The sequence below is a fragment of the Desmodus rotundus genome, chromosome 7, assembly GCF_022682495.2.
Source record: "Desmodus rotundus isolate HL8 chromosome 7, HLdesRot8A.1, whole genome shotgun sequence".
NCBI classification, from domain to species: domain Eukaryota; kingdom Metazoa; phylum Chordata; class Mammalia; order Chiroptera; family Phyllostomidae; genus Desmodus; species Desmodus rotundus.
The window spans coordinates 113,105,235-113,233,508 of record NC_071393.1 but is presented as its reverse complement, the minus strand read 5'-3'; the positions used below and the strand labels follow the sequence as shown (position 1 = coordinate 113,233,508).

At 41.0% G+C, this 128,274-nt stretch overlaps 2 protein-coding genes across 2 annotated transcripts; one reads left to right on the top strand and one right to left on the bottom strand.

Annotated features, from left to right (window-relative positions):
- Nucleotides 1–22,959: 22,959 nt before the first annotated feature.
- Nucleotides 22,960–85,853, bottom strand: ADAM21 (ADAM metallopeptidase domain 21). Its single transcript, XM_045202072.3, has 2 exons — nt 85,808–85,853; nt 22,960–25,319 (listed from the first exon to the last, which is right to left on the bottom strand). The coding sequence occupies exon 2, from the start codon at nt 25,279–25,281 to the stop codon at nt 23,155–23,157; it is 2,127 nt and encodes a 708-aa protein (XP_045058007.2). The 5' UTR covers nt 25,282–25,319; nt 85,808–85,853; the 3' UTR covers nt 22,960–23,154.
- A 68-nt stretch (nt 85,854–85,921) lies between these two features.
- SYNJ2BP (synaptojanin 2 binding protein) lies at nt 85,922–123,996 on the top strand. The gene is made up of 4 exons (XM_024567534.4): nt 85,922–86,093; nt 107,693–107,829; nt 118,150–118,245; nt 119,608–123,996. Exons 1-4 carry the CDS (start codon nt 86,030–86,032, stop codon nt 119,746–119,748), a joined length of 438 nt encoding a protein of 145 aa, XP_024423302.1. The 5' UTR covers nt 85,922–86,029; the 3' UTR covers nt 119,749–123,996.
- Nucleotides 123,997–128,274: the final 4,278 nt, after the last annotated feature.

The window sequence follows — 128,274 nt, the reverse complement described above, 5'->3', positions numbered from 1 at the left end:
CATATGTTAACATTTTCCACATTTGTTTTATTCTTCAATCTTTTTCTGTCGTCTCCTCCACCTCAAACTCATGCTGTCAATTGTAGTTTTTCTCTCTGTGTATTTGTGTACATATAATACACATGCATATACACCTTTCACTTTTGCATTGAGAATCAGTTGCAGGCATGATGCCCAGTTTCCACTAAGTACTTTTGAGTGTATTTCCTAAAATAAAGAAATACACATTCTCATACGTAGCTATAGTGTGGTTATCAAAATCAACTATGTATCACACTATGGTACCACTACCTAATCTGTAGATCTTACTCATATCTTGCCAGCGAGGTGCCAAGAATGTCATTTACAGCAACAGAATATCCTGAGCTATGCATTGGATTTAGTTGTACCATCTCTTCAGTCTGCTTTAATCTGGAATATTTCCTCCTTGTTTTTCATGACTTGATATTTAAAGAGTTTAGGCCAGTTATTTTGTTCAGGGTCTTTCAATTTCAGTTTGTTTGGTACATTGATATTTCCGTGGTTAAATTCACCACATGCACTTTTGTCAGGGATAGCATGGAAAAGATGTTTGTGGAGCCACATGCTAGTTGCCTCATTTCTGGTGTTAACTTTCTTGGTTAAGATCATGTCTGTCAGGTTTCTCTACTGAAAGTAACTATTTTTTCTTTTGTCATTTAGAGATATCTTATGGGGCAGATAGAGGTTCTGTAAGTAGCCTGTTACTCCTCAAACTTTTACCCACTAGTTAGCATCCACTGGTAATGCTTGCCTGAATATGATGGTTGTCAAATGGTGATTTTCTAATTCCAGCATTCCTCTATGTCTGTTAGTTGTCTTTTGCTATAAAGAAGAGAGCTTTCTTCTCTCCCCTTATTTGTTTATATCATTTTGGACTTCTAGGTTCTTATTTTATTCAATGAGTTAATATTTCTTTACTATTCTTGTTTATATTGATGCTCAAATTGTCCCAGATTGGGCCAATGGGAGCCCCTTCAAGCTGATTCCTGTGCCCGTTGGCATGACCCTGTCATTCGTTGAGCATTTTCTTTGCATTTTGGCACAGTGGACTATTCAGGTTCTTCTCAACCCTGGAATCAGCCATGTCTCTTAGGTTCCTACTTCCTTTTGGTGGAGAGAATGCAAGGTCTTTGTGCTAGGACTGCTCATTAGCTACCTGGGTGTCATTGCTGGTAAGCCCTCTCAGCTGCCAGAGTTAAGAACTAGGTACATACCTACATAGGAGTGAATACACATACATCCCCACACATATATCTGTATTTATTAAAGGCCATCCATTCACACTAATAGCACCAGTTCCAGTCTGTCACCTCAGGGTTGCTCTGTTCTCTTTTATATGTGTAACTCACTCCCACATTGGTGAGCATTCTGGTTCCTGTTATCCACAGTATTTTCGCTTATTTGCTTAATCCTCTATTAACAAAGTAGTTTTAAATAGCTTATACCTCTGCCAAAAAGAGACCTCCTAATTAGAGTTCAGAATTTGCTTATTTCTTTTTATGTTTAGCTTGAGGATATAGAGTTTAGGTATTGTGTTTAAAAATTACTTGGGTTGATTTTTCTTCTCTTTAGTGTGGTCACGTTACTTACTTGTTAGATTATTCAGTTCATTTGATTCTGTTTTGAATTTCATTTTATTGACTTCTTATTAATTTCTGTTTTGTTCTTGTATTGTTTTGGGGTGTGTGAGATGTTAACTTGGTTTTAAATGTCAGAACTGTCAAAAAAAGATTCTAAGTATCACACCCCTTCATCCTCCGTCCTAAGTCATTGCTTCTCTCTTTTCCACCTCATTCCTACCAACCCTCTCAAGGTAACCAACCTAATTAGTCTCTTACTTATCTTTACTGTATGTGTTGTGCACAAATGAACAGATATTTTCTTACTTCCCCTTCTTACCCAGAAGGCAACATGTTCTATAAACTTTTGCACTTTGCTTATTTCCCACTTACTTAAGCATGAACTTTGGACATATCGATATTAACTCTTTCTTTGTCATACTTGCATCTAGTATTTTTCCAGCAAAGCTTCTTTTCCTTCAACTGCATTGCTGCAGAATACCAGAGTGCAACTCGCACCCGTGCAACCCACTGTGCAAGTACAGAAATTGAGCATTGCCTGTACCCCAGAAACTATGTTTCCCCCTGTTTGCAGTGCTTGTCCTTCTGATCAGAGGTCATCCTTACCCTCAGTTTTATGGTAACTGCTTGTTTTCTTACATTTTGCCATGTAACAGTGCATCCATAAATGAATATTTTGATTGCCTATTTTTTCTTTTTTTTAGCTTTGTTTTAAAATTTACATCTGCTTAATTTATTAGTTCTCAACAATTATGTTTAGATTACCCGTGAAAACTTCATGAGACATTGGATAAAATCAAAGTATGACATAAAATCTTTGTAATTCTAAAGACAGGTCTTTTTACATAAATTAAATCAACATCCTAAATTTGCTTTAATACCAGATATTTATCCAGAATGCATATGCATATATAAACAGATGCAACCAAAGACCAGATAGTTTTGCTTTAACATTTAAGCCATGAGTCATGTAGAACAATGCAAAACTCACTAGGTTATAAATAACAGTTGAGATCAGTTACGTTAACTTGTTCAGACGACTAAAGCTTTTACTACTTGTGAAAAAGACAAGAATTCTGTTTGTCCTTGACAAACAGTTTTTAAGGATTGTCAGGGAGCTTTAACGCAGCCCCCCGGTCCGCCATGGATGAAGAATAAGACTACCAAGACATGATTTGCTTGGGGAGGAAAGGTGGCCAATCTCTCAAAGGAGAAGGGCCTTGAGCCTCTCCCTCCATGGGCTTTTATTAGGTTCATTCGAATAGGAATGCAAATAAAGCTCATCAATCATTGTCAGCCAGTAAGGGTTAAACAATACAGGATTTACAGAGAACTTCCAGGGCTTATTCTGAGCTACAGCCAATCAGCTAGAGGGCTATAAAACTTTAGGCTGCCAGACTCATCTCAGGTCTGGACCCTTATCCTTTAAGCTGAGGGTACAGATTAAGTAGGTTTCACAGGAATGTACATTTTTTTCTTAGGCTTGATTCCCCAGGGAATCTGCCCCTCCCAGCACACGACTGCACCGCCCTCTGTTATTGCTTCAGGCTTGAGTCAGGCAAGGGAAGTAAAGCAGCCAAGAGATGAGGAGACTTCTTGCAGACAATGAGGACTCAGGCTATTTCAAAGCCGAGGGGCGAGGGTCCATCACCCCCTTTTGCCACAGCTCCCCAAGTACTTCCCTGCGAGCTTATCCCTGGTGACTAGAGCCTGTCTTAGGTTGATCCTCCCTTGAGGATTCTTACCCGTCATTGGCTAACTGGTCAATCTCAGGGCCAAGCAGGGTGAAGTGGGCAGAGGTGTCACTTCTGCCAGGGAGATAAGCTTTGTCTCCTTAGTGGCTTATGGTCCCAACTCTGACTCAGCCTTAACCATGGGGGGGGTTATAGCCTCTGAACCAGGCAGGGCGGTTCCCAACAAAGGATGCTTGCAGTTGGGTGGCTAGATTTAGAATCGGGAGCCAGTTTTTCTTTTTGTGCAACTAAAAAGCTCTCCTGTACCATTTTTTTCTTTGGTTTCAGACTCAGGCTCAGGAAACTGTAGACTTTCACATTCCTGATTATTTGCAAGAGGCCCTGGGAGGTTGCTGAGGAGGCCTAAAAACTTCTATCAGATTTTGAATATTAGCTTCCAATTATGCCAAATTTTTTATTATAGAGTTATTAAATTTTTAAGTTTTTAAAATGCTTTTGATTTTATTTTTAACTTATTTTTAAATTTCAGTTTAGTTGCTATACAATCTTAGATTGGCTATATTAGTTTCAGGTAGACAATATAGTGATTTGACATTTTTTTATCTTACAGTGTGATCACCCCACTAATTCTGGTAATCATCTGTCACCGTGTGAACTTATCACAATGTTAACTGATTATATTCCCCTTCCCCCTTCCCCCCACTCCCTCCCTTCTGGTAATTATCCCTTTGGTCTCTGTTTCTATGAGTCTGTTTTGGTTTTGTTTGTTTTGTTTTTAGATTGCACATATAAGTGAAACTATGCAGTATTTGTTTCTGTCTGCCTGACTTACTTAACACCCTTGAGAACCGTCTGTGTCATTGCAAATGGAAGATTTCATTCTTTTTTATTGCCGTGTAATGTTCCATTGTGTGAGTGTGCATATCTCCCATCTTCTTTATTCATCTATTTTTTTATTTTTAATATGAATGGATTCAGTGTGCATGTTTCACATATGCCTTCTTTTGTTCAATATTATGTTTGTGAGGTTCATCAAAGTTGTTTCCTGTTCCTGTAGTTCGTTTATTTTCATTGCTGTGCCACATTCCATCACATAAATACATTACAAGTTTTTAAAATCCATTCTCATGGTGGACATCTGGATAGTTTGTACCTTTTGGCTACTATGAAAACTTGCTTTTATGAATATTCTTGTACATACTTTTTGGTGTATATTACAGGCTGAGTTGTGGGGCTCCCTGACCCCAACAAGATATGCTGAAGTCCTAACTCCCACACTTGAGAATGTGGCCTCGTTTGGAAATAGGGTCATTGCAGATGTGTTTAGTTAAGATGAGGTCATGCTAGAGTAGGCTGGACGTTTAACCCATTGCGACTCATATCCTTATAAAAACAAGTCCAAGTGAGTAGACAAATGGAGAATGTCATGTGAAATGGAAGACTGGAGTGACGCATCTGCAGGCCTGGGAACGCCACAGACTGCCAGCAAATCACCAGAAGGAACTAGGGGGAAGCAAGGACAGATTCCCCTATAGGTTTCAGGGACAGTGTGGCCCCGCTGACACCTTGATTATGGACTTCCAGCCTTCAGAACTTTGAGACAATAAATGTCTGTTTTAGGCCACTGGTTTATGGTAACTAGTACCATAGTTATGGCAGCCCTAGAGGAAACTAGTAACAGTGTACCTGTGCAACTAATTGTACCAGGTGATACTTTCACCAGTATTGTATGAGTTTGTGTGTTCCACTCTTTTGTGGACTCTTGACGTTCTCAGATAAAGAACAATTCAGTAATTCTGATGGGTGTAAGCGATACCTCGTTGAAGCTGAAATTTGTATTTCCCGATGATGGATGATGTTAAGCATCCTTTTGCACATTTAACAATTTTTTCATCTGCCTTTGTCTTATAGAGTCCTGAGAAGTCCTCGAATGTTTTGGATAGGACTCCCTTGTCAGTTACATGTATTGTGTGTAAATGTATCTTCTTCACTCTGTCTTGCTTTTTTACTATATGAATGGTGGCCTAAAAGTGAACAGTGCTTAATTTTGACATAGCTCACTTTATTACTCTCTTCCTTTATTGTTACTGCTTTTCGTGTCTTGTTTGTGGTATTTCTTTACAATGTGGTTATGAAGATGTTCTATGTCATCATGTAGAAGCTTCATTATTTTACATTTCATATTTGGGAGTATGGTCCAATTTGGTTGGGATTGACCTGTAGATCAATTTGGAGAGAGCTGACACTTTGGCACTATCAAGTCTTCAGAAACACAAACATGCTGTGTTTATTTACTTAAGTTTTATTTAATTTCTCCCAGCAACGTTTGAGTTTTCAGAGTGTTTCTGTAAAAAAAATAATGTATGTGGAGCCACTTTAAAATGGAGTCACAGCTGACATCCCAGAGGAACTGTCTTGAAAGTCTTACATCTCAAACCTTTGGAATGTTAAAACAGAATAACCTTTGGACTGGACGTAAGGCAACATTGTGTTCCACAGAACTGTTTGCAAGGAAAACAAGAAAGCAGATGTGACTAGTGGGTTGATGAATACTATGCTGAACATTAAAAACACTGTTTAGAATTAGTGTCACTATATTAGCTTATCTGGACCTATAGAAATTCTTCCCTTGTAATTGTTCCCTTCCCTTTCTCATAAATACCACTTACCTTCTCCTAACCAGAATATTATTTGGTTTTCTGGTTGAATCAGTGCATCCCGAATAAGATACTTTTTAAAAAACATTATTTTACTTTTTAGTGAAGGCAAAGGAGGGAGAAAGAGAGGGAGAGAAACATCAATGTGTGGTTGCCTCTCACATACCCCCAGCTGGGGACCTGGCCCACAACCCAGGCATGTGCTCTGACTGGGAATCAAACCAGCGACCCTTTGGTTCGCAGGCCGGCACTCAATCCACTGAGTCACACCAGCCAGGGCACCAAATAGCTATTCTTTAAAAAAAAATTTTTTTAATTTATTAATTTTATAGAGAAAGAAAAAGAAACATTAATTTGTTGTTCCATTCATTTATGCATTCATTGGTTAATTTTTGTATGTGCCCTGACCAGTAATCAAACCCACAACCTTGCTGTAGCTATTGTTTTATCTTAAATGCTTCTTGCCTCTCACCTTGGCCTTTTATTTTTAAAAGGTGAATAGTATATACACATAACATTCTATTTATTCATTCACAGTCAATGGGCATTGGAGTTATTTCCACCTTTTGGCTATTGTGAATAATGCTGCTATGAACATTGATGTACAAATATTGGTTCAAATCCCTGCTTTCGATTCTTTCTCTGTGTGTACTCAGAAATGGTAATCCTATTTTTAAGGTCTTTGGGGGACCGCCATATCGGCTTCTCTGGCAGCCACGTCATTTTACGTTACAACCAGCAGTGCACGAGGGCGCCAGTGTGTCCACGTCCTCAAACCTGAGATATTCTGGGTTTTTTTTAATGTTTAAAATAGTTTCTTTGAAGATTAAAAAAACAAATTTCTAAAATCAGAGATCCAAAGAGCAACAGCTTATTTGTCCTTGGTAAAATTATCTTCAGAAATAATTTTTTGAGATTTAATTACAGGTTGCCATGTCCCTACAAATATTTTTACCTTCAAGCAAAGGACACCTGATTATTGAATGTCTGTAGCCATATAATTTTATTGTTTTGGTTGAAATCTTTTTTTTTAATTGTTCAAGTACAGTTGTCTCCATTTTCACCCTACCACTCCCCCCACCCTGCCCCCAGAGGGGTTGGGGGAGAGGGATAATGGGGAAAAATAGAGGAAGGGCCACCAAGGAACTTTTTTTTTTAATAGCCATCATAATGGGTATAAAGTGGTATCTCACTGTGGTTTCGATTTGCATTTGCCTAATAACAATTCTGGTGCTGTTTCCAATATGTATGTTTTTCTACACCACCAAGCAGTTCTCTTGAGACACCTGCTGGGTGGCCTACAACTCAGTTCTCACACCAGATACCTGGAGATAGCATCAGATCCCACAGTGTTAGGGGCTCAGTCTACAAGACTGCCCCCATCCCATGCACATTGCAAATCCAGGTTTGTCAGCCTGAGCTTGGACTCTCCTGAGTCAGGAGATTCCTGTGACCTCCTCCCAGTTCGATTAATGTGCTAGACCGGCTCTCAGAACCCCAAGGAACATTTTACTTACTTGACTACTGGTTTATCTTAGAAGGTTATAACTCCGGGACAGCCAGATGGGAGAGGTGTATAGGGCAAGGTAAGTAGGAAGGGGTGCAGAACTCATGACCTGTTTGGGTGTGCCACACCCCAGTCTCCAGGTGTTCTCCATGTGTTCAACCTGGAAGCTCTGAACCCTTTCCTTTTGCATTTTTATGGTGGCTTCATTTTGTAGACAGGACTAATTAAATCATTGACTATTGGTGATTATACCTTCAGCCCTGGGGGTGGCACTGAATTTTCCAACCCTCTAATAATGTGGTTGGTTCCCCTCATTACTGGCCCCCATCCATAAGTGACCTGGTCATATCAACGTCACAAAAGATGACTTTAGGCTCTCCTTAGGATATTCCAAGGCTTTTTAAAAAGCTGTGTGCCAGGAAGGGGCTGAAGATCAAATACGTATTTACTCTCAATACTACAAGTTACAGCATCACACCTAATAGGTGGCATAGTAATAAACTGAGGCAGGGGGAGGGAGACATGTCTCACCCACTAACTCAGCAGTCCTGAACGTGGCCCGACAATATTGCCAGGGGTTCCGAATATCACAAAGAAACACCATGACAGCACAGAGGGAGGGCAGTCCTTGAAATTCTATGTACCATTTCCACTATCTGGGAAAGAAAGCCTTTGACACTGTGTATTCATCCCAAGGGCTAGAAGGGGGAAGAGGAAGGGGTCCACAGTGCCTAAAGAAGAATCCCATAAAATGACTGGTTAATTGCCTACCTCTGGTCACTATCTGGTTTAGGAGGGAGTCCCTAGTGCTTGCAGAAAGAGCCCATAAAGAACTTCTGGTAACTGCCTCAACTTTAATTAACTGCCTCTGGTCACACATCTGTTTTACAACAAGATGAACAAGTAGAGTCTGGAGCAAGATAAGATTCGGGCTAACAGACTCCCGCACAGACCTAAGTTTGGGTAGGCACATACCCCGTCAATCAATATGTAACTGCTTCGCCCCCATCCCACCAGCTGTATAAATTCTCATACAAAGGACCTGATGCTCTTGCCACCCTTGCTTTTGTCGCCCATGTTCTTGCCTTTCTCCCCAACCTCAGCTAGGCCTGTTCTCTTCCATGAGAACGTATCCCTACTAAGCCCTGCTTACGTGCTGATAGACTTGCTGATCTGTATTTTTTTACAGCATTGGCAAGAAGAACCAGGTTTGTCCTGTAACATAATAATTAGTGATTTATTTATTGTTTTATTATTTTTATTCAAGTACAGTTGTCTCCATTTCCCCCCCACCACTCTCCCCACCCCACCCACCCCCACCTTTCATCCTCAGTCCTACCCCTCTTTGACTTTGTCCATGGGTCACTCATACATGTTCTTTGATGACCCTTCCCCTTCTTTCTCCCATTATCCTCCTCCCCTCCCCTCTGGTTACTGTCAGTTTGTTCTTTATTTCAGTATCTCTGGTTACATGTTGCTTGCTTCGTTTTGTTGATTAGGTTCCACTTACAGGTGAGATCACATGGTATTTATCTTTTGCCGCCTGGCTTATTTCACTTAGCATAATGCTCTGCTGTTCATCCATGCTGTTGTGAAGGGTAGGAGCTCCTTTCTTTCTGCTGCATAGTATTCCATTGTGTAAATGTACCATAATTTTTTGATCCACTCATATACTGATAGGCACTTAGGTTGCTTCCAGCACTTGGCTATTATAAATTGTGCTGCTATGAACATTGGGTTGCATAGGTTCTTTTGGATTGGTGTTTCAGGATTCTTAGGGTATAATCCCAGCAGTGGAATTGCCTGAAAAGGGAACCAACCATATGGGAAAATATATTTGTTAATGATACCTTGGACAAGGGTTTGATTTCCAAAATATATAAAGAACTCACACAATTCTACTCCAGGAAGATAAATAATCCAATTAAAAAATGGGCAAAGGACCTGAACAGACACTTCTCTGATGAGGACATACAGAGGGCCCAGAGACATATGAAAGGATGCTCAGCATCACTAGCCATGAGAGAGATGCAAATTAAAACCACAATGAGCTACCACTTCACACCAGTCAGAATGGCCATCATAACCAAATCAACAAACAAGTGCTGGTGAGGTTGTGGAGAAAAGGGAACCCTAGTACACTGTTGCTGGGAATGCAGACTGGTGCAGCCACTGTGGAAAACTATGGAATTTCCTCAAAAAACTGAAAATGATCTTTTTTATTTTTTAAAGATTTTTATTTATATTAATTTTTAGGGAGAGGGGGACGGAGGGAGAAAAAGAGGGAGAGAAACATCAATGTGAGAAACATTGATCAGTTGTCTCTCATACGCATCCCAAACTGGGACCAAACTGACAACCCAGGCATGTGGCCTGACCAGGAATCAAACCGGTGACCATTTGCTTTGCAAGACAAGACAATGCCCAACTAACTGAGCCACACACGTCAAGGCTGTATATCTTTTTTAACAAACTACTTATTAAAAATAATCATAAAACGATAGGGAAGATTTGTGTATCTTTGGAGAAATATTCCAAGCCCTTGGCACAGTTTTAAATTAGGGTATTTTTGTTGTTGAGTTGGGGTATTTTATATATTCTGAGTATTAATTTTTTATCAGCTATATGATTTATAAATATTTTCTTTGGGTTGCTTTTCATCCTGTTAATAATAAGTATCCTTGGAAGTACAAAATGTTTAATTTTGATACTTGCCTTCTTGTTGGTGATTTTGGTGTCACAGCCAAGCAATCATTGCCAAATCTAACGTTGTTAAGTGTTTCCCCTATGTTTTCTTCTAAGTACTTTACAGTTTAGGCTCCAATGTTTAGGTCTTTGCTCCATTTTGAGTTAATTTTTAATATGATGTTAGGTAAGGGTCCAACTTTGTTCTCTCATAGATGTGGGTGTACAGTTTTCCCAGCACCATTTGTTGAAAAGACAGTCATGTCCCCATTGAATGGTCATGGCACTCTTGTCGAAAATCATTTAACTATGTGTGTGCAAGTTTATTTTGGGGCACTCTTCCATTGATCTATATGTCTGTTTATGCCAATACCACACTCTTGATTACTGTAGCTTTCTCATAAGTTTTGAAATCTGGAAGTATGAGGCCTCCAACTTTGTTCTTTTCTTTCAAGATTGTTGTGGCTGTTTGGGATCCCTTGAGATTTCATGTGAATCTCAGGGATTATAGTTCTCTACTGCCCGTTTTATCAAAGTTTGAAAATAGTTGTTTTATATATTCTACTCTTCTAGTTCTTGTGAAGTAAGGGCATATTTGGTGCTCCTAACTCCACCACGACAGAAAATGGAAGTCTAGTAGTTTTGAATTTTGTCAAACACGTTTTAAACTTTTGAATCTATTGAGATAATCATATTTTTCTTTTTTCTTTTGCTAATGTGATCAGTTACACTGGCTTTGTCACCCAAACCAGTTGTATTAACCAGTCTTATATTTCAGAAATAAACCCTATTTTGTCATGATGTCTTTTCATTGGAGTCAATTTGCTAAGATTTGGTTTAGGATTTTTTTTTTTAAGATTTTATTTATTTATTTTTAGAGAGAGGGGAAGGGAGAGAGAAAGAGAGGGAGAGAAACATCAATGTGTGGTTGTTTCTAGCATGTCCACCCACCGGGGACCCGGCCCGCAACCCATGCATGCACGCCTACTGGGAATTGAACCGGTGACCCTTTTATTTGCAGGCTAGCGCTCTACTACTAAGCCACACCAGCCAGGGCACACGTCAGTTTTTTAATATAGAAAATTTTATGCCATAAAATTTTACATATTTAGAGAATAGTATGCCATGAATTCTTATGTACCCAACATCCAGGTTCAGCTGTAATCCACCTGTGATGAATCTCCTTCATTTCTTTTCCTGGAAAACTACCCTTATCCCCACCCCTCCCCTTACATATATGTAAGAGCAATCTCAGGCATTTTATTGATTCAAGCCTTCCCAATCAAAGAATCATTTTTACCTCACTTTCTTCTCTCTCCCACTCTCCCTACCCCACCCACCCCATTTTAGGCTCTTTGTATTTTCACTTTCAACACCGCAGCCCTGATGGTCCAACTCTTCAAAGACACAGATCTATAAAGGCCAGCCCTGTGCCCTGAGCAACTTGGAAGGACTGTACCAGCAATGTCATACACCCTGCCTTATGCCCTGCACAGATGGCTTCACAATGGCAATGGGTGAGGCCTGGTGCACATCAAGATCACTCTTCTGCCGTGCTTTGGGATGTCTGTCCATTTCTGGCCACTCTCAGGCCAGGCTATCCCAGCACTTCTCTTCTGAAAAGTCATGATCCCCTTGCAGATGGCCAGCAGGGGTAGAGATGCTAAGGCCCCAGACTGGCTCTTCTTTACCCTGCAGTTTGGGGGCCAGAGACATACTGTCCACATGAGGGTCAGGAAGCTCTTAGTTTTCAGACACCACCTGGTGTTCACCTACATGGGCCAGCGTGCCCTTCACTAAGCAGCATTTTGTTCCTGCTACTATTGAGGTTATGTGCAGGGGGTGCTCGAGTCCCTGGCTGCCCTCAGTACTTGTTCTGGAGTCTTTGAGGGAATGCTACTGATAAATGACCTTGCTTATGAAATCGAGCCCCTTAGGTATTCTGCCACATTTGAACACCTGGTGTATGAGATAGACAGATGATATACAGTCCCCCCCTATGAGATGTGGCTCAACAGAAGAGAAATATCACACCAGCTGGGTGCGAGAGCTGTGTAATTCCACTGTGATGTAAAGTTCTTATGTAGGCTGGTGGACTCACTTGCAGTTTCTTGAGCTGGTAGTGCCTGTGGACCAGTCTCAATACCTTTACTTACTCTGAAGCCTAGAGCTGCTTGTGTTTTTGGAATTTGTTGCAAAGACTGCAAGTTCACGCCATCAGGGGAAGTCTGCAGACATCAGGTCAATGAGTGATCTTCCAGAGTGGTGCAATGGGACATCCCATCAGTGCCCAGAAGATGGGTATGTGCAGGATGGGGTTCCCTGTAGTGACAACGCCTACTGCTGTCTCAGTAGTAGTGAATGTTCCCTCTAATCCCACTTCGCTGAGTTTTATTCATAAAAGGGTGCTGGATTTTATCAAAAGCTTTTTCTGCATCTATTGATATAATCATGTAGTTTTTATCCTTCACTTTGTTTACGTGGTGAACCACATTAATTGATTTGCAATTGTTGTACCAACCTTGCATTTCCAGAATAAATCCCACTTGATCATGGTGTATGATCTTTTTTATGTATTGCTGTATTGGGTTTGCTAATATTTTGTTAAGATTTCAGCATCTATGTTCATCAGAGATATTAGCCTATAATTTTCTTTCTTTGTAGTGTCTTTATCTGGTTTTGGAATTAGGATATTACTGACCTCGTAAAATGAGTTTGGAGCCGTTCCTCCTTTTGAATTTTATGAAATAGTTTGAGAAGCAGAGGTGTTAGTTCTGGGAATGTTTGGTAGAATTCACCTGGGAAGCCATCTGGTTCCGGGATTTCATTATTTGGGAGGTTTTTTTTTTTTATTACTGCTTCAATTTCACTAGGTGTAATCTGTCTTTCAGATTCTCTGATTCTTCCTGATTTAGTTTTGGAAGGTTGTATGTTTCTAGGTATTTATCCATTTAGTCCAGGTTGTCCAGGTTGTTGGCATGCAGTTGCTCATAATATTTTCTTACAATTCCTTGTATTTCTTTGGTGTCAGTTGTTAATTATCTTCTTTTCATTTCTGATTTTATTTATTTGGGTCCTTTCTCGATTTCCTTGATGAATCTGGTTAAAGGTTTGTCAAACTTGTTTATCTTTTCAAAGAACAAGCTCTTGGACTTACTGATCTTTGTATCACTTTTTTTAGACTGTATTTCATTTATTTCTGCTCTGATCTTTATTATTTCTTTCCTTCTACTCACTTTGGTCTTTGTTGTCCTTTTACAACTTCCTTTAAGTGTGAAGTTAGACTATTTTTTTTAAGCTCTTTCTTCCTATTTATTTATTTATTTAGATAGGCCTGTAATTTCCCTCTTAGGATGGCTTTCCCAGCGTCCCACAGATTTTCAATTGTTGTGTCCTCATTTTCATTTGTTTCAGGTATCTTTTGATTTTTCCCTTGATCTTGTGGTTGACCCATGCATTGTTTAATAACATGTTATTTAGCTTCCATGTCTTTGTGTATGTTTCAGTGTTCTTGTGATTGATTTCTAGTTACATAGCATTGTGGTCAGAGAAGATGCTTGATATCATCTCAAGCTTCTTAAATTTATTGAGACTTGTTTTGTGTCATAGCATGTGGTCTATTCTAGAAAACATTCCATGTGCACTTGTAAAGTATGTATATTTTACTACTTTGGGGTGAAATGCTCTGAAGATATCAATTAAATCCATTCGACCTAGTGTGTGGTTTAAGGCCACTGTCTCCTTTTGACTTTCTGTCTGGAAGATCTATTCATTGAAGTCAATGGGGTGTTAAGATCCCCGACTATGACTGCATTTTTGTCAATCTCTCCTTTTATGAGCATCAAGATTTGCTTCACATATTTAGGGGCTCTTGTGTTGGGCAAGTAAAAGTTTGCTAGGGTTATATCCTCCTGTTGAATTGTTCCCTTTATCGTTATGTAGTGTCCTTCTTTGTCTCTTACTATAGTCTTGGTTTTAAAGTCTATTTTGTTGGATATAAATACTGCTACCCCAGCTTTTTTCCCCTTGCATTTACATGAAATTTCTTTTTCCATCCTTTTACTTTTAGTCTGTGTGTATCTTTCAATCTGAGATGGGTCTCTTGGAGGCAGCATATATATGGGTCTTGTTTTCTTATCCATTCAGCTACCCTATGTCTTTTGGTTGGAGCATTTAATACATTTACATTTAAGGTGATTATTGATAGATACATATTTAGTGCCATTTTATTGTTAGACTATTTTCCTCTTTTTTTTTTCCTCCTCCTCCTCCTCCTCCTCCTTCTTCTTCTAGCAAGCTCTTTAACATTTGTTGCAGTACTGGTTTGGTGTTGACAAATTCCTTTAGCTTTTTCTTGTCTGGAACACTCCTTATTTCTCTGTGGGGCAGTTTTGTCCAGCAGAGCCCCCTGCCCATCATGGATGAGAATAATTCTACCAAGACATGATCTGTTTGGGAAGGAAAGGTGGCTGATCTCTCAAAGGAGAAGGGCCTTGAGCCTGTTCCTCAATGAGCTTTTATTGGGTTTATTTGCATAGGAATACAGGGCATATAGTAAAGCTCATCAATCATTGTCAGGCAGTAATGATCAAACAATAGATAACATTCAAAGAACTATGAGGGCTTATACTGAGTCAGGGTCAAGTAGACAAAGGGCCATAAATCTTTGGGAAACAAACTCATTTTATGCTTGGACCCTTATCATTTAAATCAAGAGTATTCTTAGCAAAGCAGGTTTCACAGGATTTTATGCATTCTTTCCTTAGGCCTGATTGTCCTGGAACCCTGAAACCAGGCAGGGTGGTTCCCAACATTTCTCCTTCAATTTTAAGTGATAGCCTTGCTGGGCTAATGCCTTGGTTTTAGGTCCTTGCTTTTCATCACTTGAATATTTCATACCATGTCCTTTTGGCCTGAGATGTTTCTGTTGAGTAATCAAATGCCAGACTAATTTGTGCTCCCTTGTAGGTAATTACCTGCTTTTCTCTTGTGGCTTTTAGGGTTCTATCCTTGTCTTTAAGCCTTGTCATTTTAATTATGATGTGTCTCGGTGTAGGATTCCTTGGGTCCAACTTGTTTGGGACTCTCTGTGCTTCCTGGACTTGTGTGTCTTTTTGCCTCACCAGATTAGGGAAGTTTTCAGTCATTATTTCTTCAAATAGGTTCTCAATACCTTCCTCACTCTCTTCTTCTTCTGGTGTTACCATGATGCAGATGTTGTTAGGCTTCATGTTGCCCATAATGTTTCTTAAGCTAGCCTCATTTTTTTTAATTCTTTTTTCTTTTTGCTGCTCTGCCTCAGTGTTTTTTTTCCTACCTTCCAAATCACTGATTTGATCCTCTGCTTCATCATACCTATTGTTTATCCCTTCCAGTGTATTATTTATTTCACATATTGCACTCTTTATTTCTGACTCATCTTTTATTTATGTTTTCTATGTGCAATATTGTTATAATCATTACTCTAAACTCTGATAAATTGCTTGCCTCCAGTTTATCTAGTTCTGGTGAATTCTCTTATTCTTTCACTTAGTATCTGTTTCTTTGTCTTCTTCCCATTTTTGGCTGCTTGTTTGTGTTTTCTACGTTAGTCATTAAACTAATCAGCATTATAGCCTTAAGCTGAATAATTCCTGCCAGCATTCAGAGAGGAGGAGTGCTCTGCCTGAGAGAGATGGCTCCTGTGGTATGGGGAATGACTCAGCACAGGGATCCTGGTGTCTGTGCCTTCAGTTTTCTCCCCAGAGCCACCAACCCCAGACTCTCCTCAAGCATCTCTAAGTCCACTCTGCCCTCCTGCCAGAGCCCAGAGTAAGTGGTTGCAAATGAAGTTTTGTGTGTCAGCCTCTTAAGAGGCTCTCTGTGTCTCCAGCCATCTCTAGCCATTTCTCCCTGGCAGGCAGAAACCTCACTGGTTTTCACAGCTGCCTGTTATCTGTGTTCCTTTCCAGTTCTGGTGCTGTAGGCTGGGGAGCTCAGATTGGGGTTTAGACCCCACACTTCTCAGGGGGAACCCACCAGCCACTGAAATTTCCCTCTGGCACTTCAGCTGCCACCCATGGGGGCCCAGCCAGTCCTGTCATGTCTCCTCCACACTCTCTGCCAGTCATGTTGGGGTGAAGTGGTTTCTTCTGTCTGTCCATGGTTGCAAGGCTTCTCTCCAGCTAGTGTTCAGTTGGTTATTAAGGATGATTTCTCTACAATTTACTTGTAATTCAAGTTTGGTCCTGGGAGGAGGTTGGTGTAGCTTCCACTTACTCCTTTACCATCTTGGATCTCCTCAAAAGTCTCTAGTTTTTAATTAGAGAAACATGTCTAATGTTTAAAGAAAAATTTAAGGATCTCTCATGTCTGGATCATATTATACCAGAGGAGTCCTAGCATGTTCTTACTTCCTCTTGGGTCTTTCAAGCAATATTAAAAGTTCATTTTTATCTAGAAGTCATCTCTTTTATTTTTAAAGAGAATTTTTATAAGACTTTATTTGAGCCAAATTGACAACATGCTGGGGAGCAAGAATTCAAATGCTCCATATATACCCTGAGCAAAGGAGCCACAAAGACACACTTTAAACCAATGTCTACCAAATCTAAACCTTCTCCCACCTTTGTACTGTAAGATGTAGTGTCTGGTATGTGCTACTACATACCCCATTTCTGTTTTGCCAGCGCTCTACCAGGTAGCTATGCTGAAAGGGGGCAGTAGAAGTAGCCCGGGATAAAGGATGAGAGAAGGGCGTTGACTTTCCTGTGCGCTCAAAGTTACACGTAGTATCATTTTGGCTGGGGCCGTTCACTCTGGTAGCCATGTTTGATTTGGGATTCCAGTTTTGTTGGCTTTGTGAGAACCACCCTCATTCTTCCTTAGAAGTACTAGAACCATTGGCCACTGACACCCTGAGAGATCTGAGTTGCAGCTCTGGGATTACAGGGCGGTCCTCTGAGTTCATGAAGCATGAGCAGTAGCTGGTCACTTGCCTTCCTTAAAGGGTTTGGTCCTTGCTCTGCAGAGGATCTCCTTTAATTATCAATACTCTAATAAGCTCGACTTCTTTTCTTTGTGCCCTTGGCTCTAGGGCTGCTATGTTTTTTCCAGTAATTACCACATTGTGATAGTTTGAGTTCTTCAGAAGCAGACACCAAATTGGAGTTTAGGGTGCAAGATATTTATTAGGGATGAACACCTGGAAAAGAAAGTGTTCAGTGATGAAGTCAGTTTTGTAGACAGAGAAATGGAATTACGTTAATAGGCCTGAACAAACCTTGTCAGACTTTTCTCGCTTTGGGCTGTAATGGCAGGGCCTTCATGCCCTTGTTATATATGAATTGTAGGGGCTGGTGGTTCTGGACCTCACCTACACTGCCTGTCCTACCTGTTTCCTTGAAGTTATAAATAAAGTTTAATGAGGGTAAGACCCCTGTTTCCTGACAATCCAATACTTTGTTTTCTCAGAAATATATGGAAGAATTAACTGCTGAAATCCTTTATGAATCTATGATTTCATTCTTAATCTCTTTAGTAGAGGAAAATCTATTCAGTTTTTTTTCTTGTTTCAATTTTGGTGAATTATATTTTTCAAGGCGTTTTTCTTATTCTCAGATTTATTGGTATGAAGTTGTTCATAATATCTTTTCATTTTCCTGTTTATATTTATACAGACTCTAATTGTGTCTCCTTATTCCTTCCTTCCTGATACTGACAATTTGTGTTTTCTCAATTTTGTTCTTGATGAGTTTTCTATATTCCTATGGGCCTGTACAGGTAGGCTTGTTATGTTTTCTTTCTTTCTTTCTTTTTAAAGATTTATTTATTTATTTTTAGAGAGGGGAAGGGAGGGAGAAAGAGAGGGAGAGAAACATCAGTGTGTGATTGACTCTCATGCACCCCCTACTGGGGACCTGGCCCACATCTCAGGCATGTGCCCTGACTAGGAGTTGAACTGGTGACCCTTTGGTTTGCAGGCTGGTGCTCAATCCACTGAGCCACACCAGCCAGGCCTGTTATGTTTTCTTGATGATCTCTTCTAGTGTAGTTACTACACCCAGCACAGTATCCATGACTGGGGCTTCTTCTTGCCTAAGTTTATGGTAATTCACCGGCACTCAAAAAGACCCATTTGATTTTTGCTGCAGAAATACTATTGAATTAAATGGGAGTATGATGTGGATCACCACTCTGCAACCATTAAGTGGTGGCAATAATCTCTGCTGTTTCACTCACTATGTATTAGTATTTCTTTTTTACTATGGAGATAGGTGGGCATGGGGGACATGTTTAGGGCTTCTCACTTGGTCTTTGCTATCATAACTCTTACTTCACAGGTCAAAGCAGCATTATGAGGAACCCGTCATCTTCTGAATTTATTGACTCAGGACCTGGGGAAATTACCACAGAGTGGGTTCATGGACTATTGGACCCACTGGGAGATGCCCTTGAATCCGGATTTTTTTTATTAATGTGGTCTCCTTCAGGAAGCATTTTGGATTCTGTGGTATCTCTATCAGGTCAGACCTTGTATCTGACAGTCTTCAAAAGACCTAAGAATACCCCCTTCTCCCATTGTGTAGTTACTCTGATACATGTGTAGCCATTTGGGGAAAAAGTCCCTTTGGGAAACCAGGTTCTGTTTGGGAAACAAGTTAGGGGAATATTTCATAAATTTGTGGTGACACCGCAGGGTATTTCCTGAAAAATACCTGGTTTTTCCTTCAATATGGCAATGAGTCCATGATTGATCTGATTCAGGATTTGAAAATGGACAGTAAATGCTCATTGCAGAAGTTAGCATCAGTCTGCCGATCACCGGCTCTTAATCTTTCTTGGTTGTTTGTATAAGGCAATAAAAGCCCTCATTGCCTGCCCTCCTATATCATCCCCAGGAGAACCAAAGTCTATTAGACATGGCCTCAGATCTACTTAGGTCAGGGCCCAGAGTTTGTCATTCTGGTCTCATTGCCCACGACAGTAATTATACCTACCTTGTTTCTAACAGTTAAGGGTCACCACTCTTTGCTAGTATTTTGGAATCTTATCACCTTTGCTGACACTAGGGAGCCCAGTTCTACAGCATCCTGTCTTGTCATTGACCCTGGCCTACAGAGACAATCACCATTGAGGTCCCAGTGATGACTGCTTTCCTCCGACTGACTGGTGCATTTCTTACTGTTTGAGTGAAGACATTCCCCTAGGACCTGCAGAGAAACAGGGTCCGTGGTGATTTCTCTGGCCTCATGTAGAAATCCTCCCTTCTTCCCTGAATATTCTGACCCCCCAAATTCACTTCTCTGCCAAGGTAGTTCTAGGATCCCTGCCTCAATTTTTGTAGTCCACCAACATTTCGAAGCCTCAAAGATGCAGTAATTCTGGCAGCACGTTTGGATAAGCTCTGGGCATCTTTGCAAGAATGTTAAATCCTGAGCTCTCCCCATCCTGCAAAGCTGTTCCTTGTATAATCTTATACTATTCTGTTTCTCCTAAAACAGTATCCTTAAGATCTATTCCACATATCCCTGGCTCCTGATGGCATATAGTAGCTAGCTCCCAAAGCTCTCTTGATTAGTGATCCAGTTCCTCTCATACAAAGAATTGTACTGACCCTAGCTATTGGTCTAGATGCAATGAGCGAAAGTTAAGAACAGATCTTTAGGAAGATAAGCAAAATCTTTGGTGAAACATGACCTCCAGGCAGTGAAAGGCTGCTCTCTTCTAGCAAAAGGGTAAGGAGTGAGTTCTGCCAGTGCAGGGCGTTCATGAGAATCTCAGGATTCAAATTTTCAAATGCATCCATTTAAATGTCCTCATCCTAAATCTCAGGATAGCATTTCTTCCCTAATAGAATCTCTGAGTTTTACATAGGAAATATATCAGAGCTCTAAATTCAGTAACCTTTATAAATCTGCATCTTTATGGCAAATCTTGGGTATTATTTTCAACACACTCTATAGGATGAGATTCTCTTCATTCATTGTTATAGAGGTCTTAGGACTTTCTTAGGACTTTGCCTGAGTTATTTGACCCGAGTATGTCATTTTCTTTCTTTATGGCTTCTTCACCCATTAACTAACTTCGTAATTCTCGTAATTCTAATTCAAGCATGAGAGCTATTGTATTTCAGGGCACCACTTCCATCTGTACCTCATCTTAACCACAAGGGAGAGTCTTAGTTTCTGATGTTGCAGCATACCAGTTGTCACAAATCCACTGGCTGCAACTGAGTCCTAGTGGCCTCTGACAAATACAGTCCTAGAATCTCATATCCTGTGGATCTTCCTTTTAAGGCTCACTTCTGGTACCAACTGTCCCTGACCCTGAGGCCCTGAGATAAGGATTTAAGTGTGAGCAGTTTATTTGGGATATAATCCTAAGATGTGAGTGCATGGTGAGGGAGTGGGAAACTGAGACAGGAAAGGGTTAAAAGCAATTCAAGCATACATTAATGGGTGAGGACCATGTGAGCAACCAGGAAACAATTGTACCATGGCCTGTCTGAGAGGCACTGGCGGACACCTCGCAGTTGTCCCATGAGAACTGGGGAAGCTGTGAGATGTATTCACAAAACATCTCTCATTGGTGAACAATTGCTTCCAGATGTATTAACTTTCTCTTTCTTCCAGCCTGTTCTGTGAATGAGCCAAGCACACTCCTGTAAAGTAGAAAGGCTTTAGTATATGTAGGAATTGTCACCAGTACAACAGGAGATGCATTTGCATTTAATCCTTGCCTTAGCGTCCATTTTTCTCAGGGGTCTGGATACAGTAGATGCCGATAGCCCACCCTACATCCCCTTGTCCCATCTGAGTTCAGTGGCAGCTCCAGTAGACAATTTCCATTCTCTGACAGTTTCCTACTTTAAGTGTTGTATCTTAGTTTTTCTCCTGACAGCTTTCTCCTGCACCGTGGAGGAAGATTCCAAGGTGTATTTCACATGACTTCTTATTGAACCTACAGGGGAGAGCCCCAGTAGCCCACAGTGGAAACTTGCTCATTAATATACTCTTTTATGTGCTTCCAAATAAACTAACCCCACCTAAATCCTGGTCTTAGCATCCGCTTTTTGGAGAACCCAAATAAGATAGTTGGTAATAGGAAGTTAATTCTATAAAGTTATAAGAAATATAAAAATATAAAACCCAGTAAATATAAAAGAATGTTACATTGATAAATTTGACTGTAATCAAATTTAACTTTTTTCTTTTCACACAAAAACAACTTCAAAAGACAATAAGTAAATTGGAACAGCTGCCTTTTGTCTCCAGACTGACCTATACACTTAAACACATGGATCTTTCTCCACGTGTAATCAGATTGTATTCTTGGCTCATGCTTCCCTGTTTCTACGGCTCCACTAGAGGTCCTTTTCCTCTCGCTATCCCTGGCTGGTACATTGTTAGATTTTCTCATGTATTCCGTGAGTATATCAAAGGGATGACCACACAGTGACAGAGGCACACAAGTACAACACATAACATTTCACAAGGAAATCCCTTTCCAAAGGTATGGTGTTTAACCTTTACTGAGGGAAAAATTGGAGATTTCCAGGGCATGAGTGGGGGTAAGGGGAGGGTGGTAAGCAGCATTTTGGGAATGAGAATTACATGTACAGATGTGCGGACATGACACAGCCAAGTGTATTCAAAACAGATAAGGGTCAGAGGATGTACAGTGTGCAAAACATAATGGATAATGATATTAAAAATGTTTGACTCAGTTTACAAAGAGTGTCATTTAGAAGTTATCTGGACCATATATAGAGGGTCCCTGGTTAGATATATGTTTTTAAGAGACAGGAGTTCCAAAAAACACTGAGAATAGATGGTGGAGAAGACAGGTTGGGGACAAAGAGGCCGGTGAAGGATAAGAACCAAAGGGAGCATTATAAATACACACTATTTTAAACATTCAGTGTCCAATTTTGAGCAGGAGTTTCAGTGGTTTTAAAAACAGGATGAAGGTTTATTCTTACTTTTCCTAATTAATTTCATCCAATTAATAATCTGTTTATATTAATTATTTCTTTCAGATATTTTTTGTTAATTATGCCATGTTCTATGTGTTGGGATAAAACAGTGTGCAAAACAGATAAAAACAACCCTGCCCTCAGAGAGAGTATGTTCTGGTATTCAAAGAAAATGCTCCAAGAGGATACCCAAACCACCAAATTAAAACAAAGAATTAGAGTAGATAAGCTTGGCTAAAAAACACAGAGGGAACAGGGCCAGGAATTTTTAATAAACAAACAACAATTTGTTTATGCTTTAACAAGAATTTCTCACTTGTGGTTACCAAATAAACCCAAGAGTTTGGGTGGGACAAGCAATATTATCATCCTCCTTTTCAGATTTTGGAGGAGAATGTTAGAAAATTTAAGTAATTTCCCTAACTGTATTATATCTCTTTTGATAGCAGTAGGCGTTGTCACTGCAGGGAACCCCATCCTGCCCACTTGCATCTTCTGGGCACTGATGGGACGGCCACTGCACCACTCTGGACATGCATTGACCAGGTTCATCGATGGTATGCACTTGCGGTCTTGACTTGTTCTATGCTTATTGGGAAAATATTTCCATGATTTCAAATTCCAACCCCAGTCAAAATCACATAAGCACCCAGCTGCTGATAAATGGTATCCCCTAGTGGACAACAAGAAATGTATCCTTTGCACCTTTGAGAAATTACTTTGGGAATAAACGGAGAGGCAAGACTCACCCATGGGTCTTTACATCTCTGTCTCTTGGCTTTCCTGTGAATGATATGTGCACTCAGGAGACACAAAGAGGACCAACTCAGAGTGAAACTGGAGCTTTATTTGCTGCTTACACAATAAGCAGTAGCTGGGAAATATTAGAAATTACCTTTTCTTGATGGCAATGTTTCTAATACTGACAAAAAGGAAGGTCTTTTCATTTTTCTGTCAACTGTCAGAAATGTGCTCAGTTTCAGGCATGTAACATTTCTACCTCCAATAAACTAAAATGTTATGATGTATAGGATATTAAATTAGAGGCATTTTCTTAATCCGAAGTGTGAGCCTTGGTCTCCTTAGGACCACAACGGTTTTGAAGGTACATAAATAGAGTAGCCAACAGTAGAAGCAAAACAGACAAACTAAGAATCATAACTAGTGGAAAGAAAACTCCTTTTCTGGCAGCTGCTGGGCCACTGTCAACACTACCTCCGTAGCCTCTATATAGGCAGTAGGGTGGGGACCACCCATAGCCACAGTGGCAGTGATGTTTGTTGTTGCAGATTCCCTTCATGTTGCAAGTCTCAGGCAGGCAGACTTGTGACAGGAGAGAGAGACTGACACACTTCTTGTGTATGCAGATCTTTCTTGAACCACACACGGTGCCGTCTTTCACTTCACCAACATCAGGTGTGCTCATCCCTAAACGATAACTTATACCCCAGCAGGTGACACCGTTTACATGAGTGTGCTGCAAAGCAGAGCGATCTCTTAAATGGGGAATGTCTCCCACATTCTCACACTGAACTCTCCCACAAAAGATGTCTGAGATATTGCATTTTAGGTATGCCGTCCCATTTAGACCACAGTGGCCAAAACGGTTTCCCTGGGAGTTGATTTCTTCATAGCAACTCTGAGGTGCACTCTTTGCACCTTCACCAAAGATCTCCCTGCACTGTTCATCATGGTTATTACATCTCTTTTGATAGCAGTAGGCGTTGTCACTACAGGGAACCCCATCCTGCACATACCCATCTTCTGGGCACTGATGGGATGTCCCATTGCACCACTCTGGAAGGTCACATTCATTGACCTGATGTCTGCAGACTTCCCCTGATGGCATGAACTTGCAGTCTTTGCAGCAAAGCCCAAAAGCGCAAGCAGCACCGGTCCTCAGAGTGCAGTTCAAGAGACAACAGGGATCTTGTTCACACTGCTTTATAGATCCACAGTCACACTCCTCTGCCCCTTCAACCACATTGTTCCCACAGCGCTTCAGCATTAGGACTTGCCCTGGACTTGGAGGATTGTGCAGACATGATCCCTGGTTTAACGTGGTCTTTGTAAAATCTGCATAACTGCAGTTGGTGAATCTCTCTGCTGGCACTCTGATAGCATTCATAATGCAACCACTTTGCCCACATAAACAGAATTCTTCATCATGCAGCATACCCAACGTATGGCCTAACTCATGGGCCACGGTGAGTGCAAAAAGAGACCAGGGGTCTCCATGGAAATTATTAACTCCACAGTCAATTGGAGGACGACATATTCCTGCAACATAGGCTATACCAAGTACACTTATAAGTGAATTTTTAATGAAAATATGTGCAGCATCATACTGTAGCTGTGAAAGGCTGATTTGCTTCCACTGAGCAAAATCCTCCAGAACCTGTTCTATGCTTATCATTGGCAAAACATTTTCATGATTCCAAATCTCAATCCCAATCAAAATCACATACGTACCCAACTGCTGGTAAATGGAGTCCACTATGTTGATAACAAGAAATACATCCTCCTGCACCTTTGAGAAGTTACTTTGGGAATAAATGAAGAAATTTTGATCTACCACCACAACCAGCTCCAGAAACCATGAATGGGCCCACCAGTTATCAGTAGTAATTTGTTTCAGAGTTGTTGTCTCTGCCTCTTCAAATCCCAATTGTTGGTGTATTTCCTTCTGTGTTAAGCCACATTTAATAGGTGGGGACTGTATCTCATTAATGTTTATCTTATAAACCAGGTGTTCAAATGTGGTAGAGTGCCTGATGGGCTCGATTTCATAAGCAAGGTCATTTATCAGTAGCATTCCTCGAAAGCCTCCAGAACAGGTACTGAGGGCAACCAGGGACTCAGGCACCCCCTGCACATAACCATGATAGTAGCAGTCATCAGGAACAAAAGGCTGATCCTCCTGCAGGGCACTCTGGTCTGAGTAGGTGAACACCGGTAGGTGTCTGGAAACCAAGAGCTTCTTGACCCTCATGTGGACAATGTGTCTCCAGCTCCCAAACTCAATGCTATAGGAGAGCCAGCCTGGAGCCTTTGCACCTCCGCCCTTGCTGGTCAGCTTCAAGGGGACCACCACTTCTGGGGAGCTGGAGGGCCTAGCCTGGGACAGGCCAGAAGGGGACAGAGACACCCCAAGCCAGAGAAGCAGGAGAACGACTTTCATGGACACGCTAGTCTCAGCAGCCTCCGTTATGAAGTCATCTGTCCAGAGAAAAAGAGCGTGAGATACTATTGGTCTGGCTTATCCCTCTGAGCTGGTCATTGTCTAGAGCTGCCCTTTAAGAGCCTGAGTCCTGACACAGCTGGCCATCAAAGCTGCAGTGCTGAAATTGAAAATAAAAAGAAGGGTGGGGAAGGTGATGGGATTGGGTAAGGAAAGTGAGAGAGAGAAAGAATTGAGTGGTGAAAAAGTAATTAATGAATCACGAAAATGCTTTGCATTTGCTATCAATAAATGGGGTGGGAAGTTTGGGGTTATGGAAGTTTGGGGTATTGGTCATATGTTACTAATTGTTGAAGTTGGATGATAGATAGTCCAGTTTTCATTTAATCTGAGAAGATTTGCATAGGACATGAAATGAAGATGCCTGACCCACTACCAATGATCTTCTGGACTCTGAATTCATTTCTAGTCAATACTTCCTTTCCCCTGATTCAAACTACTCTGTATCATCTGTCCATAAAGCTTCCCCTATGACTTCAGCTGTCTTCTCTTTTCAATGACAAAGGAAGAGAGAGAACCAAACTCGATCCTAAACCCCTTCACAGAGCTCTCTATATCTACTTACCTTATTAAACTTGAGCTTCAACAGATTTTACTGCTTTCTCTAAAGCTCACCCTGGATAAATCCAGTTCTCAGAGGCCCTATGTACCACATGGGCCAGTGCCTGGGTTCCTATTCTCCACAGCCCACAAAGTCATTTGCAAACCATTCATCCTACTATATTTGACTACACTAATTTTTAACATTTCTTTCTCACTCTTTTATTAACCACTCCCTATCATTCTTTTTAAAAATTATATTTGATTGATTATGCTATTACAGTTGTCCCAATTTACCCTCTTTCCCCCATAAACCCTGCACACCCCACTCCGTGAGGCCACCCCCCCACCATTGTTAATGTCAATGGGTCATATGTATATTCTTTAGCTACTCCATTTCCTATACTGTCCTGTACATCCCCGTGGCTATTCTGTAACCACCTATTTGTACTTCTTAATCCCCTCACCTCTTCAACCATTTCCCCACAACCCCATCCCATCTGGCAACCATCAAAACCCTCTCCACATCCATGATTCTGTCTCTGTTCTTCTGGCTTGCTTAGTTTGTTTTTTAGATTCAATGTTGATAGATATGTATTTTTGCCATTTTTTATTGTTCCTAGTTTTAATATTCTTTTTCTTCAGTAAGTCTGTTTGCCATTTCATATAATAATGGTTTGGTGATGATGAACTCCTTTAGTTTCTTCTTGTCTGGGAAGCTCTTTATCTGCCCTTTGATTCTAAATAATAGCTTTGCTGGGTACAGCTATCTTGGCTATAGGTCCCCACTTTTCATGACTTTGAATATTCTTTGCTATTCCCTTCCAGCCTGCAAAGTTTCTTTTTTCTTTTCCTTTTTTTGGTTATTTATTTACTTGTTGTTGTTGTTCAGGTACAGTTTTCTCCATTTTCTCTCCCCAGCTCTCTCCACCCACCCATCCCCACCTCCCACCCTTGATCCTATGCAAAGTTTCTTTAGATAAATCAGCTGACAGTCTTATGAGAACTCCCCTGTAGGTAACTATCTGCTTTTTCTCTTGCTGCTTTTAAGATTCTCTATCTTTAACCTTTGGCTTTTTAATCATGATGTGTCTTGGAGTGGGCATTTATGTATCTGCCTTGTTTGGGACTCTCTGTGCTTCCTGCCTGGACTTGCACATCTATTTCCTTCACCAAATTAGGGAAGTTTTCCTTCATTATTTTAAAAACAGATTTCCAATTTCTTGCTCTTTATCTTCTCCTTCTGGCACTCCTATGATGTTATTGTTGGAATGCTTGAAGTTGTCCCAGGGGCTCCTTACACTCTCTGGGTTTTTTGATTTTTAAAATTGTTCTTTATTGGTATTAGTGTATCCTTTATTTCTGACTGGATCTTTTTTATGCTGTTGAGGTCCTAAGTTCCTTGAGCATCTTTATAACCAGTGTTTTGAACTCTGTATCTGATAGATTGCTTATTTCTATTTTGTTTAGTTCTTTTTCTGGAGTTTTGATCTGTTCTTTACTTTGTGCCATGCTTCTTTGTTTCCTCATTTTTGCAGCCTCCCTGTATTTGTTTCTATGTATTAGAGCTGCTACGATTCCCTATCTTGGTAGCATGGCCTAATGTAGTAGGAGTCCTATAGGATCCAGTGGCACAGCCTCCCCTCTCACCCAAGCTGGGTACTCAAAGTACCCATGTGGGCTGAGTACATCCTCCTCTTGCCATTGAGCCTTGATTGCTATTGGGTGGCCAATGGGAGAGATTTACCCAGGCCAGTGAGCTGCAAGGGTGGACTGGCTATGACCACTGACCACCAACCTCTGCCCTCTGTAGAGAATCAGCTTTTCATGGGTAGGGTGGTGGTGCTCCAATGTGGTCTATAGTTTTCCACTGGGTGCACAGGCTGTGGGGTTTCCTGAGTGGTGCAGGCCAAGGTCATCCCCCACCCATGTTCTTCCTGGGGCCACCCTGCAGGAGCTGTAGAGCAATCTGCAGATTGCTGCTACTTGTGTTGGGTGTGGAGGTTCCCAGGCTTAGCTAAGCTGTGAACCTAGGCTGGCTGGTGCTAGTGCTGTGCTTCGGGCCACTTAGCAAGAGGTACAGGGTGCTGGGGGTTTACTGAGGCTGGTTGTTGCTTGTTTGAGAGAGTTTAGGAAGTCGTGAGGCAAGAGCCCAAATCAGTTACTCATATGGAAAAGCCACTGTTAACAGCTTGGGTGGGCAGAGCCTCAGGGGATCTCTAGGGCAAGGCAAACAATGTTAGATTGATGGAGTCTCAGATATGGTCCCTGCCTGTCAGCTCTGTGACTCTGAGGGGAGGGCTCAGAAAAGGAACAGTGGCCTCCACCTGCCTTTCTGTTTGGGAGAAAGCTGTCCCCCAGCTCTTGCCTTGATGTCAGACTGCTGGTCACTTCAATTCCTCCCCATATACCACTGGTGCCTTTCAAGCTGCTACCCCAGTGCTGGAGCTCAGAGGAAGTAAGTCTGAGTAAGTGTGTGTGAGTTCTTTAAGAGAAACTGCTTGGAACTCCAGAAGTTTCTTCCACCAACTCAATCCCCACTGGTTTTTGCAGCCAGAAGTTATGGGGCCTTACCTTGCTGGCACTGTAACTCTGGGATGGGGGCTGTAATTGGGGCTGAGATTCCTTGCTCCTGAGATATCCCTCCTGAATTTTTATCCACCACACATGGGTGTGGGACCAGCCCATTCAGCGTTACCATGTCTCCGCCCCTCCTGCCAGTCTGGATGGATATGTTTTCTTTAATTCCGTAGTTGTTGAACTTCCATTCAACCGGATTTCTGGCTGTTCTGAGTGATGGTTGTTCTTTAGTTTAGTTGTAATTTTTTTGTGGTTCTACAGGAAGGTGATCCATGTTTACCTACACCTCTGTGTTGACTGGAAGTCCAATTCCCTATCATTCTTGTATAAACTTTGGTCTTTGATGCCTGACTGGTAGACTTTATCTCCATCAAAATCCTACCTTCATCATAAACAACAATAGCAAGTATAGACAACTCATCTGAAAATCAGAAGGGGTTTTCAACATTTTTCAACCCCTCCAATTCAGCTTCAGTGTACTTCAGTTTACCCACCACAGTCATAATCTATACCATGTCATCACCAAACAAAGCAAAACCAAACCATTACTTACATCCTAAGTAACTTATCAATAATTTTAATCATTCCAACTCTCCCTTATTCCTGCTATACCTACTCATCAGACTCAAAGAGAACCAAAATACTTTTGTCTTGCATCATCGGCCATTTCTCTCAGCCTTATACTTTGTCTTTAGTTCCATTCCATTTGAGCCTAGGTGACCAGTTCCATCACTTCAGCCACTTTATGCCCAAACCCTTTAACTCTCTGAAGCTCTACAATAACACTAATTTGTAAAACAAACAAAACTGGTTTAATTCTGCCATATACTTTTTCCACTCAATATGTTTGTGAAAATCTTAAAAGGGGAATGCATAATCAGAACTGGAAAGGTTGGTGCTGGCTCCCCAGCCTAAGGGATGGAAACAAGAAGTCTGCTGATATTTCAAACCCTCCTACGCCATATTGCTCTTTTCTTTTCTTGCTCTACTGGATGTTACATTCACCACCCCCCCAATATGGAGTTCCTCATTTAAGTGTAGCGTCAATAGTCAATACATTCTCATTACCTTTCCACAGAGTTAAATAATTAACCAAGTAGACTTCATCTTTTTTTTCTAACATATAGTATTTAAGTTTTGAATTTATCCTGCGTTTGCAATGTGGATGCTGGTAAATGGGGAAGACTTGTTTCACTCTAAACAATATCCTTAATGTTAACTTGCCTAGAGGGCTTGGAATCATGAGTACACTCCATTGCGAATGGATAGGCACTTTATTCCAGGGTCAAGTAGCTCACAAGAGAAAAGCAAAGTTCACACACCAATTCAACTACATGCGTATATATAAAAACTTCTAAGGACAAAGATCTCTAAATTGGATGATACTCTCTGTACCTCTCTTGATATGTTTGCTACTAATACAGAATGGCAGTTGTGGATGGAAAGTTGGAAGGGCTAAGAAAAATATAGTGTTGCAAAGAAGGCTAATAAGCTATATTAACTATGCCATATTATTTTCTTAGAACTCATCTTGAGAGCAGGCAATAACAGTAAAATGCTTCAAAGAATCTTTGAGTCATACTCTTTGCTCTCATTATATTATTCCTAAGACCCCAGGGACCCAAACTTGTAAAGGAACATCAATCTACCATCAATAGTGTAAAGTGGTGCCATTAAAAATCCATATGCTCTAAAGTTATTGGAATCTGAGAGTAGACAACAGCCCTCCTCCATATGTTTTATCAACTCTTCCTTTCCTCACAGCTGTTTCAAATTCCTTCAGACCTCTACCTCCCCATATCTCCTCTTATTCTTTCATGTTCAAATGCACTGATTTCCATCTTTCTGTCACTAATGTTGACTCATTAGCAAGTCATGAAATCAGTTTAATGGTCACAAGCTGCAGTTTTTTCTTTAAGGATATTGAATAGAAATATCAGAGGACATTTCTAGGAATTCCTTAGCCACTGTTACCAAAATTTGGTGCCAAAATCTGGGGGGTGTTTGTGTGGGTGTAGCCACTGGGGCACAACATAAAATGAATTTCTTACTCTGGAACATAGTAAAAAAATCATATATATATAATGAGGTCAAATTCGAAGACAAAATGGCTTCTAGGATTTTCACTAGTACAAACCAATCTGAATCTAGCCCATTTCTACTTCTCTTCTACCCCACTCCACATCCCAGTTTCAGTGGAAAAGTGATTCTCCCCCAGATTCAAATAGTAGCTTCTCATCTTATGTTCCAAGGTCATATCTTCTACATGCTTGAGGACTGATCCTGTCAATTTTCCCTACTTTCAACTCTTCTCCTTCCTATTTTACTTGTCTTTAACTGGCAGTTAGGGTAAGCAATTAATTCTGGTTTGCCCTGGACAGTCTTGGTTCCTGGTTTTTAAACTGCAAGTCCTGTATCCCAGCAACACCTTCAGTCCTAACGGTTAGTCACCTTATGCACAACACCTTACCCAACCCATGCTCAAGTCTCTCTCATTTTTGACAGGAAAACAAAACAAAATTAAACTTCATATTTTCCATAATATTCTGGCTATCATTGTATATAGAGCCAAATTTGATGAGTGACTTACTAGCAGAAGAAACAGTAGTCCAATGGCCTTTTCTTTCTAGATGGTTTGTACTACACTTACCAACGAACAAAGATTGGTAGTAGAGACCTCACATAACAAAAGGTAACAAGCCCAACCACTTTGTTTCTCAGGTGACTAAGTTCTAGATTTAGCTACTTAGCTAACAAGGATCTTTCACTTCCTCAGAAACAACTGGCTTTAAAAGATGTCTTGCTCTGGCTCCACCATTTCTATACAGATTTATGTCATAACTTCAATGTAATTGGAATTGGGTAGCCTCCTCAACTCATCCTATGTCTTCCTATTGTGTAGATGCATTTCTGCTTCATAATGTTGCTCATACTAATGCATTGGCCTAGACTGGTAATCACTTTTCACTTTGGACTACATTATAATGAACTTCTAGGTCAAGATCAGATTCTACATCCAGCATCAACTCTCTTAATCAAGACACCATTGATATCCGCAATTCCATTTTTAATTACCATATTCAATACATGTTTAATTGTACAATTTATTACTTTGCTATTTTGTTTTATGTAAAAGTTTTTAAAATTGCATCTCCTATTAAGCCATAATGTTTTTGAGAAAAATATGATCAAAATGGTTTGGGAGACAATGGTATAGTATTTGGCAAAATAATTTGAAACAAATTAACATGGTTTCAACTTATATAGTTGTATATGATTTCATATAGTTGTATATGATTTCAACTATATACATATCACATAGAATAAAAACTAATTCAATAAGATATTAACTCTAAATCTGGGTAGATTCTATTTTAAAGGGATATAAAATCATGATCCTAGTTCAGTTCCTGGAACAAAGCCAATTTTCAGATACAGAATCTGTTGACTAAAGAGAGCGGTATGTCCTAGTAAGGAGGACAAATCAACATTATGGCAAATATATAATGTAACAATTATACCAGTCTTTCCCCTAAGAAACCTATAGCCATTTTCTTGGGAGTCTGTATGCCAGAGAGATAAATATTTAGTTGAGAGGATTGTTGGATTTGGTGTCAGCATTAACACAGATACCCAGAGCACTAAAACATCATCATGGACACTGTTATGGTGGCAGCTTTTGTACATTGGTCAGTAAGTATGGTTCTAGTCGACTTCGATAGTGCATTCAGTAGTATTCAGCCAACCCAGGTATGCAATTGGGATTGACATCTTCAGCAGTTAGAAGGGTCCTTGGTGTCATCATTACACTGGAGGTAGAAGCTCTTTACTGTGCTGGCCAGGGGTGTCTACCCCTGGCCAGCACAGTAAATCAAACACAACATTGAGTTCTGGGAAGAAAGTTACCTCCATTAAAGACTAACAGAGGTAGGAGTGGTTTTCTCTGTAAGATCCCATTCAAATCACCATTCTGGCCCCTACAGAAAACAGGAAGATCCGAAAGAATGACTGTAGATTGCATGAAGCTTTGCACAGTAGAATCTCATATTGTAGCTGCTGAGTCGGATGTGCAGTCATTGCTACAACAAATTAACATGGTCTCATGTGAATTCAGCCATTAATTTAGTAAATGTGCTAATTTCTATTCTGCTCAGAAAACAGCATCATAAAGAACTAGGATGCATATGGAATGGATAAGCATATTTAGTCACAGTTTTGCCCCAAGGGCTATGTTCACTCATCCACCTTACCTTTGTCCTGTAACTCTACGCTGTAATGAATCTGCCTCGAATATCTGGTACCAGTTAGAAACCACTTTCAAGGAACACACATGTGAGGCCTTACCACCTTTTTGGAAGTTATGGCCGATAATCCCAATCATCAATGCTCTCTAGAAACATGAAATGCACTGGCAGGCCACACCCATCTTCAGGTTGAAACACTTGTTTCACAACTTTGGAGAGAGCATGATCACCAAAGACAAAACCACACACACTCAAACAGATGGCACTTCCAGTAAAACAGCTTGGTGGAGACAAATGGTTCCTCACAAATGCCAAAGAGATCAATAGCAGATATTGGAACACTGGAGATACAGAGAGGACAGAGGTTTCAGGGCCTACGGTTATCATGCTTTGGCAAATGCACTGCTCAAATGGAACCCAAATGACCCCCTCCTAGGAAGACCCTCTCTGGTTTCAGCAATGGCCCTTGACTCAGCAAGAAAGAACTGCTTAGCAAATGGCCATCCAACCGGCATTTCGGTAGATTGTGGTGCCAGGTGTACATGCCATAATAGGTTTGACAGGGGCAAATAAACAGAGACTCAGACCTGTCATTGATGAAGATCCAGATCACATGACCAGATAAGCCACCTGGACAAGAGGTGCTGGCCGTGAGAACTCTGTAAGAGATGGACAAAACCCATATCACTGACTGGCGATCCTATTGATGCTCTACTGCGGCATCCTTCCTCCAACATTTGGTGGCTGCCCTCATCTGGACTCTGTGTTTTCAGAAAGAGATTTGATCTGAGGCCTGAGGCATCTCAATAGCACAAATACAACACACCATACATTAGATCTGTTCCGGTGCACTATTTCTATTTCTGAGGTGATTGCTTCCTGTTTCCTTTTCTCTAAATTTTTGTCTCTACATATTTCAGTCAGTCAGTTCCTCCGGGCACTTTATAGAGAAGCCACGATTAGGCATTTCCTGAAATTTTATACATGAGAAACATACTGTGATATTAACAACCAGAGGCCTTGAGAAGTAATATATCAGTGGTGAATCACTGCTTGGGTGATGGTTTTACAGTAAAGATGCAGTGTCAAAGTCATGATATTCACAGACCTCACATTTAAGATATCCCAAGAGAAAAATGAGAATGACAGAGTTAGCATGTACGAAGTGCCAAATATGTACCGGGCCCTGTTTAGGTGCTTTCTGTTGATGATCACAAAAGCCTGGAAGAATACATTTCATCTCTCACTGTGATATGCACCTGTAAACTTGAATCTCTGAACACCTGAGACTTTCTGTAAGATCACACACTGAGCAGGTGGTTAACCTTCTGCTGAGATTCATGAGCCTAGAAGCAGAATTTTTGATCTTCATAGTGTATCTGTCAAGGTTTTGTTTTTAATGCTCCTTTAACACTGGCGAAGAAATGAACAAATGGAAAAATGTAGAGCATAACCACTTGGGGGAAAGTCCAATAAATGGTTAAACCCATGGATGCCAGTGCAAACAAGACTTGCTAATGGCCTACCTATAAAACATTAGATTTCACATTGTAAGTAAGTAGAGATCCTGTTGCTAGTGAATTCAAGAGTTCCTACTCTCTTCCTTAGGATTGGTGAGAATATGAACAAACACACATACAAGGTTAAGTGAATTTAAACACATAGACCTTTTTTAAATTGCCAAGTCATTTTATTTTAGATGACAGCCTTGGAATAGCTCTAGGAAGATGACATTATGAGAGTGACTTTTCACCATTTATTTGCCCCAGTGAGTGCCAATGTGATTTTCTCCATTTTGTACATTACAATTAATATTTACTTGGGTTAAAGTTCTTCTTTTTCATCATTGTTTTCTGCTGTATTCAGGTTCATAATTTGTCCAAGGACACCAAACACAATCGAAAGTGTGAAAAGAATGAATCGAAGAAAAAATACAGCTAGGTCCCTGTTTATATTAAATATTATTTTGGCACGAACACGTTTTTCTATGTCAGGTGGAGGGCCACTGTTTACACTACCACCCGCTCCTCTTTCATCACATGTTGGTGGTCTCCATCCTCTCTGACAGTGACATTGCCTCATATAGTTGCACACCCCTCTGAAATTGCATTTACTGATATCACATTCATAGCGAGCACGGCTAAAATAAGTGCAGTTATGGTTAAGACAGTATTTTCCTGGCCCACAATGAGCGCCGTCCACTACAAGCCCTAATAGTGGTGTGTCTGTGCCGTAGTGTGCATCAAATCCAAAGCATATTTCCTTTTGAGCATCTTGCACTATTATATGGCGAAATGTAATGTGCTCACCTCCACCAGGAATTTTGTCAATGCCACTACAGTGCAGCAATCCACAATAAATATTATCTGGCTCACATTTATAAGGTCCTCCTCCTCCTCGATGTACTGCTATTCCACAGTTTCCAAATCGATCACCTATTACATTCAATTGTTCATAGCAGGCTGGTGAACCATCTTTTGCATTGTATCCAAAAAGGGATTGACACTGCATATCACGGTCAGTACAGTTTCCTTTCCTACAAATGGCTAATGGTGAACACGGGGTTCCATCCATCATATAAAAGTCATATGGACATTTATGCGTTTTCCCATCACAGTATTCTGGTAGATCACAAACACCTCTCACCTGTCTACAAAGCCATCCAGGTTGAGCGTATTTACAGTTTCTGCAGCAAAGTCCTTCACTGCATTCACTGCCAAAGGAGAGGGCACAATGGGTCTCACAACATTTATCTTTAGCACAATCTTTAAAGGGGCCACAGTCACATTCTTCATTCTGATTTATGATCTTGTCACCGCAACGAGGAGCTATATAAGGAAAATTATAGTATGTTCTATATACCTTACTCAAACAAGGATCATGTGAGTTAACCCGTCTATGCAGAACCTCATAAGAGCAATTGCTCATCATATCTAGAAGACCAGGCTCAGGCGCCATGACACAGCTTTCTCTTCGAAAACAGTGACAGCCGGGTTTGTCATGTTCAAGGCCAAAGTTGTGACCTAGTGAGTGTGCTAAAATAGTGGCAGCTAAAAATATGTGATAATCTGCTACATATACATATGCTACTCCCCAGTTTGGGTTGCACATTCCATTATGGTTAGAAAAATAGGTGGACCCTGCAATTTTGTGTCCTGTAAGAAGCACGGAAGTATCATGAGGAACATCATCAAACCATTTCCAATATTTCCACAAACCAAAATCATTTACAGCAGCTGCAGCACTCACCGATCTGCTCAAATCTACCTGATCACCATCATTCCATATACACATCATACGTATCATAACGTCCATATGATTATGTTCATAAATGGAATGCAATATGTTGTTTATAATCACTACATTCTCTATTATACGTGTCTGATTATTGTCTAATTGAACTAAAGAGTGAGTAACTGTGTAGTGAATTTTTAACCGTTTCCTATGTGGCCACCACAAATACACGGGACCTGCTCTGGGAGTTTCAGCAAGTAACGCCTCTTCATCTGCTAGATTTGCGTCTGCCCCTTCTATCTTACACCTTGCATTCTCTGAGGATTGTTCTTCTGACACAAGCAGAGAAACCACGTGCTCAAATTTGGTAGAAGCCTCCAGTGGTTTGATTTCATAAGTGAAGTCATCCACCTGCAGCATGCCACGCAAACCTCCGTAGCAAGTGTCCAGCGTGCCCATGGACCCAGGAACCCCTTCCAGGTAGCTGTAGTAGTAACAGTTCTGAGGCACAAAGGGGTAGTCCTCCTGCATGGCCCCTTGGTCGTTATCCGTGATAACAGGAAAGTGTCTGGGCAGCAAGTTCTTCTTGACCTTCATGTGAATGACATGTCTGTGGCCCCTGAAGTGAACCTTGTAGGAGAGCTGGTCTTGTGCCCCGGCCCCACTCACCTTGTGGGACACCTTCCTGGGGATCACAACTTCAGAGGAAGTGAAGCGCCACCCTGGTAGGGCATGGGAGCAGCAGACCTGGGACAGGAGTAGCCAGAGCAGAGGCAGCCAGAGATGACCTGTCAGGTGAACCTGGACCCAGGCAGGCCCCATGAGTGAGGGAGCATGTGACCAAAGAATCTGAAGTCAGGTGGGAGAAGGGCAAGACTAATGCAGAAAGGGCAATTTCCCAAAAGTGTAGTCAGGAGGAGAGCAGAGGCTGGTGGTTAGGCAAGCCCAGAGAGGTGGAGGGAGGAGGGGGATGCTATTACATAACAATGGTGCATTGATAGGTGAGGCTGTGGTCAGTGATGTGGGGACCCTGGGAAGAAAGGGCCTCTAGTCTCTTGGAAAAGACACAGGGAAAGAATAAGTGGATTTAGTGTCAATTTAAAGACATTTAGTGGCATTTTTCTTCATTCCTACAGGACGTAACAGATCCACATGAGATTAAGAGAATGGTGAGGAGAGGGGAAGCTTCTCCTTATAAGAATTTTGAGGAGAGAATTCTCTCATACCGCATAAAAATGAGCTGTTGGGTTTGATCAAGGATGGAAAGAAGGTGTCAATAGATGTCATGAGTAGAAACAGTAGGATGTATATTAAAAATTTCTTGAGTGAACCTAACAGCTCCCCTGTGTCCTGGAGATTCTAGTCCGAGGAAATTACCCACAGAGACTTGTACATGAATGTTCATAGCAGCACTATTGATGAATTTATCCCACCAACTGGAAACAACAATCAGTACTTAACAGACAAAGGAGAAACAAACAGGTGTATTTGTCCTGTGGAATAATCCTCAATAAATCAATAGGAACTACTTTTGGTTTGGTGGGGCCAGATTCCTACATTTTTTCATTTTAAAATTTATTGTTGTTCAGTTACAGTTGTCCCACCTTTTTCCCCATTGCTCTCCCCTACTCCGTCTCCCGCCCCCCCCCCCCCACCCCGACTCCCACCATCAATCTTCCTCCATTGTCCATGCCCATGGGTCGTCTATTTGTGATGGTTTGCCTGGCCCTTTCCCTTCTTTCCCCCATAATCCTCCTCCCCTGTGGTCACTGTCAGTTTGTTCTTTATTTCCAAGTCTGGTTCTACTTTGCTCACTTGTTTGTTTTGTTGCTTAGGTTCCACTTCCAGGTGAGATCTTATGGTATTTTTTGTTCACCACCTGGATTATTTCACTTATCACAATGCTGTCCTCTTCCACCCATGCTGTCACCAAGGGTAGGTGTTCTTCTTTCTTTGTGCTGTGTGGTATTCCATTGTGTAAATGTACCAGTTTTTTGATCCACTCAATTTCTGATGGGCACCAGGCACTTTCCAACACTTGGCTATTGTCAAGAATGTTGCTCTGAACATTGGGGTGCATAGGTTCTTTGGAATTGGTGATTCAGGATTATTAGGGTACACTCCAAGCAGTGGGGTCACTGGATCGAAAGTCAGTTCCGTCTTAGTTTCTTGAGGAAGATCCATACTGTTTTCCACAGTGGCTGTACCAGTCTGCATTGCTACCAACAGTGTACTAGGGTTCCCTGTTCTCCACACCCTCGCCAGCACTTGTTTGTTGATTTATTACTGATGGCCATTCTGACTGGTGTGAGGTGGTATCTCATTGTGGTTTTAACTTGTCTCTCTGTAATGACTAGTAATGTGGGGCATTTCTTCATGTGTGTATTGGCCCTGTGTATGTCCTCCTTGGAGAAGTGTCTGTTCAGGTCTTTTGTCCATTTTTTAATTGGATTGCTTGTCTTCCTGGTGTGGAGTCATGTGAGTTCTTTATATATTTTGGGGATCAAACACTTGTTCAAGGTATCATTGGCAAATATTTTTTCCCGTAGGGTGGTTCCCTTTCTGTTTTGTGGATGTTTTCTTTTGATGTGCAGAAGCTTTGTAGTTTGATGTAGCCCCATGTGTTTATCTTTTCCTTTGTATCCCTTGCCCTAGGGATATATTGGCAAAAAATATTGCTGCATGGTATATCTGAAATTTTCCTGCCTATGTCTTCCTGTAGGACTTTTATTTTGTCATGACTTACATTGAAGTCTTTTATCCACCTTGAGTTAATTTTGGTGTATGGTGTATTTAGTGGTACGATTTCATTTTCTTACATGTACTCGTCCAGATCAGTCAGTCAACACCATTTATTGCAGAGGCTATGTTTACTCCATTCTATGTTCCTGCCCCCTTTCTCCAATAGTAACTGACTGTGTTCACATGGGTTTATTTCTGGGCTCTCTATTTTGTTCCATTGGTCTATGTGTCTGTTCTTAGCTAGTTCCAGGCTTTTTTGATTACAGTGGCCTGTAACATAGTTTGATACCAGGTACTGTGACTCCTTCTACTTTGTTCTTCTTTCTCCAAATTGCTGAGGGTCTTCAGGGGCGTTTATGGTTCCATATGCATTTTTGAAATATTTGTTCTCTATTTGTGAAATATGTCATCAGTTTTTTGATAGGGATTACGTTGAATCCATAGATTGCTTTTGGTAGTATGGACATTTTAATGACGTCAATTCTTCCAATGCATGGACACGGTATATGCTTCCATTTATTTGTGTCTGCTTTAATTTCTTTCTTCTGTGTTGTGTGGATTTCTGAATACAGCTCTTTTACCTCCTTGGTTTAGTTGATTCCCCAAACATTAATTTTGTCTGTTGCTATAATAAGTAGTATTATTTGTTTTGCTAATTTCTGTTTCTGTTATTTTATTGTTGGTGACCTTCTGATACTTGTAAGAACATGGATGGCCTCACAAACATGATGAAGACAATGATTATGATGATGATGATGATGGAAAGAAATTGGACCAAAGGAACTTAACATGTGATCTAATAGTTATGAAGTTCTAGAATAGCCCCAAATGAGTTGTGGGAATAGAATTTAAACTGGTAGTTTTCTGATGTGGAAATGGAGCATTCCTCCATTAAAGGGAACTTTCTAGAGTGAAGGAAAAGTTGTATATCTTGACCGGGGTGTGCTATGGATTGAATGTTTGTGTCCCTGCCAAATTCATAAGTTGAAATCCTACCCCGCTAGGGGATGGTATTAGGGGGTGAGGACTTTGGGAAGTGATTAGGTGAGGAGGACAGAGCCCTCATGGATGAAATCAGTGCCTTTAGAAAAGAGGCCTCAGAGGGATCCGTCACTCCTTCTGCCATGTGCTGTTAAGGAAGACGGTGCCCTCTGTGAACCAGCATGTGGTTTGCACCAGACACCGAATCTGAGGTGCCTGGAACTTGGACTTGCAGGCTCTAGAACTGTGAGAAGTAAAGTTCTCCTGTGTAGAAGCCACCCTATGCATGGTATTTTTTTTATAGCAGCCCAAACAGATGAAGATAGGATTGTGGTTACATTTCAAACCCCACCAGGCTGTTCCTGGAGCTTGGTTCTTCTCACGGACACAGTAATGAAATACAGATCATCGAGATGAAGGTGGATGAGTCTGAATTTCATTAGTTAGTCCTCATTGGGTAGAACAGGCCTGCCAAGAGTGGCGAGAAAGGCCTAGCATAGAAGAGCATATGGGAGAGTGTAAACTGCACTGCCTTAGTTCACTGGGAAGTCAGAAACAAGGGCCTTAGGGATGGGTTCAGGGGACAAGCCTGAGACAAGCTGCCAGATGCCCATTGCCTTAGAGTTTAGGAGATTTCTGCCTGTGAAGAAAGGAGTGGTGGGGGCACAGGGGAGAAAGAAAGGGAATGGTGGTGGCTGCTCCCCAGAGGGACAGCACACAGGTGAGCACTGGGCCCTGTGTTGAGGCTTTTCTCTCTTTCTTGCAGGCAGGAACCTTAGGAGAGGTCTGGGGGCAGGGGTTTTCAGCAGAATATTCATCAATTCTCCAGGTGTACCCTTTTTGGGCCATGGTTTCCTCTGATTGGTCAGTGGCAGGGCAGGGAGTCTTTAGTCACTACAGTCAGTCCTGGAGCTGCCCACCTGGTTTTGCTGCTTTTCTGGGCCTGGAGCTGCAATACAACTGAGGCCTAGATGTTATCTCCAAGGAGGAAAGGCCAGGGGAAGAAAGGTTACCCTGGGGGTGAGGCTCTTGTTTTCCCAGTTTTGTCCCCTGCTAGGCACCAGGGACTTGTACCCTGGTCACCATGTGCACCTGGCTGTAAATTGCTCTTTCACTGAGTTCAGCTCTCTGTCTTAAGTTTCCCCATTCCACTTGCCAAGGAATTTTCCTACCTAACTATCTTGTGTCAAAACCGCACCTTTAAAAATCTGTATATTTTATTGTAATATTTAATATGCCTCAGAAAGTGTATTTGCTATCAAAGTTCTGACTTCAGCTTCTTTCTGACCCAGTCTGAAGATGCACATCATTATCTTCTCTCACACACCCTGTTAAAGGATAAAGCTGGCACCATTTGCTACTGTGGAGCCATTTGCTGAGCAGGCCTGCCACCTTATTATACATGACTGCCAGTCACTCTTAGGATCTTCCATCCCGAGGACTGGAAATTACTGGAAAGCAAGAATAGTCTATGACTAAACTCTATCAACAGCCAAAGGCAAAAGTTAAAATTGCAGCGAATTGCCGCTTACACAAAACCAAAGCCCCTATGTTTCAGCACCTCTAATGGTCCAGGGCCACACAACAGCCACACCTCCTTTTATGATCAAAATACAATCCAATTAAAGCTCAGAGCCACACCCCTCAGTGTGGTGTATCTCTCTACACCATGCCCCATTCCACTCTTGAAAAGTGAATAAAGACTTTGCTCTCTGCATTTTCTTTTCTTTGTGAACTCTCACAGCCCACATCGCCCAACACAGTGACACCAACATCTTACTTTTCAAAATTCATTTCGACATTCAATTGAATGTGTATGCATTCAACTCCATATAGGGAAGTTATCAAGAGCAATGTATCTCATTTATTTTCTTCTCTTATGGATCGTATCTCCTAGTTGGGAAGAGTAAGACACATCAATAGGAAAAACATTTTATAATCTAGGATGATGACAGATGTTAACTAGGTTAGTGTAGTGATCCTTTTGCCATAGATGCAAATATGAAATCATTATGTTGTGCATCTGAACAAATTAAATGTTATGTATCAATTACATGTCAGTAACAAAAATTTAAGTGCGCTGGTGTAAGGTGTAGCATCATGTCTAAGTAGTTTAGTTGTGTCTCTCCTCTGTAGGCCTATGTGATGATAGGACAGATTGTTACAGATCAGTGTTAACAGCTATGGGGGGCAGGGATCTAGTAAATGTGCTCATTTCTATTCTGATCAGAAAAGAGTGTCAAAAAAAAGTTAGCATCCATGTGGCATAGACGACCATTTGCATAGCCTCCAGGCCTATGTTTACCATCCTGCCTCCAGGATAATATGATCTGAATACACCTAGACTGTCTGAACATCCAGAAAGCATCTCACTGATTCATTACTTCTACAGTATCAAGCAAGTAAAACCAGGCGGTCATGAGTGGTTGGTTCATGGAGGTCTTATTAGGACACTCACATCCAAGGGTGCAAGATATAAGCCTTACCAAGTTTTGGGGACATACCACATTATTGGAATATTTAGGGGTACAGTGCTTAAGGTCAGGTAGGGACAAACCCTCAGAGTCCAGGAAAATTGTTTCCTCTGGCATACCATACCACAAGGAAGATGGTGCCAGATTGTTTGAAGCAAGCATTTCTGACCTCTGAGTACTATGCTGGCCCATACTCTGCATAATGAAGGTGTCCATCTTGAGTGGGACCCATGGCAGGAGAGAGCTTTGCTGTAGGTCCTGGCCCTGGTACAAGCAGACACCATCATTTGGGCCCCAATGTGTGGCCACCCCAGTGTGTATGACCCTGTGTGGGTACCAGTCATAGGAAAGATGTGGTGTGAAATCTGTGTCAGGCCCCCAAAAGAGAATCACAGCATTGGCTTGGGGTTTTGAAACAAAACCATGCCACCAGCCCAGGGAGAAACAGCTGTAGTTTGATGCGGACTCTAGCCAGCACTGTCCGTGGTGTTGTGGATGTGATGAGCAGAATCACACGTACTGCAGAAGTCCTTTGGAGAAAAGGGACGGCATGGCCACTCTCTGAGTGAGAGAGCCACTGACCCTTTCCTGGACAGGCTTTTATTGCTTTCTGGGAGGTTACATCAAGGAAGGTCCTCATTCATTATGCTCAGGTTTGCTTTAGGTGAGTACTTTTCACAGATAACAAAGAAAAGGATGTTGCTGATTACTTCTTACACATAACAAGGAAAACAATGTTGCAAATGCAAGGGAATGATAAAAGTGATTGATCTGCTCATAGTCCCTCCTCAGCACTGTTTAGCACAGATTTTAGGAAGTTACTTTAAGATATGCATTAAACATTTGCTACCTTAACTCAGGTTGATGGAGTTTTACAAAAGCAAGCCTCAAAGCAGCCTAGATATCATGCAGGCCTGGTTCCCCATGGGAAAGCTGATCTGTGGCCTGGCTCCTGTGTGCCGCCACATACCTGTCAGTTTTCTGAACCAGGGCTGAGGTGCATTTGCCATTGCCACTCGGACCAGTTCTCGACAGTAGGTGTGTCAGGTAAAAATGAGGTTTATGGCCATGTGTCTCCTAATGAGCATGAGCCGTGAGTTATCCTGTAAAAGCTAGGCTCTTTTGGTTCTACCAAGCCATAAAGTCAGATGGATCTGGCAGCAACTCACAGCACGATCAAAATACAACGTCCGATATCAAACTCAAAGGAAAGGATAAACATTGGTAAGCTGTCTGAGCAGGTAGTTGACGTCACCACATCTGTCAACATGATTTCACCAGGATACTTCACTCGGCTTGCCTATGCACCCACATGGGGGTTTTCCTCAAGCAGCTGGAGGGGCCATAAAATGCCCACATGTGGTGTATGGATGGGTAGACTTGGTATGTGGGTTTTACCCAATGTGCATGATGACTGCATTACATTCCTGTTCAGAAGTGACTCTAGAAAGAGAGTACATGGGGAAAACAACTCATTGTATTGGGCAGGGTTATGGATAATGCACTTGGTCATCTAGGCTGTGTGAAAGCACAGGTGGCCCATGGCAGGCCTCTGAGTTGAGACCAACTCAGGTGGCCAAGGACCTTACCAGCTGGTCAGGAGCCTGGAAATAAAAGGACGGGAGAGTCAAAGAAAGGGTGGTCTGGGTAGAGACACGAGGTATACATATAGTAATAGTCATGAAGTGTGAAGGATTCTCTAGCACAGGTTCATGCCCACCAAGAAGCATCCACCCTGGATCAGGCCCTGAAAAACCAAGCAGGTCAAAGACTTGGCCAGTCAACATTACACAAACTTGATCGTTGCCCACCCTGGAACCGGCACTATGTGCACAGGGACAGAGTAGCCAAGGTGGCAGGGGTGGCGGCTACCTTGGATTCAATAGCACAGACTCCCACTTACTAAGGGAGTTAAATCAAGGGACTGCTGTCTCTAAATGTCCCCCTTGGCACCAACAAAGATCCATGTTGACCTGCTGATTGGTCAGCATTCCTCTAGAAAACCTAGCAGCTAATTGTGCAGTTCACTGCGTGAGGCCCCTTCCATCCTGAAGGGCTATGGATTGGTCCTGGCAAGAATATCTATCTCTTCCAGTTGTGACAAATTGCCTTTTCTGCCCGCAGAGCCTTAGCCAGCACCACTATTGTGGGCTTACTTATGAAATGTGCGAGCTTTAAAAACAGAATCCCCCGTGCTTTGTCATGTAAACAGAGGACTCTTCAGGGAATGAGGTATAGGAATGGGCCCAACCCAATGGAATACATAGTTTGCATCACATAACAAGTATTTGGTAGCAGCTACGCTCATGCTGTGCTGTGAGGGCCTACGGAAGACATGGCCAAAATGCCAGCCCAGTTGCGTGCTCTGCAACGGTAGAGTGCCATCCTTCAGTGTGCAGTGTATATGTTCATTCAAAGACTGCTCTATGGTACTGTGTATCTGCTGCAGAGAACAGATGGGACCAGGAACCAAAGAGGAGGAGTTGGGTAGTCCCAGTTACCACTACTCTTACTGATCCAGTGGTCGTTTTTCTGCTTGCCCTGCCTGCACCTGTGTGTTCTCCAGGGTTATAGGTCTTGGCCCACAGGGAATGCAGTTTTGCCAGGAACACAGCATGAGTCCCATCGAACTACAAGCTACAGCTGCCATCAAGGCTCTTCAGACATCTTGCGTCCAAGGACAAGCTGGTGAGAAGGGGAACTGCCAACTGCCATTTTGGACAGAGAACCAATTGACTCTGAGTAGCAGGGGGAGGAAAGGCTGCTGCATCTCGGTAGAGCTATGGGGGATTATATGTGGAATCTAGGTGATTGACTTGGGGGCTACACGGAACTCCCTTGGGCAATGACCACTGTGAATGGACTTGTGCAGCAAACTTGACCTAGAAGGCCCCAGACTCCTCGAGGAAGAAGGTACAAAGATTTTAAACAAATAATACAGAGTCTTGTCATTACCCTGCTTTTCTTTCTTTGGGGCTTAATACTTGCCACACCCGATGACTACCTAAAAATTCCACAAAGCTTAGAAAAACAGGTCTCAGAAATACTATTATATTGGTTATTGGAACTTGAAACAAGAGGCAGGAAAAGAAGGAGAACACCCATCCACAAGTCTTGGTTAAAGCTGAAAGTGCAGAGAGAACCAAGAATGTGGCATAGGTAGACACATGCGCCTCCTTGCACAACCAGAACTGACAGAAAATTGAAGGGCAAGGAAGTCCGACACTAAGTTGATAAAAAAGTAACATACATCCAGACCGGTAGGAGGGGCGGAGATGGGCACCAGGGTGGAGACAGGCACCGGGGCGGAGAGGACTCATGTGGCCATGGCGGGACCGAGACTGGCGGAGTGTGGGACAAATGGGTCAGGCAGTCCGACCACTAGCAGACCCTGCGGCCCCACATTCATGCATGGATAAACCGAGAGGGCCAGACTCAGAGTGGCGGAGAACGGGGCCGGCAGAGTGGGGGGTAGCACCCTGCAGCCCCACACTCACGCACAGATAAACTGGGACGAACGGCGGGGAGCAAAGCAGACTGTGTAACCAAGGGCTCCAGTGCGGGGGAAATAAAACCTCAGACTTCTGATTGAAAGAGCCCGTGGGGGTTGGAGCAGCAGCAGGAGAAACTCCCAGCCTCACAGGAGAGGTCGTTGGAGAGACCCACAGGGGCCTAGAGCGTGCACAGGCCCACCCACTCGGGAATCAGCACCAGCGGGGCCCAATTTGATTGTGGGTAGTGGAGGTAGTGACTGAAATCTGGTGGAGACTGGAGCGGGCGCCATTGCTTCCTCTCGGCCCCTCCCCCACGTACAGAGTCACAGCCCAGGGACCAACGTTACCCCACCCAGGTGAACACCCAAGGCTCCGCCCCTTTAAGTAACAGAAGTGCCAAGACAAAAAAAAAAAAAAAAGGCCCAAATGACAGAACACTTCAAAGCCCCAGAAAAAATACAACTAAGCGAGGAAGAGATAGCCAACCTATCGGATGCACAGTTCAAAACACTGGTTATTAAGACGCTCACAGAATTGGTTGAATTTGTTCGAAAACCAGATGAAAAAATGAAGCCTATGCTAAGACAAACAAAGGAAAATGTACAGGGAACCAATAGTGATGCGAAGGAAACTGGGACTCAAATCAATGGTGTGAACCAGAAAGAAGAAAGAAACATCCAACCAGAAAACAATGAAGAAACAAGAATTCAAAAAAATGAGGAGACGCTTAGGAACCTCCAGGACATCTTGAAATGTTCCAACATCCTAATTATAGGGGTGCCAGAAGGAGAAGAGGAAGAACAAAAACTTGAAAACTTATTTGAACAAATAATGAAGGAGAACTTCCCCAATCTGGCAAAGGAAATAGACTTCCAGGAAGTCCAGGAAGCTCAGAGAGTCCCAAAGAAGCTGGACCCAAGGAGGAACACACCAAGGCACATCATAATTCCATTCCCCAAGATTAAAGAGAAGGAGAGAATCTTAGAAGCAGCAAGAGAAAAGGACACTGTTACCTACAAAGGAGTTCCCAGAAGACTGTCTGCTGATTTCTCAAAAGAGACCTTACAGGCAAGAAGGGACTGGCAAGAAATATTCCAAGTCATGAAAGGCAAGGGCCTACATCCAAAATTACTGTATCCAGCAAAGCTATCATTTAGAATGAAAGGGCAGATAAAGTGCTTCTCAGATAAGGTCAAGTTAAAGGAGTTCATCATCACCAAGTCGTTATTATATGAAATGTTAAAGGGATTTATCTAAGAAAAAGAAGATAAAAAATATGAACAGTAAAAATGACAGCAAACTCACAGTTATTAACTAACACACCTAAAACCAAAACAAAAGAAAACTAAGCAAACAACTAGAACAGAAACAGAACCACAGAAATGGAGATCACATGGAGGGTTATCAATAGGGGATTGGGAGGGGGAAAGAGTGGGGAAAGATACAGAGAATAAATAGCATAAATGATAGGTGGAAAATAGACAGGGGGAGGGTAAGAATAGTGTAGGAAATGTAGAAGCCAAAGAACTTATAAGTATGACCCATGGACATGAACTCTAGGGGGGGAATGTGGGAGGGAGGGGGTGGGCAGGATGGAGTTGAGGGAGGGGCGGAAATGGGGCAACTGTAATAGCATAATCAATAAATATATCAAGAAATAAATAAATTCTTTAAAAAAAAAGGTGAAAGTGCCAGTAACATTAACACACAGGATGGTTACTCAGATTCTCCTATGTTATGAACACCCTGCCCTTGGTTCCCATGTGGTCTTCAGGGATTCTAATAGGTTTCAACAAAATGCAGCCTTTAACCTCTGTTTGAGGCACATAAACCTTTGTTTCTTTTTTAAAAAAAAATTATTTGGTGCCATTACATGACAGAGGTGGGCAAAGCCCAAACACTGCGTGACTGGGTCAAGAACAGCCCCTCTCTAAGAACCTTAATTTCCTTGGGTGGGGCTCTAAGTCCTCCTCCTGTTCTAGTTCTTTTTGTAGGGTGGAGATTGCAGGCTGTGATATTTCTGTAGGTCAACCCTTTTCAGACTCGTGTCAGTGTTTTCCTTTTGTTTTTTGGAGTTCCTGGGATGAGCAGGGAATTAGGCTTGCTTTAAGGAAGGGAAAGTCCCATCTCCTATCTATGTCTTCTTTTACTACGGGAAGTAGTAATCTATCCAACCCCCAACCTGATTAGTGCTAGATCTGGGGTCTGCCACAAAGTTCCTCACTCTGTTATTTCTTCTGAAAGGGGCATGTTTTCGGTAAGTACAATCTTGAGCTGCAGTGGCCTTTTGGTTTCCTGGGCACATCACATTTGTGTATTGTAGCGCCTTAGAGGGAAGGGTATCAGAATAGTTATCACACCATGGGCTGCTTCCTTCAGTCAATCCAAAGGAGGCAAGAATGAAATATTATGAACATATTCTAAGATTTTTGAGGCTTCTTTTAAACAAGTTCAAACTTCTTCTCCTCCCAAAGACCTTATCCTCCTGTTTACCTCTGTTCCTGTGTCTCATACATAACCCTACTTCTTTTTCACCTCCCTGCTCTTCTTATCACTGTCTTTCCTTTGGCCCCTTCCTGTTCCTCTTCCTCCCTTCTGCAGCTCCCCCTTCTGTTTCTCCTGGTACTTCACCCTTTCTCCATATGACAAAACCCAGGAAGAAACGGGAATTAAACATTTTACAGTTAACCCTAAGCATTTCTGCTCTTGTGTTACCTAGAAAAAGTCCCACTGTGTTCACTGGGTTGCAATGAATCTGCCTCGAATACCTGGTACCAGTTAGAAACCACTTTCAAGGAACACACATGTGAGGCCTTACCACCTTTTTGGAAGTTATGGCCGATAATCCCAATCATCAATGCTCTCTAGAAACATGAAATGCACTGGCAGGCCACACCCATCTTCAGGTTGAAACACTTGTTTCACAACTTTGGAGAGAGCATGATCACCAAAGACAAAACCACACACACTCAAACAGATGGCACTTCCAGTTAAACAGCTTGGTGGAGACAAACGGTCCCTCACAAATGCCAAAGAGATCAATAGCAGATATTGGAACACTGGAGATACAGAGAGGACAGAGGTTTCAGGGCCTACAGTTATCATGCTTTGGCAAATGCACTGCTCAAATGGAACCCAAATGACCCCCTCCTAGGAAGACCCTCTCTGGTTTCAGCAATGGCCCTTGACTCAGCAAGAAAGAACTGCTTAGCAAATGGCCATCCAACCTGCATTTCAGTAGATTGTGGTGCCAGGTGTACATGCCATGACAGGTTTGACAGGGGCAAATAAACAGGGACTCAGACCTGTCATTGATGAAGATCCAGATCACGTGACCAGATAAGCCACCTGGACAAGAGGTGCTGGCCGTGAGAACTCTGTAAGAGATGGACAAAACCCATATCACTGACTGGCGATCCTATTGATGCTCTACTGCGGCATCCTTCCTCCAACATTTGGTGGCTGCCCTCATCTGGACTCTGTGTTTTCAGAAAGAGATTTGATCTGAGGCCTGAGGCATCTCAATAGCATGAATACAACATACCATACATTAGATCTGTTCCGGTGCACTATTTCTATTTCTGAGGTGATTGCTTCCTGTTTCCTTTTCTCTAAATTTTTGTCTCTACATATTTCAGTCAGTCAGTTCCTCCGGGCACTTTATAGAGAAGCCCTGATTAGGCATTTCCTGAAATTTTATACATGAGAAACATACTGTGATATTAACAACCAGAGGCCTTGAGAAGTAATATATCAGTGGTGAATCACTGCTTGGGTGATGGTTTTACAGTAAAGATGCCGTGTCAAAGTCATGATATTCACAGACCTCACATTTAAGATATCCCAAGAGAAAAATGAGAATGACAGAGTTAGCATGTATGAAGTGCCAAATATGTACCGGGCCCTGTTTAGGTGCTTTCTGTTGATGATCACAAAAGCCTGGAAGAATACATTTCATCTCTCACTGTGATATGCACCTGTAAACTTGAATCTCTGAACACCTGAGACTTTCTGTAAGATCACACACTGAGCAGGTGGTTAACCTTCTGCTGAGATTCATGAGCCTAGAAGCAGAATTTTTGATCTTCATACTGTATCTGTCAAGGTTTTGTTTTTAATGCTCCTTTAACACTGGCGAAGAAATGAACAAATGGAAAAATGTAGAGCATAACCACTTGGGGGAAAGTCCAATAAATGGTTAAACCCATGGATGCCAGTGCAAACAAGACTTGCTAATGGCCTACCTATAAAACATTAGACTCCACATGGCAAAGAAGTACAGATCCCCTTGCTAGTGAATGTAAGAGTTCCTACTCTCTTCTTTAGGATTGGTGAGAATATGAACAAACACACATACAAGGTTAAGTGAAATTAAACACATAGACTCTTTTTAAATTGCCAAGTCATTTTATTTCAAGGTGACAGCCTTGGAATAGCTGTAGGATGAAGGTGTTATCAGTGTGACTTTTGATCACTTATTTCTCCGAGTGAGTGCCAATGTGATTTTCTCCATTTTGTACATTCCACTTAGTATTTAGTTGGGCCAAAGGGATTATTTTTGTTCGACATTGTTTTCCTCTGTATTGATGTTCATAATGTCGTGCATGTATGTACCGATGCCAGCAATCAACGAAAGCAACAAAAGTGCAGAACGTAGAAACAACAGAACTAGAGCCTTGTTTACACTAAGTTGTACCTTGGCACGGAATAATACATCTTTGTCAGGTGGAGGGCCACTATTTACACTAGCACCTGCTCCTATCTCAGCACATGCTGGTGGTTTCCATCCTCGCTGACAGTGGCATTCTCCCATATTATTGCACACCCCTCTGAAATGGCATTTACTGATATTACAATCATAATTAAATTGTTGATAAAAAGTGCAGTTCTGGTGATGACAGTATTTTCCAGGTCCACATGATGCACCATCCACTACAAGCCCGAAATTAGGGACTCCTGTGCCATAGTGTGCATCGTATCCAAAGCATTTTTCCTGTTGAACATCTTGTAGTATTATATCACGAAATGTAGTGTGTTCACCTCCACCAGGAATTTCGTCAATGCCCCTACAGTGCAACAAACCACACAAAACATTTTCTGGTTCACATTTATAAGGTCCTCCTCCTCCTCGATGTACTGTTATTCCACAGTTTCCAAATCGATCACCTATTACATTCAATTGTTCATAGCAGGCTGGTGAAGCATCTTTGGCTTGCAGGCCAAAAAGGGATTGACACTGCATATCACGGTCAGTACAGTTTCCTACCCTACAAACAGCTGATGTTGAACACGGGGTTCCATCTTGGATATAGAAGTCATCGGGACAAATATGCGTTTTCCCATCACAGTATTCCGGTAGATCACAAACACCTCTCACGTGTCTGCAAATCCATCCAGGTTGAGCATATTGACATCTTCTGCAGCAAGGTCCTACACTGCATTCACTACCCAGTGAGAGGGCACAATGGGTCTCACAACATTTATCACTAACACATTCTTTAAGCGAGCCACAGTCACATTCTTCATTCTGATTTATGATCTTGTCACCACAACGAGGAGCTACATAAGGAAAATTGTTGTATGTTGGATATACTATACTCAAACAAGGATCATATGAGTTAACCCGTCTATGCAGAACCTCATAAGAGCAATTGCTCATCATATCTAGAAGACCAGGCTCAGGCGCCATGACACAGCTTTCTCTTCGAAAACAGTGACAGCCAGGTTTGTCATGTTCAAGGCCAAAGTTGTGACCTAGTGAGTGTGCTAAGATAGTGGCAGCTAAAAATATGTGATAATCTGCTACATATACATATGCTACTCCCCAGTTTGGGTTGCACATTCCATTATGGTTAGAAAAATAGGTGGACCCTGCAATTTTGTGTCCTGTAAGAAGCACGGAAGTATCATGAGGAGCAGTATAATACCATTGCCAATATTTCCACAAACCAAATGTATCTACTGCAGCTGCAGCACTCGACGATCTGCTGATATCAACCACATCACTATTATTCCATATACACATCATACGTAACATAACGTCCATATGATTATGTTTATAAATGGAATGCAGTATGTTGTTTATAATCACTACATTCTCTATTATACGTGTCTGATTATTGTCTAATTGAACTAAAGAGTGAGTAACTGTGTAGTGAATTTTTAACCGTTTCCTATGTGGCCACCACAAATACACGGGACCTGCTCTGGGAGTTTCAGCAAGTAACGCCTCTTCATCTGCTAGATTTGCGTCTGCCCCTTCTATCTTACACCTTGCATTCTCTGAGGATTGTTCTTCTGACACAAGCAGAGAAACCACGTGCTCAAATTTGGTAGAAGCCTCCAGTGGTTTGATTTCATAAGTGAAGTCATCCACCTGCAGCATGCCACGCAAACCTCCATAGCAAGTGTCCAGCGTGCCCATGGACCCAGGAACCCCTTCCAGGTAGCTGTAGTAGTAACAGTTCTGAGGCACAAAGGGGTAGTCCTCCTGCATGGCCCCTTGGTCGTTATCCGTGATAACAGGAAAGTGTCTGGGCAGCAAGTTCTTCTTGACCTTCATGTGAATGACATGTCTGTGGCCCCTGAAGTGAATCTTGTAGGAGAGCTGGTCTTGTGCCCCGGCCCCACTCACCTTGTGGGACACCTTCCTGGGGATCACAACTTCAGAGGAAGTGAAGCGCCACCCTGGTAGGGCATGGGAGCAGCAGACCTGGGACAGGAGTAGCCAGAGCAGAGGCAGCCAGAGATGACCTGTCAGGTGAACCTGGACCCAGGCAGGCCCCATGAGTGAGGGAGCATGTGACCAAAGAATCTGAAGTCAGGTGGGAGAAGGGCAAGACTAATGCAGAAAGGGCAATTTCCCAAAAGTGTAGTCAGGAGGAGAGCAGAGGCTGGTGGTTAGGCAAGCCCAGAGAGGTGGAGGGAGGAGGGGGATGCTATTACATAACAATGGTGCATTGATAGGTGAGGCTGTGGTCAGTGATGTGGGGACCCTGGGAAGAAAGGGCCTCTAGTCTCTTGGAAAAGACACAGGGAAAGAATAAGTGGATTTAGTGTCAATTTAAAGACATTTAGTGGCTTTTTTCTTCATTCCTAGAGGACGTAATAGATCCACATGAGATTAAAATAGAGAATGGTGAGGAGAGGGGAAGCTTCTCCTTATAAGAATTTTGAGGAGAGAATTCTCTCATACCGCATAAAAATGAGCTGTTGGGTTTGATCAAGGATGGAAAGAAGGTGTCAATAGATGTCATGAGTAGAAACAGTAGGATGTATATTAAAAATTTCTTGAGTGAACCTAACAGCTCCCCTGTGTCCTGGAGATTCTAGTCCGAGGAAATTACCCACAGAGACTTGTACATGAATGTTCATAGCAGCACTATTGATGAATTTATCCCACCAACTGGAAACAACAATCAGTACTTAACAGACAAAGGAGAAACAAACAGGTGTATTTGTCCTGTGGAATAATCCTCAATAAATCAATAGGAACTACTTTTGGTTTGTTGGGGCCAGATTCCTACATTTTTTCATTTTAAAATTTATTGTTGTTCAGTTACAGTTGTCCCACCTTTTTCCCCATTGCTCTCCCCTACTCCGTCTCCCGCCCCCCCCCCCCCCCGACTCCCACCATCAATCTTCCTCCATTGTCCATGCCTATGGGTCGTCTATTTGTGATGATTTGCCTGGCCCTTTCCCTTCTTTCCCCCATAATCCTCCTCCCCTGTGGTCACTGTCAGTTTGTTCTTTATTTCCAAGTCTGGTTCTACTTTGCTCACTTGTTTGTTTTGTTGCTTAGGTTCCACTTCCAGGTGAGATCTTATGGTATTTTTTGTTCACCACCTGGATTATTTCACTTATCACAATGCTGTCCTCTTCCATCCATGCTGTCACCAAGGGTAGGTGTTCTTCTTTCTTTGTGCTGTGTGGTATTCCATTGTGTAAATGTACCAGTTTTTTGATCCACTCAATTTCTGATGGGCACCAGGCACTTTCCAACACTTGGCTATTGTCAAGAATGTTGCTCTGAACATTGGGGTGCATAGGTTCTTTGGAATTGGTGATTCAGGATTATTAGGGTACACTCCAAGCAGTGGGGTCACTGGATCGAAAGTCAGTTCCGTCTTAGTTTCTTGAGGAAGATCCATACTGTTTTCCACAGTGGCTGTACCAGTCTGCATTGCTACCAACAGTGTACTAGGGTTCCCTGTTCTCCACACCCTCGCCAGCACTTGTTTGTTGATTTATTACTGATGGCCATTCTGACTGGTGTGAGGTGGTATCTCATTGTGGTTTTAACTTGTCTCTCTGTAATGACTAGTAATGTGGGGCATTTCTTCATGTGTGTATTGGCCCTGTGTATGTCCTCCTTGGAGAAGTGTCTGTTCAGGTCCTTTGTCCATTTTTTAATTGGATTGCTTGTCTTCCTGGTGTGGAGTCATGTGAGTTCTTTATATATTTTGGGGATCAAACACTTGTTCAAGGTATCATTGGCAAATATTTTTTCCCGTAGGGTGGTTCCCTTTCTGTTTTGTGGATGTTTTCTTTTGATGTGCAGAAGCTTTGTAGTTTGATGTAGCCCCATGTGTTTATCTTTTCCTTTGTATCCCTTGCCCTAGGGATATATTGGCAAAAAATATTGCTGCATGGTATATCTGAAATTTTCCTGCCTATGTCTTCCTGTAGGACTTTTATTTTGTCATGACTTACATTGAAGTCTTTTATCCACCTTGAGTTAATTTTGGTGTATGGTGTATTTAGTGGTACGATTTCATTTTCTTACATGTACTAGTCCAGATCAGTCAGTCAACACCATTTATTGCAGAGGCTATGTTTACTCCATTCTATGTTCCTGCCCCCTTTCTCCAATAGTAACTGACTGTGTTCACATGGGTTTATTTCTGGGCTCTCTATTTTGTTCCATTGGTCTATGTGTCTGTTCTTAGCTAGTTCCAGGCTTTTTTGATTACAGTGGCCTGTAACATAGTTTGATACCAGGTACTGTGACTCCTTCTACTTTGTTCTTCTTTCTCCAAATTGCTGAGGGTCTTCAGGGGCGTTTATGGTTCCATATACATTTTTGAAATATTTGTTCTCTATTTGTGAAATATGTCATCAGTTTTTTGATAGGGATTACGTTGAATCCATAGATTGCTTTTGGTAGTATGGACATTTTAATGACGTCAATTCTTCCAATGCATGGACACGGTATATGCTTCCATTTATTTGTGTCTGCTTTAATTTCTTTCTTCTGTGTTGTGTGGATTTCTGAATACAGCTCTTTTACCTCCTTGGTTAAGTTGATTCCCCAAACATTAATTTTGTCTGTTGCTATAATAAGTAGTATTATTTGTTTTGCTAATTTCTGTTTCTGTTATTTTATTGTTGGTGACCTTCTGATACTTGTAAGAACATGGATGGCCTCACAAACATGATGAAGACAATGATTATGATGATGATGATGATGGAAAGAAATTGGACCAAAGGAACTTAACATGTGATCTAATAGTTATGAAGTTCTAGAATAGCCCCAAATGAGTTGTGGGAATAGAATTTAAACTGGTAGTTTTCTGATGTGGAAATGGAGCATTCCTCCATTAAAGGGAACTTTCTAGAGTGAAGGAAAAGTTGTATATCTTGACCGGGGTGTGCTATGGATTGAATGTTTGTGTCCCTGCCAAATTCATAAGTTGAAATCCTACCCCGCTAGGGGATGGTATTAGGGGGTGAGGACTTTGGGAAGTGATTAGGTGAGGAGGACAGAGCCCTCATGGATGAAATCAGTGCCTTTAGAAAAGAGGCCTCAGAGGGATCCGTCACTCCTTCTGCCATGTGCTGTTAAGGAAGACGGTGCCCTCTGTGAACCAGCATGTGGTTTGCACCAGACACCGAATCTGAGGTGCCTGGAACTTGGACTTGCAGGCTCTAGAACTGTGAGAAGTAAAGTTCTCCTGTGTAGAAGCCACCCTATGCATGGTATTTTTTTTATAGCAGCCCAAACAGATGAAGATAGGATTGTGGTTACATTTCAAACCCCACCAGGCTGTTCCTGGAGCTTGGTTCTTCTCACGGACACAGTAATGAAATACAGATCATCGAGATGAAGGTGGATGAGTCTGAATTTCATTAGTAAGTCCTCATTGGGTAGAACAGGCCTGCCAAGAGTGGCGAGAAAGGCCTAGCATAGAAGAGCATATGGGAGAGTGTAAACTGCACTGCCTTAGTTCACTGGGAAGTCAGAAACAAGGGCCTTAGGGATGGGTTCAGGGGACAAGCCTGAGACAAGCTTCCAGATGCCCATTGCCTTAGAGTTTAGGAGATTTCTGCCTGTGAAGAAAGGAGTGGTGGGGGTACAGGGGAGAAAGAAAGAGAATGGTGGTGGCTGCTCCCCAGAGGGACAGCACACAGGTGAGCACTGGGCCCTGTGTTGAGGCTTTTCTCTCTTTCTTGCAGGCAGGAACCTTAGGAGAGGTCTGGGGGCAGGGGTTTTCAGCAGAATATTCATCAACTCTCCAGGTGTACCCTTTTTGGGCCATGGTTTCCTCTGATTGGTCAGTGGCAGGGCAGGGAGTCTTTAGTCACTACAGTCAGTCCTGGAGCTGCCCACCTGGTTTTGCTGCTTTTCTGGGCCTGGAGCTGCAATACAACTGAGGCCTAGATGTTATCTCCAAGGAGGAAAGGCCAGGGGAAGAAAGGTTACCCTGGGGGTGAGGCTCTTGTTTTCCCAGTTTTGTCCCCTGCTAGGCACCAGGGACTTGTACCCTGGTCACCATGTGCACCTGGCTGTAAATTGCTCTCTCACTGAGTTCAGCTCTCTGTCTTAAGTTTCCCCATTCCACTTGCCAAGGAATTTTCCTACCTAACTATCTTGTGTCAAAACCGCACCTTTAAAAATCTGTATATTTTATTGTAATATTTAATATGCCTCAGAAAGTGTATTTGCTATCAAAGTTCTGACTTCAGCTTCTTTCTGACCCAGTCTGAAGATGCACATCATTATCTTCTCTCACACACCCTGTTAAAGGATAAAGCTGGCACCATTTGCTACTGTGGTGCCATTTGCTGAGCAGGCCTGCCACCTTATTATACATGACTGCCAGTCACTCTTAGGATCTTCCATCCCGAGGACTGGAAATTACTGGAAAGCAAGAATAGTCTATGACTAAACTCTACCAACAGCCAAAGGCAAAAGTTAAAATTGCAGCGAATTGCCGCTTACACAAAACCAAAGCCCCTATGTTTCAGCACCTCTAATGGTCCAGGGCCACACAACAGCCACACCTCCTTTTATGATCAAAATACAATCCAATTAAAGCTCAGAGCCGCACCCCTCAGTGTGGTGTATCTCTCTACACCATGCCCCATTCCACTCTTGAAAAGTGAATAAAGACTTTGCTCTCTGCATTTTCTTTTCTTTGTGAACTCTCACAGCCCACATCGCCCAACACAGTGACACCAACATCTTACTTTTCAAAATTCATTTCGACATTCAATTGAATGTGTATGCATTCAACTCCATATAGGGAAGTTATCAAGAGCAATGTATCTCATTTATTTTCTTCTCTTATGGATCGTATCTCCTAGTTGGGAAGAGTAAGACACATCAATAGGAAAAACATTTTATAATCTAGGATGATGACAGATGTTAACTAGGTTAGTGTAGTGATCCTTTTGCCATAGATGCAAATATGAAATCATTATGTTGTGCATCTGAACAAATTAAATGTTATGTATCAATTACATGTCAGTAACAAAAATTTAAGTGTGCTGGTGTAAGGTGTAGCATCATGTCTAAGTAGTTTAGTTGTGTCTCTCCTCTGTAGGCCTATGTGATGATAGGACAGATTGTTACAGATCAGTGTTAACAGCTATGGGGGGCAGGGATCTAGTAAATGTGCTCATTTCTATTCTGATCAGAAAAGAGTGTCAAAAAAAAGTTAGCATCCATGTGGCATAGACGACCATTTGCATAGCCTCCAGGCCTATGTTTACCATCCTGCCTCCAGGATAATATGATCTGAATACACCTAGACTGTCTGAACATCCAGAAAGCATCTCACTGATTCATTACTTCTACAGTATCAAGCAAGTAAAACCAGGCGGTCATGAGTGGTTGGTTCATGGAGGTCTTATTAGGACACTCACATCCAAGGGTGCAAGATATAAGCCTTACCAAGTTTTGGGGACATACCACATTATTGGAATATTTAGGGGTACAGTGCTTAAGGTCAGGTAGGGACAAACCCTCAGAGTCCAGGAAAATTGTTTCCTCTGGCATACCATACCACAAGGAAGATGGTGCCAGATTGTTTGAAGCAAGCATTTCTGACCTCTGAGTACTATGCTGGCCCATACTCTGCATAATGAAGGTGTCCATCTTGAGTGGGACCCATGGCAGGAGAGAGCTTTGCTGTAGGTCCTGGCCCTGGTACAAGCAGACACCATCATTTGGGCCCCAATGTGTGGCCACCCCAGTGTGTATGACCCTGTGTGGGTACCAGTCATAGGAAAGATGTGGTGTGAAATCTGTGTCAGGCCCCCAAAAGAGAATCACAGCATTGGCTTGGGGTTTTGAAACAAAACCATGCCACCAGCCCAGGGAGAAACAGCTGTAGTTTGATGCGGACTCTAGCCAGCACTGTCCGTGGTGTTGTGGATGTGATGAGCAGAATCACACGTACTGCAGAAGTCCTTTGGAGAAAAGGGACGGCATGGCCACTCTCTGAGTGAGAGAGCCACTGACCCTTTCCTGGACAGGCTTTTATTGCTTTCTGGGAGGTTACATCAAGGAAGGTCCTCATTCATTATGCTCAGGTTTGCTTTAGGTGAGTACTTTTCACAGATAACAAAGAAAAGGATGTTGCTGATTACTTCTTACACATAACAAGGAAAACAATGTTGCAAATGCAAGGGAATGATAAAAGTGATTGATCTGCTCATAGTCCCTCCTCAGCACTGTTTAGCACAGATTTTAGGAAGTTACTTTAAGATATGCATTAAACATTTGCTACCTTAACTCAGGTTGACGGAGTTTTACAAAAGCAAGCCTCAAAGCAGCCTAGATATCATGCAGGCCTGGTTCCCCATGGGAAAGCTGATCTGTGGCCTGGCTCCTGTGTGCCGCCACATACCTGTCAGTTTTCTGAACCAGGGCTGAGGTGCATTTGCCATTGCCACTCGGACCAGTTCTCGACAGTAGGTGTGTCAGGTAAAAATGAGGTTTATGGCCATGTGTCTCCTAATGAGCATGAGCCGTGAGTTATCCTGTAAAAGCTAGGCTCTTTTGGTTCTACCAAGCCATAAAGTCAGATGGATCTGGCAGCAACTCACAGCACGATCAAAATACAACGTCCGATATCAAGCTCAAAGGAAAGGATAAACATTGGTAAGCTGTCTGAGCAGGTAGTTGACGTCACCACATCTGTCAACATGATTTCACCAGGATACTTCACTCGGCTTGCCTATGCACCCACATGGGGGTTTTCCTCAAGCAGCTGGAGGGGCCATAAAATGCCCACATGTGGTGTATGGATGGGTAGACTTGGTATGTGGGTTTTACCCAATGTGCATGATGACTGCATTACATTCCTGTTCAGAAGTGACTCTAGAAAGAGAGTACATGGGGAAAACAACTCATTGTATTGGGCAGGGTTATGGATAATGCACTTGGTCATCTAGGCTGTGTGAAAGCACAGGTGGCCCATGGCAGGCCTCTGAGTTGAGACCAACTCAGGTGGCCAAGGACCTTACCAGCTGGTCAGGAGCCTGGAAATAAAAGGACGGGAGAGTCAAAGAAAGGGTGGTCTGGGTAGAGACACGAGGTATACATATAGTAATAGTCATGAAGTGTGAAGGATTCTCTAGCACAGGTTCATGCCCACCAAGAAGCATCCACCCTGGATCAGGCCCTGAAAAACCAAGCAGGTCAAAGACTTGGCCAGTCAACATTACACAAACTTGATCGTTGCCCACCCTGGAACCGGCACTATGTGCACAGGGACAGAGTAGCCAAGGTGGCAGGGGTGGCGGCTACCTTGGATTCAATAGCACAGACTCCCACTTACTAAGGGAGTTAAATCAAGGGACTGCTGTCTCTAAATGTCCCCCTTGGCACCAACAAAGATCCATGTTGACCTGCTGATTGGTCAGCATTCCTCTAGAAAACCTAGCAGCTAATTGTGCAGTTCACTGCGTGAGGCCCCTTCCATCCTGAAGGGCTATGGATTGGTCCTGGCAAGAATATCTATCTCTTCCAGTTGTGACAAATTGCCTTTTCTGCCCGCAGAGCCTTAGCCAGCACCACTATTGTGGGCTTACTTATGAAATGTGCGAGCTTTAAAAACAGAATCCCCCGTGCTTTGTCATGTAAACAGAGGACTCTTCAGGGAATGAGGTATAGGAATGGGCCCAACCCAATGGAATACATAGTTTGCATCACATAACAAGTATTTGGTAGCAGCTACGCTCATGCTGTGCTGTGAGGGCCTACGGAAGACATGGCCAAAATGCCAGCCCAGTTGCGTGCTCTGCAACGGTAGAGTGCCATCCTTCAGTGTGCAGTGTATATGTTCATTCAAAGACTGCTCTATGGTACTGTGTATCTGCTGCAGAGAACAGATGGGACCAGGAACCAAAGAGGAGGAGTTGGGTAGTCCCAGTTACCACTACTCTTACTGATCCAGTGGTCGTTTTTCTGCTTGCCCTGCCTGCACCTGTGTGTTCTCCAGGGTTATAGGTCTTGGCCCACAGGGAATGCAGTTTTGCCAGGAACACAGCATGAGTCCCATCGAACTACAAGCTACAGCTGCCATCAAGGCTCTTCAGACATCTTGCGTCCAAGGACAAGCTGGTGAGAAGGGGAACTGCCAACTGCCATTTTGGACAGAGAACCAATTGACTCTGAGTAGCAGGGGGAGGAAAGGCTGCTGCATCTCGGTAGAGCTATGGGGGATTATATGTGGAATCTAGGTGATTGACTTGGGGGCTACACGGAACTCCCTTGGGCAATGACCACTGTGAATGGACTTGTGCAGCAAACTTGACCTAGAAGGCCCCAGACTCCTCGAGGAAGAAGGTACAAAGATTTTAAACAAATAATACAGAGTCTTGTCATTACCCTGCTTTTCTTTCTTTGGGGCTTAATACTTGCCACACCCGATGACTACCTAAAAATTCCACAAAGCTTAGAAAAACAGGTCTCAGAAATACTATTATATTGGTTATTGGAACTTGAAACAAGAGGCAGGAAAAGAAGGAGAACACCCATCCACAAGTCTTGGTTAAAGCTGAAAGTGCAGAGAGAACCAAGAATGTGGCATAGGTAGACACATGCGCCTCCTTGCACAACCAGAACTGACAGAAAATTGAAGGGCAAGGAAGTCCGACACTAAGTTGATAAAAAAGTAACATACATCCAGACCGGTAGGAGGGGCGGAGATGGGCACCAGGGTGGAGACAGGCACCGGGGCGGAGAGGACTCATGTGGCCATGGCGGGACCGAGACTGGCGGAGTGTGGGACAAATGGGTCAGGCAGTCCGACCACTAGCAGACCCTGCGGCCCCACATTCATGCATGGATAAACCAAGAGGGCCAGACTCAGAGTGGCGGAGAACGGGGCCGGCAGAGTGGGGGGTAGCACCCTGCAGCCCCACACTCACGCACAGATAAACTGGGACGAACGGCGGGGAGCAAAGCAGACTGTGTAACCAAGGGCTCCAGCGCGGGGGAAATAAAACCTCAGACTTCTGATTGAAAAGAGCCCGTGGGGGTTGGGGCAGCAGCAGGAGAAACTCCTAGCCTCACAGGAGAGGTCGTTGGAGAGACCCACAGGGGCCTAGAGCGTGCACAGGCCCACCCACTCGGGAATCAGCACCAGCGGGGCCCAATTTGATTGTGGGTAGTGGAGGTAGTGACTGAAATCTGGTGGAGACTGGAGCGGGCGCCATTGCTTCCTCTCGGCCCCTCCCCCACGTACAGAGTCACAGCCCAGGGACCAACGTTACCCCACCCAGGTGAACACCCAAGGCTCCGCCCCTTTAAGTAACAGAAGTGCCAAGACAAAAAAAAAAAAAAAGGCCCAAATGACAGAACACTTCAAAGCCCCAGAAAAAATACAACTAAGCGAGGAAGAGATAGCCAACCTATCGGATGCACAGTTCAAAACACTGGTTATTAAGACGCTCACAGAATTGGTTGAATTTGTTCGAAAACCAGATGAAAAAATGAAGCCTATGCTAAGACAAACAAAGGAAAATGTACAGGGAACCAATAGTGATGCGAAGGAAACTGGGACTCAAATCAATGGTGTGAACCAGAAAGAAGAAAGAAACATCCAACCAGAAAACAATGAAGAAACAAGAATTCAAAAAAATGAGGAGACGCTTAGGAACCTCCAGGACATCTTGAAATGTTCCAACATCCTAATTATAGGGGTGCCAGAAGGAGAAGAGGAAGAACAAAAACTTGAAAACTTATTTGAACAAATAATGAAGGAGAACTTCCCCAATCTGGCAAAGGAAATAGACTTCCAGGAAGTCCAGGAAGCTCAGAGAGTCCCAAAGAAGCTGGACCCAAGGAGGAACAGCCCCTCTCCAAGAACCTTAATTTCCTTGGGTGGGGCTCTAAGTCCTCCTCCTGTTCTTGTTCTTTTTGTAGGGTGGAGATTGCAGGCTGTGATATTTCTGTAGGTCAACCCTTTTCAGACTCGTGTCAGTGTTTTCCTTTTGTTTTTTGGAGTTCCTGGGATGAGCAGGGAATTAGGCTTGCTTTAAGGAAGGGAAAGTCCCATCTCCTATCTATGTCTTCTTTTACTACGGGTAGTAGTAATCTATCCAACCCCCAACCTGATTAGTGCTAGATCTGGGGTCTGCCACAAAGTTCCTCACTCTGTTATTTCTTCTGAAAGGGGCATGTTTTCGGTAAGTACAATCTTGAGCTGCAGTGGCCTTTTGGTTTCCTGGGCACATCACATTTGTGTATTGTAGCGCCTTAGAGGGAAGGGTATCAGAATAGTTATCACACCATGGGCTGCTTCCTTCAGTCAATCCAAAGGAGGCAAGAATGAAATATTATGAACATATTCTAAGATTTTTGAGGCTTCTTTTAAACAAGTTCAAACTTCTTCTCCTCCCAAAGACCTTATCCTCCTGTTTACCTCTGTTCCTGTGTCTCATACATAACCCTACTTCTTTTTCACCTCCCTGCTCTTCTTATCACTGTCTTTCCTTTGGCCCCTTCCTGTTCCTCTTCCTCCCTTCTGCAGCTCCCCCTTCTGTTTCTCCTGGTACTTCACCCTTTCTCCATATGACAAAACCCAGGAAGAAACGGGAATTAAACATTTTACAGTTAACCCTAAGCATTTCTGCTCTTGTGTTACCTAGAAAAAGTCCCACTGTGTTCACTGGGTTGCAATGAATCTGCCTCGAATACCTGGTACCAGTTAGAAACCACTTTCAAGGAACACACATGTGAGGCCTTACCACCTTTTTGGAAGTTATGGCCGATAATCCCAATCATCAATGCTCTCTAGAAACATGAAATGCACTGGCAGGCCACACCCATCTTCAGGTTGAAACACTTGTTTCACAACTTTGGAGAGAGCATGATCACCAAAGACAAAACCACACACACTCAAACAGATGGCACTTCCAGTTAAACAGCTTGGTGGAGACAAACGGTCCCTCACAAATGCCAAAGAGATCAATAGCAGATATTGGAACACTGGAGATACAGAGAGGACAGAGGTTTCAGGGCCTACAGTTATCATGCTTTGGCAAATGCACTGCTCAAATGGAACCCAAATGACCCCCTCCTAGGAAGACCCTCTCTGGTTTCAGCAATGGCCCTTGACTCAGCAAGAAAGAACTGCTTAGCAAATGGCCATCCAACCTGCATTTCAGTAGATTGTGGTGCCAGGTGTACATGCCATGACAGGTTTGACAGGGGCAAATAAACAGGGACTCAGACCTGTCATTGATGAAGATCCAGATCACGTGACCAGATAAGCCACCTGGACAAGAGGTGCTGGCCGTGAGAACTCTGTAAGAGATGGACAAAACCCATATCACTGACTGGCGATCCTATTGATGCTCTACTGCGGCATCCTTCCTCCAACATTTGGTGGCTGCCCTCATCTGGACTCTGTGTTTTCAGAAAGAGATTTGATCTGAGGCCTGAGGCATCTCAATAGCACGAATACAACATACCATACATTAGATCTGTTCCGGTGCACTATTTCTATTTCTGAGGTGATTGCTTCCTGTTTCCTTTTCTCTAAATTTTTGTCTCTACATATTTCAGTCAGTCAGTTCCTCCGGGCACTTTATAGAGAAGCCCTGATTAGGCATTTCCTGAAATTTTATACATGAGAAACATACTGTGATATTAACAACCAGAGGCCTTGAGAAGTAATATATCAGTGGTGAATCACTGCTTGGGTGATGGTTTTACAGTAAAGATGCAGTGTCAAAGTCATGATATTCACAGACCTCACATTTAAGATATCCCAAGAGAAAAATGAGAATGACAGAGTTAGCATGTACGAAGTGCCAAATATGTACCGGGCCCTGTTTAGGTGCTTTCTGTTGATGATCACAAAAGCCTGATGATCATATGCACCTGTAAACTTGAATCTCTGAACACCTGAGACTTTCTGTAAGATCACACACTGAGCAGGTGGTTAACCTTCTGCTGAGATTCATGAGCCTAGAAGCAGAATTTTTGATCTTCATACTGTATCTGTCAAGGTTTTGTTTTTAATGCTCCTTTAACACTGGCGAAGAAATGAACAAATGGAAAAATGTAGAGCATAACCACTTGGGGGAAAGTCCAATAAATGGTTAAACCCATGGATGCCAGTGCAAACAAGACTTGCTAATGGCCTACCTATAAAACATTAGATTCCACATGGCAAAGAAGTACAGATCCCCTTGCTAGTGAATGTAAGAGTTCCTACTCTCTTCTTTAGGATTGGTGAGAATATGAACAAACACACATACAAGGTTAAGTGAAATTAAACACATAGACTCTTTTTAAATTGCCAAGTCATTTTATTTCAAGGTGACAGCCTTGGAATAGCTGTAGGATGAAGGTGTTATCAGTGTGACTTTTGATCACTTATTTCTCCGAGTGAGTGCCAATGTGATTTTCTCCATTTTGTACATTCCACTTAGTATTTAGTTGGGCCAAAGGGATTATTTTTGTTCGACATTGTTTTCCTCTGTATTTATGTTCCTAACGTTATGAACGTATGTACTGACACCAGCAATGAATGAAAACAACAAAAGTGCAGAACGTAGAAACAACAGAACTAGAGCCTTGTTTACACTAAGTTGTACCTTGGTACGGAATAATACATCTTTGTCAGGTGGAGGGCCACTATTTACACTAGCACCTGCTCCTATCTCAGCACATGCTGGTGGTTTCCATCCTCGCTGACAGTGGCATTCTCCCATATTATTGCACACCCCTCTGAAATGGCATTTACTGATATTACAATCATAATTAAATTGTTGATAAAAAGTGCAGTTCTGGTGACGACAGTATTTTCCAGGTCCACATGATGCACCATCCACTACAAGCCCGAAATTAGGGACTCCTGTGCCATAGTGTGCATCGTATCCAAAGCATTTTTCCTGTTGAACATCTTGTAGTATTATATCACGAAATGTAGTGTGTTCACCTCCACCAGGAATTTCGTCAATGCCCCTACAGTGCAACAAACCACACAAAACATTTTCTGGTTCACATTTATAAGGTCCTCCTCCTCCTCGATGTACTGTTATTCCACAGTTTCCAAATCGATCACCTATTACATTCAATTGTTCATAGCAGGCTGGTGAAGCATCTTTGGCTTGCAGGCCAAAAAGGGATTGACACTGCATATCACGGTCAGTACAGTTTCCTACCCTACAAACAGCTGATGTTGAACACGGGGTTCCATCTTGGATATAGAAGTCATCGGGACAAATATGCGTTTTCCCATCACAGTATTCCGGTAGATCACAAACACCTCTCACGTGTCTGCAAATCCATCCAGGTTGAGCATATTGACATCTTCTGCAGCAAGGTCCTACACTGCATTCACTACCAAGTGAGAGGGCACAATGGGTCTCACAACATTTATCACTAACACATTCTTTAAGCGAGCCACAGTCACATTCTTCATTCTGATTTATGATCTTGTCACCACAACGTGGAGCTATATAAGGAAAATTATTGTATGTTGGATATACTATACTCAAACAAGGATCATATGAGTTAACCCGTCTATGCAGAACCTGGTAAGAGCAATTGCTCATCATATCTAGAAGACCAGGCTCAGGCGCCATGACACAGCTTTCTCTTCGAAAACAGTGACAGCCAGGTTTGTCATGTTCAAGGCCAAAGTTGTGACCTAGAGTGTGTGCTGAAATAGTGGCAGCTAAAAATATGTGATAATCCGCTACATACACATATGCTACTCCCCAGTTTGGGTTGCACATTGCATTATGGTTAGAATAATAGGTAAGCCCTCCAATTTTGTGTCCCGTAAGAAGCAAGGAAGTATCATGAGGAGCATTATTAAACCATTTCCAATATTTCCACAAACCAAAATCACTTACAGCATGTGAAGGATGTTTTGTTTGGCTCAAAACTAACGCATCACCCTGAGTCCATATACACATCATACGTATCATAACATCTATATGATTATGTTTATAAATGGAATGCAGTATGTTGTTCATAATCACTACATTCTCTATTATACGTGTCTGATTATTGTCTAATTGAACTAAAGAGTGAGTAACTGTGTAGTGAACTTTTAACCGTTTCCTATGTGGCCACCACAAATACACGGGACCTGCTCTGGGAGTTTCAGCAAGTAACGCCTCTTCATCTGCTAGATTTGCGTCTGCCCCTTCTATCTTACACCTTGCATTCTCTGAGGATTGTTCTTCTGACACAAGCAGAGAAACCACGTGCTCAAATTTCTTAGAAGCCTCCAGTGGTTTGATTTCATAAGTGAAGTCATCCACCTGCAGCATGCCACGCAAACCTCCGTAGCAAGTGTCCAGCGTGCCCATGGACCCAGGAACCCCTTCCAGGTAGCTGTAGTAGTAACAGTTCTGAGGCACAAAGGGGTAGTCCTCCTGCATGGCCCCTTGGTCGTTATCCGTGATAACAGGAAAGTGTCTGGGCAGCAAGTTCTTCTTGACCTTCATGTGAATGACATGTCTGTGGCCCCTGAAGTGAATCTTGTAGGAGAGCTGGTCTTGTGCCCTGGCCCCACTCACCTTGTGGGACACCTTCCTGGGGATCACAACTTCAGAGGAAGTGAAGCGCCACCCTGGTAGGGCATGGGAGCAGCAGACCTGGGACAGGAGTAGCCAAAGCAGAGGCAGCCAGAGATGACCTGTCAGGTGAACCTGGACCCAGGCAGGCCCCATGAGTGAGGGAGCATGTGACCAAAGAATCTGAAGTCAGGTGGGAGAAGGGCAAGACTAATGCAGAAAGGGCAATTTCCCAAAAGTGTAGTCAGGAGGAGAGCAGAGGCTGGTGGTTAGGCAAGCCCAGAGAGGTGGAGGGAGGAGGGGGATGCTGTTACATAACAATGGTGCATTGATAGGTGAGGCTGTGGTCAGTGATGTGGGGACCCTGGGAAGAAAGGACCTCTAGTCTCTTGGAAAAGACACAGGGAAAGAATAAGTGGATTTAGTGTCAATTTAAAGACATTTAGTGGCTTTTTTCTTCATTCCTAGAGGACCTAATAGATCCACATGAGATTAAAATAGAGAATGGTGAGGAGAGGGGAAGCTTCTCCTTATAAGAATTTTGAGGAGAGAATTAGATTCTCTCATACCGCAAAAAAATGAATGCTGTTGGGTTTGAATGATGGAAAGAAGGTGTCAATAGATGTCATGAGTAGAAACAGTAGGATGTATATTAAAAATTTCTTGAGTGAACCTAACAGCTCCCCTGTGTCCTGGAGATTCTAGTCCGAGGAAATTACCCACAGAGACTTGTACATGAATGTTCATAGCAGCACTATTGATGAATTTATCCCACCACTGGAAACAAACTACTAGTACTTAACAGAGAAATGGAGAAAGAAATGGTGTATTTGTCCCGTGGAATAATCCTCAATAAATCAAAAGGAACTTCTTTTCGTCTCTTGGGGGGCAAACTTCTAGTATATATTTTGTTTCATTTTTAAATTTATTATTGTTCAGTGTCAGTTGTCCCACATTTTCCCATTCCTCATGCCTACTCTGTTTCCCCCTGACTCCCACCATCAATCTTCCTCCATTGTCCATGCCCATGAGTCCTCTATTTTTGTTCCTTTGCTTGTCCCTTTCCCTTCTTCCCCCCAGAATCCTCCTCCCCTCTGGTCACTGTTAGTGTGTTCTTTATTTCCAAGTCTGGTACTACTTTGCTCATTTGTTTGTTTTGCTGATTAGTTTCCATTTCCAGGTGAGATCATATGGTATTTTTCTTTCATCACCTGGATTATTTCGCTTATCACAACGCTGTCCTCTTCCATCCATGCTGTCAGAAAGGGTAGGAGTTCTTCTTTCTTTGTGCTGTGTGGTATTCCATTGTGTAAATGTACCAGTTTTTTGATCCACTCAATTTCTGATGGGCACCAGGCACTTTCCAACACTTGGCTATTGTCAAGAATGTTGCTCTGAACATTGGGGTGCATAGGTTCTTTGGAATTGGTGATTCAGGATTATTAGGGTACACTCCAAGCAGTGGGGTCACTGGATCGAAAGTCAGTTCCGTCTTAGTTTCTTGAGGAAGATCCATACTGTTTTCCACAGTGGCTGTACCAGTCTGCATTGCTACCAACAGTGTACTAGGGTTCCCTGTTCTCCACACCCTCGCCAGCACTTGTTTGTTGATTTATTACTGATGGCCATTCTGACTGGTGTGAGGTGGTATATCATTGTGCTTTTAACTTGTCTCTCTGTAATGACTAGTGATATGGGGTATTTCTTCACCTGTGTATTGGCCCTCTGTATGTCCTCCTTGGAGAAGTGTGTGTTCAGGTCCTTTGTCCATTTTTTAATTGGATTGCTTGTCTTTCTGGTGTGGAGTCATATATTTGTGTGTCGTTTATATATTTTGGAGATCAAACCCTTGTTCAAAGTATCATTGGCAAAGATATTTTCCCGTAGAGTTGGTTCCCTTTCTGTTTTGTGGATGGTTTCTTTAGCTGTGCAGAAGCTTTTGAGTTTTATATAGCCCTATTTGTTTATTCTTTCCTTTATATCCCTTGCCCTAGTGGATGTATTGGCAAAAAATATTGCTGCATCGTATATCTGAAATTTTCCTGCTATGTTTTTCTGTTGGGCATATATTGTGTCACGACTTACACTGAAGTCTTTTATCCACCTTGAGTTAATTTTGGCGTATGGTGTAAGTTAGTGCACTGATGTCATTTTTTGCATATACTTGTCTAGATCAGCCAATACCATTTATGGAAGAGGCTATGTTTACTCCATTTTATGTTCCTGCGTCCTTTGTCAAATATTAACTGACCGTATTCACATGGGTTTATTTCAGGGCACTGTATTCTGTTCTTTTGGTATATGTGTCTGTTCTTAGCCAGTTCCAAGCTCTTTTGATTATAGTGGCCTTACAATATAGTTTGATATCAGGTACTGTGATCCCTCCTACTTTGTTCTTCTTTCTCCAAATTGCTGATGCTCTTCAGGGGTGTTTATGGTCCCTTATACTTTTTGAAATATTTTTTCTCTATCTGTGAAATATGTCATTGGTATTTTGATAGGGATTGTGTTGAATCCATAGAGTGCTTTGGGTAGTATGCACATTTTAATGATGTTAATTCTTCCAATCCATTAACACAGTATTTGCTTCCATTGATTTGTGTCTTCTTTAATTTCTCTCTTCAGTGCTGTTTAGTTTTCTTTTTAAATATATTTTACTGATTATGCTATTACAGTTGTCCTATTATTCTTCCCTTTATCCCCCTTGCTCTGCAATGCCCATCATCCAGCAATGTCCTCTACTTAATTCATGACCATGGGTTGTATACAGTCGTTCATTGGCTTCTCCATTTCCTATAGAATTCTTAACTTCTCCCTGTGTCTTTTGTATCTACCAGTTATGCTTCTTATTCCTTGTACCTATTTCCCCATTCTCCCCACTCCCCCTCCCCATTGATAACCCTCTATGTGATCTCCACTTCTGTGATTCTGTTCTTGTTCTAGTTGTTTGTTTAGTTTTTGGTTTTTAGGTTCAGTGTTGATAGTTGTGAGTTTATTGTCATTTTACTGTTCATAGTTTTGGTCCTCTTCTTTTTCTTAGATAAGTTCTTTAACATTTCATATAATAGGGGCTTGGGGATGATGAACTCCTTTAACTTGACCTTATTTGGGAAGCACTTTATCTGCCCTTCCATTCTAAATGATAGCTTTGGTGGATAGAGTAATATTGGATGTAGATTCTTTCCTTTCATGACTTTGAATACTTCTTCCTAGACCCTTCTTGCCTGCACGGTTCCTTTTGAGAAATTTGCCGATAATCTCTTGGGAACTTCTTTTTAGTTAAGTGTCTACTTTTCTCTTGCTTTGCTTTTAAGATTCTCTCATTTTTAGTGTTGGGTAATTTAATTATGATGTGCCTTGCTGTGTTTCTCCTTGGATCCAACTTCTTTGGGATTCTCTGAGCTTCCTGGACTTATATGTCTAGTTCCTTCGCCAGATTGGAGATGTTTTACTTCATTATTTTTTCAAATAATTTCTCAATTTCTTTCTCATCCCTTTCTCCTTCTGGCACCCCTGTGATTCAGATTTTGGAACATTTAAAGTTGTCCCAGTGTTTCCTCAGTCTCTCCTCATTTCTTTGAATTCTTGTTTCTTCATTCTGTTGTGGTTGAATGTTTCTTTCTTTATTCTGTTCCAAATCATTGATTTGAGTCCTGGTTTCCATCTCTTCACTCTTGGTTCCCTGTATATTTTCATTTATTCACTTTGTATAGCCTTCATGTCTTCCTTTATTTTACATCTGTACTCCATCTTTTCTGTGAGCATCCTGATTACCAGTGTTTTGAAGTCTGCATCTGTTGTCTATATCCTCATCACTTAGTTCTTTTTCTAGAGTTTTGATGTGTTCTTTTTAGTTGGGCCATTTTTCTTTCTCTCTGCACACCTGTAAGTTTGTAAGCATCACAGTGCAGCACAGTAGGTTGCCCCGCCCAGGTGAATACCTAAAGGTTCGCCCCTTTATGTAACAGGCATGCCAAGACCAAAAAAATGGCCCAAATGAAAGAAAAGTTCAAAGCTCAAAAAAATACAAATAAGTGACAGAGACAGCTAACCTATCGGATGCACAGTTCAAAACACTGGTAATCAGGAAGCTCACAGAATTGGTTGAATTTGGTCACAAATTAAATGAAAAAATGAAGGCTATGCTAAGAGAAACAAAGAAAAACGTGCAGGGAACCAATAGTGAGGCAAAGGAAACTGGGACTCAAATCAATGGTGTGGACCAAAAAGAAGAAAGAAACATTCAACCAGAAAACAATGAAGAAACAAGAATTCAAAGAAATGAGGAGAGGCTTAGGAACCTCCAGGACATCTTTAAACGTTCCAACATCTGAATTATAGGGGTACCACAAGGGGAAGAGGAAGAGCAAAAAATTGAAATTTTATTTGAACAAATAATGAAGGAGAACTTCCCCAATCTGGCAAAGGAAATAGACTTCCAGGAAGTCCAGGAAGCTCAGAGAGTCCCAAAGAAGCTGGACCCAAGGAGGAAAACACCAAGGCACATCATAATTCCATTCCCCAAGATTAAAGAGAAGGAGAGAATCTTAGAAGCAGCAAGAGAAAAGGGCACAGTTACCTACAAAGGAGTTCCCATAAGACTATCAGCTGATTTCTCAAAAGAGACCTTACAGGCAAGAAGGGGCTGGAAAGAAATATTCCAAGTCATGAAAGGCAAGGACCTACATCCAAGATTACTCTATCCAGCAAGCTTTCATTTAGAATGGAAGGGCAGAGAAAGTGCTTCCCAGGTAAGGTCAAGTTAAAGGAGTTAATCATCACCAAGCCCTTATTATATGAAATGTTAAAGGGACTTATCTAAGAAAAAGAAGACCACAAAAACCAAGAACAGTAAAATAACAACAAACTCACAACTATCAACAACTGAACCTAAAAAACAAACTAAGCAAACAACTAAAACATGAAAGAATCACAGAAATGGAGATTACATGGAGGGTTGTCAGCAGGGAAGATGAGGGAGGGAATGGGGTAAAAGGTACAGGAAATAAGAAGCATAATTAGTAGGCACAAAATAGACAGAGGAAGGTTAAGAATAGTGTAGGAAATGGAGAAGCCAAAGAACTTATATGTACTACCCATGGACATAAACTAAGGGGGTGGAATCCTAGAAGGAGGTAGGGTGCAGGGCAGAGGGGGATAAAGGGGAGAAGAGAATGGGATAACTGTAATAGCATAATCAATAAAATATACTTTAAAAATTGAAGTGCAAAAAAAAAGGAAAAGTGAAGGGATTAAGAAGTAAACATTGGCATATATAAATAGTCATGGTGATGTAAAATAAAACATAGGAAATATAGATAATAGTATTATGATAACTATGTATGGTGTCAGGTGGGTACAAACTTATCTGGGTGATCACTTTGTAAGTTGTATAAATGTATAACCACTATGGTGTACACCTGAAACTAATATAATATTGTATATCAACTCTAATTGAAAAAGAAAAAAAAGTGTGACACATGTAAGCTGATAATCAGCCCTGCTACATGGCAGTGGATTCACCTAAAGGATGATGTGAGCAGTGCACCTCTGGTCTACAGAACAAGCAATCACTATAACCAGTAGGGTTTTTCTTCAGTGGCCACACAGGATCTTAAATGAGGACATAATATGGACCACCATTCTTAACTCTTTGAGGTAAACATTATATCTGCAACTGGTTTCGTTAATTATTGCGTCTATGTTGGTGGAGGAGGCAGTTTAAGGAACTTTCTCTTGGCCTTTACTGCTTCAATGACCCTTACTCCATTTATCAGGGAACCAATGAGTGCATCCTGCAAACTGCTAAGTATGTCCATTGATTTTTCAGTGAAGGACTAGGAAAAGACAAGAGGCATATCTGTCAACCCTTTGCATAGATTAATAGATTGTGCCAGCAATCTGTTTCTTACCTTATGCCCCCCCACATTAATCGAGGATCATGATAGCATTTTGTTTCCTCTTGTAATCAATGTCAGCTCAGACCCTGTATTTGACAACACTAGTAAGAGCTGAAAACTACCTATCTCCAGGATCTGAGTATAATTTGAGGAAAGAGTGGGGGAATGGGTTTTATAAATACATTCCTTCAAAGTTTTCCCTTGAGGTGATCCTGCTTCCACTTCAGTCAATGGGTGTGGGTCTGAGAACTAACTCAGGTCTGGCAATTGGGTGAGAGATCATGATTTCCCACTGTGGCTACTAACATCATCCCTGAGATCTTTTTGCATGCATCAGTCATTTTATACCCTTGTTGACTCCCCATCTATCTCTCTTCTAGGAATATCATGTTTTATTAGACATCATAGACTGCTGTGGATCAAAGATTACTGGGTTGACATTCCAACCTATTAATATTACATTAATTATACAGATTTTGTCTTCAGCGGTTAGATGTCATCATATAGCCTCTGCCATTCTGGAATCTTGTCATCTCCAATGAGGCCTAGAAAGCCCAATTCTATAACAGCATCAACCCAGGTCTACAGAAGATAGACACTACTGAGCTGCTTAGAAGTGACAGTGCCCCTTTCACTAGCCCATTCCCTACAGATTTTAGTGAAGGGATGCCCTCAGGACCCTCCCAGGCAACATATCCAGCTGGTGGATGTTCTAGTCTTACACCCTAAATTCATTTTAACATGTTCATGTCTTTCCGTGTTAGGCCTGATTTCCATCATAATCTGCCTTCTTTCAGCTGCAGGAGATGAAGGCCTCTTTAAATGGCGGATTTCTGGGTTTTATAAGATATTCCAACTTGATAGCTGGCTGATCTGAGCCACCATACAGGAATTCTATAGCAATTAAAATAGGCATCAATTTCACAATTATTATACTTATTATTGTTCCAGGACTTTCAAGAACTAGAGCACTTATCTAAGCCATTGCATCTCCTTCCACCTGAATCCACCACAGGTGAGGGACTTAGTTAATACAATGGCACAGGTATTATCATTACTCCACTTCCTGCCATAAAAAGGGTCCTTGTTGTCAAATAGCTATTGAGTAATCAAATGTCAAAATTCCATTCTTAGAATCCATGTCTTAGGATCACTTCTGGTACCATCTTAGGTAGCTTTTTGTCCTGTCAAACTCAGAGAAAAAGACTTCAGTTCAAGTAGTTCATTTAAGAGGTGCCTCCAGGAAATACAGGTATATGAGTGGAAAAATAAAAAAGGGAAGGGAAAGAGCCAATATGATGTGTGTTAATGAAAAGGCTACTGCTGTGAGCATCTGGGTCTCATTCATGATGTGGACCTCTGAAAAACTGAAACTGCCTCAGAATTGTTCAATATTAAGAGGGAGGAACCTGGTTTATCCACAAACTCCTACCTCTTAGTGGTTGCAGGCTGCTACTAGAAGCACTGATTCCATAGCACTTTCTGACCTTTCATACACACTTATCAAAACAAAACACTCCCCAAACCACACACACACACACAAAAACTCTTAATGATAGAGTCACACCTAGATGTCTGCATATACTGGTAAAATAAGAGACAAGAGGCTGGGAATGGAGCACTGACCTGATTTGGGATACCACCATTATCATACATAACCTTTCCTTATGAACTTGATTCTATTTCTGAATTTTCAATACTGCTTCATTGATCATCTTTCATATTGTTTATATGCCATGCTGTTTGAAGTACACATGCTTTCTGTACAGTATGTCTTAATATCAGATAGGGCTATCCTCCCCCTCATTATCTTTGTCAGCAATTTTCTAGCTCGTTTATATTAACTTGCTATATAGACTTAATAATCAAATCATTTAACTCTAAAATACTTATTGGTTTTTCTGTTGAGATCATGCTGAATTAATATCTTTGAAAGAACTGGCATCTTTATGGACTCAGGAAATGCTGTCTAAGAATACATGTTTGTTTATTTGAATAAGTCAAAGTATTCTTTTCTTTGACAATATTCCATGTGTATTTGAAAAGAATGTGTATTTTGCTTCTTTGGAAGGAAAGGTTCTATATACATTGGTTAAGTCCATTTGATCTAGGACATTGTTCAATGCCGCAATATCTTTGTTAATACTTTGTTTGGAAGATCTATCCATTTTTGACAGTGGCGAGTTAAAATCCCCTACTATAATTGTGTTGCTATCAATATCTTTCTTGAAGTCCTCCAAGATTTTCCTTATGTATTTGGGTGTTCCTATGCTGGGTGCATAATGTTTATGTCTTCTTAATGGATTCTTCCCTTGAGTATTATGAAGTGTCCTTCTGGGTCTCTTTTTATGACCCTTGTTTTGAAGTCTGTTTTGTCTGATATGAGTATTGCTACCCTAGCTTTTCTTTCCTGTCCATTTGCTTGCAATATTTTTTTCCAACCCTTCACTTTCAGTCTGTGAAAGGTCTTTTGTTCTGAGGTGGGTCTCTTGTAGGCAGCATTATGTGTGGGTCATGTTTTCTTATCCATTCAGCTACTCTATGTCTTTTGATTGGAGCATTTAACTCATTAATATTTAAGGTTATCATTGATAGATATTCATTCATCCCCTCCCCCCTTGTACCTGTGTTCCTCTCTCTCTAACTCTTTTACTTTCTCTTTTTATAGTAGTCCCTTTAGCATATCTTGTAGTGCTGGTTTGGTGGAGATGTATTCCTTCAGCCTTCTTTTGTCTGGGAAACTCCTTATTTCACCTTCCATTTTAACTGAGAGCATCGCTGGGTAGTCTTGGTTGCAGGCCTTTGTTTTTCATTACTTGGAATATCTCTTGCTGTTCTCTCCTGGATTGGAGTGTTTCTGTTGAGAAAGCAGCTGCTAGCCTTATTGGAGCCCCTTTGTATATTACTTCTTGTTTCTCCCTTGCTGCTTTTAAGATTCTCTCTTTGTCTTTAAAACTTGGTATTTTAATTATGAAATGTCTTGGAGTAGGCCTCTTTGGGTTCATCTTGATTGGGACTCTCTGTGCTTCCTCAGCTTGCATGTTTTTTTTTTCCTCTCCAGGTTCAGAAAGTTTTCTGTCATTATTTTCTCAAACAGGGTTTCTATCCCTTGTTCCTTTTCTTCTCCTTCTTGTATTCCTATGATTTGAATGTTGTTGCATTTCATGTTATCTTGGAGTTTCCTTAAGCTATCTTCATATTTTTTTAAGTCTTTTTTTGTGAGCTGCCCTACCTGGGTGTTTCTTTCCACCTTGTCTTCCAGCTCACTAATTCTGTCCTCTGCTTCATCCAGCCTGTTTGTAATTCCTTCTAGTGTGTTTTTTATTTCTGAAATTATATTTTTAAATTTTTCCTGGTTTTTGATTATAGTTTCTATTTCATACTGTTTCTTTTTCATGCTGTTGTAGTTGTCACTCAGTTCTTTGTAGTTGTCTGTGAGTTCCTTGAGCATCCTTATAACCATTATTTTGAATTCTATATCTAATAGTTTGCTTACTTCCATTTCATTTAGCTCTTTTAGTGGGGAGTCTTCCATTCCTTTTGATTGCAGGTTCTTTTTTTGTCTCCCCATTTTAGGTGACTCTTTTTGTTTGTTTCTGTGCTTCCTGATGCTCCACTTTGCTAATTGTCTTTGTAGGATGAACTTCTGTTGTAGGAATTCTATGGGATTCAATGGTGTAGTCTCTTTGATTTCCTTGTCTGTGTGCTCTGGTTTGCCCTTTCTTCCATTTTTGTGGGCTCTCTTGTTGTACTTGGGTTTTTACCTGTTGGTGGTTCCTTTGTTGGCGGGTTCTCTCCTCCAGCATGTATATTGATCTTCACAGCTCCCACCAAATTTTGTTTGTTTTTTTTGTTTTTGTTTGCTTGCCTTCTCCCTGTCAGTGTCAGGGAGAAGGCAAAATGGATTAAGACAGCTGGAGAGTATTCTATGGGATTTAAAGTACCAACAAATAGAGAAGAGATAGGAGATCCTTTGGATAAGTATAGCATGAACTGTAATATTTCACCCAACTAGCCATGTTTTATAAAAGGTGAAAAAGAGATAAGACTCTTGTTAGAGGGCAGGATTTTGAGCTGAATCCAGAATACAGAGCACTTGTGTGAGGTTAGATGATGAGATGTAGTGAGAGTAAAGGATAGAAAGTAGGCGTAGTGTGAGAGAATAGAGTTAACCACAACAGTAATAAAGCTCAGGGAGATAGTGAAATGGGCCAAGATCAGGGAGGGATGCTATGTAGTATTTACAATTGTATGGAACAATAATTATTTACAATAATACTGGAACAACAATAATATGATAAATATATGATTTGAATATCAAGAATAGAAAGTACATGATCAAGAGTAGTGTGTTATTGGAACATGAGTGAAGTGAAAAAAGGAAAATTAAAATACAATATGAAAGAGAGATAAGGAAAACCTGTCAAGCAATGCAATTAAACAAAGAAATAAAATGATGAAAACTAAACAGAAAGAAGAGAAATAAAAAAATACTAATGAAAGAAAAGAAGTAAACATAATAAAAAATAATAATAATACAGATAAAGAATGAAATGCAAGTTTTAGAGGATAGCAAAGTGAAACTTGTCTCAGTTTCTCTGTTGTTGGGGTCAGCCTTGTGCTCCTTCTTTGGATCTGTCTCTGGACCTTTCACAACTCCAGATCTTATTGTCTCACTTTGGGGCGGGGGGAGGTGCATAGAAGAAAGGGAAAGAAGAAAAAAAAACAAGGGGGGAAAAAAGCCTCCTGCTCACTTTAAACCCCCCAAGTGAGTTCTGCTGGTCTTCCTGGATGCCACAGGCAGAGAGGGGCTGGGCTTTGCTTTTCTCCCTTCCTATGGTTTTGCAAGGATGAGGACCAGGTCCAGGTCACAATATTCACAGTTGCCCAGCCTCCAGCTCAGGTCCTTTGGGAGCTGCCAGGCCCCCACTGTCCAGCTTCACCAGGCCAGTGCCTTTAATCCACCAGTTGTGCCACTGTCTGTGCAATGCACCTCCTCTTTCCTCTTCACAGGCTCACCACGGCCAGAGCCTGAAGCTGGGCAAGCAGCACCAGTCAAATGCAGGTGAGTGGCGTGGATCAGCCACTGGAGGCAAGGGGCACAAGCCAGCCACTGCGTGAGAGTTCCTCAAACAGCAGCTGAGAGTCTTTTTTTTCTTTGAGTAAAATCCTCTTGTTTAAGCCTGCCAATCTTAACAAGCACCTGGCTCTTCACACAGCCCAACTTTCTAACCAGACTGGTGACTGTCCAGGTCAGGGTCCCACACGGTCCAACTCTTCTCCCTTCTCCAGGTGTCACCCAGCTCCCCAATTTCTCTGGTAATGACCTAGCCTGCATCCACAGTCCCAGTGGGTGTACTGTGCATCTCCCACTTCATCTTTATTCCCCCAGTGGCTTCAAGCATCCAGATCCCTCCTGGTGCTGCGCTGCCCTCCCTGCTCGAGAAGGGGAGGGAGCTGGTGATCTGGCTCTCCTCCAAGGATCCTGTGGCAGGCTCATGGCAGGGGGACGCAGCAGCCTCAGTCCCCGCGCAGATCCCAGGTAGTTTACCATCCCAACACAATTTCCTTACTGTCTGTGTTTCAATGTCCTCCATAATTTTTGGCCTCCAAACTTCATATAAGCTGGGATTTCACGGGCTGTTCACTCTGTTCCTCAGAAGATCGGATGGGTGTTCCAGCTGGGCTCAGGGGGATGTGGACTTCACTCCCACCTACCTTGCTTCTATCTTTCCCATTGCACAGTTGACAAAATATTCTAGAGCAAGTGGCTTTTAGATGGAATTAATTATTCACTGTTTTCATGGAGAGTCTGTTCACTAGTTTTCTAGTGTTCACTATGGGTATACTGGGTGTTATACCCATAATTATATAATAATAACAGTAGTTAAAAATAGTGAAATTAATAGTTCCTATCCACTGATCACTTACTGTATTCTAGTCACAATACTAACTGCTTAATATTATTTCATTTGGTCTTCACTGTAATCCTAGATCATAGATATGGTTATTATCCCTATTTTACACAAGAAGAAACTGAGACCAAAAAGCTAGTGGTTTTCTCTGGGCTATACAGCTGATAAATAATGGATCTTAACTTTGGCCTTAATGCTCTACTATCTGAGTCTTACAGGTTTATTACAAAATGACATTGAGGTATACAGGTGGGGCAAAAGTAGGTTTTTGTGTACTCAGTGTGAGCACACAAAACAGTTTATTCTTGTATTATTATTTTTTAATTAATGTATTATTTTTCCATATGAACAAATGTAAACCTCATTTTGCTTCACCCTGAATGCTTACTTCAACAGTGGTAGCATGGGTGGCAAATAATCTTGATTGTCAAAGCTGTAGTCAGAACCTTTGACAATCAAGGATCAATGGGCCACAGCAAGTCTTCCTCTTATAAAGTCAGAGTTATGATGCTCTATTCAATTCAAAGAGCCCAAAAGGTAGCTTCCCCAAGGTATTCTATCTTGAACTTCTCTTGAGGACCATAAAATTGAAATAGGGTCTCTGGTGGGGAAAAGTTGAAGTCGTAAGGCATCTTATACTCTAGGACAGAAGGACCACTTTTCCCCTCCAGGTTTATTGAGGTATAGTTGACCAATAAAATTGTGTGTGTATATATGCATACACACACACATATATATACATACATACATATGAAGCATAGAACATGATCTGATTGATATATGTATATATTGTGATTTGATTACCATAATCAAATTAATTAATATATCCTTCACCCCACACAGTTACCTTTGTGTATGTATGTGTGGTGAGAACACTTAAGATCTACTCTGGTAGCAAATTTCAAGTATAGCACATGGTATACTTGAAGTATTGTTAACTATAGTCACCATTCTGTACATTAGACCCCCAGAACTTATTCATACTGTACCTCAAAGTGCATCCTTTGACCAATATCTCTTCATTTATCCCACCCCTCAGCTATGGAAACCACCATTTTACTCTAGGATTTTGTGAGTTTGACTTCTTTTTTTTCTTAAGATTTCAATTATAAATAAAAGAATGAGATCATCCAGTATTTATATTTTTCTATCTGGCTTATTTCAGTTAGCATTATGTCCTCCAGGTTCACCCATGTTGTCACAAATTGCATAAAACAACATATTTAAGAAGCAAGAGATAATCATCTGGATCTAATATTGGAATAACAAGGTTTCATCCCCCAATGGCAGCATCAGATAAGGCCAATTACCATGAGAACATGAAATGTATCAGTAGAGACTATTCTGATTTTATTTTATTTTTTAAGATTTTATTTATTTTTAGAGAGAGGGGAAGGAAAGAAGAAAGAGAGGAAGAGAAACATCAATGTGTGGTTGCCTCTTGCTCGCCTCCCCCCCCCCCCACTGGGGACCTGGCCCACAATCCAGGCATGTGCCCTAGACTAGGAATTGAACCAGTGACCCTTTGATTTGCAGGCTGGCACTCAATCCACTGAGCCACACCAGCCAGGGCAAGACCACTTTAATCTTAAAGAGACTGTTGCCACTATATATAAAAGCTGCATTCAAAGATACAGCATATAAACTTTAACCAGTTGTTAGCAATGGGACAAGATTTTCTTTTGGCAGTCTGAAAAAAAAATAGGCTACCTTTTGGAGGGAAACATTCTGGATTCATTTTGAGGACATCAGCACATTAATGGTAATAACTAAAAGGAAAATATGTAGTAGAGCTAGGACACCTGTGGGAGCAGTAACGAAACAACAAATGACAAGTGCAGTGTTACTTTCTGCAAGTGACTGAGTTTAAGTTTCATTTTCACTGAAATACATTCTTTCATTGAAAGCCTGCTACCAACTCTTCTAGGTAATAAACATAAAGCACTGAACATGGAGTGGGAGCAGGTGACACAGCAAATGCAAAGATCTAAAGCAAAAATACATGTATTTTTTTGAGGAATAGAAAAAAGGCCAGGGAAAGTGCAAAGTAGTGAGTGAGAGGGAAGGGGGTTGTGGTAGCAGATGAATGAGAAAGCTAGACACAGGCCAGATCACGTGGGACCTTGTGGGCAATATTAAGGACTTTGACATTTATTCTAAGTCAGATGGAATTGATTGAAGGATTTTAAACAGATGCATGGCATGATCTAATTTACATTTTTGCAAGATTGCCCCGACTTCTATGGGAAGAATGTATTGAGGGTGGGAGTGGCAATAGGGCAAACTCTTAGGAAGAATAGCAGAAGTCTAGCCAATAAATACTGGTGATTTGGAAAAGATGGTAGTAGCAGAGATTGTCAGATACAGACTATATATTTTTTGTATTTAGAGACAACTGGACTTTCTGATGATTTGTATGTAGGGTGTGAAAGAAAGACTATGATCAAGAATGCTTGTGAAGATTTTTATTTGAATTGAGCAAATCAAGTGACCCAAGGAAGGGAAAAGACTAAAGGAGGTATACAAGGTTTGTCCAGAAGGTATCTAGCTATATAAGATGAAAAATAGAGACATTTATTGAAAAAGATATAAGATACGAGGAACATTGTACATAAGACAATGATGCCTCAGTCCCCTTCAAAGTAGGCAACTTGAGACCTCACACAGTTCTTCTAATCTCCATCAGCTGCCCTGTTGTAATCTCCTGAATCTCATCAATGGTCTGAAATCTCTTCCCTTTCAAAGGTGATTTTGGTTTTGGGAAAAGCCAGAAGTCGCAGGGTGCCAAATCTGGGCTGTAGGGGGAACTGAGTTACCTGGGTGATTTGATGTTTTGCCAATGAGTGGATGCATTGTTGCCAGTCACCAGTTACCCATAGCTGTGGTCTTCTGAATCTTCCAAATCATTTCCGTGGAGGAATGCTCAAGATTAATGCAAAGTTTGATGCAGATTCATTGCTCTACTCACTCAGCTGCTTTGAATGCAACATCCACACAGTATGCATACTCACTCAATGACATCTACTGCCCCCACTGACTAGTACAGGGAAGTTACCATGGTTCATCATGCACATTCCAGTCCACTCTTCTTGGCTGCCAAGTTACATTAATGTCACACAAGCCATTCTCATTATATTAACAATAGTTGGACTTTTTATGGACAGACCTTGTAGGTTTGGAGGCATAGGGATTAGGAATTCTACTTTTATTATGCTAATTCAAGGTGCCTATTAGGTATCCAAATTTTGAGATGGCATGTAGACAACTGATACCAGACTAATGCTAAGTGAAGAGGTGAAGACTAGAATGTTAATGGAATTCATAGTAAGGAGACTAAATTAGATTTCTTGTGAAGAGAGTATATTTATAGAAAAGAATGGAGAGTACCAACCAAAAAGGCTGCTGGAAGATGAGATCATTGTAAATGCCTTGCTGATACTTGCTGTTATCAGTAGTTGAGGTCTGCAGTAAAATTTTCCCCAAGAATTTGGAAATTAAAGAAATAGTCCTATATCAGGATTAAACTATAAAACCAACATGTAATGGGCCAAAGCAGATATGCAGTGCCACTTTAAAGATATACAACAGTTCTAAAATCTGTAAGGCATCACTGTAATCTGTGTTATGGGATAAACTGTATCCCCACAAAGTTCATATGTTGAAGCTCTAACCTTCAGTATCTCAGAAGGTTAACCATATTTGGAGATAAGGCCTTTATAGAGCTAAGTTATAGTGAGGTCTTTAGGATGAGCCCTAAATCAATATGACTGGTGTCCTTACAAGAAGAGGAAATTTGGACATATATTTTGCACATATAGAAGGAAGATCATGTATATACAGAGGAAGAAGACAGACATCTACAAGCCAAGGAGTGAGGCCTGGGAAGACACCAATACTGCCAACACCTTGATCTTGGACTTCTAGTCTCCAGAACTATGAGAAAATAAATTTTTTTTTTGTTTAAGTCACTTGCTCTGTGGGATTTGTTATAGTAGCCCTAACAAACTAATACAATTTGATAAAATGTAATAACACAGCAAGTAAACAAATGTCAATCAGAAAAAGGTTTAATCACTTAAGGAAGCATATAAAAAATAAAATATGCAAGTCTGAAACCAAGGGGGTCAGTTATACAGCAGCAAGTTGGAACAAATATCAAAGAAGAGGGGATTAAGTCCTAAATGCAACATATCCATGAGTTAGTCACTAAAGAGGCTGATTGAATAAAATATTGAAGTAGGAAGAGGTAGGAACAAAGAGAACAATGGGAAGACCGAGTGAATGTATAACATAAAATGTGCAAAACCAGAGCAGGATGTGAGTAAAAACCTCAAGGTGTGAGACAAAGTTTCCTCTAATCTTATAAATAGTAGGCTAAAATAACCAAGATCCATAGGTTTTACATACCTCAAGGTCATAAGGCCTTGAACAGAAAGGCTAGTTCAGACAGAAAGTGTCACTTCTTGTGTTAGACTACCTATGGCCTCCCAATATCCATTCTCACCTTTCAAATTATAACAGTAACCCTGATGTTTTTTTATTTGGCACATTTCCATCCCACTAAAATATAACATATCCTGGGCCTCCCACATTGTAAAGTAAGGGTTTCTCACTAATGAGAAATAAGAAGTGCATGAAATTTCCAAGAGGTCTCTGTAAAAGCATGGAGTGAACCTTTCTTTGCCTTTTCTTCACTACTTGCTTGGAATGTGAAAATGATAGTTGAAGTTCCAAAACCCATCTTAACCATTCTGCTCCATGAAGCAAAGGCCATACTCTGGGGTGGGGGCTGGAGAGAGGACAGAAAGCTGGAAGGAACCTGGGCCTCAGTGACTTGAGGAGCCTTGATAGCAGGCCTAAACTATTGATTTCCAGAGTTATTTAATACGAGATAAATAAACCTCCATCTAAGCCTACTGCATATAGAATTAAGTGTGTATCTCTGCACTAGTGTTCATACATGATCTGTTTCTAGCCTACTCATTCAGTGTCATCACCTACCACTCATTCTGCTTTTTCCACTCACAGACTTGGTTGTGTTTGTTATTCCCTAAATACTCCATCATTCTCCTGAATCCATAATTTTTCTCATTGTTTTCTCTGAGCAGAAATCCCTATATTCTCTGTTTTCTCATTGTTAAATGAGAAACAATTTCCTCCTACAGGTTAAAGTTTCCTCATTGTTAAAAAAATTTACTTACATTAAGATATAAAGACAATTTACATGTCTGATCTGTCACTCCACTTATTACCAGCATTTCTTGAACTTATTTGGTGACTTTTCCTTTTACTAACTTGTGTTTCTCGTGAAGCTGTGTGCTCTGGTGAAAAGGGCAATCTTCCCAGGTACAGAGTAGTGACTTCCCCACAAGTGGTCCACAAGAAACCTTTTTTCTACAAATTTCTTCATTGATAACTTTCTTGATTTTCTTTTCCAATTTCTATTTGATCTTTTTCTCTCTTGATATTCAAATGTGTCTTACTTATACCTTAGTTTTTTCAGTTATCATACTCTGCTTTTATGATCATTTTTTTAAAAATATTTATTTATTTATTTATTTATTTATAGAGAGAGGGGAAGGGAGGGAGAAAGAGAGGGAGAGAAACGTCAGTGTGTGGTTGCCCCTCACGTGCCCCTCAACTGGGGACCTGGCCCACACAACCCAGGCATGTGCCCTGGCACATTGAATCAAACAGGTGACCCTTTGGTTCACAGGCTGGCACTCAATCCACTGAACCACATCAGCCAGGGCACTTTTATGATCATTTTATTCACTCATTCAGGCACCATATGTTAAAGAGGGTTGGCAGTGAGGATGGTGGGAATCTGAGTTTGAAGTTGAGAAGTACTGGTAATTTTTAAAGTTTCATCTCATTTTATCCTTTCAACAACCTTTTAAAGATCTATTATTATGCCCTTTTAGAAATGGGGGGAGCACAGGAGATAATTATGTTACCTGGTCAAAGCTAGACAACTGGAAGATAAAACTGAAACTTGAGATCAAGCCTTCTGACACTACGTCCAGAGTTCTTGTCCACTATCCCATATTAACTTCTCTCAGGATTAGCAAATAAAAGGCCTTCCAGGGGTATCTACCTCTTCCTTGCTCTGTTTGGTAAACACAGTAGCTTCTGTTTTAATTATTTAATCTGAATTTGAATGACTTAATTGGAACTTCCTTTACAGTCCCCACCCCCAATTCCTGTGCTCTAACTCCAGCTTGCTTTTCACATTTAAGCCGCCTTCTTGGTTCTTAGGGCTTGTGAGTTTTTGACCCTTGAAGGTTCCTTCAGGCCCTGTTTTGGAATTCTGCCTTAAGAGTTAGGAAGGCTGGGCTGAAGTCATAGCTAGTTCACCCACTAACTAGTCTTACCTTACGAATTTTGTTTTTTAAAGATTGCATTCTTCCTTTTACTAAAAGGAAGAGACTGATATTCCTCTTCCCTTTTATTTTTTTGTTTAAATTTCAAAACTGGTGATACTTTATCTTGCTTTAAATTTAAAATAAAAAATAATTTCTTTCCATTATCATTTATCCACCCCCCTCCCTACTTTTCCTAAAGGATTTTCTTGAGCAAGCCTGTAATCACAAATCTTTCCACTGTCCCTTTTATATGTATACAGGCGCCATGCTCCAAGCTGTAAGTACCTGCTTGTCCCGAAGACAGTAGTTTTATTGTTTTTACTTTGGATAATGGCAAGAAACTAACTCAAATGGCTACCCAAAGGGAGACTTACCAAAGGATGTATAGCAAACGGTGTTTAGTCCTCTGACACGAAAACACGGAGGGTATGTCATGGATGGTATGTGCTTGGTTCCACGGAAGAGCGAGGTTTCTGTCTGTCTTTGTCATCGCTTTAGCAGATTGCCTGCGACGCCCAGCCCAGTCTGGTCTAATACTTAGAGAATAATTGAGCTCTCCTAGATTTTTTTTTTCCCCCTCTCTTTTCTCCATTTTTAGAGACTTTCTGAAGTGGCAGGATATTTTATTTTTAATTTTTCCTCGACACTATGAATTTACTTATTTCTCTTACTTTTACTATTCCTTTGTCCCCCAACTCCCAATAGTAACTTGCTCCTTACTCACCTCACACTTTCCTTCGAGTGCCGGGTGAGATGAAGCAACGCGTCAGCCGCCGGAACCACAATTCCCAGAGTTCCTGGCGCTCCCAGCGCTCTCGCTTCCTCTTCCGGTCCAGGAGCAGCTGCAACCGAAAGTGTTGTGTTTTGGGCGCTCGGCTGAGATTGATTCACCTTCACCTGTGCTTGCGCTACGCGACCAGGTGGGAAACCAGACAGGCAGTAAAACATGAACGGAAGAGTGGATTATTTGGTCACTGAGGAAGAGATCAATCTTACCAGAGGACCCTCAGGTATGCGCGGCTCAGATCGTCTCCGGGAGTAGGGTACTTGAAGTGTAATTGAAGAGCAGACACCTCTTCGAGTGAGCCAGATTCTTTTGGCCTCTGAGCAGGCAGGCCCCAACCTAGTAGTTTCCTGTAACCCTTCTGAGCACGTAAACGAGTATAGTGTCATCCATCGTTAGCCAGACACACCATAGCCTGAGAAATCCAGTCTCGTTTTTTTTTTTTAGTTGGATTACCACGTGTATTATAGCCAGGACGCGTTTCTTTCTGCTAATGGTACCAGAAAATCGCAGGGGGAAGCCTGCTTTTTAGCCAGCACACCATGTACAACACATCCCTCCTTCCACTGCCTCGTCTATACCTATTCCTATGAGAGACTATTTAGTAAAAACGGGAACATAAGCAGTGTAGACTGTAAATGCACAGCAGTTTTCTTCGTGCTAGTATCCCTGCGTCCCTCCCTCCTTTCATTTCGTGGAAATTCATTTAGTGTCAACTAGAATTGAAAAGCAGAAAGAGATCTGTTACAGAAGTTCCCAAGCCTGGTTCTGTCTCAAAATTACCCAGGGTTTTGCTTAAAAACAACAACTAAAAAGTTAATTCTTATGTTCCATCTCTAGGAATGTGGATTCAGTGCAAATGTTTTATTATTTGGCTTTTCTCCCTCTCTCCCTCCCTCTCTCTCTCTCTCTCTCTAAACAAGTGCATCATGTTTCCAGATTGCCACCAATTTTCTGTTTCTTGACGTGGATAGTGGTTCCCTGATTCTGGTACTGCCAAATCCTCACCTGCCCCTACAGTCTGTCGTCTTACCCCTCAAGCTCTTCACTCACTGGACTGTTACCATCATTACATGCTACCTGCCTTCAATTTTGTTGCCTTTCTTTTACACCTGTCTAGTGTTATGGATTCAGAGCTTTAGCTTTGGGATAATGTAGGTCCACAATTGGTATTTAACTTCCTACTAGTTCTTTAATATTTATTCTTTGACCAACTTTACTAATGAAAGCCTTAGTTTCTTGTTGGTAAAATGTGCATGATGATAGAATACACTTCATAGGGTTATGAGAATGAAGTGAGTTCAACTATGTAAAACATGTAGAACACTTCCTGACACATGGTAACACTATGTAAGTATTTACTATTTCTGTTATTGTGAGTAGGTGAATGGCTAGATTAACACAGTAAATCCCACTAAATACCATTATTCCAAGAGTCTCCAAGAAGTCATCAAATACCATGAGCTCTATCTCTGAAATGTTTCTGTGAGCCTTCCACTCCTTTCTGTTCCCATCACTACTACCTAAAACAGTCCATTGTCTTTTCTCACCTGGAATGTTACAATAGCCTCACCACCGCTCATAGATTATTCTCCATAAAATATGGCTTTCAGAATCATTAATACTTTGCCTTCTTTCTTGTTATAAAAAATTGGAGGTTGATTTTATTGACTTTTGAAGCTAACTTGGAAAATTATTATTAAGCCAAAAATTGTTTTTCTGTTTTTCATCTTTTGATACTTCTTGTTCTCCTAGGGCCCATTAAAACAATGGTAGCTCCATTTCTGATTGCCCTGCAAATATTTGAAGGCATCTAGTTGTCCTGCTTCTGTTTTGTTTCTTTCTTCTATAGCCTAAATATCCCTAGTTATTACATTTGCTGTTTTGTGATGTGGTTTGAGGTTTGATTCTTGTCTCTTAGGAATTTAACATACTTGGACATAGTCCCCTGACTTTGGCATCCAACAGTATTTCCAGGATCTCCTGACTAGAGCAGAGCAGAACTCTGATATTATGCAAGATGATATCTTGCATAATATCAGAGTTCTAGTCACTAAATATTTTTAAAGTTCAGTATAGTATCTTTTCACCTTTTTTGGTATTTGCCTAACAGTGTTGCTTAATGTTTAGCTCACCATTCACTAAAATTTTGTGTTCATGTTGCAGACCTAAAATTCCTTAAGTTAGCTTTTTCTTTGAATCATTGGGTTAGGACAAACTTCAAGGGACTAATTGAGAAAAACAATTATATCTAGCTAATACATTTCACCCAAAAGTGGTTTAATTTCTGTATTGTATGTGCATTTATTCCAAGTGAATGGACTTATTCACTGGGTGACTTTTTTAATTTTCCTAAGTATGTTCATGTCTTTCTCATACAAGTTGATAACTTAGGAGAGTAGAGCCACACATTTTGGGTTGAATTTATTTATTTTTTCTTTTTTTTAAATATATTTATTGATTATACTATTACAGTTGTCCCATTTCCCCCCTTTCACTCTACTCCATCCTGCCCACCCCCTCCCTCCCACATTCCCCCCCTAGAGTTCATGTCCATGGGTCATACATTATAAGTTCTTTGGATTCTACATTTCCTATACTATTCTTACCCTCCCCCTGTCTATTTTCCACCTACCATTTATGCTACTAATTCTCTGTACCTTTCCCCCCTCTCTCCCCCTCCCACTCCCCTGTTGATAACCCTCCATGTGATCTCCATTTCTGTGGTTCTGTTCCTGTTCTAGTTGTTTGCTTAGTTTGCTTTTGTTTTTGTTTTAGGTGTTGTTAATAACTGTGAGTTTGCTGTCATTTTTACTGTTCATATTTTTTATCTTCTTTTTCTTAGATTTAAGATTTCATATAATAAGGGCTTGGTGATGATGAACTCCTTTAATTTGACCTTATCCGGGAAGCACTTTATCTGCCTTTCCATTCTAAATGATAGCTTTGCTGGATAGAGTAATCTTGGATGTAGGTCCTTGCCTTTCATGACTTGGAAAACTTCTTTCCAGCCCCTTCTTGCCTGTAAGGTCTCTTTTGAGAAATCAGCTGACAGTCTTATGGGAACCCCTTTGTAGGTAACTGTGTCCTTTTCTCTTGCTGCTTCTAATATTCTCTCCTTCTCTTTAATCTTGGGGAATGGAATTATGATGTGCCTTGGTGTGTTCCTCCTTGGGTCCAGCTTCTTTGGGACTCTCTGAGCTTCCTAGACTTCCTGGAAGTCTATTTCCTTTGCCAGATTGGGGAAGTTCTCCTTCATTATTTGTTCAAATAAGTTTTCATTTTCTTGCTTTTCCTCTTCTCCTTCTGGCACCCCCATGATTTGGATGTTGGAACGTTTCAAGATGTCCTGGAGGTTCCTAAGCGTCTCCTCATTTTTTTGAATTCTTGTTTCTTCATTGTTTTCTGGTTGGGTGTTTCTGTCTTCCTTCTGGTCCACACCGTTGATTTGAGTTCCAGTTTCCTTCCCATCACTATTGGTTCCCTGTACATTTTCCTTTGTTTCTCTTAGCCTAGACTTCATTTTTCCATCGAATTTGTGACCAAATTCAACCAATTCTGTGAGCTTCCTGATTACCAGTGTTTTGAACTATGCATCTGATAGGTTGGCTATCTGTTTGCTGTTTACTTGTATTTTTTCTGGAGCTTTGATCTGTTCTTTCACTTGGGCCATATTTTTTGTCTTGGCGCGCCTGTTACATAAAGGGGTGGAGCCTTAGGTGTTCACCAGGGCTGGGTAACGCTCCTCGTTGCGCTGTGACTCTGTATGTGGGGGAGGGGCCAAGAGGGAGCAATGGCGTCCACTCCACACTCTGCCGGACTTCAGTCACTCCCTCAGCCACCCATAATCAAATTGGGCCCCTCTGGTGCTGATTCCCGAGTGGGTGGGCCTGTGCACGCTCTAGGCCCCTGTGGGTCTCTCCAACGACCTCTCCTGTGAGGCTGGGAGTTTCTCCTGCTGCTGCCCCAACCCCCACGGGTGTTTTCACTGAGAGGTTTGAGGCTTTATTTCCCTGCGCTGGAGCCCTGGGTTGTGTGGTCTGTCTCGCTCCCCCGGGGTTCCTCCTAGTTTATCTATGTGCGAATGTGGGGCCATAGGGTCTGCCAGCCACCACCTTGTGGGGTCTGCTAGCTGCAGCCTGGCCTGCCCTGTTCCACAATCCGCCACCTCGCTGGGCCCGCCAGCGGCTGCCTTACCTTGAGTCCTCTCCACCCAGGCTGCGTGTCTCCGCCCCTTCTACCGGTCTGGATGAATATTTCTTGTTTATCTCCTTGGTTGTCGGACTTCCATACAGTTCGATTTTCTGTCAGTTCTGGTTGTTTTTTGTTTTAAAATTGTCGTTGTCCTTCTTTTGGTTGTGGGAGGAGGCACAGTCTACCTATGCCTCCATCTTGGCCAGAAGCGGAAAATCTTGGATTGAATTTAGATTAAAACGGTCACTTGAAATTCGGTTGGTTCAGTTAACAAGAAAGAGTATCAAATTTCTGTTCATCACCTCCCAGAGGTAGTTACCTGGTATGCGGTACTTCTAAGAAGTGTTATAGTCTAATTCAGCTTTTCTTACTGTGTCATCATGAAGATATACAGGGAAGAAGACAGTTATCACCACTAGGAACTTCCAGTGATTTTGCCAGTCCCCTACAGATCTTTCTTTATATAGAAAAACTATGAAAAACCTCTAGTTCTCAGAATGCATTTCTGTTCATAGGCTGTATGCAATACGAACAGAAACTCTTTGTCTTTGTACAACTTGCTACGCAGGGACTTGATAGTTCAATCAAGTAACTGCAAGAATGTATATACCTTTGCTTTTTTGTGCCAGTGTTCTGTTAGGGGCAAGTGTCTTGGATATTTCCAGTGCTTGGGCCCATTTTGCAAGGCAAATGAACTGTTCTGTCTAATCTTGCTTACTGCATAGGAAATAATGAAATCTTAGGAAAATTTAAAAAATGAAGTGAGTATCTAGGGAGGCAAAAAAGAAGCTTGGCGTGCATTTTGGCTTCTTTCCTGTACCAACTTCCTCAGCTGTGTAAGGAGAGGCTTAGGCCAGATGACTTTGGAGGTTTCTTCCATTTCCAAGAGTTCAGGATTCTTTGGCCCATTCACGTGTTATTTTATGATTCCTGCCATTTTGGATTAACAGCGGTGCTGGAAGAATTGTCAGAGGCAGTGGTCACAATCTCATATGCCTTTAGGGGTGTGAAGAGTTCACCTGTTAGCTTTATGGAACACTATCTCTCTTCTTTCTGTGGGAGTCCAGTTTGATTATAATCTCTCAGCCTCCCACTTTTTCCTTTATCAAAAATTGCACGTTCTTAATGTTGGAAAGACTCAGTTACTCTAAGAAGTATGACAAGAATCTAATCTAGCTTTTTTCCCCCTCACTGTAACACGTAGAGATTAGCCATAATGACGACCCTATTGTACATTGGGTATTAGGGTTAGGATTCCTTGTTCAGGCCTGTAGCCTCAATGGATTTCAGCAAGTTGATCTTGATATATCTTTAAGAGGCCAGAAAATCACTCTTTTACTACTTTCTTTAAAGAAGTAGCAGAGGATAAATGGGTTGGTATAATGTTTTAAGAATGAAGAATTAAGCAAGTATTATCTTTCTGGAACTATGCTAGTTACTTTATATATGTATTAACTAATTTAATTTTCACAGCAACTGAGTAGTAAGTGATTAATCCACAGTATTAGATGAAGAAATTGTTTCTCAGAGAGATTAAGAATTTCTAAGTTCTATAGCCAGTGAGTTTCAAGAGCCAGGATTTAACCCAAGATCTGTTGATTCTACTGCTTCATATGCTACCTCCCAGTATAGTAGCCATGTCTAAGCAGTTGTCTGTCAGTCTGTTTCCTGACCTTTATTTTGTTATTTCATACCTTATTCCCAGAAGGATTTGAGGCATCTTGAATGACTTACACAATCAACAGTGGAAAATTTTTATAGTTTGCTGTTGATAGAGCTGAGGGCATGTCAAGACAAGGACCTAAAAACAAGAAACCTTAAGTCCAAGCATTTAAGCTGCTACAGATCTGTCATGTGCTTTGTGTTTAACCCTGAGGCTGTTGCTAACAGTTTTCTGATCTATTCCTTCGTGAACCAGACAGATCTGAGACTAAAATGCTATATCCTTGCCCTATTTTCTCTTGATTATATGAAACCCATGGAAATTACATTTCAATAGAGTCATGGCATTCTCATGTAAAAAGTTAAATCTCAGTGCAAAGGTGTATGTAATGGGTGTCAAAGGAAGTGTGTAGGGGAGTGTGTTCATCTGACCCTGTGATGGAAGAGTTCAAAGAATGGAGCTGTTGATAAGGGCCAGACTGACCAATTACAAAAAGGTAGAATTTATGTTGATTTTATAAACAGGCTTTAGGCTAGTGTGAGGACCAGGGATGGGTATAGCTTAAGCAGTGATAGAGACAAAAAAGTAAATTTAAGCATGTTCTTAACTCAGTGAGTAAACCAGCCTGTAAGAGGAGATTTGAAGGAGACACAAGGTTGGTGAGATAGGTAGAGACTGGATTATGAAAAATTCTCAGTGTTACAGTGGAAACTTAACCTTTTCTCAAGGTTAAGTTCTCAAATGAGGACTTCTATCCTCATTTTCCTGGATTCTGTTTTCTTATTGCTATTCTGATTGGGTGTCTTTTGCTTCCTTATATTCCAAATTGCTGATTAGATTCTTGGCTTTATCCACTCTATTATGAATTTTCTGTAAATTACTTTTCACTTCAGTTAATGTATTCTTCATTACTGACTGGTTCTTTTTTAAGGTTTCCATGTCCTTTTTTATGCTGTTGAAGTTCTCTCTGAGTTCATCTGCTTTTCCCCTAAATTCATTGAGCATCCTTACAACAAGTGTGTTGAAATCTGCATTAGTAGTTTATCTCCATTTAGTTTATTCTTACTCTTGAGTTTTGTTCTGTTCTTTTATTTAGGTCATGTTTCTTTGTCTCTTCATTTTGGCAGCCTCCCTGTGTTCGTTTCTCTGTATTAGGTAGAGCTGCTATGACTTCCTGGCTTGCTAGAGTGGCCGAATGTAGTAGGTGTCCTGTAGGTCTCAATAGCACAGCCTCCCCTATCATCTAAGCTGGTTTCTTGAGATGTGCCCAACGTGTGGGCTATGTACAGCCTCCTCTTGTAGATGAGTCTTGATTGCTGTTGGCAGATCAATGGGAGGGATTCTCCTAGGCTGATCAGCAGTAAGGACTGGATGTGACCACTGTGGAGGATCAGCAGGGCTACAGTGCCTGATCAGTCTGCCCCTTGAGTGTGTTGCTTGTGGAGGTGGTTGGGTGGTGGTGCTCTGATGTGGTCTGTAGCTGTCCACTGGGTGTGCAGTCTCTGGGACCTCAAGGAAGTACAGGCCAAGGTCAGCTACCATCTGTATTCTGTCTGGGGCCATCTGGCATGAGCTACAAAGTGATCTACAGATGGCTGCTGCTAGGGCTGGACCTGGGGCCACTTAGCGAAAAGTACAGGGCTCTCTGAGGCCAGATGGTGCTCGTTTGAGAGAAGTTAGGAAAATATGAAACATAAACCAAGATCGGCCACTGGAAAAAGCTTGGGTGGGCCCAAAATTGGGTGGGATGGGAACCTCAGGAAATCACCAGGGTGGGGCAAACTGTGTGAGCCAGGTTGATGGAGTCTCTGATATGGTGCCCACCTGTCAGCTCTGTGGGGCAACAGCTCAGAAAATGAACAATGGCCTCTGCCAGGACTTCTCTCTGGGAAAGAGCTATACTTGACCAATACCCCCCCCCCCCCGCCCCCACCCCCCGGCTCTTGCTCTGATGCCAGCTGCTTCAGTTCCTCCCTCCCCTTATGCCTCTGGTGCCTTTCAAGCTGCTGCCTCATGCTGGAGCTGAGAGGGAGTGAGTCCAAGTAAATCTGTGTATGGGCCCTTTAAGAGGAATTGCATGGGACTCTAGAAGTTTTTGTTTTCGACAGCCTCAATCTCTGCTGGTTTTTACAGCCAAAAGTTAGGGGGACTTCTCTTCTGGCACTGGAATCCTGGGCTGGAGGGCCTGGGTGGGGCTGGGACTTCTCAATCCCAAGATGTCTCTCCTGATTTTTGTCCACCACACGTGTATGTGTGTGGGACCAGCCCATCCTGTGAGTCTGCCCCACCTACCCATCTTGAAGTAGTTTCTTCTTTAATTCCATAGTTGTAGGACTTCTATTCAGCTCAATTTTTGGTGGTTCTCAATAATGGTTGTTCTGTAGTTTAGCTATACTTTTGATGTAGTTGTGCGAGGAGGTGAGCCCTGTTTACCTATGCTGCCATCTTGACTGGAAGTTGTCCCACAGCTCTTTAGGCGGCAGTGTTAAGAACTGGATCCAGGTCTGTGTGACTTAAAAATCGAGGCTCTGAACTATCACAGAAAGTTTTACTTTTATCTTTTTGCTATTATGGGACTTGGTGCATATCCCTATCTTAGTGTTTATTTTTGTATTTGCTTCCTTCCTTGTTTCTCCTCCTTCCTCTACTTTACTCTAAGCTCTTCTCATTCAAAGGATATATATTTCATCCCTTGTTTTCATGACACCTTGCCTGAGATAAGACACAACATGGTCAGCAAATATTTATGAAATGACTAGGAGTGTTGTTAAGTAAATTGAACCAGTAACATAGTCTGTTTCAGCTTTCAACAAGTCATAAACAAGGTTCTCCATAAACATAGTTTAAGACTGAAAGAATGAGTTTGGACATAATGTGTTATAATGGATAGGAAATTAATACCAGAAACAAGGAGCTGGAATAGATGGGAAACTACATAGAGAGAAGATTGCTTCAAGAATCAGTCTTATTAAGATTTTTTTTTCAAGAACATCCTTAGGAATAACTATAAAGTGTTGAATATCTAGGAATTACTTTGAAGTAGTAGAAAGGCAAGCTGATAGGTGCTTAACTGTAGAAATACTTTGTAAAGTCATGTAACTAGGCAGCAAAGTAGCTATATTTGAATAAAAGTAGCATTATTGCCATGACTGGTGTGGCGCAGTGGGTTGGTCATGGTCCTGCAAACTGAAAGGTTGCTAGATTGATTCCCTTTCCCAGCACATGCCTGGGTTGTGGGTTCGGTCCCTGTCAGGGTGCATGCAAGAGGCAACCTATCAATGGTTCTCTCGCACGTGGATATTTCTCTTCCTCTCTATCTAAAAATAAATAAATAAAATCTCTAAAAAAAATAAAAGCAACATTGAGGAAGAAATTTATACTTAGATTATGATTCAGAACAAACTGTTAGTCTCAGGAGTCTCTGAAATGAAGGGAAACTGATTTTTAAAATATTCACTTAGTGTTTACTATATTATGATTAGAAATCATGGATACTAGAATAAAAAATTTTAAATGATCCCAATTTTAAGAATATTGCAGTCTAATAGGAGGATTATTATGGTAGGCATGTGTTAAGTAACTTCAAGAAGTAGAATAATGAAAGAGCTATGGATCTTAATTAGATATGTTTTATTCCTTGATGAGTCAGAGTCAATGAACCATTTCAGGCAAAAGACCCAAGAAAATAATAAATGCCTGTAGGAAGTATTTTGGAAACAAATTAGATAATGTTATTCTCCCCTTGTACAAAACTAAGGTGTACTCATACAATGAATATACATTGTACAGTTTACCATGTGTTGGGCAAGAAGAGGTAGAGTAAGAGAAAGTTGAAAAGAGGGCCGTGGCAAGGATACAGGCTGTAATAAGCAAAATGAAAAGATTGAAACATTTCAAAATCAAGGGAGATGACAGAGACATGATGTATAAAGTAGAGGCGAGGCATTTACATTCAGCGCTTGAACAAGGGCTTATTCTGGAATGATAGAATAAGAACGTCCACCCAGATCTTTGAAAGAAGTTCAGGAGCAATAAAAAGAGGCCCCGGTGCACATCCTGTTGGGTACTGCCTGAAACATCTTTGCTAGGCTTTATTCTTTGCCTCCATCTGATGAAGCCCTGGAATGGGGAGAGACTGACTGTGGCATAATATATTTCTTTTATTGTTTCAGCGTCTTTCTGTTACTTTGAGATGAAAAAATTTTCCCTTTCTGTCTTAGTTTGTCAGTACATATTTGTTACTGTCTTTTGGGAGAGGTAAAAAAAATGACAAGTGACATATTTCATCTTTGGATTAGAGAGTTTCTCCAGGGAATATATTAGTTTGGGGTCAAAAGATGCCTAGTCATTTAACCTCTGGACTCATTCATTTGACTCATTGCAGTCCACACACATTTACAGTCAAACCTCGCTTCTCCAACATCTCTCATCTCGAACCAATTCATTTTTTGACCAAGTTTTTCACAGAAAAAATGTCTTGGTTGTGGAACAAAACTACAGTTTTCGACCCAACAATGGTTTCCTGCTGATACCTGTATGATCAGTCACGTGTCTCTCAGTTTTTGAACAAATCGCTTGTCGAACAGCCTTCCGGAACACAATAATCTTGAGAACTGAGGTTCCATTATATTCAGCAATAACTATAGGGCAAGTTTCTGTGCTAAGCACTGTGGATGCAAAAGAGAATTGAATTTTAATACAATTGCAATGAGCAGCAGAGCATAATAATTAAGAGCCAGAATGCCCGAGTTGCTAGCTCTGTGATGTTAGGCAAGTTACCTCACTCACGTTAATAAAATTGTTTTAGCTAGAAAAATGAGGGTATTAATAAAACTTATTTTTAGAGTTGAAAAATTAAATGTTTTTACCCCATTGTATGTCTTTGCCCTCTTTGTCAAATATTAATTGACCATACAGGCATTGATTTATTTCTGGGCTCTCTAATCTGTTCCATTAATCTGTATGTCTATTTTTATCCTAGTACCACGATGTTTTGATTACTGTGGCCTTATAGTTTGATATCAGGTAGTGTGATGCCTCCAACTTTGTTCTTCTTTCTCAAGATTGCTATGGCTATTCAGGGTCTTTTGTGTTTCCACATAAATTTTTGAAACATTTGTTCTAATTCTTTGAAATATGCTGTTGGTACCTTGATAGGAATTGCATTGAATCTATAGATTGCTTTGGGTAGTATGGACATTTTAATGATGTTAATTCTTCCTATCCATGAAAATGGTATGTTTCTATTTATTTGTATCTTCTTCAGTTACTTTCTTCAGTGTCTCATATTTTTCCAGGCACAAGTCTTTTACATCCTTGGTGAAATTTATTCCTAGAGTTCTTTTTTTTAATGCTTAATTTCCCTTTCTGATAGTTCATTATTGGTATATAAAAATGCAACTGATTTCTGGATATTTATTTTGTATCCTGCTACTTTACTGAATTCATTTCTGTTATGGTTTCTTAAAGTTCATTGATCTTTTCTTCTGTGGTATTAAATCTGATGTTAATCATATTTACTGTATTTTTCTTTTAGATGGAATTTTCAAATATATGTTTTATTTTTTAAAATCTTCCATTTTCATATTTAGATCAATACAACAGAATAGAGTCCAGAAATAAACTCATGTATACATGGTCAATTAATTTATGACAGAGGAGCTAAGAATATATAACAGGGAAAGAATACAGTCTTCAATAAATGGCTTTGGGAAAACTGAACAGCCACATGCAAAAGAATGAAGCTGAACTACTATCATACAACATACACAGAATCAACTCGAAATGGATTAGAGGCTTGAAAAAAATCACCCATTTTCTCATTTCATTTGACTTCAGTCATTTTCACATAGTTATAATAGCTTTTTAAGCATCCTCATCTACTAGTTTCATCCTCTATTACTTCTGTTTCTGTTTCTTTTGAGTTTTTCTCTTGATTATGGGTCATGTTTTCTTGCTTCCTAGCATACTGATAATTAAATTTTTTGAAATATATGTATTTCTTGATTCTAGAGAGGAAGAGGAGGGGAGAGAGAAAAACATTGATGTGAGAGAAACATCAGTTGGTTGTCTTCTGCACACTCCCCAGCTGGGGACCAAACCCACAACTTGGTTATGTGTCCTGACCTGGAATTAAACCCCTGATATTTTGATACAGGTGATAATGCTCCAACCAACTGAGCCACACGGGGCTGGGCAGCATGTTAATAATTTTTAATTAGATTGCAGTTGTTGTGAATATTACATTGTTGAGTGTCTGCATTTTGTTTTCATATAGAAACATTGTTAACATTACATCATTGCACTTTGTTTTGAAAAGCAGTTAAGTAACTGCTTTTAAGCAGTTAAGTAACTTGCATGAGTTTGATCTCTTTAAGGCTCCTTCGTAAGCTTTTCTAGAGTGGTTCTAAAGTCACATTCACTTCAGGGACAGTTGGACGCTATACATGAGATATGTTCTAAGAGGATCTCTACTGAATTTCCAAGTGAATCATTGAGGATTTTCATTCTGGCTAGTCAGAACTTGAAGCTTCCTTGCCTTGTGTGAACTCTGAGAATTATTTAGCCTATAACTTCTAGTTTTTGTTTGTCCAACCTTGTGGGGTTTCATTCAACATATATATGGCCTAGTACTTGACGAAGACACATGTAGTTAGTTACCTGGAGGTCTTTTTTTGTGTATAACTAGCTCCTTTCCAGAACCCTATAATTTCTTGCTACCTCTGCAAACTTTAAAGAACACTTTTTTAAAAGTTATTTATTGATTTTAGAGAGGGAGGGAGGGAGAGAGAGAGAGAATAAGAGAGAGACATCGATTTGTTGTTCTACTTTATTAATGCATTCATTGGTCGCTTCTTGTATGTTCCCTTATCAGAGATCAAACCTACAACCTTGGTGTATCAGGATGATTCTCTAACCAACTGAGCTACCCTGCCAAGGCTCAGCCTCTCCAAACCTTGATCCCTTTCTCATCAGCTCATTGAAGCTGTTAGGCTCTATTGAATATGGGCCCTGCTTCCTGTGGTTGTGATCCAGAAATTGCTTCCATACAGAAAGCTAGGCTGATCATAGAGCTACACTGTTGTAATTCAAAAGCATATTAAGAGAATTATATACCATGACAAAGTGGAATTTGTTCCAAGAATGCAAATAAATTTGAGAAAGTCAATTGATACAACATATTCATAGAATGAAGAAAAAAACCATGATTATCTCAACAGATACAAGACAGTGTTTGAGGAAATTCAACACCATTTCATGTTAAAAACACTCAACAAACTAAGAATAGAAAGAAACTTCCTCAACATCATAAAAGCCATATATGAAGAATCCACAGCTTACATACTCAGTGATATAGTAATGAAAGCTTTTCCTTTAAGATCAGGAACAAACAGGAGTGAATGTCTGTTTCATCACTTCTATTTAACATAGTATTAGAAGTTCTAGTCGGAACACTTTGGCAAGAAAAAGAAATAAAAGGCATACGAATTAGAAAGGAAGTAGTAAAATTGTCTCTATTTACATAAGACACAATGTTCTTGTAGGGAGAAAACTCTAAAGATTCTACACACACACACACACAAAAGACCCTGTTAAATTAACAACAAATTCAGCAAAATTGCAGGATACAAAATTAAAACACAAAATCAGTTGTTTCTACACATTAACAGTAAACAATCTGAAAAGGAAATTAAGTAAACAATTTCATTAAAAATAACATCAAAAAGAATAAAATACAAGTAAATTAACCAAGGAGGCCATAACTTGTACTTTGAAAACTATAAAATTTGAAAGAAATTAAAAACATAAGTAGAAGTACATCCCACATTCAGGATTATGAGACTTAATAATGTTAAGGAAGCAGTACTCTCCAAAGCAATCTCTAAACTCAATGCAATCTCGACCAAAATATTGTCATCTTTTTTGCAGAAACAGAAAACTCCATCCTAAAATTCAAATGAAATCTCAAGGGCCCTCCTAATAGCCAGAGCAATCTTGAAAAGAAAGAACAAAGTTGGAGGACTCACAACTTCCTGGTTTCAAAACATACTTCAGAGTTACAGTACTCAAAACTGCATTACTGACATAGGGACAGATATATGGAGCAATGGAATAGAATAGACCCCAGAAATAAACCTTCTCATACATTGTCCGGTGATTTTGGACAAGGGGAGGGGAAATCTTTTAAACAGATGGTGTTGGGAAAACTGGATATTCACATGCAAAGGAGTGAAGTTGGATCCTTGTCCTACTTCATATACAGAAATTAACACCTAATAAATTTAAGAGCTAGAATTATAAAACTCCTAGAAGAAAAGGTAGAGGAAACATTTTCATGACAATATATTTTGTGATTTTTGGATATGACACCAAATGCACAGGCAACAAAAGAAAAAAAATGGGTTTTAGCAAAATTAAAAATTTTGTGTATCAAAAGATACATAAAGTTATAGGTAACCCACAGGATGGGAGAAGATATTTGTACATCATGTATCTGATAATAGATTAATATCCAGAATATATAAAGAACTCTTACAGCTCAACAACTACAGACCCACTTCAAAATAAGCAAAGGAGTTGAATAGAAATTTCCTGAAATAAGGTATACAAATCGCCATTAAGTTCACGAAAAGATAAATTCAACATCACTAGCCTTAGGGAAATGTAAATCAAAACAACAATGAGATACCACTTCATCTCTATTAGAATAACTATTATCCAAAAAAAAAAAAAGGTCCAAAAAACAAAACAATGAAAATAACAGATGTTGGCAAGGATGTGGAGAAAGTAGAATCCTGGACATTGCTTCTTGGAATGTAAAATGCTGCAGCCACTGTGGAAAACAGTTCCTCATGAGTGTGGGTAGTTCATTAAATTGTTAAATGTAGAATTACCATGTGAACCAGCAATTCAGTTCTGAGGTATTTATCCAAAAGGACTGAAAGAAGGGACTTGAGCAGATATTTGTGCACCCGTGTTACTGCAGCATTGTACACAACAGCCAAAATGCGGAAACAGTAAAATGTACACTGACAGATGACTGGATGGTCAAAATGTAGTATATACGTACAGTGGATTATTACTCATCCTTTAAAAGGAGTGAAATAATTCTGGTACATGTTACAACAAGGTGAACCTGGAAGACGTGCAAAGGGAAATAAGCAGGATACAAAGAACAAATATTGTGTGATTCCACTTTATGATGTATATAGAATAGGCAAACTCATAGGCACAGGAAGTATAACAGAGGTTCTCAGGGGGGTGGAGGAAGGAGGAATGAGGAGTTATTCTTTAATGGGTACAGAATTTTTGTTGTATGGTATGATAAAAAGTTCTGGAGATGTTAAATAAATAAAATCTTAAAAAAAAAAGCCCTGGCTGGTGTGGCTCAGCGGATTGAGTGCCAGCCTGTGAATCAAAGGGTCATCAGTTCGATTCCCAGTCAGGGCACATGTGGCCTGGGTCCCCAGTAGGGGGTGTGTGAGAGGCAACCACACATTGATGTTTCTCTCCCTCTCTTCCTCTATCCCTTTCCCTCTCTAAATAATAAATAAAATCTTTACAAAAATTCTGGAGATGTGTGGTGGGGGTGGTTGCACAACATTATGAATGTACTTAGTGCCACTGAATTAATGTTACATGCTTAAAAATGCTTAAAATGTTAAATGTTATGTTACATATATTTTACTACTAAACAGCAATTTGTGTGTCCAATAGTTTGATTTTATGGTATCTTTATTTTATCACAAAATAAATAAAATAAATAGTGGTTTGTGTGTTCAGTAGAGTTGGGTTGATGTCTAGGGGAAATTATAAGATTATCTTCGGATAGAAAAAGCAGGTAAATAGGGGGAAAATAGGTTGTCAATCTGGTGTTCATAACTCAACAAGTGGCTATTATCATTGGTGTTATCAGAATATTTTGTTTCATTTTAATTATGTTCAGAATTGTTATTTCTACAATACCATTGTTAAACACTGGTCTTGTACCTTAATAACTTTTAGATTTAATAGATAAGAATCTGGATGAAATGAAGGGTTTTTCCTTCTCTGGCCTGAAAGTAGGCAATGGGGGGACTCTGACTAAGGTAACAGAACTCCAGAATGACCAGTTCTTCTTCTGGAATATATTACCCTTGGGGACTGTTCTATGACAGTTATCCCCACATTTCTTATTCAGAACCAGCCCAACTGCTTTTTTTCTAAAGCAGTTATTCATATTTTCTACAGAGATACAGTATAACAAAATGGTTTAAAACTCACACTTTGGAATCAAACATCCCAACTTAGTGTCTTGGCTTTATTAAGAGCTAACTGACCTTTTGAAAAATTACCTAATTTCTTGTCTCACATTTTAAGTTCATCTGTAAAATGTAATAATCACTTCATGTGTTTGTTGAGAAGATTAAATAAGATAATATATGTAAAGTGCACAGCATAGTATGTGGTGCATATTTAATAAATGTTAGGTGTTGCTGTTGTCATTACTGCTCTAATTCATAAATAAGCTCAAGGTCCAGACGTGGAAACAGGAAGAATCCATAAGAAGGCATTTCTTGTTTAATTTTCCAAAGCTCTTAAACTAGGCACACTCTTTCTCTCCCAGTCCTCTGGAGAAGGAGGTGTCATTCTTATGCCAATTTTACTTTTTTTGCTTTAGAGACTTCCAAATTCAAGACTTTTTAAGCAACCCATTTTAATCTTGCCACAGTAAACCAAAATTAATTTTGGACCGTAGTAAAGAGTAAAGAGCATTTATATGAGCAAAAGGAGCTGCAGCCCAAGATACAGATTCAGGTAGCAATGTAAATTGTGCTTGGAGAACAAAGAAACGATTCATGAAGGCAAAAATCACAAAATGGAATTCTTTCGTGCAAATGAAGGGTCATTGGCCAGGTTAACAAGGCTTGGTTATCTCCACTACGCAAACAACGTCGGCACAAACTACGAGAAAGAGGTAAAGTCCATGTGCCCATGCATTGGTTGTTGTTCAGGATATTTATGACTCAGCGTTGAGCTGAGTTTGGCAACAGATTCAGCAACCTCATAGCAGAGCAGCTCTGAGAACTGAGGCACAAATGTGAAAAGGCTGCATAGGCCCCACTTTCTTAATAGCCTCCTGACTCCATTTTAGTCCCCTGGCCCCCATATTAGTGACTCCAGTTGAGATAGTTTGGTTCACACCACATTTTCATTTTTATTTTTTTTTAAAGTCCATCGAGTCTAGGTCTTTTTCTTTGCCCTCTCCCTTTAACTCCTTTTGGATTGTAGGTGCTGAGAACTGAGTTAATTATATCCTTTAGCTCCATAACACATTATCATCATCAATACATACAAGATCCTTTTTTGGTTTTGTTTTTACCCTTCATTTCTAACCTCATCCTACATCTGTTATGGGAGAAACTTGGTTCTTGCTGATGCAGTAAAGAATTACAGATCAGCAAGTCTATCAGCACGTAAGCAGGGCTTAGTAGGGATATGTTCTCATGGAAGAGAACAGGCCTAGCTGAGGTTGGGGAGAAAGGCAAGAACATGGGTGACAAAAGCAAGGGCGGCAAGAGCATCAGGTCCTTTGTATGAGAATTTATACAGCTGGTGGGATGGGGGCGAAGCAGTTACATATTGATTGTCGGGGTATGTGCCTACCCAAACTTAGGTCTGTGCGGGAGTCTGTTAGCCCGAATCTTATCTTGCTCCAGACTCTACTTGTTCATCTTGTTGTAAAACAGATGTGTGACCAGAGGCAGTTAATTAAAGTTGAGGCAGTTACCAGAAGTTCTTTATGGGCTCTTTCTGCAAGCACTAGGGACTCCCTCCTAAACCAGATAGTGACCAGAGGTAGGCAATTAACCAGTCATTTTATGGGATTCTTCTTTAGGCACTGTGGACCCCTTCCTCTTCCCCCTTCTAGACCTTGGGATGAATACACAGTGTCAAAGGCTTTCTTTCCCAGATAGTGGAAATGGTACATAGAATTTCAAGGACTGCCCTCCTTCTGTGCTGTCATGGTGTTTCTTTGTGATATTCGGAACCCCTGGCAATATTGTCGGGCCACGTTCAGGACTGCTGAGTTAGTGGGTGAGACATGTCTCCTTCCTCCTCCCTGGCTTGGTTTACTCTCTCTCCTACCTAATATATCCTTCCCTAATAGTTACCCACGCTAATGTGTCTCCACATGTCCTTAAATATGCATGTATTTTTGTAGATAGGTAATTGTTTTGTGTGCATGGGCTTTTAATTTACAAGGAGATATTGTGCTGTTAATATCAACATTACATTTTAAGCCTCCATTACTTTGCATGTGATTATTCAATGCTTCTAACTTTTAACTATATTTTAGTAATCTCTTCCCCAAAGGACGGACACCTAAATTGCTGGCAGTTTTCACACAATCACAAAACATACTGCAACTAACATATTCTTACATTATCACTTATAGATAGGATGATCACGTTGGTCCAAACTGAGGTGCTTTTGAAATTAAAGGGTAATATATTTTTTAAGGATTTTATTTATTTATTTGTAGAGAGAGGGGAAGGGAGAGACAGAGAGGGAGAAAAACACCAATGTGTGGTTGCCTCTTGCATGCCCCGCACTGGGGACCTGGCCCGCAACCCAGGCATATGCCCTGACTTGTAATTGAACTGGTGACCCTTTTCTTCACACTCCGGCACTCAGTCCACTGAGCCACACCAGCCAGGGCTGTACAGGAATATTTTGATTGCAGGTGTATATCAAGACTCCTGAACAAACTTGAATGTGTGGCCCACTCTGTTTATGGAAGTTTGTTCTAGGACACAGTCGATACTATGCAGATATATACTGGGATAGTTCTTTTCCCTTCTGTTGCCAAGCTGACATCTGTTGCAGCTGGTTGGTGCATGTACTGGACTGATTATTGCTTATTTTAAATACTACTTGTGCTAGAAACCACTCATGAGGGGAAATGTCTGGGTCATAGGTTATAGACATACTTAAAGTTTGAGTTCCAGTCCAGTCTTGTCCTATTAATAGGTGGATGGACTTTTTAATCTCTCTGTCTTCCTTGACTGCTTACATTCGTACTGTATAGTTGGTTGTCCTTTTTTCATCAGACTATCTGGTTTGGGGCTGTAGTCGGTACTACTCGTTTATTGACAACTACTCTCAGTACGGTTACTTAGTTTGGCAACTGTCTAGTTTAGAAGGATTTTTTACAGATTTGTTAAGATTATTGGACCCTAACAATTACCTTTTGAGATAGAGCGGGCAGCATTTCTAATCCTCGTGTTACAGAAAATGAAGCTGAGGATCAGAAGAACACTGACTAATTGTCTGTTAAGTTACGGAGTTGAATTTGTGACCAGGTCTTCTGATTTTAATTTGAGTCTGCAAAATCTAAAAGGGACAGGGGAAAGGGTAAATTTTTGGTTGTGGTTAAAGCAGGGACTGTCTAGTTTAGCTTTATGTCTTTCTCAGAACATAAGACAGTGCCTGACATGTGGTAAAACATCAGTACTCTTTAATGAACAAATGAACTGAGGATCATTTTTAGATTTGAATCGGCACTGTTGCTGCTGCTCAGTGCTTTGGTGGCTTCTGTTTGTCGCAGCAGTGCCTTGAACTATAAGGGAGTTTTGTTCTGTAAAAGTTCTGGCTGAAGAAAGGGATTTCACATCAGTTCAAGGGTTCTCATGTTAAGTGGTGTGACTCATTTACAACTGAAGTAGCAGTAGGTTATAAACATGCCTGTGTAACATGATTTCTGGAGGGAGTAGACTGCACTTGTTTATAGAAAAATTGAGTAAGATTTCATCCACACTTCTTTTTTAGACACTGTTCCGTAAGTTTAAAGACCCAGCAGTAAAGTCCCTCCTCTTTCTTACCATTGTACTATATTGCATTCACCTGCTTATTAACACATGCTTCCTACCCCAGATTTCCAGAGGCAGCTGCAGTGTTTGGTGAGGATGTTGGATTTCATTGAAAGATTTTCTCCAAACAATTTGTTCCGATACTGAGAAACGCTGCTAGTTGGCCTCAGCCACCTTGCTCACAGTTTTGAGGTCATTTCAAAGCCTTTCATAAGATAGGCTCCACCTACCTTTCCATCTTATCTCAAATAACTACCCAACATCCCCTTTTCAGCACTTGCCACACACTGTAATACAAATTAAGAGTGTTCTAAAATAAGCCATTTAGTAACTTCCATTTCTCATACCCCACACTTCCAGGTAGTCGAAATAGTCATCTTCCAGAAGTAGTTCTATCATGTGTCTTAAATCCTTCTTTTCATTCTCTAGCTGCAGATATTCTGTGCACAGCTTATGCTGTTTAAATTACATATTTCCTGCTGCTTCTCTCTTCAGCCATGTGTTTCCCTAAATCACAGATTAATTTTCTAGTGCTTATAGTAATACTATGAATTTTACATGTAAGCTCTCATCCCACCAGTGAGTAGAAGTTTTAGAAAGCCCACACATGTCTCTTCAAGTATCTGCTTTTTACTGAAACCAGTAGTAGGCTAATGGCTGTGCCTCCCAATTGTGCTACCACATATTCGTTTGGTTCCAGTCTCCTTTCTCTTTTCACCCTGGCTCTGAATTCTACAGTACCTAACACAAAGACAACCCTAGGGAAGTTCCTTTGTTTCCTTATCTTTTTAATGCATAGGTAAAGTCCCTTTATAACAATGGTTTTAAGTAAACTGAAATCCTTCCCACAGCTAAGTGGTTGGTCCATGGAAATAGTGCTTTGGTAGTCAGTTTTCTTTCTGGTTTTTAAATTTTATTTTAGTGCGTTAAAAACACTTAAATGATATCTAGTCTCTTAACAGATTTTTAAGGGTACAATACACTATTGTTATGTATGGGCACAATGTTGTACATCAGATTTCTAGAACTTAACTGATCTTGTGTAACTGAAATTTTATGCCCATTTAAAGTAGTCACTTCTGGAAGCAAAGAAGAGATGGTGGTTGCCGGGGTGGGGAAGAGGGAGAAATGAGGAGTTGCTAATCATGAGTAGTCAGTTTTCTACTGCAAATAAAACTTAACAGTCACTCTACCCAAGTATGTGATTGTTTGCGCTTGAGGTAGAAAAGGAAAGAAGAGTGAATTTGGTAATTTACTTCTATCATGAAGCATCAGTTACCTTTCTCTTTCCCAGGTTCCCTGCCAACACTTACACTACTGTCCCCTAACTCAACATAGAAAAAAATAAATGAGACTCCCAAAACCATTTCTTCCGAAACACCACCATACACAAACTCTCCCAAAGGTTGGGAGAAGTGTGGAAGGGAAAGTTTGGTTAGGAATCTCTGTCCCACTAAATTAGGAATAGTTTTTTTGCTAATTAGTTAAAAGCATAGCTTCTTCTCATGAACACAGCTAATTCCGTTAACATTAATAACAGGAAAGTCAAGAGCTCGGTCCACTGAATGCCATCAATAGGTCAGAATCAAACGTGAATGGAAGCACATCTTAACAAGAATCACCATTATTTCACTCAGCATCGATTTTTTTTATACTCGACAGACCATGTTGATCACCATGTTTGTATTTTTAGTTCTACCTGATCGGAGTGGGCAGCTCTAGATACTCTTGACCTCTGCTGGTGATACTATTCACTGACTTCACCAGTTACATCATAGTCTGACTCATCAACCTCTCCTCTCCACTAGGCCTTTTCTCTTTCTTTCTCTTCTTCTTTATTTTATTTTTTTTTAAGATTTTCTTTATTTTTAGACAGGTGAGAAGGGAGGGAGAAAGAGAGAAACATTGATGTGTGGTTGCCTTTCACACGCCCCCATTGGAGACCTAGCCCACAACCCAGGCATGTGCCCTGACTGGGAATTGAACCAGCGACCCTTTGGTTTGCAGGCCAGTGCTCAATCCACGGAGCCACACCAGCCAGGGCTCTCATCTTCCTTAATCCCTTGGTTTTTATTCACCCCTATCTCCTTCACAACTCCTCCATCATTTTCTTAGGGCTGGGCTTCAACATCGTCGGTGGGACAGATCAGCAATACATCTCCAACGACAGTGGCATCTACGTCAGCAGCATCAAAGAGAATGGGGCTGCGGCCCTGGACGGGCGGCTCCAGGAGGGTGATAAGATCCTCTCGGTGAGAACTGGCTTCGGCCTCCTTCACTGTCCCTTGCTCCCTAGACCCCACCTCCTACTCCTGGAGAAGATTCCTGCCTGCCTTTTTGGATCGGGAAATGTCCAAATTGTAGAGGTCAATGGGAGGGACCTTGATCAGTCATCTTTTTCAGCCCTGCCATAGAATATGCTTGATAGGCAAGGCCAAAGTAAGTCCAGAGTGGGAGGTTACTTACCCAAGTTCAAAAAACATGAAACGGGGAGGGCGGAGGGACTGGTGGGTGGGGTGGGCACTCAATATCCACAATTTTTGTTGTTTTTCTGTTATACTTTATCACTTCCTTTTTTGTAGATTTAAACATTAATATATCTTCCTTTATGCCGAAGCTGCTAGAAAGGAAGTAGGAGTTAAGTGTTCTTTTTAGACTCAGAGCCCTTTTCACCCATTATTAAGACAAAACATTGGAATGCAATCTGATTTGGATATCTGTCCACTGTCCGTCCATTTCACTCTGCTAATGTCTCTAGTAAGACCCTTATTGTATGGTAACCATTAATTTTATTATTTTCTGGAAGTTCCTCAGGTCAGGAACCAGATCTCTTTTTAACCTTTTATATTCTAGCACATTGTTCAATATGTATTTAACAAATGGAGCAAGTTAGTAAATTCAGGCAAATCCAGCAAGGCTGGCTGATCAGAATATAAAGTATCATGAATGGTAGTACTCCATTTTAGTCCTTCTCACTGACCATTTTGCCTCTTTTCAGTTCATTAAGCTTCTAGACCCTATTTATTAATCTGTTTGGATAGAGACAATAATAATCTACCCTTTTTTTCCTAAACATTTTTTAAAAAATCCTGTCCCAGGCCCTGGCCAATGGGGCTCAGTTGGTTGGGCCTTGTCCTGCAATGTGAAAGGTCACCAGTTTGATCCGTCGGGGCACATGCCCGGGTTGTGGATTCAGTGCCCAGTCAGGGCACGTGTGAGAGGCAACCGATCAATGTTTCTCTCTCATATCAATGTTTCTCTCCCACTTTTTCTCCCTCCCTTCCCCTCTCTTTGTAATCAATAAAAGAAAAAAAATTTTTTTTAATCTTCACCAGAGGATATGTTTATTGATTTGAGAGAAAGAGAAAAAAAATATTGATGTGAGAGAGAAACATTGATTGGTTGCCTTCCGTATGCACCCCTACTGGGATCAAACCCACAATCCAGGTATGTGCCCTGACTGGGGATCGAACCTGCAACCTTTTGGTTTATGGGATGACACTACAACTATCTGAGTCACCCAGCCAGGGCTGATAATCTATCTTTTATCTCAAAGAATAGATGAGAAGTTAAGAAGTAGATTATTTCCTATAGCTCCAAAGAGAAAGACATTCTTAAACATGAAATCAACTTAAGTGGTACATTAAGGACAACTTGAGAGTGGGTTAAAATAAAGGTATAGCATGTAGTTAGAAACTATGCAGTCCAATATTTTGACACAAGGAGGACTTGAAAAATATAGGGGTTAAGAAGAGAGCCATCTTATTTGAAAAGCTTTGGTTAAAGGTAGATTATTGAAAAATGAGGATGATTAGAAGTTTTTGTTGACTATATGCTAAGCAATATGCAGAGAACTTCAAACTTATTTAATATTGTAGTAACCCTATGAGGTATGTACAATTATTATGCATGTCTTGTAGCTAAGAAAGCTGAGGCTTGGTAAGGTCAAGCAGCTCGCCCAGGGTCACACAAGTAGTAAGTGGCAGAGGACTAAAATTTTTGGTCTGTCTGAATTTGGAACCAGTACTCTTAACCAGTATATTATACTGCCTCCTAAAAGGTAAACGAAAAGCTAGGATTAGTTATCCTAAAAAGAAAGTGGCATGGTGAATTAATAGCAAATTTTATGTATGATTTTATATAAAAACTGAAATTAGTCTTTTTATAAAGGGTAGAATTAGACAAAGGAAAAAAAGGACATAGACCTCAATGTGAGAGAACTTATTAGACACAAACTGAGATGAAGAGCCTTTTTTATATGGGCCATTGATTGCCTCAGAGAGAAAGAAATGATTGGAAGGCCACTCAAGTTTTTATTATAAAAAGGGTAAAAGATAAATGTCAATGAAGAGAAAAATAGATGTCTAAATACCTCAGATCATTTTTAAATTTATAGGAAAGAGGATTTCACTTTATCAAAATACAAGAAATATTATAAAGTTCTATATAAGATATTAAATATTACAGATACATATTAAACATTACAAAGAATGATTCAGGTTTATGTTGTGTTCAGTTAAGGAAAAGAAATGTGAAAGAAGACAGGGGAAATGCAAGCAGATATGGAGAGAGATAAAGAAGACAGAGAAAAAGATGGAGCATAGATAGGTGGAAAAGGACAGCATATCCTCTCCATTCTATCTAGGTTTATATCCTTTGACTCAAACATCCCTTCCAAGAGTTTGCTCCAAAATTCTTCTTTCGAGATCCCATTCCTTAAGAAATAGTGACTCTGTTGTCTCACTTACCATCTTGTTCCTTCTCTCTCCTTAAGTGAATTGTTAGCCAGTAACCATTAAAGCGTTACATCTATGCTTTAGCTCACTTTATCCCTTTGATATACTGAAGTACTCATTTATGATTGGCTTTGGGGTCTCTCTAAAATGATGCTGTTATTTATTAGCTTATTATCCCATTCTGTATGGGCTTTCCTATTCCTATTATTTATTAGCCATTTATTCTTTATGGGCTTTCCTATTCTCCTCACACAGGTCCATGTTGTAAAAACTCTTAACTTTTGCTAGAAGGGGCATAAACAGTATGCCCCTTCCTTAGCACATATCTATTTGGGATAATTCAGAGAAGTATCATTAAGTGATCTAGGTTTCTTGTCAGTGATTGACTATTAATGTAATCTTTGCATTTCTCCCTAAGTAGCCATATTCTGTCTTAATTTCAAGTTCTAAAAGTGAATAACTGCAAATTTATTATGCAGTTTTTCCTTCTCATCAAAAGTGAAATTCAGTTTTCACGTGAACACTGTGGACGGTTTAAACAAAAAAGAAAGAAACGTCTTTAATGACTGAAAGTGATGTGTAAGGCCCTGTCATGTCTGGCAGCCATGAAACAAAATCAGGTATCACCAGGAGAAGAGCAGCCTGGAAGTTGAGATGAGGACTGGAAATTCCTCACCCAAAGCTCATTTTTTGTATGTCTTGGTAAGGATGGTTTAATATTTGTATAGGTTACTAGGGAATCTGGGGAAATTTTCTTTTTGTGAAAAAAAAATTAGTAAACCGTCTAGGTTTCTCATTTCCCCTGTGTGTCTGCCTAGGAAGGGAGGTGGGTAGTCAGGAATAATCAATCCTCAGTGAACTAGGCATCTTTATGAAGCTCTGGATGATATAGCTGTTATACTGCACAGATGAATGTTTTGTTTTGACCAAACCCCTTATGTAACAAAACTGGCACAGACTGGGCCATCAGTCAGCTGCCTTTCATATTCTCTTCAAGTACAGTGATTAATTTGGTGAATGAAAGAGTTGAGTAGTCATCAGCATTTATCAACTATTGTACCTGATGGCCTGCAGAGCACTGTGCCAGATTCTATGGAAAATCAAAAGAAAATAAAAGACTTGTTTCTGCTCTTAGCTTAGAAATCAATAGGAAAGACCCACCAGAAGCCCTCCTTGTCTAATCAGCTGCTCAGACACTGGAATTTACAGAGCCCTTCAGACAAAAGCACCTCTAGGGAAGAGTTTTTGTCTTCTCATCTCTGTGTCCCCAGCACTCAGGCCTGTAGCTGGCTCAGAGTAAGCATCTAGTAAATTAGTTGCTCTGTGAATGAATTATAGTATAACTGACTTTTTGGTTGGGCCTGATTAATTGGAACTGGATAATTTTTTTTCCTTCAACTTTGATGAAAAAAGAGGTAACCCCTCCCCCAAATTGCAGCTCATTTCAGGATCTTGATGAAAAAAATATCTAGAGTATAATCTGAGGTCAGTGCATATTAAATTGAGTCCATTTTTTTCTCTACATCTTAAACACCTACATTTATATTATCCTATAGAGTTCCTGAAACTAACATTAATCTGAAATAATGTTAGATTATCCTGAGGCATTTCAAAATTATTAATCATCAAAGAAAACTAATTTTAACTCAGTTTACTCATTTCCTAAGGCATTTTTAAAGACTGCTAACAACCATACTTAAGGCAAAAAATTGTATGTTTTCCTATCAGAACACATGTCCCCTAACCGGGAATCGAACTGGCAACCCTTTGGTTCACATTCTGGTGCTCAGTCCACTGAGACACACCAGCCAGGGTTCAAACCTTTTAAATTATGACCTGTAATAGGAAATACACATGTGTGCATGCGCACACACATATAAACACACATAACTGAAGCAAAGTTTAACACAATAATACTTATTTCTTCTATATGTGATGCTTTCTGATATGTTGTTTTCCTCTAATTTCACTTTTTAAAAATTAAATATTGGTCTTGACCCACTGGATTGCCTTCACTATCTTCTGTAATGGGTCAATAGACACATATTTAAGAAAATTACTACTCCAGGAAATGGAAAATCACTGATGGAATCTGTGGATTCATGGAGTATGTATTAAATAGGGTAAGTAGACCAGGTATGGAAACCATACCCTTTTAGACGACTATTTCAGACGTGTTAGGTTAGAGCAAACTCAAACTTCAGAATCAGAGGGCTTGTTAAAGCATAGAACACTAGAATGGGGCCTGATAGTTTTCACTTTTAACAGTTGCCCAGGTTAATGCTAATGCTGCTGGTTCTCGGACCACACTGAGACCCTCTGGTCTATATTAGTAAAGATGGTGATAAAGAAAGTGGATGTCACATATATTTAGGGGTAAAGCCTATAGAACTTGGTAGTTAATACAAGCTGGAATCTGTAAAAATGCTTAAAGGAGATAAAAATTAGAAAGCAAATATTTACGGAATAGAGGTGACATTGTCAAGAGATAAAGAATCATAATTTGTTTTATGGGGCTGGTTTATCTTGGGCAAAGGATGAGAAATGGTTCTTTAAAAAAAAAACTTCCTGTGCATTTCTAGAAGACGTCTTGTTTGCGGTTTTGTTTACTTCTCAGGCTTTGTGTAGTTCCGGCTTTTGCAGGGTGCACTCTGCAACCAAACCTCAGGAAATCATGTGACACTTATACTTAAGGGTTATTCAACACACTAGTGCAGGTATTATAAGGGTTATAATGATGAATTAAGATGCAGCCTCCAAATTATTTACAGTAGAATGTAAAATGATAGGATATGAGGCAGATTTTAGTTTGAGCTTTAAGATGGTTACATAGTACAGACAATCAAAGGAGCAAATCAGTCACATCTAGAAAGGCCTTGTCAATGAAGTGGCAATTAACTAAGTTGCTTTTAAATTTTCAGTGCTACTTCAATATATACAAATGAATAAAAACAATATATAAACAAGTTCCGGCCAAGATGGAGGTGTAGGTAGAAACCCTTTGCTTCCTTGCACAACTGAAAGGAGGACAACCACCAATCTAAAATCAGTAAACAACTGGAAGTGCCAGAAAATCAAACTGCATAGAACTCTGACAACCAAGGAATTAAAGAAAAAATCAATCAGAACAACCAGACCGGTAAGGTGGAGGACCTTGCAGGCCATCAGGGGGCTGAGAAAAACTGCTGTGAGGCAGCAGACCAGGCAGGTGGGGATGACAAGGGGAAACTGAGACTCAGTTGACAGTGGACTGCAGCAGTTGCCATGGTGGGAGAAACTCCCAGTCTCACATGAGAGTTTTTGGAAAGTGACTAGGCAAGCTGTACTGTTCCCTCTCTGGCCCCTCCCTCACAGGCAGCAAAGAGGGTTGCCCTGCCCCAGTGAATATGGCCCTGCCCCCTTACAAGAATAAGACAAAGAAATATGGCCCAAATGAAAGGACAGAGCAAAACTTCAGAAAGAGACCTAAGCGAGGAGGAGATAGCCAACCTATCTGATGGAGAATTTAAAGCCCTGGTTATCAAAATGCTCACAGATCTGATTGAGCTTGGTCGAAAAATGAAAAAACAAATGAAAGATACCCAAAATGAGATAAAGCAAAATATTCAGGCAACCAACAGTGACAGGAAGGAAACCAGCACTCAAATCAATGATATGGGACAGAAGAAAAAAAAATAAACATCCAACCGGAACAGAATGAAGAAACAAGAATTGAAAAAAGTGTAGAGAATCTTAGAAACCTCTGGGACAACCTGAAATGTTCCAGTAACTGAATTATAGGGGTGCCAGAAGGAGGACAACAGCAAGAAACTGAAAACTTATTTGAATAAATAATGAAGGAAAACTTCCCCAATCTGGCAAAGGAAATAGACTTCCAGGAAGTCCAGGAAATCCAGAGTGTCCCAAAGAAGTTGAACCTAAAGAGGAACACATCAAGGCACATCATCATTAAGTTACCCAAGATTAAAGATAAAGAGAAAATCCTAAAAGAAGCAAGAGGAAAGGAGAGAGTTACCTACAAAGGAGTGCCCATAAAACTATCAGCTGATTTCTCAAAAGAGACCTTACAGGCAAGAAGGGGCTGGAAAGAAGTATTCCAAGTCATGAAAGGCAAGGACCTACATCCAAGATTACTCTATCCAGCAAAGCTTTCATTTAGAATGGAAGGGCAGAGAAAGTGCTTCCCAGATAAGGTCAAGTTAAAGGAATTCATCATCAGTAAGTCCTTATTATATGAAATGTTAAAGGGACTTATCTAAGAAAAGGAAGATAAAAAATATGAACAGTAAAATGACAACAAACTCACAACTATCAACAAATGAACCTAAAAGAAAAGAAAAGCAATGAAAACAAAAACTAAGCAAACAACTAGAACAGGAACAGAATCAGAGAAATGGACATCACATGGAGGGGTTTCAGTGGGGAGTGGGAAGGGAGGAATAGTGGGGAAAAGGTACAGGGAAGAAGCAGCATAATCAGTAGGCATAAAATAGACAAGGAGAGATTAAAAAAATGGTATAGGAAACAGAGGACTCAAAGGACTTATATGTACAACCCATGGACATGAACTAAGGGTGGGGAGTTGCTGGAGGGTTGGAGGGGCAGGGCAGAGGGGGGATAAAGGGGGGGGAAATTGGGAAAACTATAATAGCGTAATCAGTAAAAAATACTTTAAAAATAGTTTAAAATGGAAAAAAACAATATATAAACATATTTTCATACAACTCTAAATTTTTCAATGTGTTACATATTAGATACAAAGGAAACTGCAAATCAATAAAAATGCAATTTATGACATTAATGTGATGGATGGTGATATGTTACTGAAATAAAATCTTTGCTTTCAGTATAAATTTCTATAGTTTCATGTTTTAAAGTGAATGTTTGGAGCCTGGCAGCTTGACTTTGAATCCTGGCTTTGCTGCTTCCGTTATATATGCCCGTGCACAAGTAGCAAAGCCTCGCTAGTTTTATCAATAAAATGGGGGCTCCTAACTTACAGGACTGTTGTGAGGACTGAATAAGTTAGTACACGCAAATGAATAGGCAGCTGCAGAGATGGTAATAAATACGCAGTGATTCCTAGCAATCATTGCTGACTACTACGGCAAAGATTATTTTCAACTCAGTATTCTTGCCATTGAACGTCATACAGTTCTCCCACTTGCATTCATATTACTATAAAACTTGGCTCTGATCCTGAGCTATGATGCCTTTTTTATTTGTTAACATGACTGCATCATTAACTTATGTCTCTGAGAGAAAATAAATACCTGTTTCTTTAAATGAGAATTACAGTTATCACATGGGCTACATTGGTTAAGTGAGTATTCTCACTACAATCAGCCTCTCATGCCTATACTCTCCCCCCAGGAATTAACTAAAAGATTGAGAATGACTTAGTTAAGAAATCTCAAAGTTGCTTCCCTGTAGCATATCTAACCCCCCTCTCCCCCCACCAATCAGAATGTGCTGGGTAGCATGAAATCTAAGTTCATCAATTAGAAAACCCTGTGTTCATTTCTACACTGTGGACACCAAGACTAATCCTACTTAAGATCAATCTTGGAAGATAAATAGAATTTTTTAAAAGGAAAGGGTATTCAGATGGTAGATATAGCTTAAGCACAGGTATGAAAGTAAGAATACATGTGTGTTTTTTTTTGGTCCCAGGGTCAATGGGTTATGTGATTTAGCTAGAGCATAGGATATATGAAAGGGAGTAATAAGAGATTAAATTGGAAACATATTGTAGGTTCCAGCTATTTCCTAGAGGACTTGGCATCTCAGAATGAGAAGTCAGGTATGCACTCTTCCCTCTCCTCCTACTTCTGTTTTTGTTTTTGAGCCATAATGTGATATAAAACACTTACAGTTTAGAAAGATTGATCTGGAGACATAGTGTTTGAATAGGGTAGCACAGGTGAGGACGTAGAGGAAGGTAAGGCAGAGAGGTGATTACAGTAGTTCAACTAAAAGTATCCACAGCCTAAAGGGAGAAGTAGTAGAAAGAAAATAATAGCATGTGAGGAATATTATTATATGAGACTATAGAATTTGGTGATATATTGTATGTGAAGATTGACAGAGTGGAGAGAGTTTAAAAATATTATCAATAAAAAGTTTTTTAAACCCCCCCCCCAAATTATCAAAATTTTAGTCTGAAGGGTTGATAGTGCCAATTAGAAGGAAGTTGGAATAGTCTGGTTTTGTGGGAAGTAATAAAGAGGACTTGGAAGTGTTGGGGTCCAGCAGAATCTCCAGGTGTAGGTATCCAGCAGGAAATAGGTACATCCAGAAGTAGAAGTAGGGATACAGGTTTGGGAGTCTTGCAGATTGTAGTTAAAATTGTGAAAGATTGCATGGGAGCAAAGATAAGAGGACAAAAGACAACTGACATTGAGAAATACTTACCTTAAGAAGGCAGTAAGAAAGAAGGAATTAGGGAAGGAGTAGTTCAAGAAGTAAGAGAGCTAAGTATTCCTAACTAAGACAGGAGAGAACTGCAGAATGGGGGGGGGGGGCGGTCTGAAGACTGAAAAGGGGCCCTAGGGTCTGGTGACTGGAGTTCACTGCCTGATGGTGAAGTCCAAGGCTTATGCCAGTTGATGACTAACATGGAATAGAGCTAGAAACTTTAATTTGGGAAAGCCGAATTGTTGGCAGATGAATTCGCCAAGGATTCTGGCAGGAGACAGAGTGGGAGGACTATTGTGAACTTCTAGGAGAAGGAACATGGTGACAGTGAAGAAGAGGGGGTTTAATACGATTTGAGCGTCAGCTGAGCAAAGAATAGTTGGTGAGTCAAAGGAGAGGAATGGTGCAGAAGGAGCAGGAAAATGCAGGGCGCTTTATTCTTCCTTCTGGTATTTAAAAACCCTAACTCGAGCTCCTACACTTACTATACCTTTGGGTAAATAACCTAATCTCGCTAAGCTTCAGTTTCTTCATTTGTGAAAACAAGATAAAAAATAGTTTCTACCTCATAGGATTATTGCGAGAATTAAATTAGATAATACATAATGTATATAGCACAGGGTCTACCAATTAACTATATTAGATGTTTTTTGCTGCCGTTGCCGTTGATGTCGTTGAGATGCACGAAAGATATGTAGACCTTGGTAAAGCGGGCCGTGCTGTGTCACTCGGTGCAGTATAGGATGGATACCGCTGGTGGCCGCCGTCAGTCCCAACAGTAAAAAACACTAATTAATACCAGTAGCCTGTCACATCTCTCACCTCTAAGTGGTAGGACTGATGGACACCGAAACATTTTTTAGCAGTTTGAGTTTGTATCATCACAGAAACAATACAAATGGAGCATCAATGGAATCGAGGGAAATTGCTCACAATAGAGCAACACCAATAGAAGGGGCTAGGAGATTTGTAGCACATCAAAATACGTTGTGGGCGAGTTTCATCTAGTTACATTTCAAGAGTTGAAGCTGGCAGTGCCAGGGGTGAGAAAGAACCCTGGAAGACCATGGCAGCTGTAGGAAGCCAGGCTGGTGCTCATGGAAGACAGACAAAGACAGAAAGAACGCCACGGGAAACAGCACGTGGGAGCCAAGAGGAAGGGGAGACTACTTTCTTTCTTTCTTTTTTTACACTTAAGTGCTCTTCAAATGGCCCATGGAACGTCAGTTCTAGAAAAACATAGCTTTGAAAATGAAAAACGTTACACTGAGTTCGAAGTGACTTTACCCATTCTCCTAACCCTTGGAACTTGCTCTGTAGGAGTTTGTTTTTTAAATGTTTGGTCACATGAAAGTAAATCTCTGACTTCAGAGAGTTTCCATTCTGCCTCTTACTGCTTTTTCTTGCTGTTTGTGACAGGTAAATGGTCAAGACCTAAAGAACCTGCTGCACCAGGATGCCGTGGATCTCTTCCGGAACGCGGGCTACGCCGTGTCCCTGAGGGTGCAGCACAGGGTAGGTGTCGTGTCATCTGCAGTGAGCAGCCTGGCACCAGGCTTCCGTGCTGTTCTTGTGACTAAACCCTGTGGTGTGATCTTCAGGGGTGTGTCTGGCTCTTTTCCCTTCCGCTCCCACCCTTTTGAGCGGCTTGTCTAGCAGGAGTCTTCCGGAGCTCTGCTTACCATTAAAGGAAATTCATAACGGTATTCTTGCAACCCAGGTCCTAGCTTCAAGGAAACATGCCTTACAGATAAAGTTTGACAACCAAATTAAAATAAATGGGGGGAAAAATACAACCACAGTCATTTTCTTTTTTAGCAGGGAAGGAAAAATGTATGTCTGCCATTGAGCGTTCTTGTTTATAAAACTCTAAGTAGAAAGATGGTGGTGGGTTTTCTCTTACCCACCCACTCTGTGCTTTTCCCTGTCACCACGGTGAACCCTGACAGTATCAGCTCGGTGGCTGTCCTGACTGAAGCTCTGAAGCTCAGAGGAAAGCTCCAGGGAAACGCAAGTGAAATTCAGAAGTCAGTCAAGGCAGCACCTATCCCTGTATCCTCTTCTTAGTTCCTAGGTCTTTATAATTTGAATGATGGGAAGAGAAGCCTGTAGACAAAAGTCCTCTCGTAGCAAGGATTTCGGAAGGCATCTGCAACACAGGTTCATGTATCTTTAAAGTTATTTTCTCTTAAATTGATGCTTGGGTGTGATTTCTTTTTACCTGCTTACCTCTGATTCTGTTTATCTCCATGCCATACAGGATTCACCTTTGTGTCTGCTAGTACATGATAGGGGAGGAAGGACAGGACCCCAGCGTAGGAGGGAGTGGTGCCTTTTGAGAATCAGAAAGGCTTTCTGAATAATGGCATTACACCTGTGTGCAGTTTATGCTTAGATGGCAGATAGTTTAGATAGCACTGCTCAGATCTCCTCTTATTGCGCTCTGATGACTGATAATCTTCCTGAGTAAGCATTCTGGGAAGATGGGTGTCCCCCAGTCCTGCCCTATAATTTTCAGGATCCCTATGGGATCCATAGACTTCGTCTTGTGTCGTCATTTTCCTGGTGTGGTGCACATACAGCTTGATGGAGGCAGTACAAAGGCAGAAACACGTTACTGACTTAACTTCAGGGATCCCTGTTGGTCAGTAGCACAGAAAGTTAATGCCTTCCCATCAGACTGTGTTTTGTTTCCAGAGAATCAGTGACATTGATGTATCGAGTGAGGACAGAGAGGGCCCCCACCCCACCTCTGATAGGTAGAGCAGAGTTGTGTAGTCTAGAGACTTTAGACCCAGGTAATATATCAACCTGGACATTTCGTTTGGGGTAAACACACATTGGTCACTAAAGTTAACATTTTTCTTTCCCTTCTAGTTACAGGTGCAAAATGGGCCAACAGGACATCGAGGGGAAGGGGATCCGAGCGGCATTCCTGTGGCTCTGGTGCTGGTGCCACTCTTGGCCCTCACCGTGGCAGCAGCCTGGGCCTTCATGCGATACCGGCAACAGCTTTGAAAACCGTGCTTTCTTCCAGTGCTCCTGATGAAGAGAACATTTCTTCCTTCTCTCATCCTCCTCCCCTGCCATTCTCCCATATCTTTTCCTCTCTCTGCATAGCTCACAGGTGATTTAAAGAGACTGCTTCCCAACCAGAACCTTGCTGTTTAAAATCTGCAAGTCCTAGTGTTCTAATGGCAGAGTAAAGGCATTGTTTGAAGGAAAGCTGAAGAAAAGACTTGCTTAGAACAAATGAGGAGTTCTGTATTTTACTAGGGCCACCAACAGAAGTTCAGCTACAGCCCAAAGAGGGAAAGGTCTAGTCTTCCCGTCACCACTGGTGGTACCTATTTTCTTAGCTGGCGTGCCTCAAAGACCAGCTGTATGATAGAAGAGGTAGAGGGGATTTTTTTCTTTTTAATGATCTTCCTTGGGAAGTTTTTGTGGCCTTTATTTACTTTCTAACTACATACTTGAGTGCCTATATCAAACAAAATATAATGGGGAGAGCATTTTTGCTTTTAAAAAACCCAATATATATACATACACACACATGTATACACATATGCATAAATTATAGTATAACAGTGATGCCTTATGGAGAGTTAAAGAGGTAGAAAGCTACTACCCTGGTTTCTAGGTTTCCGATATACGGATGATCTTAACGGAGGGAGTGAGAGAGAGAGCCTTACAGGATGCCCAGCCTGAATCATTAGAGAGAGAGAAACTGAAACAATTAATTTAAAATCTTAGAATTCTTATTTCCTCTCATAATAGTTAAGGTAAAGTGGAGATAAAATGCTATAATCTAGCTTTGCGCAAGGCAGTCTGTTCAAAAACCTTTGAGATTTAAAGGTAAATCTTAACCAATCTCTGGTCTACCCTAGTGACTTTTTTGGTACCTCACAGTCCTGTTAAAGGATCAGCGGGAGTGACTGTGGTCAGAGCTGTAGCGATGGGGCCAGACCAAGCCCGTGGAGAAACTCTGTAATGGGAAGAGATAGCGCCTGCAACGTGGGACCCAGACCCTCTCAGGCCATCAGCCAGTCTTTCGGTTTCTAGTAGCAAACAAAATCTGAGAGCAGGCGCTGCTCCCTGGTAGGATGGGCATGAAATCAGCTTTGCTTCTGATTCAGTTAAGTTTAGAGGGTTCGGATTTAGTTTTTTGAAAAAGGTTCCAAACACTAGTTATGGCTTTTAATGAATGAACTATTTTCGAGGGAAGGGGAAGAAAAGAGGTCCGTTTGTTTTAGGGAGCAGGGAAGTTTCATAGGGAAATGTTGAGAGAAGGACACAGAAGAATGGATGCTGGGAAATAATACTAAGATTAAGAATGAGGTGGGAACTGTCCTGTTTTGGGGGTATTGAAGGTTGGTTTAAAAGCACTAAAGAAAGCTGAACCAAGGCTAATTTCCTGGCTTTAAGAAAATCATTTCCATCTTCCAAATATGCCGGCCAGACTATAGGCCTTATAATCGTGACAACAAGAGTACGGGGACCTTCCCTTAAGCAACCGGTTGTGTCTAATTTTTAGCACGGATGATCTAGTAAGGGTTTTACAAATGTTGATTGGACATCAGCATTGTTAAGACACTTCTACAAAGAAGTAAATACATATAGCTTCCATTCTAAAGGGCTTTGTGGTTCCAGTTGGGAAGAGAACACCTAGACACATAAAAATGGAATTAGCTGCATGGGCAGGGCAGTGGAAGTAGGTGTCAAATATATTTTGCAGACAGCTAAAGGGAACACTTACTGAGAATTGAGACACTTGAGAACGTTCCCTGGAGGGAGGGGACAAGTTAAAGGCCCTTGAGTAGCTCACAGTCTAGTTATGAGAATTCTTAAGTAGATGAGAACTTAAAAGTATACCTCATCAGGTTAAGTAACACTTGAAAACAGTAGTAAAAGAAATGGCACCATTCACAACACAATGCAGAAAAAAAAAAAAAGATCTGCAGACAGTCATGACATTTTTCTCAGGTATTTGGAGAAAGAAAGTTGTCACCCGATGACATGAGGTCAGAGTGGAAAGGGAAGGCTTTTAAAAATAAAAATCCCAGTAAGATTTTGCCTCTGGGTCAAATGGTCCTATAGGGAGAAACTTGCTTTGGGCAGTGCTGATGTGACTTGCACCTGCCTGAACTGTTCATTACCTTTGAGACTCACTTAGACAATTGTACTTGTATGTTCCAGAGAAACACTGACAGTATTCCAGTTGTCACCTCAACCCGCCCCACTGTGGAGGCACAACCCCTGGGGCCCTCCCGCTGTCTGGGGGTGCGTGCCGCCACCGCAGTGGGCCTGCTTGCCTCCTGGGACTCGCCTCAGGGTTCGGACAGTAACTCTTGGAAGGACCTGAGACATACATACCAAATGAAACAAAATGGCAAGCAGGAAGGAAAGCTATTTTTAAATTTTTATTTGTTTTTATATGTAAATAAAGAACACGTATCCCACCATTGGTAGAAGTTTTGCTTTGGTTGACAATAGGGATTCTGATGCACTTTAGAAATTTAGGGTTTCTCTGGATTTAAATAGCATTTAAAGATCAATATATTAACATTTTAGGCAGGTATGGTATTATATTTTTATTTCTGATTCTTATCATACATAAGATTAGAATCCATTGTGGGTCATTAAAAAAAAAATCCATGCTGTTTATAAATTGAATCTAATATTCCTGCCACTTTATAGATTGTATCTAATTATTTCTACCACCTAAATTACTGTGTTCAAAGCTTTAAAAAAATGAATGTAAGTATTTTTAAGACTGTGTACTTAAAGTACTTCTATATTTTCCTATATTATACATATAACCCTGCCAAGACATTGTTAGCTTCAGTCATCTATCTCCTTTTCCTGCCAGGTTTTCAGCTGTGCTCTTGCTGTAATGAACCACACCATCCAGCCATGTACAATGGAAAAGGGAAATTAATATTTGTTACTGCATTCTGTGCCAGGTGCTGTGCTAAAACCCTGATTGATAACACTATTTGTTCATGCCTCACAGCTCTGAGATCTAAGTATTGTTATAAAGACACTAAAGAAGAATAAAGTTACTTTCCTAAGATTGCGTAGATGATAATAACAGAATCAGAATTTAAACTGAGGACTTCAGGTGCTAGCATCAATGATAGTTCTTCACTGCCAGTGGTTCTTAAAGTGAGGCCTCTGGTTAAAAGCATCAACATCACTTGGAAACTTGCTGAAAAAAGCAGATGCTGGGGCTTTATCCCAGACCTACTGAATCAGAAATTAAGCAGGTCACCCAGCAATCTGCTTTAATAATCCCTCCAGGTGACTGATTCAGCTAAAGTTTGAGAATCACTTCTCTATGCCAATAATTGTCCCCATTTTCTCAGATTAGAATTACCTGGAGAGCTTGTAAAAATCCTGACTCAGGTTGCACTGAGGCCAAGTCGATAGACTCTGGGTGTGGGGATCAGGCCCCATAAAACAAAGTCCATTGTGACTAGTGTGCAGTGGCAGCAAAAAACGCTCGATGGCATTTTAACCTAGACACCATTTAAGTTACATGCAGCATTGCTCCAGCCAAAAGTGGGGATTTCACCTGGGCCTTTTTAGAGGCCATCTCTGAGCTTCTGCCCCAAGTAGGGATGTGGAATAAGAAGTGGAACATTCTTTGGCTTCTGATTTGCTAAGGACTGACCAATCTCCAGCAAAATATATTAGTGTTTCAGGTTGTGCATCTGTTAAATTAGAACCAAACTGTAGAATGTGGGAGCAAAAGGAACCAGAAAGATTCGTCCTAGAATCTTTTTCTAAATGAGAAAGTCAAGGCCCAGAGGGGCAAGCTAACTTAACCCAGATCACAGACTTGGTTTGTGGCAGAGGTGCTCTTTCTGGCTCATCTTTATATTCTGAATGTATCCACTACAGGAACATATACAAAACTATCCTTTTCATCGCAATCCACTTCCATCTTCTCTCTTCCGGGTCTTCGATAAAGACCAGAGGGACTGACTGCTTAAGGGTGTTGCAAACATCATGCGTAATTGGGAAATGCCACATAATCTGAGACAGATCTAATATCAAATTCAATTAAATGAGTTCTGAGACTAATTCCGATTGTTTTGGAGACGTATGTTTTTTGACATTGGACATTGTTTTTATTGTGTAAATAAGCAACTTCAGATATTTAAAGAATGAAGTAACGTAAGGAACATTAAGTTTTTTAAGTATGCGGAGGAGTGGAGTTGATGTACTTTCACGTGGAGCCAATAAAGATTTTATTCTAGTCAACTTCAGTTGAAATGTATCTTTGGACAGATGAGGGTTTTCCCTTCATTCAGCAAGTGAGTATGTGCTAGGTGCTGAAGATACAAAGATAAATAAGGTATAGTCACTCTGAGCAGAAACTTCATGATCGAAAAGTGGGGGAGTATTTGTTGGTGATTTTGATGTTAAAGTATTTCACTAACATCACCTAGAAGCAGAAGATTGAGTTATGAAGCTCTCTACCTCCCAGCTGTTACAGGTTTATCTTGGGGTAAGCTCCTTTTGTTTTCTCTTTTATCTGCAAATCTTTGAGACCAGCACTTACATTCAAAAGGGCAATTGTGATCAAAAGGGAGACAGTATTTGAAGGAATTCTGTTCTCATCTGAACCAAGTTCTTAACTGCCATAGACTCTTGCCTGATGATATTTATATGTGGATTACAGAGCACTTGACCTACTTACCTGATGTACTTGATGATAATGTAATTACATATATTCTAAGAACGCATTGCCATGTCTAAAGAATCAAGTTATAGCAAACTGTAGGTCTTGTTTCCAAACGTTGTCCTTACTGTTCACGTTCTTTTTTGCAGAGTGAAAAGGGAAGGGGGAGGACTGGAATATGTTTTCAAATGCAAGTCGATCATTAACAGTCATTTACAAAAGAACTTTGTAGTTACTGTAATCATTAAATTTATTGACCAATCCCAGGAAAATGAGATGATCCTTCTTAGTTTGCAGATTGGTAAATGGAATCACAAAATTGAATTCTATTTTAATTCTGTACCTGCAATGCTCATTTGAGTATGAATTTCTTATTACTGGATATATGTGCATTTTACCCCCAGGCCATATTATTTCTTATAAGATTATTTGCCATATGAGCGTTATTTTATTTTGCTTCCTTTCTACTTTGATCTTAATGTGACATTGCATGCCTGAATTTAAATAGCAAATAGATGCTCTGTAGCCAACTTGGAAGACACTTGGGCATAAAACTGTATCTTCTAGGGAATAGAGTATCATTACAGGTTAAATACGTTAGTGAGACCATCAAAATAGATGAAAATGTCTTAAGCTTTGCTATGTCAACGTAAGAAACATTTAAACCCGTAGAGAATTTTTGGTGAGTTTATTTGAGCTGAAATGACGGCAGTTGCTGGAAAGCAACCTCCAGAGCAAGTTGAGATAATGCTCTGGAGAATGGATGTTTGGCACCTTGTTTTATATGTTACAATCAAAGGAGGGGACCTAAGGGGTTACATTAAATCCATTGGTGATAGATTAGGGAGGTGGAAGAAGACAAAGTGGAAGAATCTCTGGGACTGGATAACAAGTAAAATGGAGAGATACATACTTCTTTGACATGGTGGGTACACCGTAGTTAAGACTGAACATTTACAGCACATATAGGTGGTGTGCGGGGAACAAGGTAACAATGAGAGGATCCCCAGAGGTCTGCTCTGGTGGGAGAGTGTGCCCTGAGGGGTCTGGATAAAAGGGAATTATCTTGCCAGTCCAAGGGTCTGTTATCTCAGATGAAAAAAGACAACAGAGAGGCTCAGTTAAGGTAAAGATTGACCTTTGTTAGGGGAAGACACCGGCCTAGGACGTGCTTACCCACCACAAACTGCTTTTAGTTAGTATGTTTCAATTTCAGACCATCTTTTGTGGTTACTTTAGGTGTGAGTTTGTAAGGCTGCCACGCAGGCCTCGCCTGAGCTTGTCAGATTAGTATGTGGCCCCTCTGCTTCCATAGGTATTTGATACCAGATACAGCAAATGAGACAATAGTGTATCTAACTGTGCCTCGCTCAGTGATGGCATTCAATAAACGTGTTGCATTTGTAAGTGAATCTTTATAATTTTTCCACCTCAGTTTGGAGATTGTTGAATAATTCCCCCCCCCAACTTCTTATAGTAGTACCTCTGACAGAACAATGGAAAGAAGAAAGAGGAATCTAAATGATTGATTTGAGGCTTAGCTTTGACTAAGGAGCTAAGGATAAGGGTACTGTTCTGTACGACTAATAAATGGCTAACAATTATTCAGCTCTTTCCAATATTTCAGCTAGTGTTCTAAGCATGTGTTCATTTAAACCTCACAACAACTGCTGTTGTTATCCCTATGTTGCAGATGAGGTAACCTAGGCCTAGGAAGATGAAGTGATTTGCCCAAGCTCTACAACTAGAACCTGCCTACATAACCATGGACTATACTGTCCCCTTTCTTCATGGTGCCAGGCACTACACTGGGCTGTCCTTTTGCATAACTAATGGCATAATGACATAACTAATGCCGACAAATTCTCACAACTATCCCGGTAGTATCGGTAATCCCATTTGTGTAACTCGAGGCTTAAAGAGGTTAAAAACTTGTTCAAGATTCATAGCTAGTTGGTTCCAAACTTGGGAATTTACTTCAAGCCAATGAAGAGTCCACTATTCACCATCCCAGAAAATTAAACTCTATTATACTGAATTTGGTTCAGCCCTGCTAGCCCAGCCTTCTTCCATCATGGATAACAGGGGGTTGACTACACTGGGTAAAAATAGCAGTTGTATCAGTACCATTCTGTATTTATACACAAAGTTTGAAGCCAGTTGCCAACCTTTAGTATCTTACTGGTGGCCCCTTCATCCCCCAAAAGCTTACAAGATACATACAAGGCAAAAATGGGTTTGTGCCATATGATAAAAAGGGACTTGTTGGAACTGAATATTGACCTTTTGCTGAAGTTACCCAGCATGTAGCTAACCGATGTGAACAGAAAAGGCAATTTACGCTGGTCACTGTTGCTCTGTCACACAGCATAGTGCAGACGTGGAGTCAAAGTGTCAGTCTATAGCTGTAGTGTGCACAGAATGGCCATCTTCCCCCTTGATGGGCAAAGAAGACGGGCATCAGGTATCAATTATATATAACAAGCCACTGCAAAACTTAGTGACAACCATATTTGAATAAATTTTTAAAAAAGATTCTATGGGTTGCCTGAGTATTTCTCCTGATATCACCTGGGGTCACATGCAACTGAATTCATCTGATGGCAGAACAGGGGGAGGTAGTCCTAGATGGCCTCTCTTCTCTGTTAGTGCTGGCTATTGGCTGGCATGCCTTGGTTCTCCACATCGCCTCTCATCTTCATAGAATGGGCGCTGGGTGAGGGTATCTTAGAAGTGTTGCGAGAAGGCAAGTCCCAATGTGGAAAGCACTAGTCAAGCCTTTGCATTTTCCACATTTGCTGCTGTCCTATTGGCCAGACCAAGCCATGGTCACATGCAGAGTCATTGGAGAGGTCATGTAAACTCCACCCCTTGATGGGAGGTAGTGCAAATAATTTGTAATCATTTTTAATCCACCAAAGGAAGGAAACAATTTGAACAGCAAAGACCAGGGGTCTGTAAACTTTTTTGTAAAGGACAAGATTGTAAATATTTTAGGCTTATGGGCCTTGGTTTTTTGCAGTCTTACTGTGATAGCAACCATACACTGCATATAAGCAAATGTGTGGCTGTGTTCCAGTAAAATTTTATTTACAAAAACAGCAGGCCTTGCCAGACTACAGTTTGAGGACCACTACCAAAGACAACTGCAGGTTGAGATGGACTTTTAAGAGTAAAATCCAGAGGAGAAAGCTCTCCAATGTTGGTCCTGTTGAGTTCATGATTGAAGAGCATTGACACATTTCCTAGGAGAGTGTGTGTGTTTAAATCTCTTATCCTCCAAGAAAGAGAAGCCAGAGAAAGTCCAGCAAAAATTTCTTCTGATGTAATTTTGCAAATGAGTGGGAGAATAACCATTGCCAGACTTGACTGAGCACCCATCATGGCCAGGACATCATCAAAATTTCAAGGATTCACATAAAAATACTAGTAATATTAAGTACTCACCAGACACTTTGTAGTAGAAGTCCAATAGTGCTTAGATAACCTCCCTCCACTTTGAAAGGGTCAGGCCAGATCCCCACCCCCTAGACTACTAATGACCTGGTCAGGCCAGTTTCCAACCCCCTGGACTGCCTATGACTCAGTTGCCCCCGACTAGCCTGGTAGCCCGAGGCCTAATTGAAACTCCCACAGAGCACAACAGACACCTGGCGCCAGCCACAATGGCCGGTGGTCAGACTGACCCTCCTGTACCTGGGAACAGCCCGCCCTTTACCTAACCCGTTGTCCCGGCTCACATCCTGGAACCCTGAGGCACCCTCCTGGAAGAACAGGAGACTATCCCCTCACAAACACCTGTGCTTTTTCTTTTAAAAACCCTACTCCTGCCTTCCCCTGGGGCTGAAGTTGACCCG

What these genes read in the sequence shown, in the direction of transcription:
- ADAM21 (XM_045202072.3), bottom strand. Translation starts at nt 25,281, where the DNA reads ATGAAAGTCGTTCTCCTGCTTCTCTGGCTTGGGGTGTCTCTGTCCCCT.
- SYNJ2BP (XM_024567534.4), top strand. Translation starts at nt 86,030, where the DNA reads ATGAACGGAAGAGTGGATTATTTGGTCACTGAGGAAGAGATCAATCTT. An exon ending in TCTTACCAGAGGACCCTCAG is followed by an intron (nt 86,094 to 107,692) that starts GTATGCGCGGCT and finishes TCATTTTCTTAG; the next exon opens with GGCTGGGCTTCAACATCGTC. An exon ending in CCCTGAGGGTGCAGCACAGG is followed by an intron (nt 118,246 to 119,607) that starts GTAGGTGTCGTG and finishes TTTCCCTTCTAG; the next exon opens with TTACAGGTGCAAAATGGGCC.